At 40.7% G+C, this 144,179-nt stretch overlaps 7 protein-coding genes across 11 annotated transcripts in view; 5 read left to right on the top strand and 2 right to left on the bottom strand.

The window, feature by feature from the left end:
• The window catches only part of SPTBN5 (spectrin beta, non-erythrocytic 5), a 159,523-nt gene extending 154,341 nt beyond the window's left edge, over positions 1–5,182 (top strand). Inside the window, exons 71-72 of the mRNA XM_063439421.1 lie at positions 4,390–4,445; positions 4,527–5,182. Of these exons, the coding sequence (XP_063295491.1) occupies positions 4,390–4,445; positions 4,527–4,654 (184 nt within the window). The 3' untranslated portion in view covers positions 4,655–5,182. The remainder of the gene's footprint in view (positions 1–4,389; positions 4,446–4,526) is intronic.
• Positions 5,183–6,761: 1,579 nt separating this feature from the next.
• LOC134583344 (cytosolic phospholipase A2 delta-like) lies at positions 6,762–43,845 on the bottom strand. Its single transcript, XM_063440228.1, has 20 exons — positions 43,785–43,845; positions 41,166–41,235; positions 40,829–40,965; positions 40,081–40,212; positions 39,166–39,206; positions 38,617–38,659; positions 37,971–38,034; positions 36,930–37,075; positions 36,069–36,164; positions 27,478–27,515; positions 23,407–23,542; positions 22,020–22,156; positions 20,707–20,929; positions 20,204–20,321; positions 14,425–14,562; positions 13,044–13,151; positions 12,466–12,699; positions 11,061–11,227; positions 7,738–7,924; positions 6,762–7,063 (listed from the first exon to the last, which is right to left on the bottom strand). Exons 1-20 carry the CDS (start codon positions 43,806–43,808, stop codon positions 6,843–6,845), a joined length of 2,460 nt encoding a protein of 819 aa, XP_063296298.1. The 5' UTR covers positions 43,809–43,845; the 3' UTR covers positions 6,762–6,842.
• Positions 43,846–58,709: 14,864 nt separating this feature from the next.
• MIS18BP1 (MIS18 binding protein 1) lies at positions 58,710–63,449 on the top strand. The gene is made up of 5 exons (XM_063440013.1): positions 58,710–58,768; positions 59,792–59,934; positions 61,534–61,673; positions 62,467–62,551; positions 63,417–63,449. Exons 1-5 carry the CDS (start codon positions 58,750–58,752, stop codon positions 63,447–63,449), a joined length of 420 nt encoding a protein of 139 aa, XP_063296083.1. The 5' UTR covers positions 58,710–58,749.
• Positions 63,450–66,376: 2,927 nt separating this feature from the next.
• Positions 66,377–121,687, bottom strand: FANCM (FA complementation group M). Of its 3 annotated transcripts, none has more exons than XM_063440119.1 (23): positions 120,936–121,687; positions 120,073–120,245; positions 118,265–118,342; positions 117,399–117,557; positions 95,555–95,686; positions 95,196–95,328; positions 94,493–94,594; positions 92,345–92,443; positions 89,266–89,453; positions 88,765–88,971; positions 85,866–86,103; positions 85,563–85,708; positions 84,179–84,340; positions 81,191–82,673; positions 80,024–80,152; positions 78,673–78,758; positions 78,473–78,544; positions 74,947–75,088; positions 74,233–74,339; positions 72,436–72,969; positions 69,126–69,450; positions 68,309–68,600; positions 66,377–66,730 (listed from the first exon to the last, which is right to left on the bottom strand). In XM_063440119.1, exons 1-23 carry the CDS (start codon positions 121,645–121,647, stop codon positions 66,643–66,645), a joined length of 5,787 nt encoding a protein of 1,928 aa, XP_063296189.1. In that variant the 5' UTR covers positions 121,648–121,687; the 3' UTR covers positions 66,377–66,642. The 3 variants fall into 3 exon arrangements, with proteins under 3 accessions (XP_063296189.1, XP_063296190.1, XP_063296191.1); XM_063440120.1 differs by having other exon boundaries at positions 78,673–78,755; XM_063440121.1 differs by having other exon boundaries at positions 80,024–80,137.
• Positions 102,747–111,536, top strand: LOC134583392 (heme-binding protein 1-like). The gene is made up of 5 exons (XM_063440292.1): positions 102,747–103,754; positions 106,200–106,291; positions 107,816–107,957; positions 108,180–108,363; positions 109,874–111,536. The coding sequence occupies exons 1-5, from the start codon at positions 103,523–103,525 to the stop codon at positions 110,043–110,045; spliced, it is 822 nt and encodes a 273-aa protein (XP_063296362.1). The 5' UTR covers positions 102,747–103,522; the 3' UTR covers positions 110,046–111,536.
• A 174-nt stretch (positions 121,688–121,861) lies between the features above and the next one.
• FKBP3 (FKBP prolyl isomerase 3) lies at positions 121,862–127,555 on the top strand. The gene is made up of 7 exons (XM_063438917.1): positions 121,862–122,060; positions 123,494–123,595; positions 125,393–125,500; positions 126,099–126,234; positions 126,502–126,569; positions 126,735–126,832; positions 127,409–127,555. Exons 1-7 carry the CDS (start codon positions 121,950–121,952, stop codon positions 127,461–127,463), a joined length of 678 nt encoding a protein of 225 aa, XP_063294987.1. The 5' UTR covers positions 121,862–121,949; the 3' UTR covers positions 127,464–127,555.
• Positions 127,556–130,902: 3,347 nt separating this feature from the next.
• LOC134582758 (uncharacterized) lies at positions 130,903–141,216 on the top strand. 3 transcript variants are annotated; one of them, XM_063439405.1, is made up of 4 exons: positions 130,903–130,965; positions 136,294–136,496; positions 137,074–137,240; positions 138,190–141,216. In XM_063439405.1, the coding sequence occupies exons 2-4, from the start codon at positions 136,335–136,337 to the stop codon at positions 139,700–139,702; spliced, it is 1,842 nt and encodes a 613-aa protein (XP_063295475.1). In that variant the 5' UTR covers positions 130,903–130,965; positions 136,294–136,334; the 3' UTR covers positions 139,703–141,216. The 3 variants fall into 3 exon arrangements, with proteins under 3 accessions (XP_063295475.1, XP_063295474.1, XP_063295473.1); XM_063439404.1 differs by having other exon boundaries at positions 130,945–131,030; XM_063439403.1 differs by lacking the exon at positions 130,903–130,965 and adding an exon at positions 130,971–131,030 and having other exon boundaries at positions 136,281–136,496.
• Positions 141,217–144,179: the final 2,963 nt, after the last annotated feature.

The raw sequence follows: 144,179 nt of genomic DNA, 5'->3' as shown, positions 1-144,179 counted from the left end.
TATTCCCTATAAAAATCTATATTTTATCCTGTGTTAATATTCTCCAATTATTGTTCATGATTTTATATAAAGTATTTTTTTGAGTTAAAATGAAAAATTATTGTAATTTCCATATTTTGCTCTTGTTGATTAGTCTTTGTTTTATATTTTAATAGTTGTTATAGCGTAATCATCTGATTTAGTGCAATTTCGTCTGACTCTTAATTGTCCCTTAGGAATATAGTTGAGCCAAGGTTTAAAGTGACCGCTTTTCATTGGAATGTAGGTGGCACTGCTATAGTGACCGGGTTTGCACCTGGCTATCCTAATTTAGTTAGGTCAGAGTGGGACAACATTTTTTGTTTATTCCCAGCAAGACTCTGTGACAAACCTGGTCCTCTGTAGACACGTCAATGGTAATTTTTTGAGTGGTAATAACTGGAATATTAAATCAAGTTATGAAATAAATAACCATATTGTGCATTTTTTTAGATCGAGACATTTGTATTGATCAAAATAAAATTAAAAGCAGTTTTAAAAAAAAATGGTAGATGTCAATAGTTTTATTCTGATAGATAGTTGTCACTTTAAACTCTGGCTGAACAATATTCCTAAGGGATAGTTTTTAAGAGTTGGTTAAAATTGCATTGAACTGCTATAAGAATACTTTATATAAAATCATCAACACAAATTGGAGAATATTAAGACCGGATAAAAATATAATTTATTTTAGAGGGACAAGACATTTGTAACGTTTACAAACTAGTAGTTTTATAGAAAAAAATTAAATAAATATTCTACCTGTTTTCTTGCTAGGAAGGCTGGCTTCCACCATTGTGGAACCTATATGGGATGCCAATCTAGTAAAAAATGTTACAGTAACACAAACATGTATTCCTGACCCTATAATGTTAAATCCCCCCTTCCCTTCCTAAATATACAAAAATCTTACCTAAATTTCTAGATTTCTCACACTTTAGATTTTATTCATAGATAAATATTTTATATGAAATTAAGCCATGTTTCTCCTGAACAAAATGATATGTAATAGGTGTAGGTGCACTCAATATGAAAGAGGTAAATAATGGATGAACAAACACATAGTTCAAATTCCAGGTTTTGTTTTGGTCAGAACTTGGACAACTGCCTCCGTCCGAAATGGGTTAATATATGCGTGAACTACTTAATCCAAAAACAGATTAATAGGAATTAGTTTAGTTCATTGTAGGTAAAAAGGATTTGTGCACAAGTCTACTCTCTGACGGGTTTCTAACCTTGGTGCAACTTACTACTGGCTGTCCGCCAATAACATCTGCTCATAAAGATACCGACCAATCGCAGTGTAGGTTGTTTCCATAGCAACCACACCATGACCCTATAAGATACTGTGATTGGCCTCAGCAGGAAATCGCACCAGTCTATACAATGTATTCTCTGACCGATACATATCGAAGGAATACTTACTGTGGGAATTGTTCATTTAAATGAAACACTCATTTTACTTATAAAAATAATAATTTGACATGAATGCTAAGGCCACATACATTCCTTTATTGCTTTTGTAATATGGTTTAATCTACTATGAGCTTTAGGGTTTCCATAGGATAACCTGTAATTTTCCTATAGGACTAAGCTGTGGCCTTCTCTGCACAAGGCTAGAGGCTGGTGTTAAAGGGACACTCAAAACCCAGAAAGCCCTTTAGCAGCGAGAGGGGACTCCCCACTGAATGAACCTTGTTTTGTTTAATTGGGGAGTGTCTGGCATGTAATGAGTTAAAGGAACACTGACATTAAAACTGATATTTGGTTTTAAGTTTTGTTTTTAGCGTTGGCGGCACCTGTTACTATTTGGGAAATAGCTGCTCCTCACTACCATTAGTGGAAAGTAATAAAAAGTTATAAATCAGCCCTGACCTTGTGTCATGGGAGGTTTACAGCTTGTTACCAATCTTGTTCCTTTTATTTGGTCCTATATGGAAAATGCATGTTAAGTATATGACACAACATGGAAACTCTAAAGCACATAGCGGTGCCAATCAAAAAATACAGAATCTTGGTTTGTAATTTTTTTACACCAGAAGTAGAGGGCAATATATAATTTCATTAATTACAATATCCCTGTTTAATACATTGTATACACCGTCACTATTTCCTGCTGAGGCCAATAACAGTGTTAAGAACATATGTTTAGGGTGAGTCGTCTTTAACGGTGTTCCGTAAAATTTCCCTACAGTCATCACTTCCAGTGACGACGCACAGTGAGGCCAAATCAGCTGGAGACTTACCAGTATGGGTCGCATGCGCAGTTACACCATCAGAACATTACTGCACCCTGCCTGACTCTGTGCGTGCCACTCAGCGCCCTCTCTTAGCGGGGTGCAGGCGCCCCCCACAGGTAAGCCCATCTCCAGCTGATTTGGCCTCACGTCCGGTGTGGCAGCATCACCGGAATGACGAGGGTAGGACAATTTTACCGGCATGGTGTGGTTGCTATGGTGACAGCTTAGTGTGTCCTGTGCTTTACCAGTGAGTGGCTACTCTGTATCTCCGTGAGCAAAACAAAAAACAATTTAACGACAAGACTGGAAACCTCTAAGTAAGTGAAACTTCGTAAATACCAGCTGTTAATAACGATAAATATTTACAGATTAGTGTGCATCTGAGCTACCAGGAGCTTGTTTTCCTCGCTTGCCCCTAAGTTTTCTCTCAATAATACAGCTTAGTGCAGACTAGAAACAGCCACAAACCTGATCGTTTACATCAATAGAATTCTATGGATCACTAAAAGAAACTCAGTCAATGCCCGGGAGCAAAGTCCCCACACAATAAAAAGATACAAATGTAACACTATATTGCGGACCCCAACCCGGACTCCCCTGCTCTGTGTTAAAATCCAATAAAGTATTAAAGTATTAAAGCATCATTAAGTTTGGAAACTGCAGAGTACGGACTTAAACAACACCTAGAACCCTCGTCATTACTGTAAAGACATACAAATAAAATCTCATTATTTGGGATACACAAACCTGCAGAAAAACTCCACACACAAACATTAAAAGTGACCATTCATACGAAATCGTTAAATTCCACATACCATATATACTCTAGTATAAGCCGACCCGAATATAAGCTGAGGCCCCTAATTTTACCCCAAAAAACTTATTGACTTGAGTATAAGATGAGGGTGAGAAATGCAGCAGCTACTGGTAAATTTCTAAATAAAATTAGATCCTAAAAAAATTATATTAATTGAATATTTATTTACCGTGTGTGTATATAATGAATGCAGTGTGTATGAGTGCCGCATGTGTATGTAATGCAGAGCCGGGGGTGGGCATTTTTTTTATTCTTATTATTTTAATATTTTTTTTTTTATATTATTTAAATTTTTATGTTATTTTTTTTGTCCTCCCTCCCTGCTTGTTAGCTGGCCAGGGAGGGGGGCTCTCATTCCCTGGTGGTCCAGTGGCATTGGCTGTTCAGTGGAGGGGGCTGTCAGGAAGCATTTACTTACCTTTCCTGCAGCTCCTGTCAGCTCCCTTCTCTCTCCTCCGGTCCGGTCAGCTCCCTCTGCAAGTCTCGCGGTGTGAGTGCTGCGCGGAGCTCTGACCCCGCGGCTCTCACGAGACTTACAGTGGGGAGCTGACTGGACCGGAGGAGAGAGAAGGGAGCTGACAGAAGCTGCAGGAAAGGTAAGTAAATGCTTCTTGCCAGCCCCCAACAGGACCGCCGGGCTTGTAATGAGCCCAGCGGTCCTTGTCTGTATTATGGCAATGCAAGTTGCCATAATACAGACACTCACTCGAGTGTAAGACGAGTGGGGGTTTTTCAGCACAAAAAAATGTGCTAAAAAACTCGTCTTATACTCGAGTATATACGGTAAAAATAATCAAATTACCAGATAACTGCGAATACAACCCGTTAACGACAATTATAGTGGAATTGGCTCTATACCAAGTGAATACAAAATATCTAAACTTACCTGTTAAGGTGACAGTCCAAGAACTTCCAGCATATCTACTCACGTCTTAGTTGTAACTCCCTCCTCGAGAACGCAGAGCAGGATAGTCCGTCCACTGATGTTTGCACGCACAAAGGTAAAATAAATAGCGACCCTCAAATTATCCACCTCTGCTCGTTCAACGTCAAATAGATCCGTTAATAAAAATTCATAATAGACATACAGTGCTATGGCAATGTACACGTTTCATGACCCTCAAAGTATCCATATAATGAAACGGTTTACCTTCTATATGTTTAACTAGCATCTGTCTTTTTGTAAAGAGAGAAAAGGCAGTATTGCTTTAAATGTATTGATTTTATTATATATATATATATATATATATATATATATATATTTTTTTTTTTTTTTTTTTCTGTACAAACCAATGTGTTATTCTTTTTGTACAGGAGAACCATGTCTTTTGAACCAGATTTAAATGGGCAAACATTTTCTGCTACTAGAAGTAAGTATAAACTCACCGTTTACAAAGCACCCAATATTTATCGCAATAGATCTCATTCTTACAACACATTTTTATTCCTAGTTACACTGGACCCGGCGAAGGGAAGCACAGAAGATTTTTACAAAACAATGTTAGTGGAGACGGACGACACAAAAGAGAAGCCAAAGAAAGAGAAAAATGTTTTCAAAAAGTTTTTTCACAAAAAGTAAAAATAAACCATCCGCAAGGATGCATCACAAAATGATTTTAGGTAAAGCTAACGGCAATTTCTAATGGTTTCTGCGATTTATGAAAAGAAAGTGCTCGGTTTGTGTTCAGGACCATTTTAATACCAACTGGAGAACATTGAAATATAGATTATTTATAAGGGAAGACTTCATCCATGAATACATTTTTATTGTCTGTTCTTTGACAGATCTCTGTAGGCCTTTAAACGGGTCATACAATCTGCAGATTGGACCTGCGAGGGCCGGCAGGGGAATTAAGAGGGCACATTCCTAAATTCTGGAATTCACTATGAATTCTCACTGTTGTGAATAACCCAGTCTGTGTCTTGCACAGATCTCATTGAATTCTATGTCATGCTGTGCATATATGATGTCACACTTGGTGACATCAGCAGCCTCCATTTGTCAAACATCTCAAATCGCACGCACTGCGAGCGTAAAACCTTCTGCTCACAAAACAAACGTCACACTGAGAGGTGCCTTTATGTAAACATTACTGTAATTCGCATTGTTTGTATTGGTGATACACAGCTATATACAGATACGGTCTATTAGATGTTTTATATATTATTTTGTTCAGTACACAGGATCTCAGGAAGTATTTAAAACAAACAATTATGTAATGACTATAATTTATCAATTTACACAGTAAAAAAGGGACTTGGGGAGTAAAAAAACGCCCCTTGTCTCCCCTTTACATCAAGCACATGTATTGTGTGTCAAGATTTTTTTTTAAATTTAACACTAGATATGCTTACAACTGGCATTATTTGCAGGTAATTGGGAGAAAAGGATAAAATTAACATTTTTCAAAAGAGGTAAAAATGAGAGAATTAACACTTTCAAGCATTTCATTAACAAAAAGTAATTACAAGTCTGAATTTTAAGCACATTATCAAAAGTCTTTTTAGTTACCCAATCAGGTGCATTTTATGATTTGTGAAAGCTGGCTAACGAAATCTATAAGCATCCAAATCTATTCCAAACATGCTACCTCTCGTTTCCTTACATACTTCCTGGTAAAGTAATATATAAATAATAAAATAATTTTATGTATTGGTATTTTTATCGGGTAGATAACTTTAGCGTTGAATCCCGGGAGTATAAGATATAAAAGAGGTGTATATAGTTTATGTATTACAATAAAATGTTTATTTTGTTTATGCCAACACTAAAGATTACAACGCATATTCCTTAATCTGTATTGTGTATAAATTGTTGTCCCTACGGCACCACCACTGCCCTTTTTTCTAATAATAAAGATGATGGCCTTACCTTCGTTCTGAGTCACTGTATCTGTCATTTAACAATTTCTGTCCCAGAACACTTGGAAGAGAGTACAGAGACAGGATAACACTAGCCCTATACTGACTGCTGTCTCAAACTGGGAATTATATGCAATGTGAACAGCAGACTGATCCCAGATAACCGTTACATTATTACTATTATTGGCATTTACATAGCGCCAACATATTCCGCAGCGCTGTACAATCATAGAATGGGGATTCTAACAACAAGTAATTTACATATGCAATATAACAGAGAGAAGAGGTGAAGAAGGGCCCGCTCAATCCAGCTTACAGTCTGAGACAGAGAAATAACAGCATGTCAGATCGATGGAGGCCGTGACTGTGTTGAAATAAGCTGCTAATAGTCTGTAGGGGAGAGAGTGGAGCCGGGCTATGGAGCGGCAGTGAAATGGGAGAAACGTTACCCAGGAGAGTCTGATGGCACGGGGTAGGGAATTCGGAAGGAACGGGGCAGTCCTAGAAAAATCCTGCAGAGGAGAGTTGGCAGAATGGGAACAAGTAGATGTTAGCAGAAGGTAATTTACAAAGTGACGGGAACGAGAAGGAGTGTATTTGTTGGATAAAGAGAAGAGAGAAAAAAAAAAAAGTCAAAAATATCTAAATCCAACATTTTGCTGTGGAAGTAAAGTTAAAATAGTAACAGCGTGCTACCGGTTCAATTTACATAAAGAAAATGTTCTTTTTTTTTGTTTATCAAACGAGTGTGTATTTCCTTAATCAGATGGATGGAATGAAAGGGTGCCGATCACTACCATTATTGGCACCAAAAGAATTCTGGGAGTCATTCCTTGAAGAAAAAAAAAACACTCCAGATAAAAGTTCCCCACGTGATTAGTAATTCAGTGTACCTGGTTACAGTTCTAGATTGATCCGCTATCCCTGCTTTTTTGTTTATGTGCAATAGCGTCCCGCACAGCTTGTAGGATGAGCTTTTCGTTGTTTATGACATTGTATTCAGTCAGTTTTACCAGCTTGTCAAAGTCTTTATCACTGTAGGTTACATTGAGCAGGTGATATGGTGACCCAAAGCCAGACAGACTCAGTTGACCATCATCATGCTCCTCGGGGCTGCGTTTTACCCCTGGAAAAGCAAAACCGAGTATTACATTCACATTTATTGAGAATAATTCAGTAAGCAGGAGATATATATATATATATATATATATATATATATATATATATATATAGATAGATAGATATAGATATATTTCTAGAATTATTTGCCTTAAAATTAATGTGACAAATACAATTACCAAGAAAGTCAAGTCCCAACAGGGGAACTAGTTTGACGCACGTTTCGGAGCACGCCAGTGCCTTTGCCACGAACAAGATTTTTTTTAAATTTATTTGTTTCTCTTAGAAGCTCCTCGCACTGTTCCAGATTTTAAAGGGGTAAAAACACACACAGCATGGAAACTGCTTTCCTTTTTTGAGTGAGGAATACCTTTATCTTATGTAATTATTTATTTTTCATTTTCTATTTGTGTTACAATTTTGAAAAAATATTTCCATCAACTATAAGTAGGCCGCCACTGCCTGTGACCCTTTGTGCCCTTTCAAACAATAGCAGCATGGTTCATTCCTGCACCTTGCAGGGAGAGAGATCACAGATAAGGTTCTCTCTAAGGTACTTTAAAACATAACGATCCACATAAGCTTAAAGTACTGAACTCAAGTGACACGCTTTGTGCCAACGGTATGGAGACCCAACACATTTAAATTACATTTTTCATGCAAATAAGCTTAATAACTTACCTGGTTCTTTGAAGTCTTGAAATGTATCAGCTACGAGCGGGAAATGGAGAATGATTGGAGCTTTAGCATTGTCTGGCTCATAAAACATATAACATTCCTTGGGGTGCTCTTTTTCCTCTTCGCTTAACTGGATTTTGGGAAAGGGGATTTTCTGACGGGCACAGTAGGTTTGAGTCTGTTCCACTGACTGAAATCACAAGCAGTTTAATATGATTGTATACCATACAGATCTACTGACTCTTTGGAATGAGGCACATTCATATTTGTATCATGTATAAAAGGTATCTTCTTAAAATGGTACTATACATACTATTGTTATGGACAAAATACTTGAATGGATACAATGTCTATTTTTCTCTGTACATGTGTGCCCATTCAGTAAAATGTTTCTCTTCCCCCTCTGTGTACTTAGTAACAATTTCCTCTGTAAACCCCTCTCATCCTGCTTTCCCGCCCCCCTTCCTATTTAGCAAAGCCTTGTGTAACAAAATGGAGATTCGCTGTGTTAAAGGAGCTGCTTCCCTTTCTAACCCCTTCCCCGCTTCCTTTGTTAAAGTAACGGCTCTCTCTCAAGAACTTGCCATGGGAAATAAAATGGGGCTGGGATACAAAGGAATGTCATGTGACGATGCTGGACTCACGCCCAGTGGGGTGGTATCAGGAAAGACTCCTTAGACTGTTAACCAATTGTTGAAAGTATAGTTTGTGTTATCTGTGACTATGCATATGATGTATTTCTGCTTTATAAGGGAGTCCCACCCCTTGGAATAACATTTTTTCACCAACCAGAAACATGTCTCCGGTGTGAATTACTTTCTAGGAAAGCGTGCACGCAATTAATTAATCAATTTGGAAAGGAGTAGATATAGATTAAATCAAGTGTTTGATTATTTGTCTAACACTATAACCACCACAGCATGCCCCGGCACCAAACCTGGATTCATGGTTAAACCTTTACGGTGGTGTCACATAAAGTGATAGTTGGCAGCGAGACCCGGCATAGGCCAACTGAGACGCACTGCCAGTGAATATCATCCAAATGTGGACAAAATGTATATTGTTAAAGTACTGTGGGATGAGATCCGAACCATGCTGGTACCATACCCACTACAGTTTGCTTTAGTAGTTATGTAGCTCAAACTGTCCCTTTAAGGATATCTCCCAAACATGTAAATAAAATATTTAACCCCTTAAGGACACAGCTTCAAAAGATTGCCTTACCCTTAAGGACACAAGACATTTTTTTTAATTTTTGCTGTTTGACAGCGATGCAAATTGTGTTTGAACACATTTATTGCACCAACACATATTATATACCGTTTTTTTTAGACGGCAAAAAGGGCTTTAATTTGATGTCACATTTACATAGATAATGTCTCATTAATTATAAAAAAAAAAAAAAAATAGGGGGGAAAATGGGAGAAAAAAAAAAAACACTTTCACAGTTTTGGCAATAATAGTGTCTTTCGTAAAGCTGGTGTGTGCTATTCCTGCACAGAACCCCATATTGTGTTCAGCTACATCATATTCTATGCCTTTGGCACTATTCTGTGAAGCTACAATGCTATATAATAGACAAGGCTATTTCAGTTTCTATAGTTAGAATTTTCGTAGATGGATTTGATGGGCCTATGTCTCATTTTGGGGTATTATAGCAGTTTGACTGTTCAAATAACCCCACAAAGGGCTTCCATTTGATAAAGGGTATCTTATATGGCGTATATTGTGCCTTAACTTGTCACCATTTTTTCACCAATTTATGCCAATGTTTGTGTGAAGGGAAGAAATTGCATTTTTACATACATGTTGCATTTTTGATGAGTATTTCTTACACTTGATATGTGCCACTGTCATAAAATCCCCCAAATTATGCTCAGTTACATCTTCTGATTAAAACAATATGCCCAACGTATGACCTAGACACTATTTTGTGAAGTTACAGTGCTGTAAAAGAGACGTGACAAGTGAAGGTTTTTAAGTGGGGATTTTCATGGAGGGTTTTGAAGCGTCCGGGTCCCACTTTGGAACACTTTAGCAGGCTACATATTCCAGCTACACCATAAAGACGTCCCAGGGTATTTCAAAAGGCATATTTTGAACCTTATCGTGAAACAATCTTTCCACTAGCTTGTACCAAGTGTAGTGGTAATAAGCGTTTTTTCTGCCTTTTTGACACACAAAGTGAGCTTGCACAGTATATTTTGAAAACCTTATGTGTGCTATGGCTGACTAATACTTCATATGTTGCTCAGCTATGTCGTATGAGTACAGCAATACCCCCGTATGTACATGTACCTTTGCCAGGTATATGTGGACATGGAATGGCTGTGTCTCAAATGTGCCCTTACGCTGTGTCCATTTCCCATTTTTGGGTATTTTAGCAGGCCATATATTCCACCTACCCCATAAAGACATACCATTTCTTAAAGAAGACATCCCAGGGTACTTCAAAATGCATATTTTGAACCTTAGCATTGGATCATTTTTTCACTAGTTTGTTCCAGGTGTAGTGGTAATTAGCATTTTTTATGTATTTTCTTTACTCTTAAACTTTTTAAAACTTGTTTTCAAACTTTTTTTTACTCATTACTTTTTTTTACCGTTAACCCCTAACTAGCAGCACTAACAGTAAATTCCCCAATTTCCCATAACTCCCACCCACCCCAGCTATAAAATATTTTAAAATTATATATTTTTCTAAGATTTTTAAAAAATCATAATTGATCTGTATTTGGATCACTATAGGTAGTGATCAACTGGCAGAGAATGGGTTAATTTTTATTAGGGGTGGGATTCTTAAAAAATCCTTTTTTAAAACATTAATAAAACATTTAACTTTTTTTAACTTGAAGCTTTTTTTTTTTAACTTTTTTTTTTTTTTAACATTAACCCCTAGCTAACCTAAAACCAAATTCCCCAATTCCCCACTAACTTCCACCCACTCCAGCTAGCTAAATAGAACATTTTTAAATGAATAAAATAAATATCAGACCACAGTAAAATGGAGTCTCTGCAAATTGATCACTGCAGTCATTGATAGCCTGTCAGAGTGATCACAGCTGCAGGGACAGAGCGATCTGGGGTTAACTTTAGTTTAATCTGGGGTTAACTTTAGACATTTTCCGTTATGTGTCCTTAATGCAAGGACAAGCATGACGGAAAATGTCTGTCTAACGTCGCAAAGGGGTTAAACCTAACATGTAAATAATGTAAATGTAGTTAGACCCCCCTAAATAAAACAAGTATTTCCCAGAGAGAGAATCCTAATCAAATACAATTTTTTACTGTGTTAGAATTAGGTTGAATGGATTGCAGTGACTTACCAGAAACTTTCTGGACAAACAATAATCAAATGATAGGATTACATCCACCTTGCGTTCCTCCCGCAGCAAGGATGGGAAGCTGGCGTTAATATAATACGCACTGTCCACCAAGCACAGGCTGTCCATGAATGGGGTCAGCTCGTTTGGACATTGTCGGGTCTTTGTGTCTGAAAAAAATTGCAATTAAATAAGTATTTTACGATTTGCCCTTTCCACTCTCTGATATTCTGCCTTTTTATTTTTACATGTTTTGCAACAACCAGGCTGGTTCTGATATAATCCACCACATGGGACGAGATAAGGCAGTCAATGAATGGAGCTACCCGTCCGAGAGACCAATACCGACCACGAGGGTCAATCTAGGGGGTCAAGTACTGATGTAATGAAATGGTAGCAAACAGTATATACACTGGGGCATCTTGATTTGTCATTTTTTAAATATATATTTTATATATCAGTTTAGGTAATCTGTGAAGAGTACTCCTACATATAGCAGGTAGAGCATCATGGGTAATTTCTCTGTTCTTTAAAGGGAACATTCCATCTCTCATTGGACACAAAGTAACAGTAAACTAGACGCACTCACATTGCATACTGTGACCTTTTTGGAAGACGGTGTGACACTATCCATCACACGTGACTACCCAGCACTAACAGGGATATTTACTAACGTGAGAATTCAAACGAGAATATCAAATTTAAGGCATAAATAGTCGAACTGGAATAATTCTCCAAGTCAGAAATATCTTCAGCTCGGCTACTCCAGTCTTAAATGTTAACTTCACTTTGTCATTTACATGCAGTGCTTAGACACTAATAAAATAAAGTGAACAAACTTGACTAATCGAGAGAGACTATCAGGGTTACTTACTGAAGTGAGAATTCGAAGTAGGCGACTAGCCCAAATCCCCGCACGTCCAGCTATGTATTTTTCTAATATTCTATATCTGGGCTTAACATTACACGGTCTTTGCTACCAGTCAAGATTTTAACGTTAGTGGCCACTGCAATTTTGGAGATTCATTTGCACACTCACCAAGGTTTATTTTCTACTCACAGGACCTAAACTTTCTCTCAGTGGCTAGTGGACATTTTGAGCCCTATATTTTAAATAAATACAAATTCTTGCAACAATATAAGATTTAAAAACAAAACAAAAAAAAACAACAACTTCCAGTAGCCAATATCAGGACATTTGGCTGTTTTTGCCATTTGTATAAACTATATATAGCCAAGTGTTTAGGAACCTTTTGGCTGGACTTGCTCCTCATTCTCGGGGGCCAACGTGTACTAAAAGAGATTTTCTATAGCCACCATTCGAACACAAGTTCAACAGTACAGTTCTGTAAATGTAAGCAGAGCCGCGTAGTAGGAACAAACTTTCAATTCCCACTGGTTGGCTTACCTTCAAATGCCGTGAATCCGTTATGTTTGCAATAGTCCTTGTGAATTTGAAGTCCTTTCAGGAAATTGTGCTGATCCCCATCAATCGGTCGCTTAGTTAAAATGTCCCTCACGGTGCTGCTTAATTTCCCTGAAGGCTGGATGACACGGGTCTCCGCACCAGTGCTGTCCTCACTTCTTTTTGCCAGAGATAGATTAGGATCTTCCCTTCTTTTTGCTAGAGCTTCTTCTTCATCTGTTTAAAAATACACATCAATTGAAGCTACTTTGGCTTGCTAAAATGCTTTGTGTGAAAAGAGCGTCTTTTTTAAATTTTACAAACAGTGTAGATTTTAATATAAACCGCACTTTTCTGAATTAATCTTGTTGGGGGCAATTGCCCAGAGCACCTGACTTGCAAAGACTTCTCATTGAGCTGCATTGCGAAGTCTGTGATTGGACAGCCACAGAAAGTCTGGGCGGGGTTAGAAGGGGAGGGCTTGCAAAGGCTGCAGACGAGATCTACAGGTTTTGCAAGCTCTCATGGTTTTTATATACACATGTGCAGTTTTATTATAAAACAAAGACAAAATGTCCTACCAAGGTGCTGTACATTATCCTTTGTAAACCGATCCCAAAAATTTTCAGAAGTTGTAGCCGCAAACCAAGCATCCATTAAATTTATGGAGAAGATGTTGCTCCATAACCCTATGAAATAAGAGTAGAAGTTAAACAATATTGAGATAACCCAGCCTTTACTAATAAAGTCACGTGCCAACAGCTTGAGGCAGCCTATGGGTAATAATATATGTAACATGAGGTATAACTGATAAATAGCAAAGACCAGTTTTCATATTTATAAGTTGAAATGTATTGCATACAATTAATCAAACAAGACAACAATCCCATAAAACACACACAGTTATTTTAGTTTATTAGTAAATTGGACTTACACCCATACTGTGCTTTATTTGCCCTTCCAATAATTGGGGTCTACATGGACTTCTGAGAGATGACAGACACCATGATAATGGCCTATGGAGTGCTTTGGGGTCACCGTGTAGCTTAATGTGCTCGTGGTTGGAGAAGAGAGTAATCCTTGGGCTAATTAGTAAACTTGGAAATACATTTCGGTCTGAACTGCATTTCGGTACAAGTCCGTTGAATAACTGAACTCCGAGCTGAAGTGTAACCGGATCATGAAACAACTGAAATGCACATTGGCCAAGTCCATTTATTTGTTTGTTTTGATTTGTGCATTGGAATTCTGCCTGTTGCACCAAAATAAATAACTGATGGTAAAATAAAAAAGATTTTTTTTGTTGGTCTGATTCAGTACCGAAATCCTGACAAAATTCAGCTCAAATCTTTTTACTTTTGTGAAAAAATAAATATATATTCTTCATTTTCTGGCTGTGCACAAGTGTACTAGTAAATGTGAATCTACCAAGACACACAAAGTTAAAACTGTAATTTGTCAGGAATTTGGAAAAAAAAAAGTGAACTTAAATTTTAGGACAAAAAAAATCCCTTGAAGATACCCAATCTGTAGATTTCCACACACGATGAAAGGTTGTGAAACAGAATGGTGGCACTTTTTCTATGGGAAAATAGGCAAGTTTGGGGGAACAACATGGGTCTTGAAAAACTGTGTCTTAGCAATGGTTGTTAGACTATAAAAACTCACTGATTGTGTTTGTATGTTTTTTTGGGGGGTGAGTATTGTACAAACCTTTATCCTGTGTATAGTTCAATGTATTCAACAGTAAAGTTGAAATGTATTCCCCCAGACAGTACTCCAACTTTAGTTTGTTTGTTTGTGGAGACAAATTCTGGAAGGGACTGTAAATCACTGCTAAGTTTAGCACTCGCAGTATATTGATGAAAAACAGGATTCAAAGACCTGCATTGTTAACATTAATCTTTGCCTATCCACCCAGTCACCATCACCACTGCCAAATCAAACCGAAATGTGTCTCACCCTGTAAATAGCACAGCCTGGATTCGGGGAGCTTCTTTATCAACTGACCCATGAAAAACTCACTGCCAAAATCCTCTGAATGAATAAATGTACCATATTTAAAGAGGCCCACCTCGTACGGAGAAAATTCACACCACTCTGTGATTGGAAAAGAACAGAACAATGTATATATCAATGTAATCAAACTCACAGCAAATCCTTGTACCGGTGACGACATGTTACAAAAAACATTCTTGGCATAGATTTAGAGTACTAGACTTTCCCCAGTTTAACTGAATGTACCCATACAGTAGTGATGGTTTAGAGCCACAAAGACCATTAACGTAGTGACCTAGAAGCTCTGTAAACATACAAAGAGAATTATATACGCAAATTATATATACATGCAAATTATCTGTCCTCCCCTGATTTCTCACCACCCCTCTTGACTCGTGTCTCTGATTGCCTCTCAGTTATTTTCAACTTGATGGCTGCTCATTTCCTTAAACTGAACCATTCCAAAACAGAACTTCTGGTCTTCCCTCCCTCAAGTGTTGCTACTCCCACATCTGTGTCCCTCCAAGTCAACGGTGCCACCATCCACTCTCTCTCCAAGGCTTGCTGCATTGGTGTTCTCTTTGACTCAGACCTCTGCTTCACCCCTCATGTCCAATCAATCGACAAATCCTGCCGCTTCCATCTCAAAAACTTTGCGCGAATCCGACCCTATTTAACACCTGATACGGCAAAGGTGCTTGTCCATGCCACTGTCCTCTCTCGCCATGACTACTGCAATCCACTTCTCAGTGGTCTTACGTGTTCCCAACTTGCAACGTTACAGTCTATAATAAATGCGGCGGCAAGGGTCATCTTCCTGTCTGCCCGCACCTCCCATGCCTCCCCCCTTTGTTAGTCCCTTCATTGGCTTCCCGTGAGATATAGGGCTCAAATTAAGATCCTGACACTTGCTTACAAATCTCTACACAATGTTGCTCCCACCTACTTATCCTCACCAATACACAAATATGTCCTGTCTAGGCCGCTACACTCTGCCGGAGACATACGTCTAACCTCCCATCTCTGATGCTCACCTTAAAAACTTCGTAATCTCACAATGTGTGCACAGACAGCCCCACTGCCGTTTGCCAATCCCCACGTCCATCCTCCCATTAGTGCTGGAAACTAGCAATTCACTTTAATTTGGCGTTCAGCCCTGTCCACGCTGAGGGCCACGGGGGGGGGGGGGGGGGGTGGGAGGGGGCCTCTGGGGACCTAACAACATCAGGCAGAGTCTTCCCGAGTATAGCCTTAATACCCTGCTGCCGGAGATGGTACACAACATGAGAACCCTGGGGTTACCTTAACTACAGCCATAAGGGCAAGGAGGGCTCCTCCACTAGTAAGAGTAAAGCCTATGTACCAGTTGACATATCAACACTTCAGCCTGTAATGAAAATGATCGATTTAGCATGTTCCTAACCTATAACAGTCCTGTCTATCTCTCTTTTGTAACCGTATGTTAGGCTACTACTGTTCGCAATGTGTTATCTGCGGAATCACTCAGCATTATTATTAATATAAAAATTGTGCCTGTATTCCATTTGTCCCGCATGTTCAGCGAGGAAAATGCCTGAGGACTGCTCTCGGGGCACCTCAGCCAAGCTTGTAAACTTTATACGCACTACAAAAATAAAGAATTAAAAAAAAAAAAAAAAAAAGTCATATATCTATGCTGTATCCTTATCCCACTATGTCTTTGTTTTTGTCCTTGTGTGATGATTGTAGAGTATGTATAATAGGAATTTGTATGTTATGTAAGAAGAATTAGATCTCTATTTTTATATGAGATATTTGTATTTTATATGTTTAAAATCAAATAAAGATTTAATGGAAAAAAAAAAAAAGAAGATAATTCAGAAGCCCAGGAAAGGAAGAAGGGCTGGTGGATATTCTCTAAATAGGGCCTACAGTCAATCTCCTGAAGAGAGGGAATAACCCTCAAATATATGCAGGTATAAAGAATTAAAGGGACACTATAGTCACCTGAACAACTTTAGCTTAATGAAGCAGTTTTGGTGTATAGAATGTTGTAGAATTATTAGGCCCCTTATAAACTATATAACCCTTACTGGGCCCCATTAATACTATATTCTCATATTCAGTCCTCAGGCCTCATAGTTTAAGCTTTACAAGATTCCTTTGTTCATAGAAACAGCATGTCAGCAGAAAATGCTAGAATCTTCTGATTAAATGAAACACTGTAGAAGATAGTCTTGATAGAATGTATAATTGCTAAGAAGGCCTTGAGAACACTGAAGGATACTAACCTTGAAACAGCTAACATACCAGCTACTCATTATGGATAGCTGCCAAGCCCCCCTCCCATCGAGTAAGCTCCCTCATGCCTATCAAAATGGAGCCGAAACCTGTAGGAACCCGTCATGACGTCAGTTATGACATAAGACGTAACACCCAACAGGGAGGGCATTTAATTAACCACTTTACACCTTAGCCAATTGACAACGTTTTCTTGCTCATATCTTGATTTTTACAATGATGTAATTTTGCCTTTAAAAGGGCCTGCAAGCCCGCTTTTTAACAGATGCCAATAAATTTCCTGAAGTTCTTTCATCTAATCTGAACTCTGTGTCAGTGTGAATTTACTTCTGCGTATACGCAATTTAAACATCTCTAATTTGGACAGGAACAGATAGTCATTCAAACTTTCCATTATCAAGAACATGCCCCTGCAGCCTCACTGCTCAATCCTCTGCCATTTAGGAGTTAAATCCCTTTGTTTATGAACCCTAGTAACACCTCCCTGCATGTGACTTGCACAGCCTTCCATAAACACTTCCTGTAAAGAGAGCCCTATTTAGGCTCTCTTTATTGCAAGTTATGTTTAATTAAGATTTTCTTATCCCCTGCTATGTTAATAACTTGCTAGACCCTGCAAGAGCCACCTGTATGTGATTAAAGTTCAATTTAGAGGGGGGGCGGAGCTAGCAGCCATAACGTGAGGACGCACATGCACTGAGCTCCGTGCAAATAAGTCCCAAATACGGCGAAATACAGCGGAAAAAGTCAATCTGAGAGCACTCCTGGACACAGCAAAGCCTTCCGAGAGTATGGGGCGACGCAACAAAAAATCCAAGCCGGATAGACCCCCGGCTACCGCAGATATTGGTGATCTCCTGCGGAGGTCCCAGAACACGCAGAGGCCTACAATGGTGATGCAGATGGAGGACAGGTACAACTCGTTTAGCGAGGCATCCGGGTCTGAGGAGGAGGACTATGGCGCCCAGGCGCGGACCAAATTGACCAACTTACCTGCAAAGCCACCGGTTACAGAGGAGGCTCTGAGAAACATGCTTGGGGAGCTGCGCCGCAATATTGCAGCGGACATCGGCACGTTCCGCGAGGAAATAAGCGGAGTGTCGGCCCGACTACAAAATACGGAGCTAAACACGGCCGCACATGAGACCAGGCTAGCAACAGTAGAACAGCAACTGCTAACCCTGCAAAAGGCCCACCAGCAACAGCAAGATAAGCTAACAGCGCTAGAAGACAAACGGCGTTGGAAAAATGTCAAAGTCCGCGGCCTACCTGACGCGGTGGAAACCACAGAACTACCGCACCTATTCCAGTGGCAAATCTATGCCACTGGATAGCTGGCATCGGATCTCCAGACTAACGACAAGCACCCCAGAGGGTGGAAACGACGTGATCATCTGCTTCCAACAAGGCAGAGATCGCCTCGCCCTCATGGCAGCCACACGCAACAAATCCCCCCTCCACTTTGAGGGCTATTCCCTGACCTTCTACCCTGATCTCTCCAAAGCCACCATGGACTGGAGAAGGTCCCTGCGCCCCCTAACCAAAGAGCTCTTATCTCACAACATACCATACCGTTGGGGCATGCCCAAAAGCCTGATAATACCCAGGGACACTGGGGCCATCAAGGTACAAGAAGAAGCAGAGATTCCAGCCACGCTGCAGAAACTCAAATTGGATAAACGACTACCAGAGCAAGCTGAATCAATGACACCAACAACCTCTGTAGCCTGGAATCCAGCGACGGTGCGCCCATTCATACCGGCGGCACAACGGAAAGAAGCAACATCCACTTCGGTGCCCTGAACTGTGTGCGCATGATCCGGCTGTTGCCAAGTTGTCTCTCGTTTATTTACCTTAAAAGCTTACCGTTATAACTCTCTTTGTACTGCTCATCACATGTGATAATAGTATTGAACCTCTTATTATATCCCTCTATACACCACCCCAGTTGGCCCCTCCCCCCCCCTCTTTTTCCCCACTGTAGAACTACTAACACCATCACCCTTAGGGTAAAGTAAGGGGGATCCGGCCTCTCTAACATGTACCCAGTACACCAGTCTTGATATAGCTCTCTGGTATTTGAGGCATCTAAAGCACCCTGCCTTGCACACACATAGATATTTTACATACCCACGGCGGGAGTTGTATATTCATAAACTACCGGTTTCACTCGTTACCTATAACAGTCATGTACTATATTAAAAATGTGCCACACTACCAATGCCACTAATTGTTAAACTATGTTGATTGCCGACTTGCACATGCTGTTGTGGCAATGCAAGCTCTTCTGTATTGATCAAGCACTGCTAAAATAAAGATTAAAAAAAAAAAAAAAAAAAAGGTTAAATTTAGAGATTGAGATACAATTATTTAAGGTAAATTGAAAGTGAAACCAGTTTTTTTTTTTCATGCAGCCTCTGTCAATCATAGCCAGGGGAGGTGTGGCTAGGGCTGCATAAACAGAAACAAAGTGATTTAACTCCTAAATGACAGAGAATTAAGCAGTGAAATTGCAGGGGAATGATCTATACACTAAAACTGCTTTATTTAGCTAAAGTAATTTAGGTGACTATAGTGTTCCTTTAAGGACCCTCAATAGGAGGGGGTCCTAGACAAGAGGACGACTTGAGTAATGAAGAAGGGGGACCCTACCTTTATTGATTCTAGGGAAATTAAAAGACTAATATACTGATATAGCCATGAGGGGGAGAGACTAAGTCATGCCTAGGGGAATGGTGGCAACAGTGTCCCATAATAAAAGCCCATTTAGTGTCAAAAAGTGACCTCAATGTTGCACAACAATATAGAGTGAACCCTAGAGCAAAAAATGAAAAAAAGGTTGAGCAGGAGGTAAAAAGGTAAAGATGAGGGTTGGAGGGTCTAAAGCCCCACTAGTGTCAACCTGAATCTCAACACGTCTTTCCTTATAAATACCTCCGCACCTTGGGCAAGCCACTAGTGTTTACCGGAACCACTCTCCCTGACTTGGTCTTAGTCAACAACAAAAATCATTTATATATATTTATTTATTTGTATTTTTATTTTTATGCACCATGAATATTTATTTATGATTTTTGTTGTTGACTAAGACCGTGGCTTGCCCACGGTGCGGAGGTATTTATAGGGAAAGATTCAGTCTTTTGACACTGAATTGGCTTTTATTAGATCCAGTGCACTAGTCCATTCACTAAGCAGCAATTTAAGTCTGTAATATTTTTTTTTTTTTTTTTTTTAACACCTCACCTAGGCAAAAAGTAATGGGTGTTTAGTTACAGTATATGATCATGCATTGCTTAAGCCTGCCATAACGTCAATGTACCCTGTTCCTAGCAGGAATGGGGTACAGTGATATTGTTTTTAATGGAATTTATGTATTTAGTATTTACGGTTTGAGGGATTTGATGATCCTGCACAAACAGATATGAATCAGTAATAATATCTTCTGTAAAACACCATTACTTACCCTTAAAATCCAGAGTGGTTCTATCAGAATCCTTCACATTCATGGCTAGGTATAGAGGCAGCGGGTTCTGTCCTTGATTTAAAGCCTTTCTTTGATCAGAGAGTTTTGTTTCATTGACCTGTTATGAAAAAAGTAAAACATCCATGTAATTATATAGGAAGGAAAGTGAAGATACACAGGTACAATCTCCCCTATAATCCAACTCATTTGGCCCTGACTACCAAAACTAATCTAAACTCCGGTGAGGGGGGTTGTGATCGGATGACCCCACAATTTATTACAGCCACCCATGTTACTCATTATGTCCCAGGCTACCAATTTAGTAGACCACTGGTCCTTGTGTTGCCCTACATGGATTTTTCTTGAGTGGATATCAATAAATGTTAGAAACAGATGTGATTGGAACAAAATAAATCATCAGAGGAAAAAGAATATAAAAACGCCCTCTAACTGAATGAGCCATGGCCCAAAAACACACACAGCAAACTTTATGGTTAACGCACCCCACCATGCAACATGGACTCAATCACCAGACCCCAGAGATCTGTAACAGACGTCTTATAGCCCATCTCTGCCCTCTTCTTCATTTCATCTCGGTAGAAGGCCAAGCGGTCGAAGCTAAAAGCAGAGAGCTTACTGCTGGTCAATATCTTCTGGGCTTCTTGTATCGGCCGAGCCAAGTCATGATGCGACCAGTCAGGGTCCTCATACAGCTTACACATGCCCCTAGCAAATAAATACAAACACACAGGACTTAAACCGTGGACACAGTTTGGAGAAGTTATAAAGTGTATTTTACTGCATTTCAGAGCAGTTCATGGTTTGAGCAGCAGGTTTGAAAATGTACCACAATGTATCCGATAAGAAGTGGATCATTTTGGGATGCAGGATTTGATTCCGCGCTAATAAAGCAGAATATTTCAGTTGCAAACATTGATTCGGCTTGTAAACAATCTGAAATAAAATGGTGTCACAGCTGCTGCTCAGGAATATAACTACACGTATAGGAGGCACTTGGACATACGTATCCCAGTCTACCTGCGATTAATGGTAAAATGAGCCCATATTATAGATTTGTGGGAGTCACACTCTCAGGAGGCCACCGCAAACGTTATCTACCTGTTAATTAAAGGGGAGATTTAGATATATATTTTTAATAAATTATTAATTATATATGTGTTACTACCCTGGTTTAAATCAATAATTTTCATAAAAGAAAGAATCAAGGTTGGGGCGGAGGGGGTGGAGCGGTTATGTCCTGGTTAGCGTTGTCTACCTAGACATTAAACGTGAAGATTTAACCAACCTACCATTTTATTTCTAGCTATGACTGACTGTTTATAATATAGTCTTTTTCCAATTACATTTGTAATAAGTTGCAGTATTTTACAGTAAAGGTTATTGTATTATAAATACATAATTACTTAGTTCCTACATTTGGTTAATGTCACAACAGGCATCTTACGGCGTTATAGAGACGTTTTATTTCCATGTGGGGTGCAGGTCGTACATTTTGTAGGTGAATAATTCTGGTTTCTATAAACTTGTCCCGATTAAATTCTGGTAAAACACTGAAATGCTGATAGAATAAACCTTCAACTATTTGCTTTATCAAGTCCCAGAGCAATTATTCTCATTCTTGGATATAAAGGGATTGAGAAAGCTTGGACCGGTCACTGTTCTAATACAGTCCTAGAGGGGAGCACATTTATCGCTCTGTAATTTGAACATAAACCAACCCAGCATTCTTTACAATAACTTTGAAACCTAAATGGTTCCTAGCAGACAATACATTGACAGGAACGTTCCTTCTTACCAGGTGGAGCCAGATGCTCCAGTGATATAGGACACCGTGTCCAGAAGACTCATTTTCTTTAGCCCAGACAGGCTGCCATAGAGTGCGGTCATTGCTCTTGCGCCGCCACCAGTAGTTGTGACAGCAATCACAGGAACCTATTTCAGATCGAACATAGTCTGAGATAACATGAACCAATCCATGCATTTAAAGAGCAGTCCAATCATCAGAATGGGGGAGGGTGAGAGTCCTGGGGTGTATTGGAATGCAGTGTGTGAGTGCTGGGGTGTATTGGAATAGAGTGTGTGGGAATGCTGGGGTGTATTGGAATGCAGTGTGTGAGTGATGGGGTGTATTGGAATGCAGTGTGTGAGTGCTGGGGTGTATTGGAATAGAGTGTGGGGGAATGCTGGGGTGTATTGGAATGCAGTGTGTGAGTGCTGGGGTGTATTGGAATAGAGTGTGGGGGGATGCTGGGGTGTATTGGAATGCAGTGTGTGAGTGCTGGGGTGTATTGGAATAGAGTGTGTGGGAATGCTGGGGCTTACTGGAATGTAGTGTGTGAATGCTGAGGTGTATTGGAATGCAGTGTATGAATAATGGAGAATATTGGAATGCAGTGTGTGTGAATGCTGAGGTGTATTGGAATGCAGTGGGTGTGAATAATGGAGTATATTTGAATACAGTATGTGAGAATGATGGGTTGCACTGGAATGCAGTGGGTGTGAATGCTGGGGGTGTATTGGAATGCAGTGTGCGAATAATGGAGTATATTGGAATGCAGTGGGTGTGAATGCTGGGGTGTATTGGAATGCAGTGGGTGTGAATGCTTGGGTGTATTGGAATGCAGTATATTGGAATGCAGTGTGTGTGAATGCTGGGCGTGTATTGGAATGCAGTGTGTGAATAATGGAGTATATTCGAATGCAGTGGGTTTGAATGCTGGGGTGTATTTTTATGGAGTGCATTTGTAGCCCCATTCCTCTCCACATGACATAAGCCAACCAACTCCATGTCAGCAGCCCATTACACGTCATTCCTATTTTCAGGCCAATGCCATCGTTACCATCATGTGCAGTCAGACTGGGTTTTTCATATAAATTGTAGTTGTGAAACAGCTGGGGTGCCACAGTTAGTCATTTAGCTCAGTCCTACCAAACCCCTAATCCACTGATTCCGGTAGGGTTTGTGGTGGATCCAGTAAAGCGGAGATTATCTTATATGCACTCCACGTCACTCGTCATTCATGGAAGGTAAGGAGGGGAGGCCGCTGTGAACACTCACTCTGCTCACATCTCCGCCTTCACCCATCTCCTCCTTCGCCCCTCATTAAACAGCCCCAACAATTATTGACAAAAAACCTGTACAAAATTATCATTACATATCGTTGGTCGTTAGGATTCCTCACCTCGTCTGCTTGAAGATCTCGCTCTAGATTCAGAACCTTCTTTAACGCTGCAGCGGACACTTTACTTCTATTTTGGAGAAATATTTTCTCATCCTCACAGAGATCAAACTCCATGCGCATGTCCAGCTTCTCCGGGCTGAAATCAAGAAGCAGACTCAAATTAAAAGTAGTCACAATTAAAACAAAGAACTTCATTTCTTCAGAATTCTTTTCTTCTATAATTCACAATTCCATAATTTCTCAATTACACTCATCACTAACTCTCACTTAGAAGACATCTTCCTAGACATCCTAGATTGAAATTCACGAAGTGTGTGCATTGGTTCTATCATTTTATCCCTGCAATGTAAAACAGTTTTTAGAAACTGGAATGTTTACATTGCAGGACTAAGTCCACCTCAAATGGCTGACAGCATGACACTAAATGACCAAGTAAAACTGTCACGTGACGCAGAAGCCCCATTGTGTAGCATGCTTTCCGATTGGGACGTTTGGAAACACAGCGTTCGCTGAGCATGTGCATTAGGTCCCAATTGCTCCTATGTGGAGCACTGGATTGGACGGCGTTGTAGGAGGCCATATCTCCTCCGTGATGTCACAGGAAGTGGGGAGGGCAAGCAGCCTTTATGTAAAACTTACATTTTTTTTAAAAAAAATGTTAATGTACCTCGGGGGGAAGGGGTTTCCCAACGCTATAGTGTTTCGCGTTCGCCACGGATGTCGAACATATGCGATGTTCAGTCCGCACCCTATTCGTCATCATTGAGTAAACTTTGACCCTGTACCTCACAGTCAGCAGACACATTCCAGCCAATCAGCAGCAGACCCTCCCTCCCAGACCCTCCCACATCCTAGACAGCATCCATTTTAGATTAATTCTGAAGCTGCATTCTTTTTTTTTTTTTGTGTTTGTGTTTATTATACATTATCCTCCATAGCCAGTAACCTGTGTTTATTAAACTTTATCCTCCCATAGCCAGTAACCTATGTGTATTATACATTATCCCTCCATAGCCAGTAACCTGTGTTTATTATACATTATCCTCCCATAGCCAGTAACCTGTGTTTATTATACATTATCCCTCCATAGCCAGTAACCTGTGTTTATTATACATTATCCTCCCATAGCCAGTAACCTGTGTTTATTATACATTATCCTCCCATAGCCAGTAACCTGTGTTTATTATACATTATCTCCCCCATAGCCAGTAACCTGTGTTTATTATACATTATCCCCCATAGTCATTTATCGTTGGACCTAGGCAGCATGCTGTCTTAGGCCGGCCCAGAGAGTGAGTTAGTGAGTGAATAATATAATATATATGTTCAGAAACATATTAGTAATATATGTAAATCGGGTTCATGCAAAGAGGGTGAAAAGGTATTAACCCCTTAAGGACACATGACATGTGTGACATGTCATGATTCCCTTTTATTCCAGAAGATTGGTCCTTAAGGGGTTAAAGAAAAACACACTTATTGCATTAAATTTACAAAGCCAAACTTTTAAAAGCTTTCCTCATTTCTTTCTCGGGATGAGGAATATATCGGTTGTAGACTGAGGATTTCCATCTGCCCAATCTTTTAATAATATGCACTGGAGTGTCAGTGTTGAAGGAGACCGAAGCTGCCCCTATTCTAAATGAAAGACCCGAGACATGGATACAACCCAATCTTAGGAGTAGTGTTCTGATGTAGAAGATGAATTTAGCCATAGTCAGAGGGATTCAGTGAGAGTAGTGGTGAAATGTGTGTGGCATGACTGAGTGTGGGTAAGTAAGAGTCAAGTATTTTAACTGGGCACTAGTTCTAGGTGGGATAAAGTGGTATAGCGGATGGATGAGTAGTTTGTTTTGTTTTAGAGGTTTGTAGAGAAAGTATATAGTGATCATGATTTTTAGCGATATCCAATATTTTTTAAGGTGGTCCCAGTGCCACCACTCATATCTGGTGTCACAATAGCTTGCATTTAAAAAAAACAAAAAACTTTTTTGACTGTGAAATAATAGCAGTCAGTTTCCTTCACACGTGTGCGTTTCAGGGCCTCCCAGGGCACAGTGTCACACCAGTGCAACTCATATCTGGTGTAACAGTAGTGTACATTTAAAAAAAAAAATACAGGGGGCTTGTTGTCACCTTTCGGGGACCCTTGGTGTTGTACGTGGCTGGGTGGAGGAAGAGACCTTCAATGACATCAGTGAGCACAAGGAACGGGACATGGTTAGCTTGGTATTCAACCTTGTGCAAATGGGGAGTTTGCGGTTGTGCAAATGGACTGTTTGCGGTTGTTTGCAGTGCGTTAAACGGGGAGTTTGGTCTGTCACTGTGAAGCGGGCGTAACCCTTACACTACCTGATCGATACAACATCATAACTGATGTTTTAAAGCACGTTATTCCAAACAATTTAGGAATGTTAGGTGATTTCTGCCCTTTATGGATTAAAACCAGACTCTGCATCAACTATGTAATTTTCCATGGGAGTTTTGCCATGGACCCCCCTCCGGCATGCCACAGTCCAGGTGTTAGTCCCCTTGAAACAACTTTTCCATCACTATTGTGGCCAGAAAGAGTCCCTGTGGGTTTTACAATTCGCCTGCCTATTGAAGTCTATGGCGGTTCGCCGGGTTCGCCAACGGAAAATGTTATGTTCGCGACATCACTAATTGTAACGTGATCCTGAATAGGTTTGTTTTACATAAATAATAACATAATATGTATTAATCGATTTTACTCTCTTTATATAACAGTGATTTTTACTTTTCCTCCGTTTTATTTTTGTTGTAAAACTGAAATTGAAAAACATAAGAAACCTACAATAATGAAAAGATGAATTCAATGTAAAGGCTGCACAAACCTGGGAATATTCAGCAAGCCAGGAATTCTGATTAAACTGGTCTGTGAAGTTTATGCTGGCTCGAAATAGCCAATTTAATAAAAGACAAGCCTAAATTAGCTATTTTAGCATAAAAAAATCCTTGTCCATTATTCTCTAAAATGCTCCGTTTACAAATATATCCCAAAGATATTGGTAAAAGTGGAAATAAAATTATACATGTGCTCTTAAATGGGCGAGTTTCATGTTTTTGAAAGATAAATTAATCTTGCATAACATATTGCCCTAAATTTGTTTCCTTATTGTGAGCTGGATTTAATATGTTTGGATAAACTGTTTTCATTTGTGAATTTTTTTTATTTTATTTTTTTTAATATATTTTGACATATGTTTTTATATACAATATAATTTTGATTTCTTAAAGGAACACTATAGTCACCTAAATTACTTTAGCTAAATAAAGCAGTTTTAGTGTATAGATCATTCCCCTGCAATTTCACTGCTCAATTCACTGCCATTTAGGAGTTAAATCACTTTGTTTCTGTTTATGCAGCCCTAGCCACACCTCCCCTGGCTATGATTGACAGAGCCTGCATGGAAAAAAAAAACTGGTTTCACTTTCAAACAGATGTAATTTACCTTAAATAATTGTATCTCAATCTCTAAATTGAACTTTAATCACATACAGGAGGCTCTTGCAGGGTCTAGCAAGCTATTAACATAGCAGGGGATAAGAAAATCTTAATTAAACAGAACTTGCAATAAAGAAAGCCTAAATAGGGCTCTCTTTACAGGAAGTGTTTATGGAAGGCTGTGCAAGTCACATGCAGGGAGGTGTGACTAGGGTTCACAAACAAAGGGATTTAACTCCTAAATGGCAGAGGATTGAGCAGTGAGGCTGCAGGGGCATGTTCTATACACCAAAACTGCTTCATTAAGCTAAAGCTGTTCAGGTGACTATAGTGTCCCTTTAATATTTACAAGTACAAACATTTGAAAAGTGTATCCAACAATATTATAATTGAGGCCATGATGTCTTAAATGCCATAAGATAAATAAAGACTAAATTACCACCAAATTCAAAATGTTTGTTAAATCTTTGCTAAAAGAATCATCGGAGGGGAAAAAATTCAAACAAAGTAAAACAACTGACACACACACACACACACACACACACACACACACAATCTCTCTCTCTCTCTCTCTCTCTCTCTCATGATAATATGGATAACTTTACCAGTGAGATGCTTTTAGGTTCAGCTCCAGGGACTTGATCTGAGGGACACAAAAAATAATTAAAAAAATAAAATAGGAACAAGAGAGCTAATTTCAGACACTGTGTAGTATATGACAGATAAACTGAATGTGTTCCTGTAGCATACATAAGGTTCTGTGTGAATTGTAAGCTTTATTTTACTTAATGGCTGATTAACACATACATGATATATTGGTATGTGCTAAATTACATCAGAATCAAAGAACCCTCCATCTTACAGGTCTTTAAAAATGTCCTGTTTTGTACCCCGACTACAAGAAGAGCAGTGCGGGATATTGGGGAAAAAAGGAGCCATTCATTTTGTGGGAGGGGCAGAGACATATCTAGGTTACGTGGCACCCGTGGTGGAAATCTATGTTGGCACCAATAGAATTGTTATTATTTTGGGGGGGGGAGGGGGAGAGGAGAAGCAACGTTACCTGTGCACTATCCTGAACCCCTATATACATTTAAACAACAGAAGGAGGTTCTTAGAATCACTCCAAGGGCCATGACAGTGCAAGCTCACCTGCCCCATCATGGCGTTACTGTAAATGCTCATTCTAAAACAGCATAAAATAATATTTTGTATGAATTTTGTTTGATAATTTCTACTTTTTTTTTTTATAAAAACTTTTTTTTATTATTATTAATGTATTTTTTACAGTCCCTGTTGTGAGTTTTTCCTTTGTGGGAAACTGTACATTGTTATGGATTCAGGGTGCGTAAGAAGGTTGATAGATACTGTAGCCGATTTTTTTTCTAATGACTCCTGTCGAAAAGTACAAAACAAAAACCACATAATCGGATTCTTGGTTATTTGATTGTGTAGCGATAATTGTGGGACAAACATCTGACAATTTTCATTGTTTGCAAGACCAGATAAAGGAATATTGGTTCATTGTTCACACAGTCTAAATTACTTACAGAGGGATTTAGGCAAATGCAGTGTTTCCCAACCCAGTCCTCAAGGCACACCTACCAGTCCAGGATTTACGGATTACCCAGTTTTGTCTAAGGTGTTTTTAGAAAAAAAAAGAAAAAACACCTTAGACAAAACTGGGTAATCCTTAAATCCTGGACTGGTAGGTGTGCCTTGAGGACTGGGTTGGGAAACCCTGAATTAGGGGACTGAGCAGACACGAGGCAGAAGAGATTGCCTGGGGAGAATGCTGGTACGAGGAACATGTAAGTGTTAGTGTTAAATGAGAAAGACTTGGGAATTATTACAGACAATAGATTGGGAACCATTTCGCAATGTCGGTCAGTAAGGTGTTGTCGTATTAAATGTATTAACACGCATGATTAAAATAGCATTCTGCCAATCTCTAAAACAATGATTAGACTCCACCTTGAATATATGAAGCAACTTTGGGCACCTGTTTTAAAGAGGAAATTCTAAAAACTACAAAATTGCAAAAGGGACTTACAAAATTAAGAAAGAAATGTTACAACGAAAGACTAGGAAACCTGGATTTGTTTATTTTAGAAAACAAATGCTTCATAGGGAATAGGATTACTGTATACAAGTGTATACAGGGCCAGTGAGCGTAGCTCTTGCTCATTAAAAGGACTTTACAAAGGATAAAAAGGACATCTATTTAGACTTGAAGAAAAGAAATTTCTCTTACAGCAGCAGAAATTATTCTTTACAGTAAAAATACTATTTTTGTAAAAGGTCTAAACATATCTTTCAAAAATAAAAAAAAAAACATGAAGAATGTAAAGGATAGAATAGTTAATGTGCAAATTAACAGCTTGGCGATGCAAGGAGAAAGCTTTTAAACAGAACTAAAGAACAATTATTCCCATTTCCTCACCGGACATCAAATACAATAATGTGATAACCTCACATCACATGCAAAATCAGTCCAAAACAACATCTTAACCAACAAAATTGTAAAACACCTGCACGCACTGGCGGAACGTCCGCGGGCGCAGATACGACTGGGCCCGTCATTCCAAAAATAGTAAATATTTAAAAAATGCCAAAATGAGCAGACCATGCCAGATACAAAATGTGCAAGTTTACTTCATGCACAGATTTTCTATAAAGTCAAACCCTGAAGCCAATTGTACATTTTAACAGATCGGTTCCAGTTTATTTCAAGGCTTGTGGCTGAGTGACAGCATGAGACGTTACTGTAGAGAAGCTACAGAATCAATATCCTTCTGGAGATACGGCCTCCAGTACTGCGTACAATACTCCAAGTGAGGTCTCACCAGTGTTCTGTACAATGGCATGAGCACTTCCCTCTTTCTTTTTTTTTTTTAAATTCTTTATTTTTGTCGTGCATGTATCTCCATCATTTACTCAAAGCTACACCAGCTTCTGAGTGCAAATTACAATATTCAACAGAACAACAGGTGGACACAGCACATTTTTGGTTTATAACAAAGAAAGGAAGGAACAATAACACTGCCCTCTTTCTACTGCTAATACCTCCCTATAGTGTACAATGTATCATATTACAACCTCAATGTAATATGGTTGGATAAGCTTTTCAAATGATTTAATACATTTTAGATTACAAAAAAAAACTAAAATAAAAACATTCCCCCAGAATATTAAAATATACAAATAATATATATATAAAAATATTCAAAATATAAAAGTGTATCCAAAAATATTAAATGAAGGCCTATGTTTGAAAAGAATTATACCAATGTACATGTGCATGTTTTACAAATGTGTTTTATACCACCATCTAGTGGCTTTGTTGGAGAACTACAGAATTTTATTTTAAAGTGTTCACATTTATTTACATCCCACCATATGCATTTTAAAATCTTGAGGAGAGGATTCCTACGCTTGACTGACGCGTTTCACGTGGATTAAAACGAAATACGTGTGATAGTAAAATTCTTTATGTTATCGTTTCTATGAGTCCTTTTGCTGTCTTGGTAAGAACCCGATAAGAAGGGTGCCACAATTCGAGGGACATTTTAGCAAGAACTTGTATTATCTTTTTAGACTACACAAAAATAATCAATAATAAAATACACGCTATGTTTGATGTGTTCTTTGTTGCATATTGAGGAAATAAAAATATTTAAAAATAAACAGAATTACAGGTGTAAATTCTGTGGTTTAATTGTGAGCTAACCTCGTCTAGCGAAATAATGAGCAGATTGAATTAATTATTTTCCATAATATTTCTAGCTGCTCCAGCATATTAGCTTATTAGTGCTTCCAAAACGTGTATTATTGTATAGATTTTAAACTGCAGCCCTGCCCGTATATTTATGCTTTTACAATGTTTTGTAATTGCATTGCTAGAATGGCTATCCAACTCTGTCCAATCTAATTCTGGGATTTTTCATTATTTATTGCTGCGGAGTTTGCCCCTGCGATTCCAAAATTCTCTCGTCACTCTAGTTTAAATCATTTCTAGATCTTACATGATTCTTTGAAAGCAAAACAAAGTACACATTCCTCATTCTGTCCATCAATCTTTAGAAGTGCCATCAGACTCTCTGTGGGCACCATAACCATTTTATTGTCGTCCAATACCATAAACCCAGGCGAACATTAAAATACATATTGGTATAAAACCACATTGGTAACATCCGCAGGGGGTATACAAAGCATAGTGTTTCCGCCCCCTTTAATATAGAAACATAGGAGTGACCATCACTACTTTGATACATGGGGATTAAAATACAAACACACACAAGAACTGGAGAGGGGAAGACAATGTAAGAGAACTGTCAAAGATGGAGAGTAAGTGGATTTTTAATATGCATACATTGTCTCCAAATGGTCTTAATTTAGATTTTGAATTTGTACATTTTATATAATATTCATTTTTCTATATGGAATCTTTATTTTGAACCTTTTTTATGCATATCAATAATATCTATTCTTTGCCATACTCTTTTCACTGTAAAATATTTATTATTTTGTATTTTAATTATGTTCTTATTTTGTATTGCAGGAATTCATGTTTTTATTATGTATTTTATATTATTACATCTTGTGTTACAATTGGACTATAAGCACATTACACTGCGCCAATTTGCTCAATGACACCAAGAAGGAATGCGGACTGATTATCCTCATGAAGTTACCACCTCCTTAGTAATTGAAAAAGACTCTGCGTTCCAGCCGTCAACGCTGCGTCCCAACCATGCGTTGTTACGGTGACGTCAGAATATTGGACACAGATGCACAGCACATTGAGAGATATACAAGGAGACTTTTATAGCACTTGAAGAAGGCTTTTGGACCCGAAACACGTTAGCTATTTATACGTTGTTTGTACTAATCACTTGGTGGATTACCGATCTCGGTGGTAAGAGTGACTTTGCCAGTAGGTTTCACAACCACCTGAGTTTGAAGTATCCAATCTTTTCTTTCAAGTCTTTTAAAATGTATGTATCCTGGAATAAAAATGTTATTTTGCCGAGCATCTGATGTCCAGTCTCCTGCTGTGATAACGTGGACCCTGGAGCCAGTATTGGCACCCTTGAGCCTGGGACGGCTCTGGGCCATGTGTGAGCGGTAGTCCTATTTTTATATACCATGCTTTATATTTTTATAAACACAGTACACACCATGTTGTTTTAATTTTGTTTTAGGTATTCTGTGATATCCCAGTGGATTCTAGTGATATGCTTGTATTTTTATACCATGCACATACTGGTGACTCTATGTACACTGATATCTTGTTAGATTTAGATTTGTCACTTTGTGTTTGTTTGGGGAAGCATTTTGTATATCAGTTACATAATTAGGTTTTGGGGACCTCACTTCTATTATCAGAGTTTTATCTATAAGAAGCGCCTTTTATAACATTAAAATAGAATATCCAGGCAGGATAAAATGATTGCAGAGTAACACGGCACCGCCAATCATTCTATGAGATCTACGTTACACAATATTATAAAGCGACATTGTCTTATTATCACAGCCCATAGAACAATGACCTCCTCAGTTAATCTTTCAGGTTGATTTCTCCAAAGAAGCAAAAGTAGTCAGAATTATTATTTTTTGCGTGATTGTGCTTATAGCAAGAAGACAGGGCGATTATTTAATTCTTTACAAAATGTTGTTTTCATTTTCCAAAATTGGATTGCATTTATTTATTTATTTTAAATTTAATTTTCAGCCATCCGAATAACACAGGAATAAGATTTTCATGTGTGTATAAAAGAGAGAGTATATACACACACACACTATCTCTGTTAATAGTATTTACACAACATGTTGTAAAGTGATGTTTTTTACAGCAATCAAAGTGGATCAATTAAATCAATTTGGATTGCATCAATTGCAATGATTATTTTAGATGAATTATAAAATTGTACCTGATTCCAATGACATGGAAGGAAGAACCAGCAGCAATTTCTATGAACCTAGTTATTAGACGTTTCAAAATTAAAACCACTATTTACAGATATAAAGCAGGCATTAGCTCAGCACCTCCGGGAGTGACTGCGTGACGGACTGCAAAATCATTTCATTTTAATTCACATGGTTTGAATGGATCTTTGATTAGAGAATGATTTATAATAGATTTTATCAAACCACATTGATTGGAATTTCATTACTCAACGTAGGGCTTTTAATTGGCATCACAGCAAAGTTACACCAAAATTGATATTCACTAACTGGCGTAACTTTGGTGCAATGCCAATTAATAAAGGGTTTCGGCAGTAGAGCAAGCGCTACAAAGGAAAATATAGAAACTGGGGCTCCATTTAGTATTAACTAAACAGTGTCAGGGTTTCTCGATCTCAAAAAACAAACAGAATAAACAAAAATCCCACCACCGTTTTTCATAGTGAGAACAGGCATAGAGCGATCACAAGACTAGAGCGGTCAGTAAATTATCTTTTTCAGCACGAAAAGAGAGTGATATGCTGTGACAGTGAAAGCAAAATAAAGCTGTACATACTCCGCATATAATAAGAGAGACCGGGTCAGCACACATCCCACAAAACAAGAAAATAAAACTAGAAACCACCAAAAAGACATCTGGTGAGTGTACTCTGCTCTCTTTACACCCCATCTTCAGTGTGACGAAGAGGAACAATGAAACGGGGTTCGTGGTTCATGATACACCCAGGCTACTCAGCCCTGATTGGGTTAATCTCAGTAATACTGTAATATACATCGCCCAACGAGGACCTACTGAATGTCCAGTCTCTGAAGAAGCAAGATCTGACCATCAATGCACTGTGATTGGTTGGCTTCTAAGCCAACCAGCCAATCACAGAGCTCCGACTTGGCAGTAATTTCTGAAGACGGTAATAAAGACTCTTCCTTCCTTGAAGGCTCAGTCTGCGCAGAGCCCTCGACGGTACGAATACTTCCTGCAAACCGTAACAAAGTGTCCATGAATGTAGTAATAACGGATAGGCCTAGCTACCACCTGCTTCTTATTTAAACTCTATTGTCGTACTTTGACACCAACTGTGGTAGCAAATCAGACCCACTGACAGACCAGTTCTACTCAGAAGTCAGCTTACTACATGAGACAATTAAAATCAGATCTTTAAATTAATTTCTGATTTTAGCAGCCATTTACTCAGAGTGACGCGATAGTGTTTTCAACCTCTGAATAAGTGTACAAGTTTAAATAGAAGCCCCATGAGCTGCTCCAGTACGATAACTCGATTCCATTGATCTGATCCCAGATAGACAGAACCTTGCCCTGTCTGTATCAGTATCTCAGATCTCCCAGCTATTGCAACCATCGAGTTAGTGACACAAGGGAGTTTACATTCCACACCCATGGAGGTTACACGAAAACAGGGATACTGATGGGAAATGTTGTGCAAACCAACAATTACAAAATCAGTGTTACATAGCTGAGTGATTGCCAACTCCTTATTTATTAGGCTCTGTCTACAGCTGCTGTGATTCTCTTACAGTCGGGTTAATCGAGAATTGTCAGATATTGGTTTGGTTTCAGCTCTGCACCAGGTGTATGGTGTACCTACCCTTTACATTATATTTTAGGGGTGATACTGTAAATGCAGTAGTTCCAGGTATACAGGGGGTGTATATGGATATATAGGGGTTTCCTGCACTTTATAGTCATATAATTTGTACAAATTAAACTAGGGAGGAAGAAACCGACAAATTAACGTATTGGTCATTATCAGTAAGGCCTCATTATCAGCATTACGAGTGTAGCAAGGCTAGTATTATCCAGAGTCATTCTGGATCCGTGAATGTCAAAATGACAGAGGTGCCCCCAGTGCCACATTCATACCATCCCACATCCTGCTAGCACTACAGCCCGGCACCAACCTCAAACCCCCAAACCAAGCCCTATATTGTGATAATCCATAAAGCAAATGCAGGGCAACTACTGGTCCAAATGCGGTTGCCACAGGCTATATAGCGGCACTATCCATGCTTACACTAAAATACAGCATAGGGAGGCCTTTGTGTGAAAAGATAAGAAGTTCAATCTCCTTAAAGGGACACACCAATCACAAATATTAGTCGCTGAGTCTTATTGTAGTGGTTATAGTGCAAGGATTCGGTCAGTGCATTTACTGTCAAACTGTATCAATTTGGTTAACTAGCAGTTACAGGATACTAATCCGATTCAACCACATTGTCATGGTGACCCATTCACTCATTTAATGTCAGGGTTACGAGAATGAAAATAAAGAAGATAAATGCACTAACCAGAGAGTTACAAACCCCCTTAGTGTTTGAGTTAATGATGCAGATTCCAACTGCAACTCCTCTAAGGCAAGGTCACTTAGCCAATCATATCGGTATATCGTTATAGTATCAGGCCGATAGGATCATAGAATTATAATGACAGAAGTATCAAGGGACAGCCTGAACCATTGCAATGGTGGAAAGGGTGATACATTAGGCCGGTTAGCAAAGAACATATTGGTGTAACTTTGCCTAGATAACCCCCCTCCCCCAACATACAGTATTAGGTTTGAGCCAATTAGTGAATGGATCAGTAATTGGGTTAGTTGTGTGCACACCCACATGGTGAATATTATATTTTGCTTGTCCTTGCATTTGGTAATCATTTGATAACCCCCCAAAAATAAAGAATGAAAATATACTGGGATTGTTTGACCTGGGGATCTAAAATAACGTCAAAATAAACAGCATCCTTTAACTTAAAGGGACACTATAGTCACCAAAACAACGTAAAATTACACTATACAGTTTTCACTATGATTAGTATTTTTATGTTTTCTATTTAAACGGATATTGACAACTTTTAAACGAAAAAAAAAAAAAACTATCTTAAAGGTATACCCTGTTCATTTCTGGGAATTTTGCAATATCACCATTAACTGTTTTCTATCGAGTATCACTAATACAGTGCTTCACCGAGACACTCCTTTTCCTTTACAATAAAGTATCGGTTGTTGGACCATCGAACGTGCACTTAAAAAAACATTTACAGACACAACTTGTGAAGAATTAAAAATACTTTCAGTATACACCACATTTTTGGTAACCACACTATGTTTTATAGTCCACGAAGTATAGATATGAGTATTGTGGTTCTTTCACCTTTGTAGATCTACAAATTTCAATTAAAAAAATTGCAATTGAAAAAATAATTGTATCAACTCACAGTTTCCACAGGAAGAATGACTTTCTCTTCCACTCCGAATGAAAGAGATTTGAATGGCACCTTTGCCAAACTATCTGCGTCTTCTGGTTTTTGACCCTGGAATACATAAAACAAATAAAGAAAGATCTGGTTGGCTGGCGATGAGACTTTGCGCTGTATCCCAGGTGCTTGAATTCTAATATGTGTTAAATTATCTTCATTCTGAAAGCTAGGAAAATGGACATTACTGCCAACTCGAAAACACACCCACATGTACTGCTTACCTGAACCTATCCCTCGCGGGCGCCGCCATGCTTTTCCCGGTGGCTCTTTTCTGCTCCTGGTATTTCAGTTGCCAGGAGCCAATGTCGCTGCTGTAGTCTCGCGCATGCCACAGACTCCTCCATAGATCGAACCGATTTTCCTGCAGCCGGTGCTGGTAATTGACATTTCTTGATAGTGGTAGGTAAAATATTGAGACAAAGTAGTCCTTACTTCGTCTCAGTATATTTTCTGACTATCGTTGTGAGTATTTAATAAAGATTCTACCTCTATGAAGCAGTCATTTTGAAGGGTGGGGGGGCAGTGACAGTGTCACTTTATGTAGCTAGCCCCTCCTCCAATCTGTATTAAACGGAACATAGAAAATTATTTATATTCCAAAGTAAAAGTTATTTATAGTATCTATTAGAGTAATACAGCGGTAGGCAACCTTCTGCACTCCAGATGTTGTGGACTACATGTCCCATAATGCTCCACAAAGCATCAGGAGAGATGTGGTGAGCTGAAGGACGTCTATCCATGGTTTAGTAAATAGTAAACTTTGATTGGAAGAGGGCTACATGATAAACAGAATGATAGACAGAATTAAAGAAAGGATACCTCTAGGTGGGCTATGACTTCTGGATCCCATTTTCTTATGCAGTGGAAGCGACACGTGTCTGTGTTATTTGTGTTTCTGACTGAACTCAGCTTAATTTTATGAGCTCTCTCACAGGAGTCTTCCACCGCCAGGACTACACGTTTACCTAGAAAATCAAATAAAGTAATTAAAGAACTTAAGGAATCTCAAACTGAACAACCGCTTGACAGTAAATAAGACCACGGACAGCGTGGCCTGTCTCTCCAGAGCTGACCACGCACATTATCTAGATAGTTCTAATGGCAATTATTAAATAAACAAAAGCACCCAAGACTTGACTTATCTTCCCGGTTTGCAGCAACTCTCCGTCTTTGACCTGAACCCCTTTAACCCAAAAGAAGTGGATAATTCATTTCATTATACTTTGGGTTATTCAAATTCAAAATTGGACGAACTGGAGATAATCTATGAGCAAGCTCTGATTCTAGTTCAGCTCTTTGGGCCCATGGTCCACAGAGTAGCTATTCATTAATGAAGTCTACGAGAAAATAAGCGGTTAGTTCCAGTATTTTGTATATTAATGTAATAGAACTGGAGGTGTTCGTACCAGTGACAGCATCCGCATGTACAAAACACACGGTGTTATTTGGTTTTTGCCCCTCTACCCCTCAGTGGGTCTTCCTGTGCCATTTTAAAATATTCCTATAAGGAAGACGATCCAGTTTTCTTCTATTTTAGGAATACCGTGGAGCGGCATCGACCCTGATCTGAGGTTTGACCCTCGGTGCAGTTTGTATTTGAAAAGTATTGAAACAGGCTTTCGGTGACCCCGATTTTCAAGAAAAAACTGAAAGTAAAAATGGAAGCACAGCCTTGAGAGGCCGGGCATGGAGCTGGTGGGCTTATAAGCAAGTTTATGAATGAAGATCAAGCCAAGTGCCGCTATGTACCTCTAGAGGAATGTGGGGGAGGCAAAAAATATGTATATCCCTTATACGTTTATCACCACATCATAAAAAAGGGCAGATAAGGATTGGTCAATTATTAATAGGTTTAAATACCTTGTACATTTTCTGGGATATTTTTCATGTCAACGCAAACATCTAGACAGGACACAGCTCGCGACTACAGAGGAAAAAAAAAAACAATTTGTTAAAAATCTACATGATATGTCAGGACCAATAACAGAGTAATACAGGGAATTAGCGGTGTAGCCAGAAAAAGTAAGACAAGGAAGAGATAGGTTTTTAGAGATTGATAAAACAATTGGAAACTCAGGGAAAGCGTAACAGAACGCGGGAGGGGTGTTCGGACGGTAGCTGCTGTCCTGAAGAACCTACACGTTGGTTAGCGCACATACTGGATCTGTAAGGGTCATGGGCAGAACTGTGAGTGATCAAAAACGAATGGACTTCGAGAAGAAAAGTAAGTTGGTGTAGAGCTATTAATAGTTTTGCAGGTTAGGGTCACTGTTTTGTTTTTTTAATTCTTTAACTCAGGACTAGACCCATTTTTGGAAAGATTCAATGGAAATATAGATCTGGAGAAGGTGCAGCCATCCCTTTCTCCCAGATATTGCCCCAATTAACAACGATGGCAAGAATAAAAGGTGATACCTTAGCTGTGATGTTAGCATTGTGTGCACCAAATATTAACCTATTCCATCTTCTGTGTTAATTAAATCAAGAAAATAAACTGAATACTTACAACAAGGACACCATTAGTTAGAAGTTTTTCTGGCTGTGCTGATCTGAAAGGAACAAACAAAATACAGAACAATCTGTCCGTGAAGTAGTGATAACAGAATAGTTATTGCAGCAATGTTAGTTTATTTACTGAACTGCCAAATATGACACAACTGAGTGATTTTTAAAATGTTGCCATTTATCATTTTATTGTTTGCATTTAATTAAAAAACAAACTATGCATTGCGTGCTATCAGCTCGTTTTATTCATGGCTGGAAAAATGCAATGACGAGAAAGTTGTGAGGTCCTTAACCCCTGAAGGAGACAACTTCTGGAATAAAAGGGAATCATGACGGTATATTTCCGTCAAGTGTCCCCTTAAGGACACATGACATATGTGACAAGTCAGGATTCCCTTTTATTCCAGAAGTTTGGTCCTTAAGGGGTTTAATACGTTTACCAATCTACCTGTACTCATTGAATTTACTTGCTGAATTCTGTACTAACATGGCACTGCGGTAAACTCCGGGAAAAATAGAAATGGACAATATAAATCTAGATATTACTTACAGCTTTTGCACGGTGAATTCCACTTCAAGAGTCTCATTTCCCTTCTGAAACAAAATATCAAACAATCAAATCAATCTCCAATTTATTAAACTAGGCTTCCAGAAGTAATATGTGTGCTTCAAACCTGCAGTGTTATTCACTAAGCTATGAACATTCAGGAACTGCTCAGCAAATGTCAGAATTGTGGCCAAACAGCCGAACTGCAAACTCTTTCAAATTTATATACCCGTTTACAATTTTCCTTAAATTGTTAAAATTTCAGACAAGTGACAGTTTGGTCAATAACCCTGTAGGTATCGCTCTGATATAAACTGAAGAATACGTGGTTAAATGTCAACTATGCATTAATCTAGAACTGTAATTATTAGAGAATAAGTCAGATTAGCTAATTGTTAGCCAGATCCAGCCGTGTCCATATCCGTTTCCAGTACAGCTTAATTGTTATTCACAAAAGTGACAATTGACGGGAATATTAAATTTAAGGCCAAAATAGCAGAGCCAGAAAAATTCTCCAAGTCAGCTGGGCTTCCAATTCGTCTACTATGGTCTGAAATGTTAAATTCACTTTCCATTCCTGACCATTCTCACTTTAGTAAGTAATTACCTTGAAAGTCCCGTTGAGAAATGTATTTAATTATACCATAACAGGATAGAAATTAAAGAGGTGGATAACTTGGGAAGAAAGTGACATAACTTAGAAAGGGTTTTTAACTCATTTTATATTTATTTTAGGGTTTTTTGGGGAATTACATTTTTCTACAGGCATATTTGAATGTGTAAATACATTTGAAAGCATGGTTCTGATCTGGAAACGGGCTACATTTAATTGTACTATAAATTACATTAATGAAAAAAGTACCGTATTAGAAGAATAATTTTTCTCTAAAAATATAATGTTGAAATTTGCAATCTTACTTCGGGATTCAGAGGAAAGGTTTTCTTTATCGGTTTTCCAACATCCAGGTTTTCCACATCAACCGCAACAGTGTAAAGCAAATCATTTTTCGAAACCGTGTCTTCATCGTGAAGTGCCAGGTACAACATATTCTGAAATCACAAAATCATTATTCATCCCGTAACAAACCTGCGCATGCAGTAAAAACAAAGCTGTAGAAAGCGACTAAAATGGTCACAGTAGTATTTAAATGGACACACAACTGCCCAAACACAAAATACATATACCCCCAATAAAAAAAAACCTAAAAAAAAAACAAACAAACCATGCTTTAATTAGGCATTTTTCATTGGGGATATATCTAAAAACAGCTTGTAAAAGATACAGTTAACTTGTCTGCAGCCTTTACAAGCCCTCCCCTTCTAACCCCACCCAGACTTTCTGTGGCTGTCCAATCACAGACTCCCAATACAGCTCAATGAGAGGTCTTTTCAAGGCGGGTGTTCTTGGCAATTGCTGCCGCTTGAGTTTATCTCCACTGAGCTAACCAAACCAGGAAGTAACAGGACCGGGTGCCTGATTGACAGCTGGGGGTTTAACAAGGTTAATTTATAAAAGTGCCAATTTCTATTACTTTGTTTTTGTTGTTTTTTTACAAAATGTTAAAAAATACACACTCCTCACATAAAACAAATGAAAGTGCTGTTTCTGGAGTATCCCTTTAATTCTCACACGGAATGTTTAGATTGAGGTGGTACTACTGAATACCTTGACATTATCGGAGATCTTAAAGTGAAAGGTCTCATTCCACCGGGGTTCACTGCTGTTGGATATGGTTTTGGTTATCAAGATTTTATTTGTGGACGATGGGAGCCAGAGGGATACGTAACAGTCTGCATTAGTTGCTGTACAGGGAAAACAAGCATTAAAAACAATGGGATACAATTGTTTCATAAAATGTTATTATGTGCGTTAAGTAAATTTTTTTATGAGAGAGAGAGAGAGCGAGCGAGCGAGAGCAAGAGAGAGAGAGACACACACACACACACACACACAAAGAGGAAGTGGGTGACCGTTCTACATACTGTACAATGGGAGTACTTACTCCAGTCTGCCCAGGGGATATTTTTGGCCTGGATAACTGTGACTGATAGCCTGCTATGTGTGCTTTCCTCCTGTAATATAAACATATAATAGAATTCAAGGCTTTCTAAGCAGAGTTATTAAGTTAAAACACTGATTGTTCTCAATCCTTGCAGACCGTCACTGTTTATGTAATTGTAAGCCATATAAAATTAAATCAAATTACTTCAGTTATTTTTAACTTATACGAGGAAATGGCTTTGTACAAGACTTTCAAAACCGGTTTATTAGAAGTTAATGAGAGTTTTCCTTTAGGGCAACAGTGACTGTACCAAATGTATACCAAATGTGAAGTTGGTAAACAAGGGAGGATTAACACGTGATGTGACTTTTCTAATTACACACTTAGTTATCCTCACACGTGCCGGGTAAAGAATTCAGGAACATTGGCAAACGAATGGAAGTCTAGGACAACAATCCAACCTCCAATTAGGAGAGGTGCTCAGATTATACAAAATAAACTCAATACTTCGGCACGTTAATCCTAAAATAATGAGTGTTCCGGTTTCTCCAATAATTCTCAACTCGTAACAATAACACAAACATAGAACAGTCTGCGTCACAAACTAACGGTTAGAAATAATATGGCCAATTAACAAATGGATGGAATAAACTTTTACAACAAAGATTTCTCCTGGAACTAGCTGTAACTGAACAAGACAGACGAGTAACCAAATGTTGATTTACTATTAATATTACTATGCTTTTTATTCTACTGCAAAATCGCCGCTAAAGATATGAGGACTTAAAACTCATCTCAATAAATAAAACCGTAAAATGTTAACCCAACATATGAAATGGATTTTAAGCAAAGGTTTAATAACTTCCTTAAAAATGAAGCAGAATGGTAAATATGAGCATTATATAGATCCATGTAACAACTTAATCACTGAGCTATTTAATGGTCCAAGCGAGACTCCATGCTTCCCCTTCACACACTGGGATTGCAAGTGAGAGGGAGGCGTACAGGTGAATCTCATCTCAGTGGCCCAACCACTTAAGACAAGTAAAATGTTCCCTTTTCATCGTTGTATTGTATATCAGGGTGAAGTGGACACGTGGCCCCATCACTTACTTGTGAGTGATTGAAAGATGTAGGGTTCATTATAGTACAGTTAGAAACCAAGGGTCTTCCTTATATTGAGGGTCTGCACCCATCTCAGCAAAGATGCAGAATTACTTCTTTCACATGATCACGGTCAGTTTGGTTAAACCTGTCCAGCACTGATTGGCTAAGAATTTAGGGAGAACATGTCCGCAGCACTCTCAGCCAACCAATGCCCTCCAGGTTGGAAGAAATTGACAATGATTGGGTGGTTTGATATTAATCTTAGAGAGGATGCCTGAGGACCGTAGCCATTACATCCCAGACCAAGACCCGGACTAAATCTCTCTGTTTGTGTGACTATGTACCCTGCAATGTGCAGTGTGGTGGCAACGGTGATTCTGTAACCGAAAATACACACTGCTTTTTAATATGCTCAGTCAGTGCAGGTCTACGCACTGCCGCATATTCAGAAGAGCGACTAGCGACCATGTGATAATCACCTCCGTCGCTGTGCTGTATATTGCCAGGGAGCCAGATGTCAGACACACAGGTAATTAAGAGCGAGTAACGAGGTTAATCAATTGTCTGAGCTCAGGGCCCTGCATGAAGATGCCCCAATAATTTGAACTAGATGGTCTCAAAGAGACATTAGCTTCCCAATGCTTTCCTATGGGAGAACACTGATTGGATAAGATTATCAAGATAGATAATCTTAGCCAGGGAGGCGGGGCCAGCCTCTGTGAGCTGCGCGGCGCAGGCTTAATGGTAGTAAAAATGTGCATTCCTAACACTACAATGTTCCTTTAACCCCTTAAGGACACATGACATGTGTGACATGTCATGATTCCCTTTTATTCCAGAAGTTTGGTCCTTAAGGGGTTAAACAAAGTTTTTAAAAAAGCAAAACAAAAACACATTTAAGTCAGTGTACATAAAAAGCGATCACAGTTTACATTCTAAAAATAAAACATTCATATGGAAAACACACGGATATCCCTGACCGCCCCCCTGTAAGAGCTTCTCCCTATTGACTTCAGTGATACAATTATTTACATAGCGCCAACATATACCGCAGTGCTGTACAATAGGTAAAAGCAGACAAACTATTCTAACAAAACATGTTTGACTTACGGGAACATTAGATGAAAAGGTCTATGGCATAATGAGCTTACAACCTAAAAAAAAACCTTTCATATATCGAAATCAGGCATCAGGTTTTAAATGTGAAGCAACTCAGTTCTGGTTCCTATGTTTTATTTGCCTTTTGAAGAATGTTCTATATTATCTATAATTCTAACCATTAAATGCATGGTGGTGGCTTGTGTGATAATGTGAAGTCCAAATGCAGGATCTACTACACCGAAAATCAGCAAATTAGGGTTTATTAAGAAAGATAATCTATATTTGTTTATCATTAGGCTAAATCTATTTTAGATCAAATGGATACAGTATATCAGTGTCTAAATGTTCTATAGAAACTTATGTGCCTTTATATCAACGCGTGGATATATTAAACTGCCAGAGGGTCGTTACCTGGTGGGAGTGTTTGTCGGCCATTCTTGTGGTTAGAGAGATGTCAGTAAGCGATGACTGATTAGGTTGCCAAACATAAAATAGAACGAGCAGGTACATTTATAAACCCTTTACCCCTCCCATGCCAGCGTTACAGGTACCAATTAAATAACACCCCTCCTTTCTTCCTTCAAAGAACACAGAGAATTAATGGGAGGTAATATGCTTTGTATTTAATAATAGACTTGCAGATCTAAAAAATAGGATTTCATGTGAAATTAGAAATTAAAACTTTATTTGTAAGGCCAAAGCTAGATCTTCCAATAAAATCGAGAAGGAATTTGTTTCTTATTGTAAGGAAAAATTGGACATTTTAATTTCTTTATTGCTGTCTTTTGAAACAACTGTTGAAACAGATGTGAAAAGCTGAATTTGATGGACTGGAGTCTTTGTTTCAGCCTATGTTACCATGCAACCATGTAAAAAAACAAAACAAAACAAAAAAAAACAGTATTAGGTCAAATCGTTATAAAACGTGCAACGTGAGAAATATCAAACATGCTAACGTGACAAGGGCAGGCGCTGGCTCACAGAAAATTGGTTTCACTAACCAGATCAACTCTGCTTCACAAGTGCAAGGCGCCCCATCTGACACTTATAGGGGTATAATATTTAGCAGAATTTGTTTTGTTATTCATAACAGTTGAATAGGGTCACCAACATAATTTGAAAACTAAAGAAACTCACAAAACCAACACCATGATTATGATTGTGTATGCACTGTAGAAATTAAATGATTTTGCAGATTTTGATCAAACTTTTTTTATTGAAAAAGTTTTCTGGGGGGGCGGAGCCTAGCTATCAAGGAGAGTAGACGTGCATGCCATGAGCTCCTGCTGACAAGGCAAACAAATTTTAAACCAGGCAAAAACAGCTAATTACCCCACTGACGGGCCGCACGGAGCCCAGGAGGGACCCAGCGAGATACCCTGAGACCCTGCATAGCGGATCGGTCACGAGAGACCGAGAGAGCACCGCTGCAGCCTACTACACCGGAGCTGGGGAGGGACGGACGAACTCCCTGCCTCCAGGTAACCCAAGAGCCTGGACAATCTCCTACCCTTCCCCCCCACTTTGGACCGGTGGGGGTCATCCCGGTCCCCACTCGACAGCTTAAATCGAGCAACATGAAAACGGCAAATAGACCCAGAACGGAGTCCAGCCGCATGAAGAAGGCTGAAACAGCAATGGCGCCTGACACATGACATGATGAGGAGCCACACGAGCAATATGCACCAGCCCTTTGCTCCATGGACCGCATACTAAAGCGTCTGACTAAGCACATCTACCGGTTTTGGGTAAAACTGGAAACCCTCCTAATATCTAAATCGCACCAACCTCGAGACAAAATGCGGGGCGGCAAGAGCCGGAAGGAACAAGGGACCCCTTCGGGCCTACAGCACCTAGACAAGCCTGCACCTCTCACTGCTGGCCCACCTGGGCTGAGGGCCACCAAGGGCTTGACCCGAGGACATCACCCACAAGGATGGAGAGACGGCCGCCACAGACGGCGACAAACCATCACGTCCCCCCGTCACTCCCGCTATGGGAAGGACCCGGTCCTTGGAAGAGAACGGGCCCGTGGCACACAGATGTCGGCCTTCATACCGGCCTGGGGCTGGAGGGAGGACCCACCCCGCCCCTGGCGAACAGTCGCCTTTGCAACCTGTCCTGCAACGAATGTAGCTGGCAGACCACAGGGCCCAGACCGAGGACGCACCCTACAGGTGACAAGCTCCCGGCTCACCTTTGCTGGACTCTGGCACGAACGCCCATATGCAACCTCCCACCGCAAGGAATTGGTTAAGCAGCCTACAAAACCACTCGCAACCCGTAACTGATGTTAGCAGTAACCACACCAAATGTGACGTTAATGACTTTCAGGGGCATATTGAGGGAAAGTTGCTTTAAACTAAATATTACACTGGGAATGTATAATTTGATTGGTTATACCAATATTTCAGTGCCTCTAACATTGAGATTGATGACACAAATGCCTAGATGTCTAACGCATTTTCAATGCATATAATGCTCCACTCCTTCACTATGGAGGATCACACTATGTGGCATACGCTGCCTACTAGCCTACTGTTGCCCGATTCCACCGGGCCCTAAGTTAGTTATTTTATTATGTTATTTTATTGTATTATGTTCTGAGAACCACGCCTCCACATAGAGCACCATAAGCCTGACATCTAACCCAGCCCCCAATGTCTTAGTTATATACTTAAGATTGATACACTCATGGGGCAGCTATGTATGACAGACACCCTACTCTACATAAATCTAAACGTGTATAGCCTGTGTATAATGCCAACCAACTTGTATTTTAACTTGATTCATGCATCATTGTCTCCCAACGTATAACTACGTACACACTGAACTAGCCTTCATGTCATAATACATAGAAATGTGCAATGTGTTCTCAAAGATGTATAGGCTCCATGTCATACATATGTTATAAATACAAACTACAGAAAAGTATATATACGTTGAAATATCACCACAATAAATAATGTGTATAAGCAGGGCCGCCACCAGAAATTTTGGGGCCCCTGACAAAGCACAAGGTCTGGGCCCCCCGCCCCATCCCCCCGGCCCGCCCCACCCCCCCCGGCCCACCCACGAGTCCGCCCACAGGACTCTTACCTAGTCCGCAGACAATGATGCAGGACTGAATGTGGTGTGTATAGTGGAATTAGAATGTGTGTAATGGATGTAGTGTTTGTGTGTATTAGATACTGTTTGTGCAGTGAATGCAGAGTGTGTGTTTGTGTAGCGGATGCAGTGTGTGTAGTGGATGTAGTGTGTTTGTCTAGTGGATGTAGTTTTTGTGTGTACTAGATGCAATGTGTTTAGTGGATGTAGTGTGTGTTTTAGACGCAGTGTCTCTGAATAGTGAATGCAGAATGTTTAAATGTGTGGTGGATGTAGTGTGTGTACTCTGAATACAGGATGTTTGTGTAGTGGATGCTGTGTGTATAGTTAATGCAGAGTGTGTGTCAGTGTAGTGAATGCAGAGTGTGTTTCAGTGTAGTGAATGCAGAGTGTGTGTTAGTGTAATAAATGCAGAGTGTGTGTGTCAGTGTAGTGAATGCAGAGTGTGTGTGTTAGTGTAGTGAATGCAGAGTGTGTGTGTTAGTGTAGTGGATGCAGAGTGTGTGTGTAAGTGTAGTGGATGCAGTGTGTGTGTGTTAGTGTAGTGGATGCAGTGTGTGTGTTAGTGTAATTAATGCAGTGGGTGTGTCGGTGTAGTGAATGCAGAGTGTGTGTCGGTGTAGTGAATGCAGAGTGTGTGTCGGTGTAGTGAATGCAGAGTGTGTCAGTGTAGTGAATGCAGTGTGTCAGTGTAGTGAATACAGTGTGTGTGTGTTAGTGTAGTGGATGCAGAGTGTGTGTTAGTGAAGTGAATGCAGTGTGTGTGTTAGTGTAGTGGATGCAGTGTGTGTAAGTGTAGTGAATACAGTGTGTTAGTGTAGTGGATGCCGTGTGTGTTAGTGAAGTGAATGGAATGTGTGTGTTAATGTAGTGGATGCAGTGTGTGTGTTAGTGTAGTGAATACAGTGTGTGTGTTAGTGTAGTGGATGCATAGTGTGTGTCAGTGTAGTGGATGCAGAGTGTGTGTCAGTGTAGTGGATGCAGAGTGTGTGTCAGTGTAGTGGATGCAGAGTGTGTGTTTGTGTAATGAATGCAGTGTGTGTGTTAGTGTAATGAATGCAGTGTGTGTGTTAGTGTAGTGAATGCAGTGTGTGTGTTAGTGTAGTGAATGCAGTGTGTGTGTTAGTGTAGTGAATGCAGTGTGTGTTAGTGTAGTGAATGCAGTGTGTGTTAGTGTAGTGAATGCAGTGTGTGTTAGTGTAGTGAATGCAGTGTGTGTGTGTGTCAGTGCAATGAATGCAGAGTGTGTGTTAGTGTTGTGAATACAGTGTGTGTTAGTGTAATGAATGCAGTGTGTGTGTTAGTGTAATAAATGCAGTGTGTGTGTTAGTGTAATAAATGCAGTGTGTGTGTGTTAGTGTAATAAATGCAGTGTGTGTGTTAGTGTAATGAATGCAGTGTGTGTGTTAGTGTAATGAATGCAGTGTGTGTGTTAGTGTTGTGGATGCAGTGTGTGTGTGTTAGTGTTGTGGATGCAGTGTGTGTGTGTTAGTGTAATTAATGCAGTGGGTGTGTTAGTGTAATGAATGCAGTGTGTGTGTTAGTGTAATGAATGCAGTGTGTGTGTTGTGTAGTGAATGCAGTGTGTGTGTTAGTGTAGTGGATGCAGAGTGTGTGTGTTAGTGTTGTGGATGCAGTGTGTGTGTTAGTGTAATTAATGCAGTGTGTGTGTTAGTGTAATGAATGCAGTGTGTGTGTTAGTGTAATGAATGCAGTGTGTGTGTTAGTGTAGTGAATGCAGTGTGTGTTAGTGTAGTGGATGCATAGTGTGTGTCAGTGTAGTGGATGCAGAGTGTGTGTTAGTGTAATGGATGCAGTGTGTGTGTTAGTGTAGTGAATGCAGTGTGTGTGTTAGTGTAGTGAATGCAGTGTGTTAGTGTAGTGAATGCAGTGTGTGTTAGTGTAGTGAATGCAGTGTGTGTTAGTGTAGTGAATGCAGTGTGTGTGTGTCAGTGCAATGAATGCAGAGTGTGTGTTAGTGTTGTGAATACAGTGTGTGTTAGTGTAATTAATGCAGTGTGTGTGTTAGTGTAATTAATGCAGTGTGTGTTAGTGTAATAAATGCAGTGTGTGTTAGTGTAATAAATGCAGTGTGTGTTAGTGTAATAAATGCAGTGTGTGTGTTAGTGTAATAAATGCAGTGTGTGTGTTAGTGTAATAAATGCAGTGTGTGTTAGTGTAATTAATGCAGTGTGTGTGTTAGTGTAATGAATACAGTGTGTGTGTTAGTGTAATGAATACAGTGTGTGTGTTAGTGTAGTGAATACAGTGTGTGTGTTAGTGTAATGAATGCAGTGTGTGTTAGTGTAATGAATGCAGTGTGTGTGTTAGTGTAATGAATGCAGTGTGTGTGTTAGTGTAATTAATGCAGTGTGTGTGTTAGTGTAATTAATGCAGTGTGTGTGTGTTATTGTAATTAATGCAGTGTGTGTTAGTGTAATGAATACAGTGTGTGTGTTAGTGTAATTAATGCAGTGTGTGTGTTTGTGTAATAAATGCAGTGTGTGTGTTAGTGTAATAAATGCAGTGTGTGTTAGTGTAATGAATACAGTGTGTGTGTTAGTGTAATGAATACAGTGTGTGTGTTAGTGTAATGAATACAGTGTGTGTGTGTGTTAGTGTGTTTATTAGTGTATGTATGTAATGTAATGAAAGGTATTCCCTCCTCCCTGTTTCTTACCTTGTTCAGGGAGGGGGGAAGATCCTTTGATCCCTGGTGGTCCGGTCCGGTGGCATTCTGGGCCCCCCGGCTCCCTGTATTTGCAGAGGGGGCCCAGCGGACTGCAGGAGCACTTTCCAGGATTTCCCTGCGTCTAACTCCCGCGAGATGTGGTTTGCGCGTCGCGCGGAGCGTTGCCATGGTAACCCATGGCAACGCTCTACCGACAGCACATCTCGCGGGAGTTAGACGCAGGGAAATGCTGGAAAGTGCTCCTGCAGTCCGCTGGGCCCCCTCTGCAAATACAGGGAGCCGGGGGGGGCCCGCGGCTGCACATATATATAGCGATGATCGCTATATATATGTGCAGAGTGTAATTGTGGGGCCCTGGACTGCCAAAGCAGTCCGGGCCCCCCAGGACCGCCGGGCCCGTGACAACCGTCACGGTTGTCACCCCCTGATGGCGGCCCTGTGTATAAGTGACAAAATATATACTTATCTTAGCATTCAAGTAAGACAGCCTCCCAGGTCATCACCCAGATTGGATGACCTTTACACAGCAAAATACAAGACAACAGGAATATTTGGGATACGGCTGAGAAGTCTAAAATTAAAAGACAAAAGTGTACATAGTGTAAATCTGCATTTGATATTTAGTAAGTGATCATGAAATGCACTCACGAGATATAGATGAAAGATAGCGTTCTAGGGTGCCTCCCCCGATAATAATGGGGGGCTGATGCCTTTCTCCACTTGCTCCAAAACGATAAGTGAAAAAACAGGACTTCCAGGGTGGTGGAAAAAATAAAACAATTTATTAAGGATGAAACATCACCCAGTAATGAAAGTTGAAATACAGGCTTAAAATGAGGTCCCTCATTGGTCCCTCATTGGACCTCATTTTAAGCCTGTATTTCAACTTTCATTACTGGGTGATGTTTCATCCTTAATAAACTGTTTTATTTTTTCCACCACCCTGGAAGTCCTGTTTTTTCACTTATCGTTTTGGAGCAAGTGGAGAAAGGCATCAGCCCCCCATTATTATCGGGGAAGGCACCCTAGAACACCATCTTTCATCTATATCTCGTGAGTGCATTTCATGATCACTTACTAAATATCAAATGCAGATTTACACTATGTACACTTTTGTCTTTTAATTTTAGACTTCTCAGCCGTATCCCAAATATTCCTGTTGTCTTGTATCATACCTATGTTATAGCAACCGAGTTACTTACTTACGCTAGCCTATTATACTTAAGGTCAATAGAATCTCAATCGATAAACTGCCTAAATAGCAGGACTTAAGCTTGTTCCTAAATATAAAATTTGTGCATTGTACTACCATACCCCAATGCTCTCCATGTTATGTACTCTTTGTTTTGAAATATGCATGTGGATTGCCTTTGGGGTACCACGTGCCTGTATGTTACCCTCATATGCACTGCAAAAATAAAGAATTAAAAAAAAATAAAAAATGGTGGATGTCAAAACAGAACATCCATCTAGTTACACAGAATAAAATAATACCATTCTTGTACGCAATAACAATCTTACATACAGGATAAGAATATTGGTGATTTAAAGACAAATCCTAACGTAATACGTAACAAATCCGTGTGGTTAGGAATAGCAGAGTTTTCATCTGAACCTTGGACCCAGTCCTGAGTCACACAGACAGAAAGATTATGAAGATTGGGTGATGGGTCCAGGTCTCTCTCTGGGCTGTAGTGACTACGCTGCCTGGAGTCCCGAGGCTCCATCTTTCAGTTTAATATTACACCGATTAAGGACCATGAGACCACCGGATCATTGCCAATTTCATCCATCCTGGAGGGCGTTGGCTGGCTGTGAGTGCTGTGAACATGTTACCCCTGGATTCTGAGCCAATCAGTGCTGGACAAGTTAAACAACACTGACATTGATCATGTGGAAGAATTAATTCTGCCTTTAATATATATTTCCTGTGTTTTTCATACACAAAATACACAATGGCCTTAAATAACAAACAGTCTGTTTCTTCTGCCATTTTATTTGTGCCTGGTAATACCTCCCAGGTACACCTTTCTCAAGTATGTGTAAAATTATAGGTTAAATTAGGCATGTCCATTTTAAACATCAGTCTTGGCGTTGGCAGATATCCCAGGACCCATGTTGACCCAATGCTACAAAATTACAAAAATCATGGCATACCATTGGCAAGAGAACCTGGTATATTTCACTAGAATTACTGTGTTTGACAGCCACGGCTATCACACAACCTGTGAGCCAAATTAACATTATTGCTGTATTCTCTCACAAGTGAGACAGGCAGCAATAAATAACCTTATAAACACACACACACACACCGATCTCAACATTTACAGGAATAAAGGCTTCCTCCAGCCCCGCGCCATGGGCCAATAGAGGCTTCCTCCAGCCCCGCGCCATGGGCCAATAGAGGCTTCCTCCAGCCCCGCGCCATGGGCCAATAGAGGCTTCCTCCAGCCCCGCGCCAATAGAGGCTTCCTCCAGCCCCGCACCAATAGAGGCTTCCTCCAGTCCCGCGCCATGGGCCAATAGAGGCTTCCTCCAGCCCCGCGCCATGGGCCAATAGAGGCTTCCTCCAGCCCCGCGCCATGGGCCAATAGAGGCTTCCTCCAGCCCCGCGCCATGGGCCAATAGAGGCTTCCTCCAGCCCCGCGCCATGGGCCAATAGAGGCTTCCTCCAGCCCCGCGCCATGGGCCAATAGAGGCTTCCTCCAGCCCCGCGCCATGGGCCAATAAAGGCTTCCTCCAGCCCCGCGCCATGGGCCAATAAAGGCTTCCTCCAGCCCCGCGCCATGGGCCAATAAAGGCTTCCTCCAGCCCCGCGCCATGGGCCAATAAAGGCTTCCTCCAGCCCCGCGCCATGGGCCAATAAAGGCTTCCTCCAGCCCCGCGCCATGGGCCAATAAAGGCTTCCTCCAGCCCCGCGCCATGGGCCAATAAAGGCTTCCTCCAGCCCCGCGCCATGGGCCAATAAAGGCTTCCTCCAGCCCCGCGCCATGGGCCAATAAAGGCTTCCTCCAGCCCCGCGCCATGGGCCAATAAAGGCTTCCTCCAGCCCCGCGCCATGGCCAGCTAATTAACATAGCGTAAGGCAGGTATCACTTATTCCTAACCTGTGCTAATTCCTTCATTATGCAGATATGTCGTGGAGTGTATATTAATACAGTAATTAGACATGACACCTCTAATAATAATAATATTTATTCTTATTAGTTTCTATGATCCACAAAAATACCTTTTCATACTTTGCTATTGTGGTGATTAAATGGACGCAGGTACAGAACTCCTGTACTCTAAAATCGATTTGTGTTTCTAAGATTCTCCAAACAATAGCAGAACTTTCTATTCTCAGGCTGTGCTGAAAGGCAACAGAACTATACAGACTTTCACAATTAGAACCAGATTAGCCAAACTGAAAAAGAAAAAAAAAATGCTGATTTACAGAATTTTTACAGTTTGGTTAACTTTTGGGGAGATTGGGAATGAATATATCGTATTAATATTTGGGAATTAATATGTCGGTACTAATATTTGGAATTCCTATTTTTTAGTAATGAGCATAAGTAAAATGTAGGTTTGTTCTGTAAATGCGGTTTTAACGGATTTTGTGCTATATAGCTTTTTATATTCTGAGGTTATTTTTATAGAGACTGAGTGCAGTCCTATTTAATACGATATAATTTATTAAAGTAGTTTTAGTCTGATATCTACAAAGAATCACAGGATTTCGCAAAGCAAAATGCATTACGCGGTTAAATCTTCACCTATTTATATATCATCAAGCTTCTTAATAAAAAATATTGGTTTTAGGCCCATTATTATACTGCAGTGGTAAATATTCATTGTTTTTAGGACCGAGATATTTTTTTTTTTTCAAGTCTTCATATTTCTGGTAGAGAAGTAACTACATTGTTGTAACTGGTATTTAATTTTATTAACTAGAGATATATCATTTTCTGCTATTGAGAAATGTTAGATGTTATGAGAAGACTCATGTCATACACTGCTCAGTAGGAGTTTATTGCATTCATATGAAGAAGTAATGCGTTGTCTACCTAATTAATAAAACGATGACCCAGTAATAATGAGTAATATAGATCTGTATAAATTGTGAGGATGTGAATGAGTTCGTTATGTCAGAGAAAGCTTGTGGCTTTGGCCAGAGTGAACCATTGCTGCCTTTTCCAATATGTGCTGTGCATTGTTACAGGAAAACCAGAGAAACTGGGCCAAACCAGTGATCTGCCAATTTTTAAATACTGACTCGCAGTTTTGACAAGTTGACTAACTGGAAGCGTAGCCACCTCCCAAACTCAGAGGCAAGCTAAGTCAGGTGTACTGGGTGCTGTGCACGAGTGTATTATTTCTCAAGACAGACATTATGAAACGGTGACACCTCTACAGAAACAAAATACTTCCTCCTGGTTCCCACACAGTTACTGCCCTGGTTAGCAGGCCTACAGGCCAAGTTGCTGCTATGAACAGGCTGAAGATCGGGGCAGCTGCAGTGGAAGCAGTTTTATCAAGTTCCCCCACCCTGGCTTTTGCCCCCCCTATGTGCTCCTTTAGATTGCTCACCAGGAGCACAAATTGCTACTTTGATCACTGGTTTACTAATATAGTCACGCTCGGGATTAATATGCTGGAAGTTTAACTCTACAATCAACAGATGGGCCCATTCACTAAAGTTCTGGCGGTGGTCCTAACAGCGGCTTGCGGTGAGGCTTCTATGGGACCACCATGGAAGGTTGGGGGTGGTCCTAACAGCGGCTTGCGGTGAGGCTTCTATGAGACCACCATGGAAGGTTGGGGGTGGTCCTAACAGCGGCTTGCGGTGAGGCTTCTATGGGACCATGGAAGGTCGGGGATGCAATAAGAATGGTCAGTTTTCCCATGTAGAATCTGATGAGTGTCCCAACACACAAAGCTAGCTAAACACAGGTAAATAGCAAAGTGTTACAAGTCCTTAGAGTTGCCCTGGCAGAGACACAAAAGGTCAGAATGGTCAAAGACAGGCCGAGGTCAACAGCTAACAGAATGACAAGAATAACAAGTCACGGTCAGGAATGGGAAAGTCAGAATAATCAAGGGACAAGCTGAAATAAAAAGACAACACAAATAGCATGTTCTTGTACGAGAGATCACTACAGGGCACAGGGCTCATGGTGACTTGGTTCTAGCGTGAGAACGTTAGTGGGAGCAGTCTTTGAAGTGATGCCATGCCTGCGTAATTTGGGGTATAAAGAGAGGCTAGATGTGGAGCAGTCCACATAAACCTTATCCAGACACTGGGATGAGCAAAGCACCACATATCCCTATATGAGCCATTTCTGACCTGATTCCAATCCTGTGTTAGCACTAGTATAAAGATTTATTCTTGGTTTATTCTTGACACATTATTTAAAGCACGATTTCACATGTAAGAGTCACTATTCCAGCTAGATTTTTGTCACCTTCTGGATCACCCCATCTGGTTTAATACCACATTAACTCTCAGACCTCCAAAAACAATAACCGGTGCAACATTCTGTCCTGTTTATTTGGGCAAGCACTGAACTGACGCACAATCTGTGGCATAACGTCTACTCCGTGACGCTCATATTTTGGAATCCCAGCAGTGACAATATCAAGTGACCAAACAAAAAAATGACAGACAGACATCCTGATTCTTGCACTTGTGAACAAACAAAATAACAGTTTTGGACGGTGCTCAGATCCATCAGCTGTGAACAAATATTGCACTCTATGGTTTTTGTTATAAGTTTTATTTTTCTAACCAAGTCCTAGAGCATATATATATATATAACAAATAGGGTCAGTAGTGAACAAAACAACTTTTACCTCTATTCATCACTCGATTTGTATCTCCCGCTCTTACTGTTTCAGCTGAGTAATAATACTTTCACTATGATTTATTAAAGTGAATGTCAAATTTAGGGCCAAAATAAATGAATCTGAAGAATAACTGAGTCTTTGTCCATAAATATAACAGTTTACACGCGAACACAACTGTTTACAAAACTACAGAAAAAACAACAACAAAAGAACACACACACAACATTAATACTTCGCTTATTTTAGGACAGGGGTCATTAACAACTATTAATGATTAAAAACCTAATTTCACTAAGACTGGGAATTCAGAAAAGGTGTTAAATATACAAAGGTTACAAATCCAGAACACACAAACCTCTTGTGACTCAGGTCCTTAAAACTTAAATTCTATCTAATTAGTCATTCAAATTAAGATTTAATGATAATGGCTCACACAGCACGTGGTGATAATAGACAGAATTCCCCAACATAATTAAAGAGACACCATAGTCACCAAAACAACTGTAGTTTAACCCCTTAAGGACCAAACTTCTGGAATAAAAGGGAATCATGACATGTCACACATGTCATGTGTCCTTAAGGGGTTAAAGGGAAAACTATAATGCCAGGAAAACAAAGTTATTTTCTTGGCACTAGAGCTCCCTATAGAGCCCCCCTGTGTGAATCCTCCCTCTCCCCCCTTGTGGTGCAAAGGGGTTAAAAGTTGAAAAACCCCTTCTGTCACTTACCCCAGTCCAGCGTCAATGACCCGCAGCACTGGCTCAGGCTCCGTTCCTCCACCGCTGACATCTGCCCATAGGGAAGACTTAATGCGCATTCGCGGTAGACAGGCACTAGAGGTGGAGTTAACCCACAAAAGGTAATTATTGCAGTTTAAGAAAAAAATTAAATTTCTCACTTTTTTATTTTATTCATATTAAATTATGTTTCATAGCTAAATATTTGATGTTAAATGAAAGCCCTGTTTCCATTTAATAAAATGATATATAATAAGTGTGGACAGACACATAGCGCAAATGCCAGGTTTTGTTTACGTTTTATTTTGATCACAACGTGTACAACTGGCTTAGTCCTTAAGGGGTTAAACAGCCCTAGTCACACCTGCATGTGGCTTACACAGCCTTCCCCTGATTGAAAAGGAAATCATGCTGGCTGTGTCAGTCACAAGGGGGATTATTTGGGGGTTAGTCCCTTTCCCACTTTAGCAACACCTATGCCTCCACTTATTTCATTTCTACAAGGTCAGAATACTGGTTTAAAAACAAAACAAACACATATTTTCTATTCCCAGTATATTGTATGTAGTCATTCTCATCACACACTACAGTTTTTTTTTATTTATTTTTTTAAAGTTGTTTTTTTAGAAGTATATATATAATATTTACATACTAACAACATAATATATATATATATGGGGGCATTATAGAGGAATTTATTCAATTTTCTTAAAGGGACACTCCAGGCACCCAGACCACTTCTGCCCATTGGAGTGGTCTGGGTTCCAACTCCCACTACTCCAAACCCTGCAACTGTAATTATTGCAGTTTTTTATAAACTGCAATAATTACATTGCAGGTTTAACTCCACCTCTAGTGGCTGTCTACTAGACAGCCACTAGAGGGAACTTCCTGATTTCTAGCAAAGATTTTCTTTGCTAGAGCGTCGCTGGACGTCCTCACGCTGTGTGAGGACCTCCAACGTCGCTCATTTCCCCATAGGAAAGCATTGGGTCTCCTCGGCTGGCGGGCAGGATCAGTCTCGCCCACCGGCATCAGAAGGAGGAGCGGCGCGGAGGAGGAGACAGCGACGAGGGACATCGCCGCTGCCTCAGGTAAGTGACTGAAGGGTTTTTCACCCCTTCAGCAACTGGGGATTGGGGGGTGGGAGGGAGAGGGATTGTTTTCCTGGGACTGGAGTTTCCCTTTAAGCAAAGTAAAGTAATGCAACAAAGCATCCATCCATTGTGTGACAAGGCAAGACAGATAATTGTAAAACCAAACCTCCCAATGTTTCAAATGTACAAAGAGGGTCACATAAGGTAACTTAATATTAATTTATGCAACTAAAATGTAATTAAAAAAAAAAGTTATTTAAACAGACTGATTTCTAAACACATTTATTGTAATTTAAAGACATTACTGGGAGTATTATTGCTGGGAAGCTCTGTTACACACTCAGACACATTACTGGGAGTATTATTGCTGTGGAGCTCTGTTATACACTCAGACACATTACTGGGAGTATTATTGCTGTGGAGCTCTGTTATACACTCAGACACATTACTGGGAGTATTGTTGCTGTGGAGCTCTGTTATACACAGACACATTACTGGGAGTATTATTGCTGTGGAGCTCTGTTATACACAGACACATTACTGGGAGTATTATTGCTGTGGAGCTCTGTTATACACAGACACATTACTGGGAGTATTATTGCTGTGGAGCTCTGTTATACACAGACACATTACTGGGAGTATTATTGCTGTGGAGCTCTGTTATACACAGACACATTACTGGGAGTATTATTGCTGTGGAGCTCTGTTATACACAGACACATTACTGGGAGTATTATTGCTGTGGAGCTCTGTTATACACAGACACATTACTGGGAGTATTATTGCTGTGGAGCTCTGTTATACACTCAGACACATTACTGGGAGTATTGTGGCTGTGGGGCTCTGTTATACACTCAGACACATTACTGGGAGTATTATTACTGTGGCATTCTGTTAAACACTCAGACACATTACTGGGAGTATTATTACTGTGGAGCTCTGTTATACATTCAGACACATTACTGGGAGTATTATTGCAGTGGGGTTCTGTTACACACTCAGGCACATTACTGGGAGTATTATTGCTGTGGAGCTCTGTTATACATTCAGACACATTACTGGGAGTATTATTACTGTGGAGCTCTGTTATACATTCAGACACTTACTGGGAGTATTATTACTGTGGAGCTCTGTTATACACTCAGACACATTACTGGGAGTATTATTACTGTGGAGCGCTGTTATACATTCAGACACATTACTGGGAGTATTATTGCTGTGGAGCTCTGTTATACACTCAGACACATTACTGGGAGTATTATTACTGTGGAGCTCTGTTATACACTAAGACACATTACTGGGAGTATTATTGCTGTGGAGCTCTGTTATACACTCAGACAAATTACTGGGAGTATTATTACTGTGGAGCTCTGTTATACACTCAGACAAACCGACAATATGGAGCTCCTAGTAAAGAGGGATTTGGGTCCAAAACAGGGACAGCTGACAAGTATGAAACCACCCTGCTTATATTTTACCATGTTGTATGTAATATATTGACTAGGCTTGCCACATAGTATTTACACAAACTGATGAGCAATGCATGAAAAGTACTGACCTTTAGTATGGAGGTCGATGATCCAGGTGATAAAACAGTCAGAAATCTTAAAGCCCCTCACATCCATTCTGATGCCAGATTTTAATATCTGGATATACATGAGAGATATTGAGCACATTGCCCAGATGTTTGCTTTGAATTCAGGATATTAGTTTTGCAAAGAGCACTCTAAGTACATGGAGTGTGTGAAGCTGTTTGGTCACACAGAATATTGGGAGCTGTGTATAGTCCCAGCTGCAGGGGTCCTAATGAAATCAGTACATGGAGCCACCAATTAAGGTGCAGCTAACTGTCAGTTAAACTAAGACTGGCTTTAAAGCTGTTAGAAGGAAGGGCAGTATCAAGGCTAGGTAACATGGAGCCTGTTACTAAAGGTAAGGGTGCATTAAATATTAATTGCAGGATTTAATCCAATATTCACACACTCACAGCAGGAAAATAAAATTAACTAGAAAGAATTCAAAACCAATATTGGCTCAACATGTAGATAACATTTAATTGGTTTTACTTAAACTGATTACTTTAATTCTCACCTTCTATTTGTTTTATATAAATTATATCAAATGAAACAGTAACTGCTAATGGTAACATTAGAGTGCGTTCAATATGTAACAGCGACATCTAGTGGATTTAAACTATAACGTCTTCAATTTCCTCTCCAATTGATTGCTTGTCTGAATGGAGCCCTCTAGCGGATTACAGGAGGAAAGCATGGCTTAAGTGATGCAATCATTGCCTAATGTTCTAATATGTAGATACCAAAACCAGCTTTTAAAACGATTAATCTGATCTAATCATCAAGCTAGAGACGAAGAGAGGTGAATAACTGCTGCAAATCTAACTTTTAATAGGAAGCAGCTGGTCCCCAAACTCATTGAGCTGTCCCACCATGAGATATCCCTGTGGCAGTACCAATTCAGTATTAGAAGTTGTCTCCTGATCTTTACTGTGGTTTGGGAGGAAGGAGTTTCGCCTGATCCAGCACTTAACTCTCACAGTTGTATTTGACTTTCTATCTTAGCTGTGTCTCTGTCACAAGGGTATCGTGGGGGGTTGGGAACTGACCCATGCTAGAGCCCACTCCGTGTGGAACAGCAGGGGTCGCTGAGATTATGGGTGCAACCTGGCCCTCTGTGTTCTGCCTGTCACAGGGGACCCATGGACTGGCTGCCTTAGGGCCCCCATGAAGTGGGCGGCAATGTGTTAAGAGAGTAGACACCTGCTTATCCGTAGTGTCTGTCAGTGATAATGTGTTTGTTTAAAATGATGCAAATTAAAAAACAAAAAGCTTCACTCAATGTGATTGGTAGTAATATGCATGCACACATTGTGTATATTACACGTGCATGTGTTATGAAAGACCACAAATCATTTATACATCCCCCCCCCCCCCGTAGATGACAAGGCTATACATAAAACACTTGCAAAAGTGGGAACTTTGAAGAGAAAAAGACAGATGAAGAAATTTCTTGAGCAGATGCCAAGAGACAATTGTGATGACATCTTTACCTCCAGTCCATACCAGAACATCCGAGTAAAGGTAAATATTGGCACTGTCTTCATTTGCTTTAGAGAAAGACTTGGTATATACAAACTCTTTTGATTAACTGGGCTCCAATCATTGACTTTTGCGTATAAATTAAAACTTTTTTTTTTTTTTATTCTTTATTTTGGTGGTGCAATTGTTTAACACATACTCTTGCAATGCCCCAACAGCAGTGACCAGGATTGTACTGTACATACATCAACAAATAGAATGATATTACTGCACACATTTTTAAAATAAGTAGTAAGATTACAGGCTAGTCCAACACGTTCGAGGTATATATTGAATCATATGGTGTGGTCAATGTGGACTACCTAGACATGTGAGTGGTCATATGAAAAGCTTGTTAAATAACAGGCTTAACAGACAGGAGCACATAGAAGTGAAGGATGAGCAAGTAGGTTGCCAGACTGGCCCAGTTGTCTACATTAGGTAACAGGCTATCTGCACATACACCTAGTGTGCCAATTGTCAGCCTATATTGAGCTGCCAGGAAGTGTAAATCAGCGAGCAATACAGAAAGCAAGCTAGTGTGGGCATATTCTGGGTGACTGGTACCCCTGAGATATTGCAATTCTGGTGTAAATTATGTGAGAAGTAAACCCACTACAACCTGAACCTCAGTCACATGGCTTCACTGCGCTGTTGATAAATTTAAACTTTTATATACTTTGCATCATTTCTCAGTTTGTGTGTGTATTAAATAATGCTCTTGTATTTCACATCTAGTCATCTACTAACTTATACAATCTTGCTAAAGTGACTAGATGATACAAAATACAGATAAAAAAAAACGCATGTGTCCAAAAAGAAAGTTTAAATATTTTTTTTTTTTTTTTTTTACAAGGCTACTTAAAATCTCCTATCTTGGCAAACAAATATAAGGATTCAATTCCACCATATTGTGTTAAGCCCATCACTATGTCACAGTACCCCAATATCGGTGGGTCCTACACTAATTCCAAACAAGGCAGATTTACATGCAACACTTACAGCTTAAACTGCTCCCAGAGACTCAATTCATGCTTTCCTGGTGTGCCCTCCAAAGGGGCACCTATAGTAGATGGGTGGGGTGCTCAGCCCAATAGGAATCTGGTCTGGATTCCAAATTTGCTAAGGAATATATACATTATACAGGTAAAAAAAACAGCAGACACACGGTTTTACTTTTTGTGTGTAACTAAATCCTCACTTGTTTGCCAACAGGTTCTAAGTAGCCTTGTAACTTGTATTTTATTTATACATTTTGGTCGTTATGGCTGCACCACTATGGGGAAATGCTTGTTTCTGGTGTGCCCCCATTTCCAATTCCTCCCCCCCCCCCCCCGTGAATAGATTATGATACATAATTAAAAATAAACTTGCCACCATCTTTCTTTTTAGATGACTGGCTCCCTTCAATTATTTCACAAAACAAGAAGGTATCTATCAATTGTAAGCTTGCTTGAGCATGGTGATCAACACATTAGTAACATCTTCTGCTGCTTGTAACACACTGTAAAAGGCACAGTTATGCAGAGTATGTTGGCACTATATGAATGGTAGTGTTTTTTGCATTCTTTAAAAAGCCAGACTTCTTCCTTATGTTCACAGCTGCCACCTCTGGATATTTCCAGTGACTTTTCCTTCGAGCTGCAGGATGCCAGTCGAAGTTCTCAAGATACAGGACTCTTCTTGGATGCTACCCCTGATCTGTCCTATCTCAATCCTGAAATGTTAAAACCTGGAGAATTGTAAGAGTAGGACTGTGCCCACAAATTCACTGCTGCAAATATGTCCATCACCTGCTGAGACACATTGCCCAGAGCACCTGCCTTACAGAGACTTCTCATTGAGTTGCATTGAGAGTCTGTGATTGGACAGCTACAGAAAGTCTGGGCGGGGTTAGAAGGGGAGGGGCTTGCAAAGGCAGTAAACAAGAGAACTGCAAGTTTTGCAAGCTGTTTTTAGATATATCTTCGATGGGGAAAAAAAAAAGCATAATTAAATGTATGCAAGTTTTAGTTTGGGGCTACTAAATAGTGATTTGTTTTAAAAAAGTATTTGTGCAGTGGAGTGTCCCTTTAACCCCTTAAGGACCAAACTTCTGGAATAAAAAGGAATCATGACATGTCACACATGTCATGTGTCCTTAAGGGGTTAAGGCAAGTGCCTTCCGTAGTTCCATTTCCACTGTTGCTGGAAACATTGATCAGTACAGTTTCCCACTAACTGAAATTTCACTGTGGCTCATTTTTTTTTTTTGGAGGGAGGGGGGAATATTGGCAATATGCAGTATTTACCTAGAGCCAATTCGACAATCTTCCTGTTGCCACTCTGCCACAATTTGTGATCTGGTATTTGCCATTATATTTATTTCATCTGTAATACACTCCATCTCAACATAAAGCAAACGTGACCTAGATGTACATAAAATAACCCAGGCTAGTAAACCGTCTCTTATTAAATGTCAGTGATTTTTATCTAGCAAAGGATAACAAATAATTAACACTAACAGGTTTTTACTTTTATTTTTTTTTCTCTCAGAGAGGCTGCTGACCAGTATGCGTATAGACTACAAAAATCAACAAAAAGAACAAAGTTTAAAGTTTGTTGCGTTAAAGAAAAAAAGGTAACGTATTACATTCTCTGGGACATTAAGCATGGGACGCAAAACTGATTAGTGTAGTGGTGATGGTGCCATCAGCCCAGTTCTTCTAAATCAGTTTAACAATTTGATTGGATATTGGCCTCTCTGTAGTTTAAGCCCAGACCCTATGCTGCTGAATAAGATTGGGCACCTCCATGTTATCAGCCTAGGCGTGCTCAATCACTCTCAGATGACCACTGTTGTTCCAGTCGGGACAGATAATTTGCAAGTTAGAAATGCAGCAGAGGGGACAGAAATTGTGTGCTTGGAAAGTCCTCTCTTTTCTATACAATGTACCATTAAAAAAAAAATATATATATATATATATATATATATATATATATAAATATATTTTAAATGTAATAAAGAAAACTTCACTTAAATTTTTACTTGGCTGAGCAGCCATGTCCATTTAATCTGACCAGCTGCTGCTCAATCCATGCTTTCCCATAGAGCAATCCTCGCAGGAGGCCTGCGTGGCTGCTCAGCTAAATAAAAAATATAAAATATTTAGAGAACATCTGCTACTGTGCTAACGTTTTTAAAATAAATACAAACCGTAGAAGTGAATTTGACAGCTGTCATTTAAACGACAGGAGTCTCAAACATGTAAAAAAATAAAAATCTGTCTACTTGGGACTCTGTGCCAAATAAAAAGTCCAGGCAGGAAAGCCTCTCCCACGCTGTCAATATTAGAGCCTCGTCTAGTCGTGTAGGGAGACAGGAGATTTCTAAAAACTGAATAACAAAACTTATTTTAACATAGAGGTATTTGAAAACCTATAATTCCTATTCTGTAATACCAGCTTTGCCAACTTAATTATGAAATTCTTTAATTTTTTTTCAGTTCAACACAGGACCGTGTCCAGTAGATAAGTGAAATACAAGGGCATTCCTCCTGGCACTCACTGGTTTAAACACCACTTTATAGAAAATCATCTGATCCGATGGTTTAAAATAAAAATAAATGGTAGTTGGTGGGGCAATCCCCATAGAAACCTATGAAACCAGCAGATAGACCTGTGCAGAAATGTTTCTGCCTGTTGATCCAAAACAAGTTCCTTTTTAATCCGACCTGAACAAATGGATTAGTTTTGGGTTTGGAATAAAAGGAATTTGATTTCTATGAACCAGCTGGTACATTTTATTGGTGACTCCTCTCGTTTTACAATGTAACATTTTTATACGTCGTAACGTTGGTAAATATCTCCCATAGTCTCTGTAAATCCAATAGGGAGGATGCTGGACCAAACACACCTAGCCCAAACATATGCCACGAATCTTACATGGTGTAATGAAGTCTGTTTATTGACAGATTTATTTTTATTTAAGGCAGGACCCTCACAAGCTCCTGTTTGTCAAAGATCATTTCCTGGTAAGTTCGAAGTAATGCTGTCCTGAGTAATTGCCATGGAAACTTATGTCAACGTTTTAGCCCCTTTCCCCTACTAGCTTGACAAATCCCCCCCCCCCCTTAATTTTTATCCTATATTGACAAACAAATCAGAATTTAACTTTTCTGCCAGCTTCGAAGGTGTCTCGCTGTGCTGATGCTCCTCTGGTTGCAAAACTACATCTTCCTGGTGATGCACCCCATAATTTGATCAAGTCAGAATAACGGTTCATGTGAATTGTGGCATGTATTTGTATTACAGTGTTAAAAGGGACACTCCAGACACCTAAAGCACCGTAGCTTTATGTGTGAAGAGCGTGTCCACTTTCCATTTTACAAAGTGCTGAATTTCAAGAGGCAGCAATTGCCCAGAGCACCTGCCTTGCAAAGAATTCTCATTGAGCTGCATTGGGAAGTCTGTGATTGGACAGACACAGAAAGTCTGGGCGGAGTTATAAGGGGAGGGCTTGCAAAGGCTGCAGACAAGAGAGTTGCAGTTTTTTGCAATAATTTTTTTTTTTTCTCATAAAATGGTATCTAACAATTTTTTTTTTTTTCAGACTGCTTAATTATAGAAAAACGAATGGAAGATGAGCCCACAGACCTTTCTGAAGAGGAAGATTACTATTTTACCATGTCTCCCTGAGGCCATTAATCTTCTGCAGTTATATGCTCCAAAGTGAGAATTGTCCCAAATTTCCAAGTCTATGGCCAAAGTAAACAAATTGGAAGCTTTCTAAGTCGGGTATGCTTCTCGTTTGGCCATTATATCCTTGCTTTTCTAATTTCACTTTGAATTCCAATAATTCTCACTTTAGTGAACAACCCTGTAAGCTCTGTGGTGTAGGATGAAATGTAGATATAACCTATTTGGTTTTAACGCAAGATATTTATAAGTGCTCAGTATTTTGGTAATATTGTATTTAAAACAGAATTAAACTTAATTTAAATTAATGGTGTGTGTGTGTGTGTGTATATAAGGGTCATCAATCTGTATTTGAATGAAGAGGAAGGGAGTGATTTGAAGGATAACTGGTGTGGGTGTAATATAAGGTAATAATGTGGTATGGAGGGGTGTAACAGAAAGTTATGGTAGGGGAGATTGTCTTTACACTACATACTTGTACAAAGTACTAGTTTATAATGTGTGGTGGTTTAAACCCGTTGTAAACAGGTTCTGATGAACTGAAACTTTAAATACAGTAGAAGTTGGTTAATTTGGGACATGTGAAGGAGTAACAATAACATGTTTGGCAGGAAGACCGAGAAAGGGGCTTAGTGTTAGTGTATTAGCAGGGGCCCTAATTATAGTTGAACAAGTGAAAGCCTCAATGAGAGTAGTGGAAAGGGTGCAAAGGCTAACATCTTGCAGAAAATCGTGACTGGACATAAAGACGATTTGTGTGAAGGCAGAGTGGGCTTCATTCCAGATTGAATTAGGGCACATACATCATCTATAAAACAGTGGCCTATTCAACTGCCCAAAAATGAGACCTAGGCCAAGTACCAAAACGGATACTGCGGGATCCCAAATTAACAAAAAAAAGATGGACATATGTTTGATCTAGGGATCAAGAAAGGGTGCAACAGGATAAATCAGGTAGGCAACCTTCGGCACCACAAATGTTGTGGACTGCATCTGATGCTTTGCCAACATTATTGTTGTAAGAGCATTATGGTAAATGTAGTGTGGAACGCTCCCTACCCCTGATCTAGATGTTAATCCCTTCAGCCAATCCGACATACCATTATGATGATCAGTGATTCACAAGGACCCATGTCACATAATGGGATGTCCTGCTATTATAACAGGCCGAGTGCACCCCCACTCCTTGCCCAATGTCGGAGGTCCTGAATCGCAATGTTGGCGATGATTGGATTGGTATGGCAGGCAGCGTAACAATATCAGCGTACCATTAGCTCTGCGGCTCGAGCGGTCAGTGTTCCAGAGAAAGTGCTGCTGTTACAATGCTCTGTTACATCCTAACTGCAACGTGACAAGTTTAGCAAACCTTGTGCAGGTGGAGAACAGAGTGGTCCAGGAGCTGTAGCTGATCCTCTAAATAAAAAAACAATATTTTGGGCTTTTAAAGAGGCAGTCTAAACACCATAACCCTATCAGCACGCTGTACACATTACGGTGCCATAAAGGTTTTAAATCAAGGTGTCACATGCTCCAGCCCTTGTTCAGATATTGCTGAACGGGAGTTTCTATTTGATGATTGGAGAGATCGGTCTTTGGGGGGGAGATCACATAGCCAGAACACAGCCATATTACAGTGACTGCAGATAACACAATAAGGAGAACTACCGGGATTGTATCTAAACACCACACAAACGATTTATGACACAAAGTGAAATTCCTGAGAACGAACGTACATACACATCACTCTGGAAGAGGCCAACCACAAAAATAATTTTAGAAAATTGCAAATGTATTTATTTGACATAATAATTATTTACATTTAAAAAGAAAAGAAATGCCACATTTGCAGTGATCTTTGGCACACCCCATCTATACTGCTTAATGGAGGTGTAAACCTATATTCTGCCGATGGAGCTAAATATAGAAATATCTACACAGAAATATACAAATCTATTAACAGGCTTTAAATAAATAAAATAAATCCACTTAACATCCGGTTCTTTTTATAATTTCCTGATTGGTTGCCACCATTTCTCAGTCAGATGGGTTACGGAGGTATCGGTAAATTTCTTCTGCTTTTTTATCACTTATTTCACCACACTTCGCAATCTCAGCCAATGAGCTACGAAAAAAAAAAAAAAAAATACACATTAAGTAACAGAGGTGGGTGGGGGGTGGGGGGAGAGGTAACTTAAGAGAGCGCATGTAGGTAATAGGATAAAAGATGACCAAGGATGGACAAAGACACAACACCTATTGTTCTTCAGGGTGCCCAATTATCTTTAATATTTAATTAAGTTAACCATCTGAAGCCTTTTTTATGGCCAGCAGATTTTGGAGTACGTCAATGAACCTACATTGTAAAACCAGATATGGGTTATAGGTGTATATTAAAAAGTATTACTGTATTCTACTACCATATCATAACCATATTTATAGAAAATCATGCATCTCGCTCAAATACAGTTTTTAGAAATTGCATATAACAATTACAGCACTGTCCTCTGGTTCTCGGTCAAACAATTTGAGTGGTGTTGGCATGCAGTGGTTTTAGTTCTTACAATGCCCCTTTAAGGATCTTATTCAAATTAGGCACGAGCGATTTATTACCAACAAATTAGACACTGCATTTTAAAAGGTGTTGGAGGACTTCCTGCAGCTGGTAACATTGAATTGTCTGACCTCTATAAACTATATGGTGCTAGAGGAAGTACAAACTGGTCTTGCCTCACTTCTCCTCTCTTGCTATACAGTCATTTTGCCTTTGAGATGTAACGGCTTTGTTTCTTGTTTTATTAAGTCGGTCTGTTCAGGTTTAATCAAACCACTGACTGAGTATTCTTTCTTACTTCGTTTCATATGTGCGACCTGCTCTGAGGTCTACATTCAAATGTAAGCACTCCTAAATGAAGGCCTGCCCGTGGCTGCTTACAATTTAATGTATTAGATGATGATGGCAAAGTGTAACAGTGATGTTTTCCAACCTCTTAACGGGACACTAGTTACCAGAACTGGTGTGTATAGTCAGTCCCTGCAGGCTTTTTAATGTAAAAACTGCCTTTTTCGGAGAAAAGGCAGTGTTTACATTGCTGGCTAGTAACACGTCTAGTGGCAGTCACTCAGACGGCCACTAGAGGTTCCTCAATGTATCTCTATGAGGAGATGCAGATTGGCACAGCGTGGCATTTTGCTGAAAATGTTCAATAGCCTCCCAATGCTTTCCTACAGGAAAGAATTTGATTGGCTGAGATCATCAAGACTGATTATCTCAGCCATGGAGGCGAGGCTAGACGAGGCGAGATTGATTGGACGTAAGAGCAAAGGGTAAGTTCAATACCTTTTCAGAGATATCTAAGTGGGGATGGGGAACTAAACAGTTAGTTTAACACTTAGTGGTTTTAGACAAAGCATAGAAAGCAATCAGCCACTGAAAGTTTTATAATCTGATTACTACAGTTATAGCTAATAGAAGAGAGTCTGCGCTAAGCCCATGCCTCATTATCTCCTGAGCAAAACCAGCAATATAATGTTATTTCATATGTGAAGCATGGTTACATGCTGGATTCAAATATACTTAAATGGGACTAATTCACCGTAACTATTTAATTGACACTGAACACACCCTTGTTTTAATCAGAATGGATGATCAGAGAATGGAGCCATGAGTAGCTAAAGCGATACATTAATACATTAATTCTACCTGTTCAAGATCTGTTTCACGGAAGCACAGTGATGGCACATATTTAGGGCCGTGACATAGCTCACGTTGGGGATGGACAGATAGAAACGGAGCTCATCCTGCTTGTGTCCGGTCACTTGTGTTGGCACGGTTATAGCTGCGTGCTTCCTCTGCTCCAGCAATACCAGTTCCTTTAGCAGACCAGCGGTTTCTTCCTGGCTCGAACTGAAGAGGATTTGCACCCCGACATCGATGAGTGCCGACAATGTACTGTCGTAATACTTTGTTCTTTGAAATGGCCGCGTTGTTTCTCCTGGAAGGAGAAAGAAAAGACAGATTAAAATCATTTTCTTAATATGATGAAAGCCATGATTACATGGACTAAAAACCTATAGGTACACAGACCAATCTATACCACGTCTGTCCCTCTGCCCGTTCATTATTTTAACTAGTAGATTCTGCTTTCACACCGTACAGTGATGACAATATCCGATCCGTCTCCATCTCAATGGCTTAACCGGAGAACTCCGTGTGGGAGGCAGTGAAAATTCCTATAGGTGTACATCAGAGGCACTCAGTCTATTACTGCCTGACATGACTTGGCGTAGGGCACACAGTCATTTTGGGATAGACTGCAGACACTGCATCCCTAACATAGGGTAAGAAGTTAGGATAATGTTCTGACAAGGATAGTGGAGTTGGTGGCTGTGGACTCCAGGCACCAAAATCACTTCAATAAGTTTAAATGGTTATGATGTTGTATTGTGCCTTTAACTCAAACCTAACCCACAGCGTTGATCTATTGAGGTTTTGGATTTCTTCAACACTAAGAACCCACCTGGTTTGACTCGATCCTTTTCCAAAATCAGACAAACTCTCTCAAACAGATTCTGCAAGTGCTTCACGCGCTCCACCAGCTTGCTCCTATTAGCACTGTTTGAGAACTCGGACTGGAACTTCCTCTCCACCGCTAAGCGGTTGCTCACAATGTAGTCACAGCCCCTAAGTGAGCAAACCTCCACGTTCACTCCATGTGCGGTTTTCAGGCAGGAGATGACCTCTGATCCAGAAGAGATTTCCCGGCTGTCTGCAAGGATGACTGGGACTTGAGAACTTGTGGTGGATCCATGGCAGAGATTCATCCTGGCTGAGGAACTGGAAGGCTGAAGCCAAGAAAATACCTTTAAATTTGTCATAACCAGTTACAATAGTTTTGCAAAGTTATATATAACATGGAGATCTTTTTTCTACTATGCAGGGGAGTTTGATTAAAACAGCTAGCATGGGGGGCGGAGCCAGCAACCAACCGAAGCAGACGCACATCTACTGAGCTCCGTCAACATAGCCTGGAAAACGCGATTTCGGGCCCCAAAACCCACCAACTTTGACCCATACCGTGATACCACGAGATGGGGAAGAAATCTAAGCACCAAGGAGCCGCGAAAACGGCGGGTGCCCGCGACATAGGAGACCTTCTCCTCCGCCCCGTGAAGGCCGCAGTGCAACCCGCGCCAAACTATAATGGCGACACGACCTCGGCCTCATCGGGAGAACAGGCGCTGGATGAGTTCCCCAGCACAGGGGGCTTGCACAATGCCTCCTTGGACGAAGACAATGACCTACCCTCTACAAAGGGAGACATAAAAGCACTCCTCTGTAATATCCGCACACTATTTGCAGCAGATGTGGCGGTACTGAGGGAAGAAATACAAACCGTGGAAGGCCGGGTCAAGAAAACGGAGGAAGCATCACAAGACCTCACCGCTAGATGCAAGCAATTAGAGGCCCAAAACGCAGAACTACAACGCAGCCAAGTCCTACTTGCCACCCGCGTGGACGAGATGGAGGACCGATATAGAAGCAGGAATATAAAGATCCGAGGGATCCCTGAGTCCGTGGCCCAAGACAACCTGCCACATTTTATCGGGAGACTCCTCACCTCCCTACTCTCGCCACAACAGGCGAAAACAATCGGGATTGACGGCATATACCGCATCCCATGAATGACCAGTACCCTAACGGACACCCCAAGGGATGTTATCCTGCAACTGCAGACGAGAGCGGCCCAACTAACCCTCATGGCAGCGGTGAGAGAGAAAGACACTTACCCCTTTGAAACGACCAATCTGTCCTTCTTCCGAGACCTGTCCAGACCCACTCTAATATGGAGAGGCCTCCTTAAACCCCTGACTGCCGCACTCCGCCGGAAAGCAATACCATACCTGCTGGGCATCACCCAGGAGCCTAATAATTACGCACGAAGGCGCAACGACCCGGGTGACCGACCCCTCTGAAATGGAATTTGTACTGACTGCAATGGGCCTGTCACCGCAACGAGAACCCGCCGCCCCAGCCCGAAGACAGCAAACCCCACACACATGGGACATAGCGAACATTAGACCATTTCAGCCGGCAGGCCCCACCACCTCATCCTCACCGGCCTTCAAGGCACAACAGGCAAACCGGCACCCAACAGGCACTTGAGATCCTGAGAAGGCAATGGGGTCCCAGACTGAAAGGACTGCCAACAAGAACTTAACATTAAACTAACATGTACATTGCCAGTTCATGGACTTGTGTGCCCCAGCCTTAACAACCTACCATTAATGGACATAGGATGTGCAACCCCGCACGAGAGCCACAAATCCCTTACTATAAGGCTTGTATTCGCTGCTGCAAGAGATGAGGTTAGGACCCTGTGACAAGCAACATCTCCCTTGGAACATTCTCAATATCCCTCTGTGTGCTCTCATGTAGAGGCACGACCCAGAGAACATTTCAACTCGGACCTAGTTCTTCTGTTTGCATGCCAGTTACGTTATTACAAAATGCTAGATATTTAATGCACATGATCATATAATGGCAAATATAATACATTACCAATGTGAGACTGACCAGACAACATGACATGATAGGATGCTTAGCTGCCCTACACGCGTTTACTGCACTGTATTCCAAAGCAAGGCTGAAATGCAATGCTAGTATAGTCGCATCACAACACGGTCCTAACTTATACACGTTGTAATAGAATAGCCAGGTCGACCACAACGGAATACCTCCCTAGGAGGCATACATTCCAGACTACACGACCTAAACATACTCCCTAAAACAAGCCCGTCCATGGGACTAGTATCCAGCGGACACTAAAACATAGAATTAACCTAAGTTTAACGAAGTACTATTTAATCTTACTTTCATGTGTAACGTTAATGTCTGTCTACCAAGTATGCTTGGATGTCACTTGTTACCTTCTCACTGTCAGATATAACTTGTCACAATCTGTTTTAGTTCTGTTTGTGGAACACTGCTTCGAGCGACATAAAAGTTAGTTGAATCACGACACAATAGAGCATGCTATGGCCTGAGTGACTAGAAATATGTCTACACAACATAGGCAGGCTTCAGCAATGTTAAATGTTATACGATGTCCCCCAGCTTGAATACACATAATTCATCTTTGAGGTACCCCCTCTCAAACAGCGACTGCTACTATGCTATCTGTGCCTCTATATTTTGTTGTATTAATTTGCCTCTATAACAAATTTGTGCTACGTTCTTTTATACTTTGATTTCCATCTCTGCTGTCTCCCCTTATGTTGTCTAATAACTCTACAGTGCGAATTGCTACTAATACTGCGCCCAGAGGTCTACCACCCCGATAACAGCTGTACATGTAAATATTAACTGGTGAGCTGCTGAGAGTATCCATATGTTCCTAATCATAGGCAGGTGACAGGCTTACTGTATGTTCATTGAAATAGGTATCGATAGTATTCTTTATAACATAACTTCACAGGCTCACACTCATAAGTGGTTGCTTCTCTTACACGCTTGCAAAATACTGGCAGCAAAACCAGAGCGGTATGACCTCCTATTTAGTCTAGCCTCTGCAGGACTGGAAATTGTGTTTTTCTTAATTTCACCTAAAATATATGTTTGTTTATTGAATAGACACCTCAATCTAGCTTGAGTTCTAATATTAAACCATAATGAAAAATGTGCAGCAGCTGTTGATATGTGTATGCATGCTGTCTTGGCATTCTATACGTGTCTGTCAATCCTTTGCACAACAAAAATAAAGAATAAAAAAAAAAAAAAAAACAGCTAGCATAAAAACAAAACAAAATATAATGTAAATTATAACATACTTTACACGCAGAGTCTGTTTTATCATTGGATGTCCCAACTTTCATGCAGCTGAGTGAAGTTGTAGAAAAGTCCAATTCTTCTGACGTTGCAGCTTTGAGATTAATCCGCACTTGGCATCTGTCCCTCAGAGGCACTTTGATTGCATCCTTCAATGGAGTATTAAAACTGTTTTCAGAGAAGGAACAGCCTAATGGGAGCTTGGTAGGAACTAAAAAGTTCCCTGCTCCTAGAGGGGTGGAGGTGGCTAGCTTTCTGGGGGTTTGTCCAGTTTCTTCCTCGCTAGAATCATGAAGAATGATTCTAGTTCTCTTTTTTACAGGCGGTTTCTCGATATTTTGTCTTGACTGGCCGCTCTTGAGGTTTACTCTGCGCCTGGTGCGGTATTGTTTTCTCCCATCAACAAAGCTATCCTGCTGGAGAAGATCCAAATCAGCCTCCACTTCTTCCTCACTCAAGCTCTCCTCTTCTTTTTGCTCCTGGTCATCCGCAACGAAGAAACTGTCTTCCATGTAGCTCTCATCCTGCTCTGGGACCTGATGGAACATAACAGAATGTGATGAGTATTCACTGTTCATTTGATGTCTATTAGTCACAGAAGACAATGTCGGCAGCAGTAATGAAAATTTTCTTTGAGTTCTCTTATATATCCACTGGTAACTCCAGTTAGTTGGCCACTTGGAGTATCCCTTTAAATAACAGTAATTTGACAAACCACAACAATTGTAGCTCAATTAAGCAGTTTTGGAGTATAGATCATGCCCCTGCAGTCTCACTGCTCAATTTTCTAGCCAATTGCTCCTAGCCAAACCTCCCGTGACTGTGACTCACACAGCCTACATGGGGAGGGTTTCATTGTCAATAAAATCTTATAGCACAGTGTGTTTACTTTAGAAGTTTTTATCTCCTGCTCTGTTAATTGAACCTTAATCACAAACAGGAAGCTCCTGCAGTCTCTAACAGAGCAGGATCCATGAAATGCTAAATTAAACAGACTGTAAAATAAGATGTTTAAATTTTAGGAGTGAGTCACAGCCAGGACAGGTATGACTAGGGCGGTATAATCAAAGTGATTTAACTCCTAAATGGCAGAGAATGGAGCCGCAAGACTGCCGGGGCATGATCTATACACCAAAACTGCTTCATTAAAGGGACTCTCCAGGCAGAGTCTTTTACTCACCTGGTTCCAGTGCCGGGAGCCTTGTGAAGCCGCGCCCCCTATTTCGTCAAAATGACGAAATAGGCGGGCGCGAGCAGGGAGCAATCAAACGCTTCCATTTGGAAGCGTCATTGCTCCCTTGTGCGCATGCGCGGCTTCAGACGTATTTTAATACGTCTGACGTGTACAGGGCCTTTTTAGGGCCCTGCATGATAGGAAGTCCCTCTGGTGGCCGTCTGGAGGTATTCCTATCAATCAATGTAAACACTGTATTTTCTCTGAAAATACAGTGTTTACATCAGATTGCCTGCAGGGAGCTATAGATCATACCTGAACAACTACATTAAGCTGTAGTTGTTCAGGTGACTATAGTGTCCCTTTAAGCAAAGTTGCTTTGGTGCTTAGAATGTCTATTTAAAATTCATGGCAAGCTTTTAAGGGATTTTTGGCAACATGGAGGGCTATGGTGGAAACAGATTGTATATGCATTTTAACTCATTAAGGCCCCACAATCATCCAAAATTAGAGAAGTGTAAATCTAAGACCAAATTTTAAAATAACTCTAAAAAGGAAAGTTAAATTATACGGCAATAAGAGCAACTAGCATACTGTAAAGCCCCTTAAACCCCTTACTACGTACCTGGGAGAAAATAGCCATATTCGTTTTCTTTCTGCCCACCATTTTAAACCGGTTTCCCAGAGCTGGGCTACGTAAAGACTTTAGATATATTGCATGCATCTCAGGATCTAAGAAAAAAGGTCAGACCAGAAAAAAATAAAAAAGTGATATTAAAACCCACATCATGGCCATGATCACAATAACATTCGATAACAAGATGCTCATGGCGGCCAAGAAGTCAATAACTGTGTCTTCATGAGAATAATAACATTGTTAACTTCTCGGCAACATTTTCATTCTTTGTTTGGTTAAAAATATTCCCAGGCTTTACGCTGACCGCTCAAGAAGACAAATCATCCCATTAACAGAACCATTGAAAGTCTTACTGAACTGAAACTAAAATAAAATCAAATCATTGCGAAGAAGACAAATTACAGTTTTCTAATTCCAATGCTTTAGTCTTCCGTTAATATATTTATTTCCTTTTCACGCATTATGGTTCACTTTTTTGGTAAAGTTATGAAAAACAAAAACCTATCACCTACCCGACATGTTAACAAACAGAAAGTCAGGATAAAATGAAGGCCAAAATCCACATAACTAGGAGCAACTGGCCACAGTAAGCTGCCTTCAGCAGCAGAGAATGAGTTAGTGGGTCTATACGGCCTTTCTGTGCTGCTATTGGTTTGTTAGTCTAACTTTAACTATTTCTTTGGTTCTGGGTGGTTTTCAAACCTTGTGTCAGAGTGTTGTCATTCAGAAAGTCTACAATGGATGTATCTTGTTCGTTTTCAGATGCGTCATTTTCATCAGAGGAAACAGATTCTCCTCCGGAGGACAGCTCTGCCTGGTCATCAAAAAATTCTCTTGCACAGCCCTACGGAAAAAGAGGATTGTGAGCTTCACACAGACACCAGCACTTATAAATAGCAAGACCCATTGTAATTGTGGCATTTCACCATACAGGATGTGGGCTAACTGAGGGAACTGCCAGCTTATTACCCAGAAAGACAATCTTACTACAAGAAACTCCTCTTACGTTAATTAAGAGAAGGTACCGGTAATTAATTGAACAAGAATGTAATGTAATTTAATGAGACTTATCAAGAGTCATCTTAAAAAGCCCCAGATGGGGCCAAAACATTGATGGTGATATTTGTTGTGAAACAGGATAAAACCAACCACCATTTCAAGAATATACAATAAAATGCTGTTGCGCATAAAAAAAAAAAAAAAAAAAAAAACTTAAATAAAGCAAAATCAGCATATAGCAGCTGTGGTGCCTTTACGTTTCTGATGTGAAGAGAATTGCTCTTCAGTGCATTCTATTTAATAGCCTTTCTTTTTTGTGAAGCCATCAATTAGCCAAATTGTTAACTGAGCAACACACCAGCAATTTGCAGATGAGATCTATGATTATCATGAATATGAGGTGGAAGGATAGAGGGGAGTTAAAAAAAAGAAAAAAAAGTTGCTTGGATATGGTTTCAAACACAATTTATTGAGAAGTAGACCCTCAAAAATACGTTTTTGTTGCTAAAAATGTGTTTAAAATGAAAAAACAAACAAACCACACACATACACACCATGAATGTATCTTCAGTGCAAGGCTAAGTTCTGCCTGTAGCCGGGAGGAGGGGGGGGGAGCCTGACCAGCTCATTCAGCAGATGCGTGTTCACCGGGCTCCCACTGCATATACAACTACCGACAACAAGCTCAGGCTACCCGTACTCAGGGGGCCATGGGGAGTCTGCTGCCAGCATACCAAGACGTTAACATTAGCCACCCTGGAACCCTTGTTCACATGCCTGGCTTATGATGTCGGATGTAAAGTTACACCTCTGGCATCAAAGGCCATTAGCCTTTGAAATACTGCACATACAGGGTTAAAGACAGACTTCAAGTACCATGCCCACTTCAAGTCACTGAAGTTGTCCTGGTGTTTGGAGTAACCATTAGTTTTAAAATATATATATTTTTGAGGTGCTATTCCTTAAAGGGACACTATAGGAACCCAGAACCCTTTATTTACAATGAAGTGGTTTGGGTGCCATGAACCCCCAAATGTAACCCTGTAGCGTAAAACATTTTGCAGGAACAGCAATGTTTTCATAGTAGGGTTTAAAGTCTCTAGTTACCATCACTCAGAAGGCCACGAGAGGTGCTTTTTCTGTAATTGCCGAGTAAAACTCTGCTGTTTCTATCAGATGGGCTCGTAGAGCGGCATTTTGCTGTGCATGCGCACTAGCCATCAATGCTTTCCCTATGACCTTGCTGATCACAGACAAGGAGGTGGGATGTCCGTGTGTGTGTGGGGGGGGGGGGGGGGGCGGGACCTAAACTGCTACCAGGGCAATATGGCATTATGAATACAAATGTGTATTATTAATATTCCTTTACTTTTGCATTGCTCGTATAGCTCAGGCTTTATTTATTATTGAAAGTTCACTTCCATTCTGTCAGTATAATGTATTTCCATGAAATCACGCCACATTTATACACTCAGGGAGTTTAGCTTTGCCATTAACCTTCTCGTAATTGTAACATTAAGTACATGCTATTACAATTACAAAATAAAGACAATTTGTTAATTTTGGGTATAATAAATAAATATATATATACACACACACATTTCTGAGTCCTGTGAGTGCTCTCCATCAAGACAGCGTTTATACTAAGGTCGGAGATTGCACCTAGGCAATAACAAGACCGGGAGCAGTGAGTGCGGGACCCGTGGAATTTTATATATATATATACACACACACACCTTATAAATCTGTAAAAATGGTGAAAGAATACACAAAAGCACTTTTACATAACTTTTATATCCATAATCTGTTTTTAAACCATTAGGTTGTAATTTTTGATTCATAGTGTTTTAGAAAATTGTTTTTCTTCTTTCCCTCAGTCAAAGGATAATCTGTTTTTTGCTGTTTGAATGAAAAGCTATTTTTCGCAGAGCTGGGGGTTGTCTTTTCACACATGACATTGGCAAGAACAATAAGCCCTAACCGGCTTTTTGTTTGGAGGGGCTGCAAGGACACATTCTCCCCCACCATTCAACGCTCTTCAAATCTCAAGCTTTGCAAAGCACAGAAGAGAACATATGTGCGTTATCTGAAGAAAGCAATGCTGTTGCTAAGAGACAGTCTGCCTTTGATTACATTTTATCTTTATAAATGGTTTATACTTTGTATGTGATAAACTTCACTTAAAGCTACACAATGTCAAAAATAACAGCCGTTACAGTATAAAACTAACAAACACAAAACAAACAGAAAGGTACAAATTGCACTTTGTGTTCCAGTTTTGAGCCTCCAATATTTTCCAATTCCTCACATTAATGAAAGCCGTATGCTTACAGGATTCCTGGGGGATAATGAAATGACAGCTCGGCAATGCAAAGCAGCACTATTTATGCCTCGTAACATGACAAAGCAGATCTGACAATCTAGACTGCTGCTGCACCCTTCATAGACATCAGCCCAAGTTTGTTGTAGCCCAGACAGAAGTTTAATGGTAAGTCTACTATAAACAGAGCAGCCCAACCTCTAAAGCAATCCTCAGCTGGTCTGGCGTCACAAGTGACACCACGCACAGGCAGCCTGCATGCTGACTCTGTGCAAACACTTCAAGGGTTATTCACCAACGTAAAAATTCAAAGTGAACTTCAAATTTAAGGTCAACATTTTCTTCACCAAGATAAATGACCTCTAGGGACTTGAGATATAGAAAAAATGGCTAAATCAGCCATGCTTTCACTTCATCCACTCTGACCTTCAATTTAAATTCTTACATTAGTAAATAGCTGTGCTTGGCTTACTGGGGACAACACCTATAGCCCCCAACCACCATAACCATTACAATACAGCACACAATAGGCTGCAGGGGTTGAGACAGCTGCGAAGTCCCTTTAATAAATGGGTCTCATTTTTCTGTGTCAGATTTCTGTATGGACTAGAAGTTTAGCAAGTGTGTAAGAATTAGACACACAGAGTGAGACTCCTCTAAGAGGCTTGCTTTGGAGTTGACAAGAGAGCTTACACTCTATATGCACTTAATGTTTTGCTTTGGCTTGTTTGTACATTGTTTCTTAATAACGTAGACCCTGCAACCGAGCAATAGTGATGGGAATGTGAACGTAGGGCTAAAGGGATTTAGCTACTATAGGCCTGAATGACCCCTTGAAAGATCAGACCTTTTCCCGACATCACATACACAGGTTTAGCAGGGCACTTTTAAACACAAACCCAGACTTACAGTTCTAAAGACGCGTTTTCGTTTCTTCACCACGGGAATTGGTGAATCAAAATCACAGTCACTGCTGCCAATCTTGGGAAAATAAATTAGGAACAAATACTTAAAGATAAAACAATAAAAACAAAAGACACAACAAAAACAGAGTTTAGGACATACTTATAGTGTAATATGTATTCCCCCCCCCCACCCAAACAAATTACCTCTGGGGACTTGAGCACATTGATTTTGGTTAATTTTCTTTTTCTTCTGAAAACCACGGAGTCTTCGCTTTCGGAACCGCTTCCTACTGAGACGTGGCAAACATTACAGTGAGCAGTGCGACGCACAAAATAAAGTAAAACAGACCTCGATTACAATTACAATGGAAAACAAATTTCCATCTAATTCAGTTTTACAACAAGGCTTTATTTGTCTATAATTTTGTTTTCCTTAAAAGCTGAATTCTTCATTTAAAAAATAAATAAATAAATAAATACTAATAATAATTTACAGTTCGTGCAGTTTTATCCAACACGTATCCTAGGCAACCTGATTTCTTCCCCCTTTACAGTCCGTAATATTTCACATACAGAGAGATCAACATGCTGGATTCCAGACAATCCGTAACAGTCACATCTTTCCGTAGAGCAATCCAATGACTCAAAGTATCAAATTCACTTAAATGGTAACCTAAAGCACCATTAAGGAGCATAGAGTACCCTGCATCTACTCTTATCACTGCAACAATATAAACTAAAATAATCACACCCAGATTCTACAAGAGTCTCCCCGGTCTGGCCGTCAGACAGCTGGTATGCTCAGTCACGGCAACTCGTGTCAGTTTTGTCCAACTTGCGTGTGCAAGTAGATAGGACCTTTCTCCTTGCTAGAAAAGCTAGCAATGAGCGTGCACATACGTGAGCAGAAATGTTGGTTGAGATTTTTGTTCCCCACACTCAGTTAAGGTCCAGGTAAAGCATTAAAAGATTCATGGTCTCTGCCTGGTACAGATTCCAATTTAGCGCTATATCACTGCTGGCTAGTGGACCCTTTTTCCTGGTTAGAGAAGCTGCAGTCTACCTCTAAGCTGTGCAGCTTAAGGAACTTGGTAAATGTTTTTTTAATCCCAGACTGCCAAACTGTTCCTTTAATTCCTCCCTCTGACAAGGCTTCTAGGTACAGCTACAAACTATTCTGTTCTCGTGTTGTCCTAATTAAACACTGACTTGTAAACAAACAGTGGCAGTGTTATAGAACCAAAACCACTTGAATAAGCTGAACTGGTTATGGTTCTTCAAAATGTTGCAAACAGTCTTAACATCAAAGTGGTCTCCCCTACACTGGGATACACTGTCTCCATAGTGAACGATTCATTGTAAGCAGTTACTTTGGGTCTACTTGTTCTTACCTCTAACGACCCACTAAAATGACATGGGGGCCCATTGAGCCTTTTCCATTGGCATTTCCACTGTTCTATATAAACTACAATTAAAACGGATGGTAGCAGTGGTGAACATAGGGAAGTGTGTTTTACAGATACATATTATATAGTTAGATGGGTTAGTATGTTACCTTCTACAACATCCGTCCTGCTCTCCTTGGGGGGAGTGTGAGACATGTTGTTCTTGCAATCAGCATCTGATCCACGTTTTGGAGACGCTTCACATTCTGAAAGGCTATAGTCAACTGAGAATCCAAGATCTAAATTAATAGAAAACATATCTTCAGAACAGTCATATGCCGAAAACGAGAATTCATCGGTGGAAAGCTCCCAGAGGCTGTGTCGTATAGCCACTAATAGTCACTATTCTCAAAAACACTGTTTCTGTTTGCAAAGCTGCCCAGGCAGTGTCTATGCCTTGAAATGTCTTCATTAAGATGGTGTGCTTTTAATGCATAGACTGTCCTTTTAACTAAATGAAAATGAAGGTATGGAGCTAGGAGGTCCCTGGCGCTGGCTTACCTTTAGGGGTTAAACAGTTCACGAGTGGTTTAACCACAAAGTCTGTACATCAGTGCCAGTCCGTCAGCTTTCTGAAATTCTTTATAAATGAAGGCTCGGGCAACATCGAGCAGTGACATCGCTGACTGACTTGGAGAGGCTAGCAGACACTCTAAACCAGTGAGAAGCTCGCCATTAATTTTAAATAAAATCCTTCTGTTCTTAAGATTTTTAGAAAGTGTAATAGCAGGGGGGCAGAGCAGAACAGCACAGACTTGGTAGTTAAATTGTTTGTGAACTGTTTACCCCTAGAGATAAGCCAGTGCCAGTGGCCTCCTGGCACCATAACAACTTAATTTCTATGAATTTGTTATGGTGCCCAAACAGTTCCTCTAATTCCTCCCACTAACAAGGGTTCTAGCTACAGCTACAAATTATTCTGATTCTTGTTGTCACAATGAAACACTGACTTGTAAATAAACAGGGGCACAGTGCTCTAGAACAGAAACCACTTCAAGAAGCTGAAGTCGTAATGATCACATTATCAAAGTAGTCTCCACTACACTGGGAAACAATATGCCTCCATAGTAAACAATTCATTGTAGGCAGTTACCTTGGGCCCGCTTGTCCTTACCTCTGACAACCCACTAAAAATGTTATGGGGGCCCACTAAGTCTTATCCCAAAGGCCAAGAATCACTGTTCTATATGAACTCAAATTAAAATGGATGGTAGTGGTTAACACAGGGAAGTGTTCAAGATATATATCCTAAAGTCAAAGTAAAGTAAACTTGTTACCTTCTATAACATTCGTTGTGCTCTCCTGGAGTGGAGTGTGAGGCAAGTCATTCTTGCAATCCGCATCTGATCCATGTTTCGAAGACGCTTCACTTTCTAAACTGCTATCGTCAACGGAGAATCCAAGATCAAAATTAACAGAAAACATCTCTTCAGAACAGTCATATGCTGAGGACGAGATCTCATTGGTATCACTATCTTGTTCAGACCCATCCTCAAAAATTGATGGATCAAACAGGTTAAAAGTCACACTCGTAGTTTCTATGGTTTTCCCCTGTCCACTGTTTGAATTCTCTTGGACAATGTCACAAAAAGGATCATCTTCAAACAGCTCAGAGCTGATGTCTTGGTGGTCAGGCAAAGTGACGCCGGTTGGAGAAGCTGCATCATCTTCCAGCAGATGATCCACAGACAGAGATGGAGAAAGTGTAGATTTAGGGGAGAAATCCAACTGCTCATTGTCACATTCAAAGAGGTTATCCCATTCTGGGTCATTTTCATCATCTTCAGGTTCTTTCGAGATAATAGGTTTAAAACAAGTCTCTTGATTGGGCATGTCTTCACAGTAAGCTGAAACTATTTTACTTTCACACAAAGGCTTTTCAAACTCTGGTGTTAACACAACCAGATTTCTATGAATTTCCTCTGCAATATCAGAAGATATTACATCACTTAAATAATCCTGCATGGATTGGTCAGGGTTATTCTTTAATTTTGGAAGATCAGTGGTGACCTTTATAGGTGTAAGTGATTCAAGATGCTCTCTTTTCAAATCAGGAAAAGTACTTTGTGCAGCACTAGTAAATTCTGCTACATCAAAGTCATCAAGACTACTTAAAGGCGGGGGAGAACAGGATAAAAAATGTTTTGTTCGTGTTAAAATATCCTGGCACTCATGTTGCCGATCAGCAAGAAATTCTGTAAACACAAAATCATTAGAAGGTGTCGGAGGACCATAGGACATACTTGAAAATGCAGATGAATGGTCATTAAAACACTGAGAGCCAGAGTCAAACGTATGTGATTTGGACTGCACATCTTCTGTGCAAGTTGACAATTTGCTGTTTATATCAGATACAGAACTGGTCTTAGGTCTGGAGAGCGGTGCGTCAATGCCTTCTCCATTAAAAGGGTCTAATGCTGGAAATTCAGATGGCATGAGTGGTCCTTCCAAAATACAAGGTGGAGACTCTGAGTCGGCAGGATCTGGACTTAAAGCAACAGCACATTCCAAATCCTCAGACAAATGGGATCTTGAGATGGGCTTCAGACTAGTAGATGTTGACTTTACGCTGCATTTAAAATCTGACTCTGTCTCAACTGATGAATGTGGGGCGTCCCTCAAAGTTGTTGTAGAAGGTACTAGATGTTTTGGTCTATTCGTGGAGGAGTGGGTGAGGTGGGTCTTGGCTGGCACTTTCTTCATCCCAACATCTTCCTTGTGCAAGTAAGACTTCATTTCCAAATCATAACTGCACACACCCTGAAATGATTTCAAGCAAAATAGAAATGGTTCCCAGTATGAACAATGAGTATCAAAACAATAAAAAAAAGCAAATAACCCAAACAAAACTACCGATATTAAAATGACTATTGTTGATGCCATGCAATTTAAAATGATGATCTTGTGAACAGCATCATTTCACTTTAAATACCAGAACGCAAAAAGAACACAAAGATTTATCAAATTCGTCTACTTTTTAAGGGAAGAAACAATTTTTGCTAAATATTCTTATCCACCTTACATCAATTAAAATAAAGTTCTCGTAAGGAGTCAAATATGTGTCTATATCTAGTCAACGCATTTCCCTCTTAATCTCAAATAATCTTGTATTTATTTTTTTCCTGCAGACAAAAGGCCTGCTTTTTAGGGATTTTGCACACAAAGCTTCAGCAGAACTCCAAAAACGAAAGAACAAGACAACACATGTGTGGTTAACCCTCTTAATCCACTGCACATTTCTATCTGCTAGTTAGTTGTCAGGTCTTTAAATCAATTTGTGATTTTTGATTACACCCCTCCACCGCTCCCTTTGTGGTTATAGGAAACATTTATGCACTATTCACCAGTGTCAACCATGGAAACATTGGTTTAATGACTATTAGAATTTCTAAAAGATGCAGCAACATTATAACCGTACATAATATGGTAAATATAGATGCTGCTTCGGGCTGCTTTACAATCCATCTGTTCAAAACATTCTGTAAATTACCAGCTATCATGAAAAGAGACAGGTTGTACATTAGTCAATCATACGAATAAAAGAGAGAAAATGTTTGCAACCATTATAAAAATCGGTCCTCTGCCTCATTAGTGAAACGTGTTAATGGAAATAAGAGGTCATGATCAATTTTCTTTCAAAATTAGGTCATGATGAGAGAATATAAAAGTGTTTTGGTGGGAATGTGGTTTTGTATGTTACCTACAATAGCGCTTTTGTCTGTGAGGCGACTTTTGTGTACAGTGAGAATGGGCAGAATGGAGCTTTTTTGGCAGTATATGGAAAGGAAGCAGAAAAGGCTCCCAACACAATTACAGAGCAATCTCAAGAGTTTTAAAGCTCTTCAATCCTATTTATGAAAGGTGCATGTAATGGACTTGGCAAATAAACAAAGCCTCCGAACTAAAGAAAATAGACAAAAAAAACAAACGACAATGTCAACGTATATGATGGAGTTTCCAGCAAATGTAACAGCTGAATAATAGAAGATGCTTCCTAGCTACCAAACAGAGAATTAACCACATATTTATATACTGCATGAACAACATCAAACCTGTCCCTATTAAAACGGATTCCTGGTTTAGTTTTTGCAGACAGCCACAAACCTTATATCAGGGTTGGGGAATGTCACACAAATCCATTCATTTTGAGATTCCCCTCCCTCCAGCTTTTTGTAACTGGGTACTTTAGTAAAAAAAAAAACACGTAATGTTTGCTGCCATTAAAAATGCTTAGCCGGTATTTATTATCATCAGTGAATGGTTACCTCTTCAAGTCTCATCAACTCAATCATTTCCATGGTTGCAGTGAAATGTTTGCATCTGTCTGAGTGATCTACGAACTCTGTGGGAAGGGACTGGTTCTGCCATAACCGCCATTCGGTAAGGGAGAGCTTGCGGACATTTCCACGTGGGGGATCAGGCTCCTCCTGAATCACAGTAGTACAGATTGACAAAGTTAACATTAGAATGAGAAGAAGAAAAAAGTAGTTATTAAATACATATTTTGAATTTAAAGGAACACTCAAAACACCTATTCCCCTTTTATAAAATCAACCTTGTTACATTCCCCTGGCTGTCAATCAGACAACCAGTCCTGTTACTTCCTGGTTTGTTTAGTAGCTCAGTCAGGACGCCATCAGGGGGTGACAACCAAGACGGTTGTCACGGGCCCGGCGGTCCTGGGGGCCCAGGCTGCACAGGTAATCCTCTGCATGCCCGGGCCCCCAGCCCTTCAATCGGCATATATATATAGCGAGTACCGCTATGTATATATGCCTCTGCGGGCCCTGCTGGCTTCCAAGCAGGGCCCAGGATATACTTACCTTCCTCTCCAGCACTCTCTCAAGCCACGGCTGTAAAGCGTTGTCGCTGGTTGTCATGACAACGCGTCGCGGCATGCAATGCATGCTGGGCTCGTGTCAGAAATAGAGCACTGGCTGGCAGGAGGGATATTATGGAGGGAGTCTTGCTGGCTCAACAAGTGGAGCCACCGGACCACCAGGGAATCCAGTGTCCCCCCCCTCCCTGGCTACAGGTAAGAGGCAGGGAGGGGGGAATACAGCAAACGCTTCAGAAATGAGATCTGGCACGCACCCCAGTGCACCAATTCAGAAGCTTCTTCATTAAAAATTCTCTGCTGGGGAAAAGGCTACGGTTCATAAGAATGAATACATGTATAAAAAAAAAATGCATGCATGTATTCATTGGGAGTAGATCTTCTAAACAGTGATTTAGAGTGTCCCTTTAACATTTATACTAGAGCTGAGTAGATGAATGGTGTGGGCCCAAGGAATTTATAGTCCTGGTTCTATCATGCTCAATAAGGCATATATGCATAAAGTGTTCTTTATTTATTACTGGCATTTATAAAGCGCCAACGCATTCCGCAGTGCTGCACAATTAGGAATTATCCACAGGAAGAGCAAGCTTTTACATTTTCTCCCGGAAGAGCAATATTCTTATCTCACTAAGCAATTAGATTTTTACTGGATCGCAATTCTTTAAAAGCTGAAAGGCTAATTGTAATGATACAACGGTATAATGAATTTATTTCACAGAATAATAAAAAAAGCTCCATAAGAGATGGGCATAGAGTAGAGAGAAGAATGTGAATGACGAGCTTGTTACGCCAAGCGTGAATGGACTTACTGGCGTCTCTTCAGCTGCTTTGAAGGATTCAAATCTAGATCTTGGTAGCAAAACATCCGTAATTCCGTCAGATTCATTTAATCGGTATAAACTGTTCCAGGTCTCATATTCTCTGTGTGTCAAAGGCCAGCCTTCTTTTAGGGAATCTGATAAAATGGTATAAACAAGAGATCTACTTAAATAGCATACACAACTTATTACAAGTTTGTTTTTAAAAAGTTTCATTAAATTAAATGTTTCTAAAATGCCCACTTATATACCCCCACAGTGCAGACACACGGCAACAGTGGATATGGTAAATACCGTTCTGATCGAACAGAGATAATCTGTGGTGTCCGAGGCTTGAAAGTTTGGCTTTGGAGAGAGGTGGGGCGCTGTCTTTGTTTTCATATGTTCCCTGTGTGATGAACATCTTGTGCACCTTGGGGTTTAAACCTTCAGGAACCATGCGAGGGCTCTGAGAACAGAGCTGAAACACTTTGTTATTCCCCAATACTGCTTTGTCGATGCTCTTCTTGTTGCTCTGACTTTGGTTATACGTCTGCCATGAGAAACGAAATGCAAATAAGATACCAGGAAATGGAATTCTCTCCCGAGATGTTGTTTTATCACATTCAGCCAAGATCTTTAAAATGGTTCTAGATGCTTTTTGGGGAAAAAGCAGAGCATTTATTGCTATAATACTAGTTATTAAATAAAAATCCATAAACAGGCACATATGAACCCTTACTCTGGGCTTTGTGAGCAAATATTCACACGTATCGCTAGCTGCACCGAGGGAACTGGACTCTCAGTTACAGGGGATTCCATCAACAATCAAAATAAAGGGCCGTCCATCTTTTAATTCATGGTTAAAACAAATACACACAAGTAATTTTTCTATTTTGGTGGATCCCTATTTAACTGAAAGCTCTTTGTAGCAGTTGTAGCACACTTGTTGAAGCAGTTTATATTACTTAATATTCCGGATATTATTTGCTTTTTCATTTCTCATAAAGAGTGCGTTTGGAAGCAGAATTATACATTTTTCCACCAAGCTGGATTTTTGCAGTGTTTTGGGACTTGATTTTAAAATTAAAATATCTATAATTATATCACAGTGAGCTCTACGTATTTGCAGGATCTATGTAGCTGCAATAATTGCCATCACAGTGGCACCTCTACCACCAGAAATGATGGAATCTGGTTCATTTACAGCCCTTTATAAGCCATAGTTTAAATAAAGGGATACCGTATGCACCATAACTGCTTCATCTTATTCAAGGGATTATAGTGTCGGGAGCCCACAGGCACAGTCCCTCCATTTACTGTTAAACAGTTTTTAAGGTTTCAATGTTAAAGAGAGTTCCTATCAGTGCATCCCCCACTGTGAGGAAGCATTAGCATGAACAACAAAGGGCAGCTGTGATTTCAGTCTTTCACAGAGCCCATTGCTGGTAAGAATTGGTATGGCTTGAAGGAAGCGTGTTCCAGTGGGGGTTGGGCTTTGGGTGGCCAGGAACACTTATTTACTGTTAAATTGCTTGAAAATGTTTAAACACTCAATTGTGGGACGGTGCCAGGGGACCCCAGGCACTATAACCACTTCAATGAGGCGAAATGGTGATCGTGTCTACGGTCCCTTTAAAGGAATGCTCACAGGTTGTACCATAATGGCATTAGTGTCATCATATCGATACTGAAATGAAAGAAAAGTGTTGTCTTAAGATAAAAGGTTGCACAACCACTAAAAAATGACATGGAGGAGGTGAGATGAGCAGAACGGCTCTCTTTTTACTTTTTGATCTGCGACTTGGTTTACTCACTAAAAAGGGACCAAGTTGCAACATTTAGACCAATTACTTGGGTTGGAACAGAAGTCCTGTTGGTGGTGGCTTTATCCTCTCTAAGTTAGCTTGGCAGATTAGGAGGAAAGGTGACAGGTATGGAAAGGTTCTAATTTTTACTCCTCTACCCTTTTAAGTAAGAACCAGCAGGTGTTCTCCCTGTCCTCTGAGTTTGTCCTACAACCGTCATTACAACTGTTGCTCCCCTTTGTATCCAGGGCTGTCTTAACACATGGGCACGCTGGGATGTTGCCCAGGGGCCCAAGAGGCTTGCCTACTTTTCAGTAGATTATTCCGAGAGTTTTTTTTTTTTTTTTCCAGAACCTTCATTCCCCCCTTATTAAAACATTTAGGTGGACAAATCCCCTCAGTATCTGAACATGTGATCGTGCTGTTGCGAATACATAAACGGACCTGATTGAAAACAACGTACCCATACTAATTGTACATAAGCCAAAATCCACACGCACAATTAGTTGAAGCAATAAAGCCATAATGAAATTCTTCTAATATTTTTACCAGTCCATGTCAGTTGCCTCCCTCTGCTACCTACTAAACATTTGTGTGGATTAATCTCTGCAGTACGGCATGTTTTTTTATTATTTAAAGACGGATTACATAAATATACTATATATAAGCTTCATTTTATCGATAATTTAAGTTTTCTTTTCTGAGTGGTTGTGTAGGGAGGGCCCCAGTGCACTGTTTTGCCCGGGGGCCTGTAATGCTGTTAAGATTACACTGTTTGTATCAGATCAATTTGTTCCTACAATTTTCCCCAGTATTTAATACGGTTTATTTCTAATATGATGTTTATACCAGTAGCTGCCATGAGATACTGTATAACTACACATCAACCGAGTCTTTAACCTGCTGGATGTGACATGACGAAACAGGATGTTCAGCCTTGCAGATCCATATCCCCTGAGATTTGTAACCTACTTTATCAGAAATAATTGCTCGTAATTAGCGCCTCTACTCTATATTTCTCTCCAAAAAAGGTCACTTATTGATGACAGCATGAAAGTACCCTTTTTTGGCACCATGGGGTATCTAATTGCTGAATAACACAAAGGTGAAGACTTGTCAATGGGGAGATATTGACCAATATCGTAGCGACTGCAAGTAACATATGTCTGTATCAATAAATTTAAGACAGGACAAACTTGCCGCAATGGTCTATAGCACATATATGCTTCATGCAACCAGTCTTGTATCTTTAATGGAACTAGAAAAATGTGGAATGGAGACTTTAAAATTGAAATACACTCGGCATCAATTGGAACAAGTACCAATGACCCATGCAAAAAAACCCAAAAATCTGTCTACAAATACCCCTTTACGTAGGGGTATATTACTTCCAAATACTGGCTTACCCTCTCCTCCCGTCCTTGACTCAGAATGACAACAATTCGGCCTTGGCGTTTTCTCCCTGTTCGGCCCATTCTCTGAACAAGACGTATTGGACTCTTTTGGGCATCAAAACAAATGATCAAATCCACTTCACCAATGTCAAGTCCTTCTTCTCCTACACATGTAGAGACTAGAGTATTATATCCTCCTTCACGAAACCGCTTTACAACCTGGTTTACCAGAAGATAACAAGAGTATGGTCAACTGGAAAAATCTAGCAACGAGATAAGGCTCCAACACAATATACTAATTCTAGATCAACAACCATTGAAATGCCTATCTGGCATAGGTGTGAAATGGGATTGGCCAGAAATTATATAATATCTTATAATATGTATGCATAACCCATTGCTATTCATGTGGAGATATCAATTATAGCCTCAATGGATAGTCAGATGACCCTTGAAAGCTGGTTTGAGAAGCCCCACTTTGAATAGTTAATAGTGAACGTTTTGTTCATGTACCTCAAGCTGTTCTTTCTGTGTGAAGCCCTTAATGTTTTTTCCACTGCTTGAGTGTCCAACAAAAGTCATAACACGAACCGTTGGGTGATGTTGGTCTAACATTTTGGCAATCTCCTGGACACTATCACGGAATGAGGAGAAAATCATAATGCGAGTATCTTCGTGTGTTTGCTTGGAAGTGTTCGGAGCTGGAGAAATCATATGGGTGAGGATGTTAACATATAAGGAGATACATACATGCGCACAAAGGATTGATGGGGAAAAACACGGCACGTGAGTTCCTTTTCAACTCTTTCAGTTTGTAGTTCATTCACTACATTTAATTGGGGAGAATGGACAATGGAATAGCAGACTTTAGGCTACATCGGTTAAGCTGAAGAAATGTTTTCCCTTGTCTTGAAATAAAAGGGTTACTCCAAAAACCATGACCACTTCATATGTTCTCAGCAAATAAATGAGCGGCAGTTCAGCAAAAAAGATGTTGTGAGCCTGAAGCAGTAGACCTGAGGGTGACCCAGATAAGGAGACAACCCGTAGTAAAACTACTCACCCCCTTTACCGTGCCAGGGTACGCCTCACATCATAACCACTAAAGTGCCATCATGCTTGAAAACTCTTTAACTTCAATAAACTCTCAGGCACAAAATGTGTACACTGCACTAAAATGACTTTTACAGTGTTCATTATTGAACTTCAAAGGAAAAAACCCAGGATCAATTAATACCATTCTAATTAGACTCTCTGAACTCCCATAGATAAATGATCGATGAGAACCAGTAATGGGGGTACTTTATGCACAATTCCAGCCCTACATGACAAAATGGACAAATCATAGCAATTGATTTCCGTGCAATTTTAGCTGCATGAAATTAGCTTTGTTATCTAGGCCAACGCACAGCAGCTCTCGATCAATACCTGCCAGGGATTAATCAAGTAGGAAAATGTCCTTCTGACAAATGCGGCGTACAATACAAGCGATGAAAAAGAAGCAGCCACTTCACTAAATGGGCTGAAAGGAAGGCCACTTCGATATTGATACGAAGAGTGCAAGGAGTTGCCTTTTTAACAACACAGAAAAAAAAAAAAAAAAAAAAAAAAAAAGACTAGACTTTGCACTTGCTACATATTTAACTCCTAGGCATTTTTGCGACCACCACAATCTAAAATTAAAATGAACACAAGTTCATTATCTGTCGTCATTAATGAACAATATAAATAGAAATGGGTGAGACAAAAAAAATTAAATGTATGCATGTGCAAAGAAAAAAATGATCAAAAATTTTAATTGAACACATTTTTGAAAGCTTCATGACATGCGGAGCCCGATGTACACATGTAACCTTGACCTGTGACGTTGTTAAAAGCTGCTCAGACAATGTAGGTGTTTTACATACAGAGGAAGGGGTTACACCTGGAGAATTTAGATAAAATATAAAGATTTCAAACTCAACTACACGGAAGAGTCAGAGGAGGGCGTATGTTATACAATGGTACAAGTACACGGCGTGCTTGTGAGATTTCCAATTTTAGATATCCTCCCTCACCCACCGAGCATCACTCCCATCTAAATGGATTTCAATGTTCTTTCCAAACAATGCAGAAATGACATTGACAAATACCTGCAAAAAGCTGTTTACGCAGATTAGAGGATTTCAGATATAAGCTATTGAAAAGGTCCATTTCCATCTTTTTATATAACTCTGTATGCAAACACAGAGGGCTTACGCAGACAGAAAGGGGATGTATTTTTATGGATTTGCATGGAGCGCACACAATACATAAAGATAATAGAAGTGAGGCCAGTTCTGGTGCTTATAACCTCTACAGGAGTGAGTGGGGGCGAGACATTTGACTCCATATTTTAAAAAAATAAAATAAAAAATAAAAAGGATTGATGCTTCTCTATGAGTGTTTTTATAAATGGAACATGCACTGAACATGTATGAGAAGTGCATGAATCAATGATAACATACAACATATGAAACCAAAGCAGGGCTGGGTGGTTAACGTGCAAGTACTTCGACGTTATCTGAAGGCAGGAAAAGGCTGAGCTGTAGGTGCTGGGAGAGTCTTGCTTTTGTCAAACCATTTAAAGGAAACAATGGGAGAAACTTCACAAAACCCATTTGCATCATAACCGCTACAGTTATCTATAGAACAAGCTTTTAGACACAAGTTTCCATTTAATAATGGTAAACCTGGATGATCCAACCAGTTCTCCTCTGGTTTAAAAATCTAAAAGCTGAATAAGTATTGACAAAAGAATCAGCATTACTCTGCATTTGTACAATTAAAGTAACCCTTTAACCACTGGTACGACCATTATGATGAGATTGGTCTTGTTTGAGATTTTTCACAAAGCCTATGATTTTTAAGGGAACATTTACTTACGTTTCCTTCCTGGTAAAAGATTTCGTAAATACCTAATTAAAGGAAACTGTTGGTAGATCTATAAATATAATACCCGGCATTTCTATTACTAGACATCGGCCATTCACTTGGCATAATGACACATTATCATTCTGTTTGAATGCATGAAAACTACCAAGATTGTATTGCAGGGAAATGGGCCAAAGGCAACCAAGGTTCCAGCCCACCCATCTTTACATGACTAGATGTGAACTGTAGAAACCAAACTGCAACAAGTGGTTGATGTGGAATTCATTCACTAAACTGGACGGCGGTAAAACCAAAGTTGCAAAATAAAAAAATAAAAAAAACACACTACACTAGCCACAGCATGGCTACTTTATTAATGGATTTGCAATTCAGTTTATAGGACAGACAGCAATGATTTGCTTGCACCTGGTGGAGTTAATTGTAATTTAATGCAGACAGCAAATGTGGCATTTATTTGACTAAACCAGGATCCTGGGAGAACCGACAAGTGGCTGCCATGTTTTGGCCAGTTGGAGAGTTATTCAAATTCAACCATTCTGGACTAAAACACCGAGCTTGTCAATTCTCCAGAATCCATGTTTAGTGAAAATAAAAAGGAAATAAAAAAAACAAAAAAAAAAACAACCACACACATTCTATTCACAATCGTTGTGTTAAAAACAATGCATCAAAAACCTACCATGACGATCGCCCCAAGATTTAAAATGCTGAACAACAACTTCCTCTAACTTTTTTAACTTCGGGTGGCTGTAAATAAATGGCTTTTTTACATCTGACCCTGCAAGAGGCAAAAATAAATAAATAAACAATTACATTCCTCACAATTACAATGTACAGACTTCATTAGGGAGAGGTAATATTTACATGAAGAAGAAGAAACATTTATACTGGGAGCACAAGATTTGCATGCACTTAGCAATATAGGTCAACAGTGAAAAATATATTTTGTGTTTTCTATAGATAATGTGATCGAACATCAAAGGGTACACACTATAGCTTTTCGGTAGCCAGGTACTTTGTTCTGTCTATTTTGTAGCTTGATTTACAGGAACCTCTACTGAAATACTTTAGGAATTAGCCACATGTCCTGCAGGTTTATTTTTTGAATGGCAGATTTCAAGAGATTGCCAGAGGGTTCCCCCGTCTCTGTAGTTCTGCTTCTCGCAGAACGAATGCTGGTTTTCAATGCTTCTCTGAAAAGCATGTGGTTGGACACAAGGCATTAGTATTGATGACATCACAGGAGGAGGATCGAAACTTCAGTGAGAAGATTCTCTTAGGGCTGGAATTTAGAAACATGAAAATGCATTGAAAAGTTACTTGGAGAGCTCCAACATTTTCGACTGCAGTCTGAACTGAACTGAAACCAGTTTCTTGTGTAGGAACAAGAATTGACGAGCCCTTGTTCAAACAAGCTTAGAAGGTAAAATCAATTATCTGCCACAGCTTGATCAGTCTAGTGAGGGACAGGGAATAATCAGAACATTTGAGAATTTTCAGACATTTGAGTTTAGTTTGCCAGTGGCTCTACCAAAAAGTAATATATGAAGCAATAACAAAGATGATATAAAATAATAAATCCAAAACGAGCTAGCTTCAAAAAACAACCTTTTAATTAACATGAAATTGCTGTATAAAAGGACACGCTAAGCAACCAAGCCGCTATATCTTAATACACAACCAATGGTGCATTTTCTCTTACAATGTAAAACAGGTTCTGGAATACAGCCACAAAAGGGCTTTTTCCCCTTAAATCCTTTCATTTAGGAAGGTCATCAAATGTGGGGATGTGTCTCTGTGCTAGACTACAGGTAAGGTTAGAGGCTTTTTAAAAGGAAAAGAAAAATCCTACAGAAACAGGGAGTCCAGTTATCTACATTAAAACAAAACACACGGACATTAAAAGAAAATATTTGTAATGTGAAAGATAAGAGGAGGGGGGAACAAACAACCTCCCCTTTCCCTTTGTGAGTTAATCCTAGACCACCCTTTGCGTTAGGCTGCATTAAATAAAAACTCCTGTAATATAAATAGAACCATTTTGATAAAAAAAAAAGCATTATGACTGAATTCAAGGTTACTCTCCATAATGAATCCAAAACATTGAAGGTTTTCAGAGAAACGAGATATAAACCCTTTAATGAAATCTAAAATCTCAGCCTTGGGAGCGTAAACTCAGATAGATTAGTCTTCGATATCCCATGAGCAGACGCAAAGAACAACGGCTGATTATATTGCGGAGATTAGCACTGAATTACAGTAATAAAAATCTTTAAGAAGTATTACACAAAGGACTGAAAACATTGTTGTTGTTTTTTGGACATTTTACTTGGAGTAGGTAACGAAGCAGAGTTGCTCAATTTGCTCTCTCCAGTTAAACAATAGTCGGTTAACCTTTGCATTGTGGAAGAGGTCACCTTAGTATCAGTTTTTTTTCTGCTAGTCATAAGAAGAGTTTTGCAGTTTTATTTAGTAGTTTTAGTTTAGCTATAGATTTACTAATGGCAGAGTTACTGTAAGCTACCATACCGGCATAGGACCGGACAGCCAGATCACATATGGTCCCCTAGTTCCCCAAAACATAGAATTTAAAGTGTAAATGGTCACAGGATATGCTGATGTGCGGCTTGAATTGCAGAATTTTATAGAACAATGTGAATGCAGCTATAATGTACAATCAATATGACGCTGCTCAACATTTTAACATTGAAATTAAGAGCAAAGATATTTATGTAATAAAAGCACCACACAACTAATTGGAAAGCCACTTGAGACATAGAAAGTGACAGAAGACACTGCGTGATTGATAAACAAAGTGTTTGTTAACCTGGAGCTGAGGCGCTGGAATCAGAATATAGGTTCTCCAGCTGCTCGTACAGCCCCATGAAGTCGCAATTCCGGGTGAGCTCATTGCGTGTGCGCATCATTCCTGAAAAACAAAAGGGTATGAGCTTTGGCAGTAACAACGGACAACTGTTTAATCAGAGTTCCCGAGTGTGTCATTGAGAAATCTAATGGAAAAATGTACTGTCTGTATTAAGATGACTGTACATACAAATTATTTTTTTCATTTAATGTACATTTGCCAACAAGACATTTATCAAGTATGAATATGAATAGGTAGCTGTAGACGAGTTTTTTTCAATAAACACATAACATAAGCAATAAATGTCTACAGCAAATTTTATTTTAGGAATAAGCAATTTGTTTATTCTTATCTAGGCCTTTATTAGTCAAAGTGGATGTTGTTAAAAATTCCAGCAAAACCTTTGGCCCAGATGCCCCTCCTTTTTGTTCCCAAGAAGCCAGGAAGGGATGGGCCACATAGATAAATGGGTTAAGACTTCCTATAAAAATAGGAAGAATAATCCTAAATAGGCAGATTCCGTGCAAACTAAGGGCAGAATGTCTGGGGGTGAAGCTGGGTGACAGGGAGTAGATATAGCCTCCAGTTGTAAAACCCCATCTAGGTTGAACAGAGACCAATTTCATATGACTGTACAAATATATATAAAACAAAAGAAAGATACCTTTTGAGCCATCCATAATGGAATTAAGATAGTGGTATAAGGATCGTGCTCCCATCTGCAGGAGAAGCTCGTAGCCATGATATAAACTTATACAGAGAGCAAAGTCTCCTTCAATCACTCCCAGCTGGGCTCCCTGAACAAACAAAAACAAAAAGGTAGAATGGCAAATCACAAATAAAACACGTTTCCATTTTAAACAAAAATCTGTTACCCACAATGAGTCTGTTGGGAAATACATCCCAGATTTCTCTGGCCCATATCATCAAATCAGCGGATCCAACATTGAGATTTAGTGGCTAAAAATTCAGACTTCCCAAAATATCAGTGACGCATCACGACAGACAAAACTGGTGGCATACCATGATGTTAGGTGGCGGGTTCTTTCTGAACTGTTCTCGAGAAAGAATAACCTGGTATTTTGTTAAATTAGGAATCTCCCTCCTGGACAATACGCCATTTTGAATCAGTCGCCTGGCAAACACCTCTAGAACCTGTAGGGGGAGAGAAACACAAATTGATAATACTGTGAATCAGAGCTCATAGGAAACCAATTATGGTTTTTGACAACACTAACCGGTGGTTGACAAGCTTATGTTTTGTTAGCTAAATGTTTAATAACGCTCCATCATATCCAAAGACACAGTTGTGGTTTTAGACTAATAAACCTACAATATATTTTCCAACATTCAGGAACACTCCGCTAGACGGATAGTGTTATTCTTTATATATTTTTTTAGTCATACATTTGTGCTTTCAATGACTCATGTCTTTATGATATAATGTCTTAGCACACAGCAGCTGACCCTTTCCCCCCAAAAAATATGCTTATATTTAACATAAAGTTTACTTACTTTAACTTTTAGATTAGAAATGGTAATTTTTTTCAATAAAACCCTTTGTCAACTAAGTTTTTGTATGCAAAAAAGAAACATTAAACAATTTTTAAAAGTAATTTGTCTGGTAGACAGCCACTGCGGGCAGACTTGGAATTACAATGTTTTACATTGCAGCACTAGGTGCAAAAGGGACACAGCACCCAGACCACTTCAATGAGCAGAAGTGGTCTGGGCGCCTACAGTGTCCCTTTAAAGAACATTTGAATTACTTATCTTAGTTTTAATACATTTTTGTATTTCCTGAAGCGCACTATTGATATTTAAGTTTTAACTTGATATTTAAGGTTGCACTCCATTTATACAGTCAAACAGACAGAGAGCCCCTGGGTGAAATTAAAAAAAAACAAAAAAAAAAACATAAAATAGACTACTCCTTATTTATAGACACAGAGAACAATGGCGAATAACATCGTCTAACCCTTGGCAAGAGACTGGTAATTAATAGCTTGGAATCCAGTTTTCAAGAAGGACTTATCTTGTACAAGAACAAACCGGCATGGTAGGTTTAAACAAGGTCATACTGGGTGGCGCAATATCGGGAAATTTGAAAATACATGCAAAAAAACAAACAAACAAAAAAATAAAAAAAACACTACAGGGTAAGGAATACACATTTATATATCTGACCTTATAGTGATACTTTAAAATAGAGATAAGAAAACAATATTAAAAAAAAAAAGCAAAAAAAAGCATGTGAAGTTGCTATTTTTTATTTATAAAATATTTTACCAGGAAAGATACATTGAGATTTCTCTCCTGGGTCCACAAAACATGGCATATTTAACTGCTAGTTTGAGGACAACACAAACACATGTAAATATACATTAACACACACAAAGTTACAAGTTACAAGGAATATTATATACATAGAAAAAAATATTGTTGGGGAAAAAAAAATGAAATCTAAGTTCAGGAAATGATAATAAATAAAAATAAAAAAACTCCCCACAATACATTGCACTACTGAAGGAAAAAACTTTAAGGTTACACAAGTGTTTTTGTAAATGTAAAAAAATAAATTCTTCGTATTATGTTACATGCACGGGGATTTATGTCCTAAGTGCACAAACTACATTTTTACAATAAACCTAATTCTGCAAATGGGGCTTTTTAAGAACTGAATCTCTAGGGATAAAGTGTGGCATGAAATTTAAAATCTTATCAGTGACATCTGCCGGAGTGCAGAAACTAAACAGGCAGCATGCGAAGCCTAGCGCGGCGTGATACTATCTCCCCGAGCGGCAGCAGCAGAATTATGAGATCAAGCAGGGCGCACACACCTGTGGCAAGGTAACACTATCTATTGGGTCCAGGAAATGAGACCTACTTAGACGGATTGTTAACCTCCAATTAGAAGCAGTAAGAAAGGCGCAAGCAGAACTGTTACACAATGTGCAATCTTTATTTGGACTTGCAGTATTAACAGAGTATAAACATCCATTACGGTCTCTTTGGACATTGCTGTCAAGTTAAAAAAAAAAAAGCAAAAAAAAAAAAAAAGCACGTCCAATAGTCTCTATTAAATCCAGTAAAGCACAAAAAGGATGTAGGAGCTCTATCAGATTTATATGATAGGCTGTATCCTCTTGTATAAATCCACAGAAGAACAAACCGTTTAAAAGGCTGCTTGGTGGTGAATCCACTTAACTAGGAATAGTTAAAGGGACACGCTCAGCAGGAATCGATGCCCACTGTATGGTTAGGGTGTAAGGCCAGTCTCCTTTGCTTTATAAGGATCTAGCTGCAGCTAACTGTACAAACTGTAAGCCTGCTCTTGATATCTATTAAGGAATCTAGGTTGTTCTCTGAATTATTATCGCGTGTTATCACTGCATGGGTACATGCCGTGCCCACCCATGGCACCTCTCACTGAGATGCCTTGACACAGCTGCATGCTGATGGCTTCAGTGGATGGATACAGCTCCACTGACAACGTGCATGATTACAGCTATAGTAAGCTGTAAGTGGCTAGAGTGTGTCTTTAAATGGCCATTCTGCGCACCATAACCACTACAACTCATTGTAGTTTTAAATCACTTGACCGTTGTTTGCTGTGGACAGGCTAATGTGGAAATTTGCGTCTCTATTATTAATCAGAGACGTTTACTTTATCTACCAGGAGAGCCAGAGTTTGCCGAAGACCTACATCTATCCTCTGATGCTCGCTTTCAAGACTTCTCCAGGGCTGCACCTTTTGTGTGGAACTCCCTTCTCCATTAGACTTTCACCCAGTCTCCACTCCTTCAAAAAAAAATAAAAAATCTTTAAATGATATGCATCCCTAAAGTGTGTTTTCAAACTGTTAGTGGGTTTTCATCCCCCCCCTCCATGACTCCTCTCCTGCAACTGTCAAAAATAACCTACCAAGTTCTCAGTGAATAATGTTCTAGGAACCCATCTCATTACCCCATCTTATACCCTTTGTGTCAATATACCCCCTACCTCTAGCATGTAAGCTCATTGACCCTCTGTTCCTGTGCTTCCATTTGTCTGGTTACAATTACGTGTCTGTTAGTCCACCCATTGTACAGCGCTATGGAATTTGCTGGCGCTATATAAGAAATAAAATAATAATAGTGCCAACTGGGGAGACTGAAGACTCTTTGCATCATAAACAATACAATAAAATGCTGTAACTGTGCTCCGAGTGCCCCTTTAAGGCAGGCAAAAAGCACTGGGAATTTCAATGCTGCATTCTAACCGGTCCAGACCCACGAGAAAGACTCGTCATTTTACTCCCAACATTCTACCTGTCTCCCTGTACATAATGCTCACTACCCCACATCTCCTCTAAATAGGAAAACGCCAAGTGATCAAACAGCCTCGCTAAACTCCCAACATTCTACCTGTCTCACTGCACCTACCTCACATCTCCTCTAAATAGGAAAACGCCAAGTGATCAAACAGCCTCGCTAAACTCAACATTCTACCTGTCTCACTGCACCTACCCCACATCTCCTCTAAATAGGAATACGCCAAGTGATCAAACAGCCTCGCTAAACTCCCAACATTCTACCTGTCTCACTGCACCTACCCCACATCTCCTCTAAATAGGGATACGCCAAGTAATCAAACAGCCTCGCTAAACTCCCAACATTCTACCTGTCTCACTGCACCTACCCCACATCTCCTCTAAATAGGAATACGCCAAGCGATCAAACAGCCTCGCTAAACTCCCAACATTCTACCTGTCTCACTGCACCTACCCCACATCTCCTCTAAATAGGGATACGCCAAGTAATCAAAACAGCCTCGCTAAACTCCCAACATTCTACCTGTCTCACTGCACCTACCCCACATCTCCTCTAAATAGGGATACGCCAAGTGATCAAACAGCCTCGCTAAACTCCCAACATTCTACTTGTCTCACTGCACCTACCTCACATCTCCTCTAAATAGGAATACGCCAAGTGATCAAACAGCCTCGCTAAACTCCCAACATTCTACCTGTCTCACTGCACCTACCCCACATCTCCTCTAAATAGGAATACGCCAAGTGATCAAACAGCCTCGCTAAACTCCCAACATTCTACCTGTCTCACTGCACCTACCCCCACATCTCCTCTAAATAGGAATACGCCAAGCGATCAAACAGCCTCGCTAAACTCCCAACATTCTACCTGTCTCACTGCACCTACCCCACATCTCCTCTAAATAGGAATACGCCAAGCGATCAAACAGCCTCGCTAAACTCCCACCATTCTACCTGTCTCACTGCACCTACCCCACATCTCCTCTAAATAGGAATACGCCAAGTGATCAAACAGCCTCGCTAAACTCCCAACATTCTACCTGTCTCACTGCACCTACCCCACATCTCCTCTAAATAGGAATACGCCAAGTAATCAAAACAGCCTCGCTAAACTCCCAACATTCTACCTGTCTCACTGCACCTACCCCACATCTCCTCTAAATAGGAATACGCCAAGTGATCAAACAGCCTCGCTAAACTCCCAACATTCTACCTGTCTCACTGCAACTACCCCCACATCTCCTCTAAATAGGAATACGCCAAGCGATCAAACAGCCTCGCTAAACTCCCAACATTCTACCTGTCTCACTGCACCTACCCCACATCTCCTCTAAATAGGAATATGCCAAGTGATCAAACAGCCTCGCTAAACTCCCAACATTCTACCTGTCTCACTGCAACTACCCCCACATCTCCTCTAAATAGGAATACGCCAAGCGATCAAACAACCTCGCTAAACTCCCAACATTCTACCTGTCTCACTGCACCTACCCCACATCTCCTCTAAATAGGAATACGCCAAGTGATCAAACAGCCTCGCTAAACTCCCAACATTCTACCTGTCTCACTGCACCTACCTCACATCTCCTCTAAATAGGAATATGCCAAGTGATCAAACAGCCTCGCTAAACTCCCAACATTCTACCTGTCTCACTGCACCTATCCCACATCTCCTCTAAATAGGGATATGGCAAGTGATCAAAAAGCCTCGCTAAACTCCCAACATTCTACCTGTCTCACTGCACCTACCCCACATCTCCTCTAAATAGGAAAACGCCAAGTGATCAAACAGCCTCGCTAAACTCCCAACATTCTACCTGTCTCACTGCACCTATCCCACATCTCCTCTAAATAGGGATATGCCAAGCTATCAAACAGCCTCGCTAAACTCCCAACATTCTACCTGTCTCACTACACCTATCCCACATCTCCTCTAAATAGGAATACGCCAAGCGATCAAACAGCCTCGCTAAACTCCCAACATTCTACCTGTCTCACTGCACCTACCCCACATCTCCTCTAAATAGGAATAAGCCAAGCGATCAAACAGCCTCGCTAAACTCCCAACATTCTACCTGTCTCACTGCACCTACCTCACACCTCCTCTAAATAGGAATACGCCAAGTGATCAAACAGCCTCGCTAAACTCTCAACATTCTACCTGTCTCACTGCACCTACCTCACATCTCCTCTAAATAGGAATACGCCAAGTAATCAAAACAGCCTCGCTAAACTCCCAACATTCTACCTGTCTCACTGCACCTACCCCACATCTCCTCTAAATAGGAATACGTCAAGTAATCAAACAGCCTCGCTAAACTCCCAACATTCTACCTGTCTCACTGCACCTACCCCACATCTCCTCTAAAAAAGAATACGCCAAGCTATCAAACAGCCTCGCTAAACTCCCAACATTCTACCTGTCTCACTGCACCTACCCCACATCTCCTCTAAATAGGAATACGCCAAGCGATCAAACAACCTCGCTAAACTCCCAACATTCTACCTGTCTCACTGCACCTACCCCACATCTCCTCTAAATAGGAATATGGCAAGTGATCAAACAGCCTCGCTAAACTCCCAACATTCTACCTGTCTCACTGCCCCTACCCCACATCTCCTCTAAATAGGAATACGCCAAGCGATCAAACAACCTCGCTAAACTCCCAACATTCTACCTGTCTCACTGCACCTACCCCACATCTCCTCTAAATAGGAATATGGCAAGTGATCAAACAGCCTCGCTAAACTCCCAACATTCTACCTGTCTCACTGCACCTACCCCACATCTCCTCTAAATAGGAATATGGCAAGTGATCAAACAGCCTCGCTAAACTCCCAACATTCTACCTGTCTCACTGCACCTACCTCACATCTCCTCTAAATAGGAATACGCCAAGCGATCAAACAACCTCGCTAAACTCCCAACATTCTACCTGTCTCACTGCACCTACCCCACATCTCCTCTAAATAGGAATACGCCAAGTGATCAAACAGCCTCGCTAAACTCCCAACCTCAAAGAACTAAAACCCAAATCACAAAATAACCTGAAAAATACCGCTAGCCCAGCCAGTGATGGCTTTTAGCCTGTATTTTGCAATCTGGATGTAAAATTTGCTGTACGTCTCGGTTTAGCAACCAGCCTTGTGAAACGAACAGTCAGGAGTTCAAAATGAATTGCAATTTTTAGGCCAAATTGGAAAACGTAACGAGAGAGGAGATTGCTTTCCGAATTCCTTTTATCCTAAAATTAGAATTCAAAATAATTAAGTTTGTTTGTTTATTCGCCAATTCAGATTAATTGCCTTGTCACCTCTATATCCAATGTGTCATAATTACAGTGTGCGATAAATTGATATAAACCCATTATAAAGCAAAATATGTTGGTGATACATCATTGGAACAAATAGTAAGGCCAAGTCGTCGTCCCCCCCTCTCCGCACTCCACGGCACTTTATTCTTAAACAGAAGAAAAAAATGTAGACCTCAATTTGTTAATTTTAACAAGTGTCCTAAAACCATAATATTATGAAATATAACAAAGACAATACAAGACTGACAGCAAAAACAATTATGACAAATAATTTCAAAAACCTCTGGAGATTTATTTATTTTCTAAACAATTGTAGCTAACTAAAAATACGAAAAACTATTTCCCACTTCTGCTGTCTTTTTCCCGTTTCAAACCGGATATTTCTGCCTAAATATTGTACAATTGAAATCAGCACAACTCCCTGTTAAGTGAATAAACTGGTGCCTGGCATTGAGCTGGGCTGCGGTGGTGCAGGGGTTAAGCATAGCACTACTTTATGGACGCCTCCCATTCACCCTCTCCCCTCCCCATACAGATTAAGTGAGCATGTGCTAGTTCTGCCTCCATCCATCCCCTCCCTCAGTGAGTCTCCTGCACGCCTCCTCCACTCAGCTTTTAAAAGCAGCAGCTGCCAAACCCTTTAAACGCTGCTAAAGTCTGATTTCCTCTTAGCAAGAGGCGCAGGACTGAGGCCAAGAGGAACCCTGAGCAGGAACCTTCCAGCGAATGCATTAATGGTTTCTTACTGAGGTCTCTTTGCTTTGGTGCTCTGCAAAAAAAAAAAAAAGTTCTGCTTAGCCAGAGTCAGGTCTAAAGGTGTGTGCCATCTGCATGCGATCTAGACAACATTTATAGCTGTAAAACAGGATTGGATGGTCTATATGCTCACTGACAGGTAAACTTAGCTACCCGTGCTTCTTACTTCTGGATTTGTGGTTTGGAATCGGAGCATAGGATGTGTAAATTCTGTCAAAAAGTCCAAATCCTATCAGGCTAAGCTAAAGTCCTAGCTGAGATCCAGATGCCGTAGAATACCCTGCTATACCACCCCTGAACTGCTAGATACATAAACTGTGGGTTTATCAATATTGACATACATGTTGTAACTCTGGAATTTAGGCAGTGTTCTGGAACTAGGTCTCCGAGTCTAGCAAAACTAGATACTGGTTACAGTTTTAGATTGAAGGTAAGGTTCTGGAGCTAGATGTTGGTTGGAGTTTTAGGCAAGGTTCTAAAAAAGTTACCATTCTCAGCTCTGAACTGGAGTTAAGGTTCTAGGTCTAGATATCAGTTGTAGTTTTGGATTGCTGGTACGGTTCTAGAGTCAGATATTTTCAGCTCTGAATTGCAGTCAAGGTGATCACTATGCAGAGTGAGGGGTGTAGGATGAGCGGTGGGGTGCAGGAGCCGGCAGGAGCTGGGATGATCACTTTGGATGATTTGGACAACATGACGGACGAACCAGGCTCTGACTCGGCATACAACAGCAATGGGAGCGTGGAGGAAGAAGTGGAGCCAATGGAAGATGCTGAACAAGACAGGCTGCTTAATTACTGGCAAACTGTGGCCAGGGGCCACCAGGTCGAGGTCCCAAATGGTAAGATCTTCCCATTGCATGGCTGTTTATGGGTCTAGGCTAAAAATCATCAAAACCCAAGATGTAGAAATGTCAAAGAGTGAACAAGTTACTTGTTATATTATGGACTATGTTTTACTATTGTTACATTTGTTTTGTCTACCCATTGTACAACGCTGCGGAATGTGTTGGCACTATATACATATTCTGCAGAGTAAGGGGGGCCCATTGTGCCTGGCAGGTTATATTCTATATGGGTTTCAGGATAGCAATGTACAAATCTACACGTATTTGTGCATAGTATAGTTTGTATAAATGTCGGTAGTCCGTACACAATGCTACATCATTATTCTGTGTACTCAATGCCGGGATCTAAGGGTCCATTGAAATTATCTGAAGAATATGGACTTAGAATTCCAAACAGTAGAGACAGAAATCTAGTTCCGTAGTTTACAAAGGTTGCTGCGACTCAGAACACGATGATTAAACCTATTCATTAATGCAAGAGCAGCAGGGATGGGAAAAGCACGCCAGTTAAAATAAAACGATATAAGCAAGCATTGATGGACCATAGTAAGTCTATCACGCAGGACACTGATAGAACGGCTCTAGAGAAAAAAAAAAAACAATTCAGGGGAAAAATTGTATTTTAGGAATTCTCTATATTACAGCCAACAGATGCAATCTGTCAGTGAGGCTGGGCTTCCTCTCCCATGGTTAGGCATAATATCACAGGTTGCCCAATGTTTTAAAGCAGTGACGGAGAGAGGAAACAGCTGTAGAATCAAATCTATAGAAAGTGGGAATAGGAGGGCTTCTCAACACAATCCATAATAAATTCCATCAGCAATGCCCAATGCTTTCTCCAGACTTGAGTTTAGCCACAGGGGGGCTGTTGGATAAGAAAATGAACCCTGTAGGATCTGGCGGCCTAAATGTTAGTTATTGATACACAAGGTTTAGCCTAAAGAAGAAGGGCACTGCAGACATTGAAGGACTATAGTTCCTATGATCCTGAACGTAAGCATTAATCTCTCAATGTTTGGCGCTGTGCTGCACTCTCTCAGTCAACCTCTTCATAACAAGGGGTCAGGTAAAACCTTTTATATCACGATAATCGTAATATCAGCTAAATAAACAGCTGCTGACGGATATTAAGAGAAATAAAACACCCTGGTATGTGGCCTTTGGGGGTCCTATATGCTATAAAGGAAGGAGGGGTACTAGCGGTCTGTTATTAGGCAGTGTTTAATACTGCCATGACCTGAATATCTCAATGAGATTAGCCATTTGGAGACTTAATCCTTGGCAGCGGATTGGAACCAAAATGTTATGGGTGAAAATACAAGTGGTTGCATGACATACGCAAATATAAACAAATACGTAGCAACTAGTTAATTTTTGCCCATTGCTGTTACTACCAAGAAAATTAGCTTTTGCAGTTTGTTAAAATTCTAATAATTTGTGAAGTGCCAAAATACTCTGCGGCACTGTACGTATCTTAGGACATGTACTGTCATTATGGTTTAAGTGTACACGTTACGTGCAGCTACAAATCTTAATGCTCAGCCAACCAGAGGGCGTTTCACTTCTCTGGCAAGCGATAAAAGAGAGAGAATGATATGGAAGCGTTAACTTGGTTTGCCATGCTTTGCTGCATGCTAGGCACGCTGGGTTAAGATGGGTGACTGCTCAGGGCACTGCAGCTGCTGCAGACTGACTCCTGACACGCTAAGCCAGTCGCTCAGTGTTCCCAATACCAGTCTCAGGCTCTCTGAGTGACTGTATGGGAGAAGTGCATATAAAGCACAGTTAATCCCTAGCAGGATGTCTAAATCTTAGATTAGTGCACGTGATCAATACATGCACTTGGCAAAATATTGCAATGTATGTGGGTCTAGAGCCAAGTACTAGGAGAACAGACCTCAGAAGGCCCATCACACAGAGACTCAATTAAACTACAGATACCAAACTACAGTAACCAAGCATGCAGCTGGAAGGGGGCGATTCTTGGAAAGAACCCAGTGACTCTGTAAAACAAGCAATTCTAGAACATTCGATTCCACGGAGACTGCCCCACTTTTAAAACTTTCCACTTAGATTTGCACCTTATACAAAACCTTGTACATGCTCATAGAAAATCCCCAGTCATACACAAGCCAGTACCCCGATATAAAAGCCCATAACCCCTCATAGAAAACCTCGTAAACCCTCATACAAAACTTCGTACACGCTCATAGAAAATCCTGTATCCCCTCATACAAACCCCTGTACCACTCATACAAAACTCCATATCTATAGGTCGACCGCACCACATCAAGGTATAGAATACATAAAATAAAATGTTTATAGACATAAATATATTCAAATATACAATAGTTTAACAATAATTAAAATAGTTTAATCTAATGTGCCATATTAACCAGCCTTAGATTCTTTGTATAAATTGTTTCTTGTTTTTCCCAGACATGGCAGAACCTATCCAACAGATGACCAGAAATAACCGTACTGAGGAACGCCAAAGCGTGCCCTTTCTGTTACTGAGTCGCAAGGAGAAGGTGAGGTTGTAGTCCAACTGCATAGTGTGAGGTGTAATGGCAGCCATATAGCGCAAGCTCAATGCGCCCATGTCCCAGGGTCACTTTACATGGATAATAGCGTTCTCTTAAAATATTAGTTTTACATTAAATTACAGTGTTCATGAACACCTACACTCAATGACTGTTCCCCTCACAGAATGCACTGCATGTGGCAATGTTCCCCAATATCCATGGTTTATTCACAGAATTCAAAGCACACGGAACATAGACTAAGCGACATGTATTGTGCAAAATGATGGGCACACTTCATTATATAAATGATCATATCCACATTTGTTTGCATTTTGGCATATACACCAAGTTTTAATGTAAGTAAAGGGAATATTTGCTCAGCCATTAGTGTAATGAGGGGTGACAGTAACTGTTGTGCCCTCAAAGTATGTCCCAAGACTTAGGCACTTTTTGAAGGACCACTATAGTGCCAGGAAAACAAACTCGTTTTCCTGGCACTATAGTGTTAATAGGTCCACCCCACCCTCAGGGTCCCCCTCCCGCCAGGCTTAAGGGGGAGGAAGGGGTTAAAATCTTACCTTTCTCCAGCGCCGGGCTCCCTCTGTGCTGGGGACTCTCCTTCGGACGTCATCGGCTGAATGCGCATGCACGGCAAGAGCAGAGCGCATTCAGCCAGTCTCATAGGAAAGCATTCTCAATGCTTTCCTATGGACGCTGGTGGAAGCGCCTCTAGCGGCTGTCAATGATACAGCCACTAGAGGCTGGATTAACCCTATTGTAAACATAGCAGTTTCTCTTAAAATGCTATGTTTACAGCAGGCAGGGTTAACCCTAGATGGACCTGGTACCCAGACCACTTCATTAAGCTGAAGTGGTCTGGGTGCCTATAGTAACCCTTTAAGTAGCAGGAAAAGCAATAATCAAGGAAGGGCCCTTTGTCCAAGGCTGCAGATGCTCAGGGGTACCCATTGCCCATTATCAATTAACTAACCCCCTCCACATGTACAGTTCCATTCAGCTAGTACCCCTAAATTACTATTGTCTAGGGGGACCCACCAAGCTGCTAGCCCGGCAGGCATACTATATAATGTCCACTTTCACATATTGTGGCAAATCAAAGATGAGGATGGAGGTAGGGGAAGTGAGAGTCACATGTTCTATTCTAGATTTATTCCCGACAAGCAGCTTCTAAGCAGAAAATCAGATTATCACAATCTATAATCCAAGACTGAGTACAAGCCTTGTTCTTCAAGCATAAACAGATCTCAGGTCAAAGTATGGCATTAATCTGCTGCAGTAAACCAACTCCCTCTGTATCAGTCCCTAAAACACAGGATTTAAAGGGGAACCGAACAGAGAAATTGCTCAGGCAGACTCTGCAGGATAAACAAATACACTGCAAGTGGTAGCCATGTGGCAACCTCGAGAAGTGTCCTCAATTGGCACTCTAAGCCCGCGATATCCAGCTTGATCAAACGGCAAAGGCAGAGAATCAAAACTCAATTCTGTTTTGTTGCAATGTCTTTGTAGTGTGGAGAGATTCTGTATGAGAAAAGACAATATGGAAGAGCCAAGTGGGCATGTGTTAAAATGCAGGAAGAACAATATGAACAGAGCATATGCCTGGGATTTATGAAGCTGATGAGATACATCTGTGAACAAAACTCTTCAGGTAACACGTCAAAACCACAAGCTGTAGGTCACGTTAAAAAGCTACACCAAGATTACAGGTAGAGCTCACTTTAAAGAACATCCAAGAATAGAATGTTTTGGGTCCTTAATTTACAAGAAACCATATTAAAAAAAAAAAATTCTAGCACTATATTCAGCCTAGTCTATATTTTTTTTTATCGGTTGGTCGGCATGGAAGAATCACCCATGGTTCATTTTACAGGTCTATATCTTGGGATGACCATTCCAATTCTGACCATCGTGCACACAGACGAAGCTCAAGCAGAACTCACACGATCGGTCACTGTGGCGTACTACATTCCATCTCCTCTCCAGGAACAGCCACCTCAGCCTACAGACCAGGACATTGTCATTGAAGAATGGCCTCCCACAATAGTGTTTACTCGGTAAGACCTGGGTTAACAAATACAAGGAGTTTGGATTCCTAAAAAAAGACGCACAAACACACAGCAAAATGTCTAGTAGTAAAGAACTTTAACGTAACACTTTCGTAGGCTGTTACTTTACCAACAACTGAAAACCTGGATGGACTTGGAAACACCCTGGCCAACTGTACAGCATTTGTCTAGTTAACAGATTTAAGAGCTAGGTTATACCACGTGGCCAAAGCCTGGCCCTGTAGCACAAAGTGTTTATTGCAAACAGCAGTGACCTGGAAGTGTCCGTGGCCTTTTCAGAAATAATCAGGGATAAAGAATTAAAAATAAAAATGAATGTACCGTGAAGAGAAACATTAAACACTTTAAGATTCACGGCTTATAGATTAGAGAACAGCACAGATCGAGACGTTTTGTCCTTAATGGTTGGCTTCACCCCCGGATAACATACTCGCACTGATTATCACATTTTTATCACATGATTATTTCCCCACCACTTCGAGTGGTTCTTTTTCATTAGGTAATCCATTATTCTGCTTCAACAAGACGAGGGCCTGAATGACACAGAGGGATCCCCCCCCACCCCTTTCAATCCCTTATAAGGATAAATAGAAGAGCTCTTAGCACAATAAGGATGAAAAGCTGTAAGAACAGAGTATTTCTTGGTGTTAACTGCTCCCCTGCTGCAGCAAGTAATACGCGTCAAGCTGTGACAAAATACTTTAATAAATGGAACATCCAGGGGACACAACGGTTTAAAAAAATTACATTTATTTGTAAAAAAAAAAAAAAAAAAAAAAATATTCTTCATAAAAATCAAAAAACAATAGATTTAATCATATTTTGAAAGAACAAGGTTTAATCAAAGTTAAGAAAAAAAAAGTCTAATCTGTTTGGAAGTTGAACAAATGTAATTTGTATTAAGCAGGAAAACTACAGATAGTTATGACCACAAGCCATCAGCTGACTGCCACATGTTAACACTGGAATCTCTATAGCCAAGTGCCGGTCCCTTGCTTGGTAGACCAGCACGTACTCACTTTACCCTTTAAGCACCCAAAGCAGGGATGTACAGTCTTGGTCCCACGGCTAGCAGACTGCATTTCCTGCCAGCCAATTCTGCAAGGTGTTCATTGGGAATTAAAGCCTAGAAGAAAGTGAAGGCCAGGGTTAAGCAGGCTTAGATTAAAACAAATGTGTTTTCAGCTGAGGACCACTGGTTGTTGTGATCGAGTAAAGCTACCATAGTTCTTTGGGGATTTCATAGAAACAACAACAATCGGCCAAAAAAGTCAAAATATTAGAAAACCAGTTAGAAGGGAGTCTTAAATGCCCCCTGCTAAATGAGGGCAGGAGAGGGAAGAGTATTGAGATTTCAAAGACATTTGCACATTTTACAAACTCACTGAGACATCATGAAAATGTATAGTTTGTTGGGATGACTTGTATTTTAGAGTTTTCTCTTTTACGAAATACATCTGTTTCATACCAAATTGCTTATTTCCTGCACTTTCTTCAGGCCCTTCAGTGGAGTGACCAACGAAGAGTCCATTATACATGAGATCCAACTGCTGGCTGAGCTCTTGGACAATCCGGAGGAGTGTTTGCAGGACATGTTTACCGTAGCTGGATACACTAACCCAGCGGCTGCCAACAGACAGAATGAGATCTGGTTCCTACAAAGGCCGTGATGGACGGAAAGAGGTTTGGAGAAGAGTCTGAAATGGATGCCCACCACTGAACAGTGAAAAACAAAAGAAAAATTCCACATTGCAGGTCAATAAGTTGGTCACTTCCAACCTTATGGATTAGCGATAACCGTCTGTCCTGCTTCATGGGTCCTCTTAGACTTAAGGTTGACTTTACCCCGAAGGACATTTTTAAATGTTTCAGAGCCAGGTTCGTTAGCGGCTTTTACAGGAAAGGGAGGAATAAGATCTGTATTATGAAAACCCAGTAACTTATGTTCCTGTGTATGAGTAGGACAGAAAATGTCAAATGTCAGCATTTTCAGATTGCCCTACGGGACACTGAAAGTAGACATGACAATGCCAAAATTGGTCCAAGACAGCAGATATAACACATTTCTATCTACACTATATTGGTTCAATATTAGCAATTTCCTTGTTCTAAACTCCCCGTTTAGAGAATAACTCCATAACTGAAGCATGGAGAGTAAATGTCTTGGGCTCTGGGACACATAGGGTTAAGACAGATTTGTTCCTTCTTCGTGTCCATTAGAAGTAAAAAGGATTTAGCCAAGATATGAACTGCTAAGCTTCAAATCCAATACGAACATCTTGGGAAAAGCAGCTTCCCCCATGGGGCCCATATGGCAATCCAAGCATTAACCATCTATGTGCCAAAGGCTCAGACATAATGCCATTTCTGTGCGTCTTGTATTCTGCGAGGTTCATTTAAAGGATAGGAGTGTGTTAATCATGTCCTCCTTGCTGTCCAGTATGAAGATTTACTAAAATAGATCGTAGCTACCATTGCGGATTAACCCTTTCATTTCAATAGAGGGGAGAAAAACAAAAACAAAAAACCTTGAAAGAACAATCACTTACATAAGGCTTTAAAACCAACTTTTCACCCCTATTAGTATACAATATGTAAAGAAACGACCCAAAAAGGTTTTTCATTAGATACATGAACTCTGCCTAATGCTGGGTAGAATTTTTCATGTACTGCTCAACATTTCAAAGTCATGTTCTCTAGGAAACCACTAGAACTGGCAAGCCTAGTTTTAAAGCGCTATTCGTATTTGTGATAAGAGGGCTGTTTAAAAAAAAAACATATCAATTCTACATACGGACAGACAAAAAAAGGCAGTGTTCTACCACGTGGAATGTTGAATATACTGCAGGGAGAAAATCAAGCTTAATGAGGCGTCCTGCGGCACAATGTATAGCTACTTGTAATGGGCTGCCACGCAGTAAGTCGTTTTCATGAAAACATTGAAGATCTGGTAACATTGGTGGGTAATTAACCACCCTAGGTGTAATCAGGAAATGCAGCCTGCTAAAAGGCACGTGACAGATAGCAGCAGAAAGAAAGCACTCCTGTTAATTAACTCCATTCAGACACTAGGTTAATCCTCTTACACAGACAGCTTTCTCCCACGTTACCTTGTTAGGATAATTAGACATTTATCATACAGGCCATGTATCAGATGTGACTGCAAACCTGGGAACATACTGAAATAGTCTGAGGGCAGGAAAATTGAGCATACAATGGGGTTTTATTCTTCGATGCGCTAAATTGTAGGAAACACTCTCCAACTACAATTTTCACGTTTGATATTTTACACTAAAATACCCTGGTTTGCTGAATGACCACAAATGTGTTTTTTGACCCTATAAAACAAACAAAAAAAAGCTATGAAAGGATTGTAACAGCTAAGGCAGGCATGCTTCAGTAGAGTTAGAAAGATGTGTACAAGATTAGACTTTAAATGCATCCAGTAACCCAGGGTAGGCAACCTCCAGCACTCCAGCTACAGTGAACTACATCTCTCCTATTGCCAACATTATGGCTACGAGAGCATTATGAAGATGTAGTCTGCAACATCTGGTGGGCTGAAAGTTGTCTAGCCCTCCTTTAACCAGTGATTAAGTGCTCCCTTTTGTTGGACTATCAGCTAGAGAGTCTCGGGTGCAGTGAGGACATGAATCACGGAAACACTAGTTTAGGGTTTGGTGTTTCCACGTATCGGGACAAGTCATTTCTTTACTTTCTAAACAGGGATTTGCAATCATTTTACAAAGGTGCAAAAGCGCAATAATACATTCTATACAATGCGATCGCCAATCAGCTACAAGTACAGCAATCATTTCTGATTTCATACATCAAGACTTGTAAACACTAAAAACACTAAACTGGGAAGGTTTGTCAGTTATAGATTGCAATGACCTCAAATTTGTACGAAACTAACCAACAGATCAGATATTTATTGGATCTGGATGATCTATGGTCTCTAAAATATGAAAACCCAGAAAACAGGAAAAAAAAAAAAAACACACAGAAATAAAACCTGGGCAAAAATCTTAGGGTTCTCTCAAGCTTATTCTAGAATAGAAGCAGGGGGCAGGCAAACTTTGCAACGCGCACACAATGTGGCCGACATGTTGCTCTAATCAAGCGAAAACCGAACGTTGAAGGAAAAATCTGTTCTTTTCTTATTTTTGTGATTTGGTTTGTCTTCACAAAGTATTGTAGGAGGGAGAATGGCTACGGTTAGCCCAATATATAAATACAATGCTCCCAGATATGTAAGACTGTATTTGTATCTGCCGGTCAGTGGGAAACGCAGGCGAAGAGCAGTTACCGGTAAATGTCTGAACAGCCACAGGTGCATTAGGACTACTGTAAATATATATATATATAGAAGCAAATCAGAATTTAATTATTGTATGTGTATGATTACTATGTTGATGCTTTTATTATAAAAAAGTTATAATTGCAATCACTGCATACAAATATATTGTAACAAGAACTTTATTTTTTTGATCTAGCAGTTGTCTAGCTTTCAGTCATACGTGAATAATGATTATTATGGACCTTTGTGACACTATATAAGTTTGTATCACAGTTTGCACTTAAACGCTGCAAGTCATGCTTTGAATAAAGGTGATTGACAGTACTGATGGTCTGTTTTCCACTGTGCAAATTAGTGTGTGGGTGGAACCAAGTCAAAACCAAAACACAATTATGACTTAACATTTCCAACATACACAAGAAGTGTAAATGAATAAATATAGCCAGAGTAACCATGTGTATTGTTGGAAAATGCAGCATTTATAAATAACGCAAACATTTAATAAATACATTAAAAAAAAAAAGACTCCCCCCCCCCCCCCCCCCCCCCCTCCAGCTTCCAAAACAAAATAGCTATATCATGGAGGGGGACCATAGGGCAGTGTAATAATACCCCAGGCTGCAGAACTAGAATGGCTATCCTTATAGCTGACATAGATGGAGTGCAGTTTCTGGAAGGGAGAGACCAGCCCATCTAGTGACAGTTTAATAAGGACCTGCTAAGGACACACTATGCAGAAATGCAATCAGCACTGACACATCACGCCCCACTGTGTCATGTTTGGGCCCCAAGGCATTAGTTTACAGTTTTTCAGATTAATCCTCCGAGTGCCAAAGAGGAGCAGAAACGTTTATGTTTTTGACCTGATTCATATTCCCCATTAAAGCCACTCGAACACAGGTGGATTTCCCCCATTGTACAGCGCTACGGAATTTGCTGGCACTATATAAATAAAATCATAATAAAAAAAAAAAACATCCACAATACTACAAACATGGCTGCCGTGTATCCAATAAAAGATCCATCCCGGAGGCGTCTAAAAACAGCTTCATGTTTAATCAATACATTTGATAGAGATTTTATTACAGCAACAACTGGATCTAAACATTAAACTGAAGCTTGGACGCCGCTCACGTATTTTGAGGGCAGCAGGATCACAGAAATATAGCACAGGGAGATATATTGCGATTTAATAGACAGTTCCTTGTTCCCTCAGTAAATGCCATTGAAATACTTGAAGGTGCGGCCTACCTGCACATCATTGTTCTATAATGCTCCAGGCACAATTATACCTGCTCGGGCACCTGCTGGGAAAATACTGCTTGAACTATTTAAGCCAGATTGCAATTCTCAGTTAATGTGTGCCGTATACTCTGACTTCTGGATTCCCCCAAGCTTGGCCTGTCCCTGATTACGTTACACCCAGCCATTATAGAGTGGCTACACCAAACAACTGAAAATACTACATTAGCAATACTTGGGCATACTCTCACAGGGGCAATTTTCTATCTTAGGGTGCTACGCTCCCTCAAAGATGACACAGGCCCCGAAAATCACTTGGTTAATTGTATAGATTGAAAAGGAGCAGTTAATAGATTTGGCTCGTTGACTTACCAAAAACAAAACAAACAACAACAAAAAACGGTACGTGGAGGTACTTTTATATTCGTGAGACAAAGTGTAATAAAAATATTGAGGATTATGAAACTTCCCCTGAAAAAAAAAAACAAACAAAAAAAAAACATAAAAGAAAATATGACCACTAAATGTAGCAGTTATGATAAAGTGGCTAGGCCAAACAACCCAAATGATGTCATTTGGAATGCCCTGGGGTTGCCTAGCCTGAAGAGTGACATGCAATCACGGGGAGGAAGTTTCTTTCCTGGGCTGCCATACTGTCTCTGTGACATACCAAAAAAAACTAAAACGAAACCACAGACTTTGGACATACCCCATTTTAAAGACCTTGGGTTGTCTACTTTTGCGCATGGTATGCCAAGACAGGGGACATTTTTTATTCTTGGGCTGTCATACGGTCGCAAAGGCCCAGCAAACCAATCTGGCGAATTTCAATGTGTAAAAACTGAAATGGGCAAACTCTTTATTTGACCCTGACACTTTCCAAAACACCATGAAACCTGTACATGGTGTATTTCAGAGCAGTAAAAACTAACAGTAATATGATATTTACAGCTAAATAGTAGTGATGGTCATCAATACTAAGGATTTCAGCCAATCCAAGGCAATTGCGCCTGCGTGGAAAGACATCAAACCAATCCGCAGCTAAAATGCCATGCAGAACTTGGAATATAACATTTCTCACACTTTTTACATTGTATTCATATTAAAGGATCACTATAGGGTCAGGAACACAAACATGTATTCCTGACCCTATAGTGTTAAAACCACAATCTAGCCCCCCTGGGCCCCTCATGCCTCCATAAATATAGCAAAATCTTACTGTATACAAGCCAGAAGCTGTAACTCTGCATGCTGTTACACTGAAAAACAAACAGTCTGCTGACATCATCAGAAGTGGTAGCCTGATCCAATCACAGTGCTTCCCCATAGGATTGGCTGAGACTGACAAGGAGGCAGATCAGGGGCAGAGCCAGCATGATTCAAACACAGCCCTGGCCAATCAGCATCTCCTCATAGAGATGAATTTAATCACTGAATCTCTATGAGGAAAGTTCAGTGTCTGCATGCAGAGGGAGGAGACACTGAATGTTTGGATGCATTTTAGGCAGCCACGACCCAGGAAGGATCTCTAACAGCCATCTGAGGAGTGGCCAGAGAAGTTATCACTAGGCTGTAATGTAAACACTGCATTTTCTCTGAAACAACAGTGTTTACAGCAAAAAGTCTGAAGGTAATGATTCTACTCACCAGAACAAATTCAATAAGCTGTAGTTATTCTGGTGACTATAGTGTCCCTTTAAATCAGGTTTCTTATGGAAATATTTGATGCGAAATGATAGCCTGGTTTCTGCTGAACAAAATGATATAGAACAAGTGTGGGTGTACCTAAGATGAAAGTAGTAAATTATGGTTGAACAGACATATAGCTCAAATTCTTGGTTTTGTTTTGGTCAGAACTTGGAAAACTGCCTCCATCATAAATGGGTTAACAGTGTCATGGCTCTGGTCAAGACATAGACCACAACTGTTGAGGGACTACATAATTCATAGCTGTTTGCAAAATTGACAGTCTACAAATATCAGGAGTGGAGACATTAACGGACCCCTGTAACAAGCTGCAATACCTCTAGCACAGATCAATGCCTTCTTGGAGTTGCCTCTGGTCTATTTGCTAACCCGTTGAGTGTTTCCAGACTTCATGGATATACATCCGCCTCTGGTTGGTGAAGAGACTCAAGGTGTCCAAAATAAACATTGGTTTACACTTTCTCTTGTGATTGGCATTTTAGTTGTGGATGCTGCTGTGGCTGGGAGCAGTCTGACATACAATCCGTATAGGGTTTAGGATTTCTCTGTTTTGTTTGAGATTCGAGCAAGGACTAACTTTAGGGTACGCTAATAAAATATGTCCACTACCAGATCACTGAACTAAAATAATAGCAAAGTTGGGTGGGGGAACTTTTGTTTTTGGAATAAAAATATAAATATCTTGGTTGATTCACTATTTTTTTTTTACTGAATTGGTTTCTTGTATTTTACCCAGTTTCCACTGCTTTCTACTTCCGAGACGCTAAATCTGGGTCAGTTTCATACATTACATTCCTTCCATCTCACAAAACGCTGGCTTGAGCACAACTTTAGAGAATTTCCAAACTAGCTGCTGTGGCGAAGGTAACCTCGCCACTGGTTTTTGGAGGGGCCTGTTTGCCAGCCTCCTGCCCTGCGACTATGGCCCTGGGATGTATTGCCCTTTATGAACTACATTTGAGCATAATGGATTTTTGTATGCTGTTCCTGGCCCTAAAAATACTTGGGAGCAGTGTTACAACTTTTAAACTGGCACTTCGAATGCAGTCGAAGTGCCAAAGTCGTCGAAGTGGCCGCCATTCGACAAACGAACACGTGGCGGTGGAGCCCTCTGTAAGCGCTAGGAGCATGCTTCAACTGAGGTACCCAGTCGGGGTGCCAGGTGATCCGTTACAGCTGCATTCCCCGATAGCTCTATGTTGTATTGTGTTTTTAGCCTTGATCCATGTGAGTGACAGGCACATCATCAGGATCATATTAACCATTAACTTTAAGATACAAAGACAGAGAACCTAGTAAAAAAAGTTCTGCAACAATGCACCAGAAAAGTCACACTGTGCAGCACTGCCCCAGGAAGCATCTCTAGTAGCCATCTGAGGAGTGGAGGTATCCCTAGGCTGTAATGTAAAACTGAATTATCTCTGAAAAAAAAAAAACAATGTTCACAGCAAAAAGCCTGACGGGAATGATTCTACTAACCAGAACAAATACGTAAGGCTGTATCCTATACATTAAGCTGTAGTGGTTCTGGTGACAATAGTGTGCATTTAAACAAAGTCTTTATTTAGAGCCAAATCATTGTCACTACTCACCTACTTGTAGCATGTGTGGCCCTTTGCATGGGATAACTACCCGGATGATGTGACCCCCAAATTGTCTTAATGCTAATATTAAGAAGTAACATTCGTCCCAGTTAACCATTTCAGAAGATTTCCAGGCACCCATGAAGTCAAACGGTGAATACACATTATGAAAGAAAACAAGAGGGACTCACCTTTAAGTAGCATGTTTGCAAGACTTTCAGCTCCTCTCCTAGTGGCACCACAAACTTCTCCAGCTGCCTATTGTGAGAATACGCCTGAATGTCAGGAGAATCCTCAGACCGCAGCTCTATCTGCGCAATCAGCAGGTTAGACACCACTTGCTGCACTGACTGAAATGCAAACAAGGGTCTGATTAACAGTACGAAGGCTAAAGGTAGGTACGCAACAGCCAGAGATGGAACCTTATAAACCTGAATTCAAACAGGTCCCAATTCTGGAGAACATCAGATGTTAAGTTTTTTTTAGTTCTAAGAGCAGATGGACTGACATGTAGGTATTTATTCACTAAACAGTAAACTGAAACCAAATAGTAACATGCAGATTAAAATAGGCAGGATGTCACTATAACAGATACATTTTTTAATGAGCTATTTTAGTCTGAATTTTGCAATTCAACTTTCAAGACAATACAGTTCAATAATTTATGATTAAAGTAGAAAACAAGTTTTCCTAACTGATACACTTTCTGAGTTACATGATCAACACGGTTATATAAAAGTACCAGGACTTTATCTTGCAACATTGGATAAAATCCATCAAGAATTACAAATAAAAATAGTGGGGAAAAAAACATAAAAAAAAAAACAGAATGATTACATTTTGTATATGTTCCTAGAACTATTCATTTCCATTTCAGAAAGTCTAATAATACCACCATGTACAATCACATGTTTAAAGTCATTTTTATCCAACTACAAGCTTCTCGTTTGCACCATCACAGAGCTTCGATAAAAGGCTCACTGTTTAATATTATGTGTTTCCATTGCAGTAAGGGTTTAATAACACACCATATATTTCCACGTGTATATCTTCTTACCTTAGTGTCACTTCCTGGTGTGGCGGTAAGAGCCAAGATCCGGAATTGCTGTGTGTAACCAAGTAATGCTCTGACAACCTAAAAAAACAAAACTTCTTAAATAAGTGTAGAAATTAGAAGTGCTAATACTATGGAATGAACATGAACCTCAAATTTGCAAACATCAATAAAAAGATGGTTCTCAAAAATAATTTGAGGGTCTATTCAACAAACCGGCTTATCTAAACTGTGTCCTAGTCATGTACAGGCCCACAATGCCTGGTGTGCAGCTGCTAAGCATCATGGCTACACTATACCCATAGCAGTATGAAGTCATTTAAACCACATCCCCAGTAAAGACATATAAAGTGTTTGAAATGTTTCCTAGAAATTAAGTAGAAAAAAATAGAATAAAATGTATAGATCAAGGGGGCGCGACCATCTGATAGGGTTCTGGTTATTTTTGAGTGTGCACACAGCATCAGAGTATAAAAGAACCCTATAGTGCTAGTTTGACTGTTGAAGTCCCTGACTCCTCTGTCCATGCAATGAAAAGGTGCGCTTTCTCAACCTTTCTCCCATGCTACGCTGGTCTTGTCACGCTTGGCCCCACCTGGTCGTGTCTCTGTAGTGGAGATCATCAATATTAAGGATTTCAGCCAATCCAATGCATCCCCACAGGAAAGCATTGGGAGGCAATTGCACCTGCGCTGAAAGACGCCAAATCCGCATCTCCTCATAGAGATGCACTGAATCAATGCATCTCTATGAAGAAATTTCAGCACCTCCATACTGTGGAGCTCTGGACTAGGAAGCACCTCTAATGGCATCTAAGTGACTGCCACTAGAGGTTTAAAGGGACACTACAGTCACCAGAACAACTACAGCTTAATGTATTTGTTCTGGCAAGTAGAATATTTCCTTTCAGACTTTCATGGAAACGCTGCCTTTTCATAGAAAAGGCAGTGTTTACATTGTCCCGTAGGCAACTGGAGGTGCTTCCTGGGGCAGTGCTGCACAGTGTGACTGCCATTCGGTGTCCCCACCCTATGCATGGAGACACTGACTTTTCCTTATAGAGATGCATTGATTCAGGTTCTGATTGGCCCAGCCCATGTCCTGCATTCTTGTCGATTTCAGCAAATAGAATGGGAAAGCATTAAATTGTGTAAAAATCTGATGTCAGCAAGGAGGAGGATCGGGGGCTGGGGGGGGAGAAGGTCACTTAAATGGTGGGTTTAATACTAAAGGGTCAGGAATACATATTTGTGTTCCTGACCCTATAGTGTTCTTTTAACTAGCCAGCAATGTAAACACAGCTTTTTCTCTGGGGGTGGGGGCAGAAAGGCAGTGTATACATTAAATTGCCTGCAGGGACAGGATATGGACACCAGAACCACTACATTAAGCTGTAGTGGTTCTGATAACTATAGTGTTCGTTTAGAGGGATAGGGAGCAAAGGGAGGAAGTGGGTGGCTGAAAATGTCAGCTGACTGTTCTCAGACTATCGTACCTCCAATGGATGCTGGGCTGTGGGTAACCATGGACCCTCATTCAGTGGTAAAATACTCAAAATAGTTTACTGTTAAATGAAAGGGATGTTGTCTGGTGACTCAAGTCACTAGAACCAATTCAAGTGAGAATAATATGCACAACATAAGACAGACAAATCTATGTACTTAAATTCCACGTGCTAATTATTGTACATAGCATCTACCACAGTGTAATTATTCCACAAACGTTACACTTAAAGTTGAGGTCTGCTCATGAAACACCACGTCTTTAAAAACATATTGTGTACATTATGCGGTGCACAGACTGGAACATACTTGACAATATGCATGATTTCCAAGTGCCTTATGAGCCTCATCAATAACGAGACACTTTATTTCAGTAGCAGGACAGGTTCCACGCATGAGATCGTTCACCATGATTTGTGGCGTAAGGAAAAAAGCTCTACACTTCTGCCAGATTTCTTTACGTTTCTGAGCTTGAATGTTTCCTGTTAAGAGAAATCAATTTAGATTAAATTTACACTACAAAGCTGAATCAATTTTGCTTAAATATAATAATTCAGCGATGCGGAATCTGTTGGTGCTTTAAAAAAACCAGTAATAAATAAATAAAATAATAAAAATATAATTAAATATTGCAATAATAAAAAAAATAAAAAACTTCAATAGCATTTACTGAAATGAGGAAAGAGTTAGTAGAAAAATTATTTTACTTTAAGGGCAGTAATACTTATATGGCATCATTCTGAACACACTTACTCAACAAGAAATGTTAAAAATGAATATCCAATCCAATATCATAAACACTACAGCGCATGGCAGTGGCTATGGTTGCAGAAGCCTTGTGGCTCCATTTCCGGGCAAGCTTCCAAACTGTTTATAAATGGTTTGACAATGAGCTAGCCCTGTCAGGTGCCCCCCGGTTCCTTCCTGTCTGCACTGATATATACTAAAGCAAAGCTTTGCACCAACTTTGGAGATTATTTGTTGACAGAGTATACAGTCAAAATCCCTGTGTGAATGGAATTGGACACATGCCCAGTGGTGTAAGTCATAACTGCAGTTTATACTTCTTAGCCAACGATTAGTAGGAGGATAAAATCACAAATGCTAAACATGGAATCATTATTACTCGAAGTAGAAATGTTCAACAATTTCGCATAATGCCCATTCCATACCGGTCATCTCAGCCATGTGCTCTTGTGGTATTCCCATAATCTTGAAACAGGCTTCAATCTGCTGGGCCACCAAGGGTTTCGTAGGAGCCATGAAGACAATCTTCCCTGAAGGATACCAGCGATAGAAGTTATACATAACCACAGCAGCAATGAAGGTTTTGCCCAGACCGGTGGGTAGGCAGACCAAGGTGTTGTGCAGTAAGGACACCTGTGAGATATTGAACTGATAGTCTCGCACTGGATAATTGGTTGGATAAATCCATAGAGCGCCTGCTGACAAGTCAAATCCTGGCAAGTTTTGGATTTGAGATGTGGAAAGTTCCTGCCCATTACCCTCAGGCAGCCTTATTTCAGTGGTATTATGTAGCTGTCCTTTCAAACCATGGTGGGTATTCTCACCTGGGGCCTGGGCTGGGCTGCTCTGCTGTTGGTCCTGGTGGTCTGGACACCCAGTTTCTTTAATAGCAGTTTTATTAAAGCTCTCCTCAACCTCACAGGCCTCCACCAGCAGCACATCATCGTCCTCTTCATCCTCTAGCTGGCCTGGAGGAGGGGGTCTGAACAGGCTGGGGATCTGTCTCTGTGGCCTGTGACGCCCCCTGTTAGAGCTGGTCCCCCTGCCCCTCTTGGGGTCCCTGGGAGCTCTGGCTGTGGCTGGGGGGGGCAGGCTGGCCCCCCAGGACTGGAAGAGGGTTTTCTGTCTGGAAGTCATGGCCCGGGTACAGAGGTCTCAGAGACCGGCAGACACCCCTGAGCAGGACCCACCTGCAGCCCATGGTACACTCACTGAGCCAGCCATGAAACTGCGCGCTCAATGCGCGTCACTTCCGGGAAGGACAGTGTGCGTGTCAGCGTGACACGCACGGCATTCTCCCCCCACCGGAAGTTCACGTTGTGAAAGTGTCAGTTCTGGCTGCCCGGTTCCAAGATGGCGGCCTGCGCGCAGTCACGTGGTGTGTGCGCGGGGAGGTTCTGATCTGATAAAGTGTGAGCCGTGAGGGTTAATAAAGTGTCATGGCGGCCCCCGGGGAGCCCGCTCGGCCCTGGACTGAGGAGCAGCTGCACAGCGATGACCTGCCCAAGAAAGACATCATTACCTTCCTGCAAGACAGCGCCTCCGACTCGGTACTCAGCCTCTGGGGAGACACGGGGGGGGTGAGGGGCCCCTGACAGCTACTGGGGGGGGGAAGACACTGGGGGTGAGGGGCCCCTGACAGCTACTGGGGGGGGGAGACACGGGGGGTGAGGGGCCCCTGACAGCTACTGGGGGGGGGGGGAAGACACTGGGGGTGAGGGGCCCCTGACAGCTACTGGGGGGGGGAGACACGGGGGGTGAGGGGCCCCTGACAGCTACTGGGGGGGGGGGAGACACTGGGGGTGAGGGGCCCCTGACAGCTACTGGGGGGGGGGAAGACACTGGGGGTGAGGGGCCCCTGACAGCTACTGGGGGGGGGGGGAAGACACTGGGGGTGAGGGGCCCCTGACAGCTACTGGGGGGGGGGGAGACACTGGGGGTGAGGGGCCCCTGACAGCTACTTGGGGGGGGGAGACACGGGGGGTGAGGGGCCCCTGACAGCTACTGGGGGGGGACACACGTGGCGTGAGGGGCCCCTGACAGCTACGGGGGGGGGGGGTGAGGGGCCCCTGGCAGCCACTGGGGGGGAGACACGGTCTATTAAACCCCTTCACTGCATTCCATCCTGTCCTGAAAACAGTATCTAAGATGGTCTGTTTTAAAGAATGGAACACCAGGGGCTGGGAGGTAATGGGCGACCACCTATCTAATCTAATACATTTTGCCTTAACCCTACCTTGATATGAGTGCTAGACCCCACAAGGAGCACTTTTCATTCCTAGTGCTAGGTATCCAATGGACATGGTGAATCTTGCAGCCAAAGGCCTGTGTATATATAAAATGTAATTGCGCTTGTGTGGCCTACGTTCTTATTAAAGGATTCATGCTATAAGGGCCCAGAACTGTACTGATCACATTTATTTCTGATATCTGGCAAAAATTGTATTTTGATCGTTTGGTCAGCAGCCAATTTGGGCCATCATTAGCAGGGCAAGGGGTAAATTCTCGGCACAGTGCAAGAAATGACACAATTTTCTGAGGGGCAATAAAGGCACAGTTTAGAGACCATTATCTTTAGGCACCCTGTCTGGCTTATGTGAATGTTCCACCACGAACTCGCTTGATGCCAGCGTTCTAACCGCACGAGAGGACCACAAATAGTGACATACACACTCAACACAAGTCAAGCACACATGTAAAAAGTGTTGCTTAGACCAGTTTTTTTCACACTTCTGAAATTTCAGTTCACTACGCACAATACATTTATATTGCTCCGGTGAATTTGTACATTGCAGTCACTACGCACAATACATTATTATAAACTGCTTCGGTGAATTTGTACATTGCAGTCACTACGCACAATACATTATTATAAACTGCTCCGGTGAATTTGTACGTTGCAGTCACTACGCACAATACATTATTTTAAACTGCTCCGGTGAATTTGTACATTGCAGTAGGCTAACCTTTTATTAATATTCAGTTTCTTTCAGAATATAAACTACATGGGAACATAAAGAATGTAGCCAAAACTGCAAAGAAAGATCACCTGGTTGCTGCTTTTAATAAACTTTTTGAGACTAAGGTATGTACGGTGTGTTTAATTCTGCTAGATGTCTTTTCACTATCATTTTTATTTAATTTTTTTTGTAAAATATAAATGTTTAACATTAGCTGATACCTTCATTAGGATTTTATTTATTTGGTAATCTTTTAAAATATATATTTTAGAAATAATATGTAAACACTCAAGAAATGTTCAATTTTTTTTCAAAATCTTTGTTGAAGTTGATCTAATACTATTACATCGTTTGTATTTAAACATATCCAAAAATATTACCTCAAGGCCTTAATGTGGCCAAACCCAACTCTTATGACTTGTTCATGCAGATAAAATGATAGATCTGGTCATGTGAGTGGTATATGACCCTCTCGGCTTATATGGAATAAAAGTATTTGGTTTTCTTTGCTATAACTTGTGAGTACAATGCATATTTCATTACTGTAGCGGAGAGCTGATTTCTCACAGCTTAACTCCACCAATATATCCAGAGGATGCAGGAACAAGTAATAAATCCAAGAGAATATCCAGCACAATCCGCAATAAAGTCCCATAGTATCCCATCACCTTTCCCAATCACTGGACGACACACAGTATCAGGAGTAGAACTGAAGTTTAATGGCAACATTCCTGCTTTTATGAGATTCTCCCATGCAAGGGAGGGATTCACCACAATTAGTACAGTAACCAATCCCATAGGCGTTGCCTCCCACACATCTCCTCCCCTTAGATTAACAACTAACACAATTATACAATGCATACTTTTCCCCACTTTTCAGATGTACCCCAAATCGGTGGAATATGCCCTTAAATATGGTACCCCCTGGTAGGCCTGATCTGGGTCAGAAACATATCCAAAAATCACCCAGATCAGACCAGGGATTCGGGAGTTATGGGCAGTTAAAGTTTTGACCGACCGCATGGGCAAAGTAGCCGAAAATAGTTCCATGAAATCTGGCCCTGCGGTCGGTCTCCGTTCGTGTTTAGAACCGGAAGAAAATACCGAATAAAATAGCTGATTGCCTTCATTTGGATCCCCTTGTTCGTATGAATATTTCTACCGAACGGCGGCCCGTTCGGTAGTTTCGGCACAAATCCATGGAAGTCTGGAGGTCTCAGCGGTGTTTGCCTAGTCGAGTGTCCAATTTTATTTCCGGACACTCGACGGCAAAACACCGCTGTTTGGGAGTTTAAGATGGCCGCAGCCACCCAGAGGACAAAGAATACACTACACGAAAGGCCAATTACCTGTTCGCAACATTGTTGCAAACGGTAATTGGAGGCACACTTACTACTGGGGTGGTCTGACTGTTGGGTAGTTTCACTCTTACAATAACTGGAGTGATTCTACTGAACAATCTGACGAATGCTGCATACAAGGTGAATACACAATACATGAAAATATATTAAAATACACAAATCTTGGTACATAGCTTAATGTCCTTTGCTGCATAAGGTATATGGTCCGAAGTCTCTGTAATAGTACACTATGTCCTTGGCTGGGTCTTAAAGGGCCAGTAGTGCCATTCAGAATCCCATTAACCCCAGCCATTGTACTTAAAGGGCCCCATCTTTCTGGGACCATAATCACTGGGCAGGAGGTGAGCCATCAGCCCCCTCCAGGAAACTGAGGCGTACTCTGGTATAGGACCCAGTCCGCTACAATTACTTTGCAGATATAGCTCCCAAATACTCTGGAGCCTGTCCCTATGATTCGTGATGTCTATGCTGATTAGATTGTGTGTGTGTGTATTCTGTACTGTAAGGGGGTTGACAATGATGCTATTTAGGTTAAAGTTTGTTTATTTTATTTTCTCCTAGCGTTTCAAAGGCATTGATGCGCAGGACAACTTGGCAAAAGACGTGAAAGCTCTTAAAGTAGACGATGAAAAGGTCAAAGAAACAAAACCAGAAGAGATAGTAGACGAGGTATGAAGCGCAGAGGATCCGTTGAACTGTAGAGAATTAGATTCTGATTGGCTAAATTAGTTAACCTGGAAAACCTCTCCACCGCCGCTATAGTCACAGCTGGGCTATTTTGTATAATTGGATTTTATTTTGGTACAAATTCCAGTTTGGTGAATAAATCTGTATGAATTTAATCCTAAAACACATGGATTGACCACCTGCTCATTTCAATTAGTAACTTCTAGATTGAAGCAGTTGTATAAAAAGGATTACTCCAAGCACCATCATCACTTCATTGATTTGAAGTGGCCATGGTGTCAGGAGTGTGTACAGATGGTGTTTAACCCTTTTGCTTCCAGAAGTATGTGGGCCATTAGAAAGCTTGGAACGAGAGTTCTGTCAGTCTGGTTAATGTCAATTCTGTGCAAATTCCCATGTACAGTGTGCCATTCATTAGCTGAGAATGGTCTGCTGATTCTTTCGCTCTCTCTTTCGCTCGCATGCAATTAGGAAGATTTGCTTTGTAATAATGTTGGAAAAAGTGTATGCAACCTTATATTCTCTCAATTGTTTTGTGAACATGGAAAGCTAGATGTGTACTAATGATTATATTTCTTAGGGTCCTCCCAAATATACCAAATCTATCCTCAAAAAGGGAGATAAAGTTAATGTCCCTAAGAAAGGAGACACCGTACACTGTTGGTACACTGGGACCTTGGAGGATGGCACTGTGTTTGACTCAAATATCCAGACAAGTAAGAAATCTAACTCACTTTGTAAAATTAAATGGGTGCAGTGATTGGAGGAGGGTGCAGAGACTTTTGGGGCAGTGTGAGCATCTGAGCCTGTCATATAAAAGTTCTTGATTCACTCAGATGGGAATGGTTGGCGCTGTATTTTTAATCTGTAGGCATAGTTTAAATTGATGAATTAAAAATACAGTATTTAAAGGGACACAATCATACACAGTATAGTTGCAGGATTAGCTGTTGGTTTAAATGTTCTTTTTATATTTTTGACAGGCGCTAAGAAGAAGAAAGCTGCTAAACCTCTGAGTTTTAAAGTTGGAATTGGCAAAGTCATTCGAGGAGTAAGTTTAACTAAACCGTGTTTTTCAGATGGGACACCCACAAAATATAGTTAAAGCTCTGTTTGTTCTATTGGAAGAATATTGAGGATACTATGCCCTGATAATGGAGTTTGCAAAGGTTAGAGACATTGTCTGCTGATGATAAATGTGTTTCCTTCCATACAGTGGGATGAAGCTCTCCTTACAATGACCAAGGGCGAGAAAGCCAAACTCGAAATCCAGCCAGAATGGGCCTACGGCAAAAAAGGAATGCCTGATGCAAAGTATCCTTTTTAGCACTAGTTTCTATGGTAACCCCAAACGTGATGAGAATGTATTTATTACGCCATCTGATCTGCCCACGCTGAATGGAATATGTTAATTTAGTTCTACAATGCAGCATATTGCTGATTCCAAGCATGTTGTAAATATTTAATTTCCCTCATTGGAAGCATACTCCATGTATTGTCTTCCCGATCTGTAAAAAAGTATTTCCTAAAATTAACTCACCCCCCCCCCCCCCTTCTTGCCTCCCTTTTTATTTGTTTATTTATCTCTTGTCCCTATATATGCATTCATCTAAGAAATAAATGAGGGGACAGAGTAGACTAGCACCCCTGTCTCATGTTAAAACTAGGCAAGTATCCACCAATATTGGGATACCTTGACATGATGTGACCAAATCCATACTTTTTAACACTTGAGACGTGTTTTGGGAATTAACGGATTTCTGTTTGTATTCAGTTCATAGTATTCCATTTACATGGGACGTTCACCTATGTGTGCTGTTACTTGACGCAATAAGTACACTTTTTTTTTTTTTTTTAATTATTGTTACATTTCCCTTAACTTTAATTCAGAATCCCACCTAATGCGACGCTATTCTTTGAAGTGGAGCTGGTGGATATAGAATGAGCATTTCTGTGAGAAATACATGACTAAGTTTGATTTCCTCATGTTCCTTATTCTGGCCAAAAACTGTAAATAAAACTACACGTGACCTGTGATTTGGCTTTATCTTAATGTTTTACAAACTTTCAGGATGGTTTTCATTCAATGTATATTTCTGTGTACCGTTTCGTGCGGTTCCTAATGGGGGATACGGCAGGTGTCCGGCAGCAGAGATGTTCACGCATTGCCATCAGTGGTTACGTTGCTAAAACAATGGGGATTGTGGCGTCTTTATACTCGCAAGTGGATGTTTAGAGAGAATCCACAAAGGGCTAATGAGATTATTAATTAAACCGAGAGACAAGAAGTGTCAAGGAAATGTAAATTTTTTTTCCAACGCGCCTGCTGTTGATTAAAACTTACAATTCTCTTGTTCAGCATTCACATTTCACTTTCTTCCTATTGAGCTGGGTTGGTGAATCCATCCCATTGCGCTGCTTGACCTAATTTTACAATTTCTGTGTACGATCTCCACAATGCTCAGAGAAGGATCAGTCTGTTTCTCCTGAAGAAAGCTTCACCAGCAGAGACCACTAGCATAATGCTATACACCTACACCTACAGTGTGTGAGCAATGCTGCTTGCATGAAATGTTACTTTTATCATAATAGAATAAGCTTTCTTGCTGCCACAGGTAGAAAAGTAAAAACTACAGGTATGTTACCAGCCGGGGCTCTGAACGCATCGGTGTAGTCATGGATGGCCTGTCGGACACAGTACTTGGCGTTGTCTGTAAACAATAATGTACCCAGACGGGCAGCACCGACTTGGACAGAAACTGCAAGATAGTATAATCTGTAATCTGGATGTTTTGGTAGCAGAACATATAGGTTTTTATAGTGTACCTGGTTTTACTAGATAACATTTTTTTTTATTTTTACTGTGCTATTGATTCTGTTGGTCAGGGTGAAATAGTGCTGCCTGACTGTAGGTGGAATTCATGTGCTAAACAGTGAAGGGTGAGGTACGTGTTTATTCTAAATATACTTTGAGTGGTCTGGTATTGGGCTAGGGAGATGTAATCATGTTGAGCATATATGCCAGTTTGGCAGTGTGACACAATCACTGCTGCCCACGTGCCAATAGCTGCTGAAGCAGTAAAGTATGGAATTACATGCTCTGAATTAAATCAAAAGTCACTGAGTGTGGGTAAACCTTAATACTATCACACTCTTCATCAGTTCTGACACCAGGTGAGCTGCTTTGATGCAAACCTTCCAATGTGACAAAGGGGGACACTTTTTCATTTTCGGATTGTGGTCAGGGGTGGGGCTGTGCTGAGAAGTTTTAGGTGACTTGCTAATAATTTATGAAACTGAAATGTAATTTAGAACAAGCTATGTTATTTACACAGACTGATTATCGAACATATTTATTGGCGTTAAAGACACATTACTGGGAGTATTATTACTGTGGAGCTCTGTTATACACAGACACATTACTGGGAGTATTATTGCTGTGGAGCTCTGTTATACACAGTCACATTACTAGGAGTATTATTGCTGTGGAGCTCTGCTATACACTCAGACACATTACTGGGAGTATTATTACTGTGGAGCTCTGTTATACACTCAGGCACATTACTTGGAGTATTATTGCTGTGGAGCTCTGTTATACACAGTCACATTACTAGGAGTATTATTGCTGTGGAGCTCTGTTATACACAGACACATTACTGGGAGTATTATTGCTGTGGAGCTCTGTTATACACTCAGACACAATACTGAGAGTATTATTGCTGTGGAGCTCTGTTATACACAGACACATTACTGGGAGTATTATTACTGGGGAGCTCTGTTATACACTCAGACACATTACTGGGAGTATTATTGCTGTGGAGCTCTGTTATACACAGTCACATTACTAGGAGTATTATTGCTGTGGAGCTCTGCTATACACTCAGACACATTACTGGGAGTATTATTACTGTGGAGCTCTGTTATACACTCAGGCACATTACTTGGAGTATTATTGCTGTGGAGCTCTGTTATACACAGTCACATTACTAGGAGTATTATTGCTGTGGAGCTCTGTTATACACAGACACATTACTGGGAGTATTATTGCTGTGGAGCTCTGTTATACACTCAGACACAATACTGAGAGTATTATTGCTGTGGAGCTCTGTTATACACAGACACATTACTGGGAGTATTATTACTGGGGAGCTCTGTTATACACTCAGACACATTACTGGGAGTATTATTGCTGTGGAGCTCTGTTATACAGAGACACATTACTAGGAGTATTATTGCTGTGGAGCTCTGTTATACACAGTCACATTACTGGGAGTATTATTACTGGGGAGCTCTGTTATACACAGTCACATTACTGGGAGTATTATTGCTGTGGAGCTCTGTTATACACAGACACAATACTGGGAGTATTATTACTGGGGAGCTCTGTTATACACTCAGACACATTACTGGGAGTATTATTGTTGTGGAGCTCTGTTATACACTAAGACACATTACTGGGATTATTATTGCTGTGGAGCTCTGTTATATACTCAGACACATTACTGGGAGTATTGCTGTGGAGCTCTGTAATACACTCAGACACATTACTGGGAGTATTATTACTGTGGAGCTCTGTTATACACGCAGACACATTACTGGGAGTATTATTACTGTGGAGCTCTATAACACACTCAGACACATTACTGGGAGTATTATTACTGTGGAGCTCTGTTATACACGCAGACACATTACTGGGAGTATTATGACTGTGGAGCTCTGTTATACACGCAGACACATTACTGGGAGTATTATTACTGTGGAGCTCTATAACACACTCAGACACATTACTGGGAGTATTATTACTGTGGAGCTCTATAACACACTCAGACACATTACTGGGAGTATTATTACTGTGGAGCTCTGTTTTACAGACACACCAACAATATGGAGCTTATAGAGAAGAGGCGTTTGGCCCCATAATAGGGACTGTCCGCATAACTCGGAACACTTGGTAGATATAAATTTGAGTGTTTGGGAGGACTGAGGTAACAATGTCATATTATTATGATTTATAAAGCGCCAACAGATTCTGCAGCGCTGTACAATGTGTGTGACTTGGCATGGGCACTGGGTGAGTTAGCAAGTCAATCTGGGGGGTCTCACACTTGCATCCTCCCTCTGTCTGCTCTCACTGTAAGACAGATCATGGGTTAATGGCAGACAGTTATTCCCACACTTAATTCCCACAATCCTCCAATCTATTGTGTCCTGAACCATAGACATAGAACTACATGGATTGGCGACACAAACAACTGTGCTCTAGTGCTTAGAACGTTCCTGTACACCTGAATGGAGGGGAGGCTCTATGCTGTGGAACTCGGAACTCTCGCGGCCCCATACGTTGGCAGACGTCACTTCCCTTCCAGACTTGTGAACGCATTTACCGGAAGTTGGTAGGTTGTGGGCATGCGCAGTGCGGAGCTGAGCAAGTTTTGCAGCTGTGAGAGGTGAGCGTGCGTTCCAGCCTGGCTCTGACACCAGGATATGGGCCCCTCACTGCCAGGGGCCACAGGTCAGCAACTCAGCTATAGTCCACAGCAGCCTGGGGGGGTCAGAATCATCCACTGTGCGTATAGAGCTCAGTGTGTGTCAGTGGGACTGTGTGTTTATAGCTCAGTGTGTGTCAGTGGGACTGTGTGTATAGAGCACAGTGTGTGTCAGTGGGACTGTGTGTGTATAGAGCTAATATAGCTCAGTGTGTGTCAGTGGGACTGTGTGTATAGAGCTAATATAGCTCAGTGTGTGTCAGTGGGACTGTGTGTGTATAGGGCTAATATAGCTCAGTGTGTGTCAGTGGGACTGTGTGTATAGAGCTAATATAGCTCAGTGTGTGTCAGTGGGACTGTGTGTATAGAGCTAATAGAGCTCAGTGTGTGTCAGTGGGACTGTGTGTGTATAGAGCTAATATAGCTCAGTGTGTGTCAGTGGGACTGTGTGTATAGAGCTATTAGAGCTCAGTGTGTGTCAGTGGGACTGTGTGTGTATAGAGCTAATAGAGCTCAGTGTGTGTCAGTGGGACTGTGTGTATAGAGCTCTGTGTGTGTCAGTGGGACTGTGTGTATAGAGCTAATAGAGCTCAGTGTGTGTCAGTGGGACTGTGTGTGTATAGAGCTAATATAGCTCAGTGTGTGTCAGTGGGACTGTGTGTATAGAGCTAATATAGCTCAGTGTGTGTCAGTGGGACTGTGTGTATAGAGCTAATATAGCTCAGTGTGTGTCAGTGGGACTGTGTGTGTATAGAGCTAATATAGCTCAGTGTGTGTCAGTGGGGCTGTGTGTATAGAGCTAATATAGCTCAGTGTGTGTCAGTGGGACTGTGTGTGTATAGAGCTAATATAGCTCAGTGTGTGTCAGTGGGACTGTGTGTATAGAGCTAATAGAGCTCAGTGTGTGTCAGTGGGACTGTGTGTATAGAGCTCTGTGTGTGTCAGTGGGACTGTGTGTATAGAGCTAATAGAGCTCAGTGTGTGTCAGTGGGACTGTGTGTGTATAGAGCTAATATAGCTCAGTGTGTGTCAGTGGGACTGTGTGTGTATAGAGCTAATATAGCTCAGTGTGTGTCAGTGGGACTGTGTGTATAGAGCTAATATAGCTCAGTGTGTGTCAGTGGGACTGTGTGTATAGAGCTAATATAGCTCAGTGTGTGTCAGTGGGACTGTGTGTGTATAGAGCTAATATAGCTCAGTGTGTGTCAGTGGGACTGTGTGTATAGAGCTAATATAGCTCAGTGTGTGTCAGTGGGACTGTGTGTATAGAGCTCAGTGTGTGTCAGTGGGACTGTGTGTGTATAGAGCTAATAGAGCTCAGTGTGTGTCAGTGGGACTGTGTGTGTATAGAGCTAATATAGCTCAGTGTGTGTCAGTGGGACTGTGTGTGTATAGAGCTAATATAGCTCAGTGTGTGTCAGTGGGACTGTGTGTATAGAGCTAATATAGCTCAGTGTGTGTCAGTGGGACTGTGTGTGTATAGAGCTAATATAGCTCAGTGTGTGTCAGTGGGACTGTGTGTGTATAGAGCTAATATAGCTCAGTGTGTGTCAGTGGGACTGTGTGTGTATAGAGCTAATAGAGCTCAGTGTGTGTCAGTGGGACTGTGTGTATAGAGCTCAGTGTGTGTCAGTGGGACTGTGTGTAGAGCTAATAGAGCTCAGTGTGTGTCAGTGGGACTGTGTGTATAGAGCTAATAGAGCTCAGTGTGTGTCAGTGGGACTGTGTGTGTATAGAGCTAATATAGCTCAGTGTGTGTCAGTGGGACTGTGTGTATAGAGCTAATATAGCTCAGTGTGTGTCAGTGGGACTGTGTGTATAGAGCTCAGTGTGTGTCAGTGGGACTGTGTGTATAGAGCTAATATAGCTCAGTGTGTGTCAGTGGGACTGTGTGTATAGAGCTAATATAGCTCAGTGTGTGTCAGTAGGACTGTGTGTATAGAGCTAATATAGCTCAGTGTGTGTCAGTGGGACTGTGTGTATAGAGCTCAGTGTGTGTCAGTGGGACTGTGTGTATAGAGCTCAGTGTGTGTCAGTGGGACTGTGTGTATAGAGCTAATATAGCTCTGTGTGTGTCAGTGGGACTGTGTGTATAGAGCTCAGTCTGTGTCAGTGGGACTGTGTGTATAGAGCTCAGTGTGTGTCAGTGGGTCTGTGTGTATAGAGTTCAGTGTGTGTCAGTGGGACTGTGTGTATAGAGCTAATAGAGCTCAGTGTGTGTCAGTGGGACTGTGTGTGTATAGAGCTAATATAGCTCAGTGTGTGTCAGTGGGACTGTGTGTATAGAGCTCAGTGTGTGTCAGTGGGACTGTGTGTGTGTGTGTATAGAGCTAATAGAGCTCAGTGTGTTTCAGTGGGACTGTGTGTGTATAGAGCTAATATAGCTCAGTGTGTGTCAGTGGGACTGTGTGTATAGAGCTATTAGAGTTCAGTGTGTGTCAGTGGGACTGTGTGTATAGAGCTAATAGAGCTCAGTGTGTGTCAGTGGGACTGTGTGTGTATAGAGCTAATAGAGCTCAGTGTGTGTCAGTGGGTCTGTGTGTATAGAGTTCAGTGTGTCAGTGGGACTGTGTGTATAGAGCTAATAGAGCTCAGTGTGTGTCAGTGGGACTGTGTGTATAGAGCTAATATAGCTCAGTGTGTGTCAGTGGGACTGTGTGTATAGAGCTCAGTGTGTGTCAGTGGGACTGTGTGTGTGTATAGAGCTAATAGAGCTCAGTGTGTGTCAGTGGGACTGTGTGTGTATAGAGCTAATAGAGCTCAGTGTGTGTCAGTGGGACTGTGTGTGTATAGAGCTAATATAGCTCAGTGTGTGTCAGTGGGACTGTGTGTATAGAGCTATTAGAGCTCAGTGTGTGTCAGTGGGACTGTGTGTGTATAGAGCTAATATAGCTCAGTGTGTGTCAGTGGGACTGTGTGTATAGAGCTAATATAGCTCAGTGTGTGTCAGTGGGACTGTGTGTATAGAGCTAATATAGCTCAGTGCGTCAGTGGGACTGTGTGTATAGAGCTCAGTGTGTCAGTGGGACTGTGTGTGTATAGAGCTAATATAGCTCAGTGTGTGTCAGTGGGACTGTGTGTGTATAGAGCTAATAGAGCTCAGTGTGTGTCAGTGGGACTGTGTGTATAGAGCTAATAGAGCTCAGTGTGCGTCAGTGGGACTGTGTGTGTATAGAGCTAATATAGCTCAGTGTGTGTCAGTGGGACTGTGTGTATAGAGCTCAGTGTGTGTCAGTGGGACTGTGTGTGTATAGAGCTAATATAGCTCAGTGTGTGTCAGTGGGACTGTGTGTATAGAGCTAATATAGCTCAGTGTGTGTCAGTGGGACTGTGTGTGTATAGAGCTAATATAGCTCAGTGTGTGTCAGTGGGACTGTGTGTATAGAGCTAATATAGCTCAGTGTGTGTCAGTGGGACTGTGTGTGTATAGAGCTAATATAGCTCAGTGTGTGTCAGTGGGACTGTGTGTGTATAGAGCTAATAGAGCTCAGTGTGTGTCAGTGGGACTGTGTGTATAGAGCTAATATAGCTCAGTGTGTGTCAGTGGGACTGTGTGTGTATAGAGCTAATAGAGCTCAGTGTGTGTCAGTGGGACTGTGTGTATAGAGCTAATATAGCTCAGTGTGTGTCAGTGGGACTGTGTGTGTATAGAGCTAATAGAGCTCAGTGTGTGTCAGTGGGACTGTGTGTATAGAGCTAATAGAGCTCAGTGTGTGTCAGTGGGACTGTGTGTATAGAGCTAATAGAGCTCAGTGTGTGTCAGTGGGACTGTGTGTATAGAGCTAATAGAGCTCAGTGTGTGTCAGTGGGACTGTGTGTATAGAGCTAATAGAGCTCAGTGTGTGTCAGTGGGACTGTTTGTATAGAGCTAATAGAGCTCAGTGTGTGTCAGTGGGACTGTGTGTATAGAGCTAATAGAGCTCAGTGTGTGTCAGTGGGACTGTGTGTATAGAGCTAATAGAGCTCAGTGTGTGTCAGTGGGACTGTGTGTGTATAGAGCTAATAGAGCTCAGTCTGTGTCAGTGGGACTGTGTGTGTAAAGAGCTAATATAGCTCAGTGTGTGTCAGTGGGACTGTGTGTATAGAGCTCAGTGTGTGTCAGTGGGACTGTGTGTGTATAGAGCTAATAGAGCTCAGTGTGTGTCAGTGGGACTGTGTATAGAGCTAATATAGCTCAGTGTGTGTCAGTGGGACTGTGTGTATAGAGCTCAGTGTGTGTCAGTGGGACTGTGTATAGAGCTAATATAGCTCAGTGTGTGTCAGTGGGACTGTGTGTATAGAGCTCAGTGTGTGTCAGTGGGACTGTGTGTGTATAGAGCTAATATAGCTCAGTGTGTGTCAGTGGGACTGTGTGTATAGAGCTAATATAGCTCAGTGTGTGTCAGTGGGACTGTGTGTATAGAGCTCAGTGTGTGTCAGTGGGACTGTGTGTGTATAGAGCTAATATAGCTCAGTGTGTGTCAGTGGGACTGTGTGTGTATAGAGCTAATATAGCTCAGTGTGTGTCAGTGGGACTGTGTGTGTATAGAGCTAATATAGCTCAGTGTGTGTCAGTGGGACTGTGTGTGTATAGGGCTAATAGAGCTCAGTGTGTGTCAGTGGGACTGTGTGTATAGAGCTAATATAGCTCAGTGTGTGTCAGTGGGACTGTGTGTATAGAGCTAATATAACTCAGTGTGTGTCAGTGGGACTGTGTGTATAGAGCTAATATAGCTCAGTGTGTGTCAGTGGGACTGTGTGTATAGAGCTAATATAGCTCAGTGTGTGTCCATGAGACTGTGTGTGTATAGAGCTAATATAGCTGCAATATCAGCATATGAGACCTGTGTTTCTATGTAACCTGTACAGGAGACTGTGTATAGGGGAATGGCCAACATATAGCCTTCATAGGGGGATATATATATATATATATCTGTGAAGACATGGAGAGAAATTGGGTGGGACCTGATTTTAGGGATGTTGACAGCAAGCTGTGTGAATAAACAGTGTTATAATGGGGATTTGGGAGTTCTGGGCTCATGGCTAAATTGTATGGATTGTGGTAATAGGTGTGTCTTTACAGAGCCCTCGAGAGATCTTGGTGTGATCTTCTTTCTGGATCAGCAGTGGGGTTTAGTCACTAAAAGTGTGAATTGAAAACAATTCACAATAGCAACAATGTTGCTATTATACTGTAGTAAGTAATAACAGTAGATTAGTTGATTAGATTTTTCAAACATTTAAAATTATTAGCGAAATATTGCCATTTTCAATCTTGACTGCATTTTATCAATTAGTTCTCTTCCTCAGGCATGTTCTAGGACTTTTGAAGACCCCATTTTCCACCCTCCATGGCTGCATACCATTGCTGCGTCCCATTTTGTAACAGTGATTCTCGCTATAATGTGGATAAGAAGATTTCTTTTCATAGAATACCTGCTATCCACGTGGAGCCCCGGAGACACCGGGACTGGTTGAACAGGATCCGTAGAGAGCCAGGACCAAGTTTTAAGGTGAATTCAATGTGGCACTGCATTTATCAAAGTAATGGAAAATATACACTAGAATGCACAGCTTTGCATGTATTTTTCCTTAGAGATCAACTGATCTCATTTGTTTTTAGAGCCAATGCTGACTATCCGTTGCCTTTCAGGCCAATTGCCGAAAACTGGTTCCGATATTCTTTACATTTTAAAGTTTTGAAAAAGCAACACAATTTATACACAAATCTGGCATTAACTTAAAATGCTAAGAGCAATCACACTCCTATCACTCTCAGCCTGCCCAGTATATTACAGTAGTTTATCGGTAAAGTGTTGAACATTGGCAAAACTGATAATCTGTGTATCCCTGGTTTATTTGTCTATTGAGCAAAGGGACCAGTTCTGCGAATTTAACAGAATTCTTTCTTTTTTTTTTTTTTTAAGCGATACTCAGGGCTATTCAGTAAAGTGAAAATTGTTGTAAGTTTTTTTTTTTTTTTTTTTTTTAAGGCCAAAGTAGTTTGTGACATTAATCTGCAGTGGTTCTGTTTGATCTCCATTGGACTCCAATGTTTTACATTTCCTGTTTTTTCTTTTTGTGCTTTAGGTGTCTAGCTGCACTCGTGTCTGCTCCAAACACTTTCTGCCATCGGATTTTGTGAGAACATTAACCGGAAAGAGGAATCTAAAACCAACCAGCGTCCCGTGTATATTTCAATGGACGACGGATGAACTGATGGAGCAGCAAACACCATCCCCAAAGAAAAACTTAGGGTAATGGTGGATCCATTTCATTCCGGCTGAAATAATTATTGTTGTTTTTCTCGGTGTAAATTGCAACAGGGAGAAGGACACACTAGAGTAGAGTATCCCAGTCGGGACAACACATAGCACCTGCAGTAAACTCCATTCGTGATTTATTTAAAAAAAACAACAACAACAAAAACCACTGATAATTGGTGGAACGTGCAATAAAACACTTTACTTGTTACTTCATTCCAAAAGCCCTTTATTACAGGCACATTATCCTGATCCCAGACATCCATTATATACGTTTGTAGCTGCTGTTTATTCTCCTGGCTGAAAGATACAGTATCAGAATAAATCATTCCCTGTGCTGCTTGTTCTCATTCCTGCTGAGACGTTGAGGAATAGACGGGTTCAGATATTAGTTTGTTGATCATTGCCATATAGTTTAGCTTTCTATAATTGGACAATATTTGCCATATGTATTCATTAGAGATAAACTCACTGTGAAAAATGATGTTTCTGTGTAGTTCGTACATGGTGCTGTATCCGTGATGGAGACAGCAGCCTTTGCATGGATAATAAAGTTTAATATATGTATTATTTAGCTAAGCTTATCATATTCCCAACCTGGGAAGTAAAAGCATTATCTATACATCATTGTTTGTGGTTAGTTATTCTTTTTTCTATACATTCTGTTCATCACAAGAACTCAGGACCGAGGTTTATACAACCAATACAATAGTTGGGTTTTCATGTCTCTTGCATTCTTGTTGGCTAAATAAAATGCTAACATTCAGCCCTCTGCCAATGATGACTCATATATGGTGATTTGCATTTAGTCTTTCTATGAATCTAAAAAAAAACTTGAGACTTTGTACTTGAGGTTCTGTAGAGTTGTACTGCCCTGTAATTGCTATTGTAGTGTCATACAGTACATTCATGAAATAAAACGTATCTTGCTTGTCTTCCACAGCAATAATGTCAGTAAGAACACACTCCAGCCAATTTTGCCTTCTCAAACTCCAGCACAGAAAACAAAGCAGTCTGTCCCAATAGTATGGACGACATCAGTCCTTGACCACTGTTACGACCTCCCTCCCATGACAGACACCGAGATGCTACATGCAGCTCGGGAGGAAATTGGGAGGTTACAGCAACGCAATGCTGCCATGGAAAAAAATATATTCTCCCTGGAACGGTTTTCCACTGACTCAAGCCTTATACATTTTTACACCGGGTTCAAAGATTACGCCACCTTAAAAGATGTTTTTTCAACTCTGACTCCGGCAGATGATAACATGGTGAAATGGAAACACTGTCAACAGGAGGGAGATTTGAGTGTTAATAAAGGTTCCAATTTAGAGGAAGAATCCTTGGCAATGATTGACCAGTTCTTCATGTTTTTATGCAAAGTTCGCCAGGGCTTCTTTGACCAGGATTTGGCTGTGAGGTTTAACATTTCCGAATCCAGGGTTACCAGGATTATCATCACGTGGGCTAATTATTTGTACCTTGTACTTGGTGAAGTACCTCTATGGCGGAGCCGAGAAAATGGAAGTCAAGATGTTCCAGATTGCTTTAAGGCTTGGTATCCGCGTGCCAGGGTCATTTTGCATTGTGCCGAAGTTAAAGTACAGACAAGCAACACAGAGAACACAACCTCTCCTTTATACACGTATTACAACAGCCAAACTACATGCAAGGGCTTGCTGGGGATAGCTCCTCATGGAGCAGTTATTTTTATAAGCCCTTTGTATTCTGGGAGTGCATCAATAAGAGACATTACTAAATCTTCAGGCATTCTAGATCTGCTGGAACCAGATGACTTAGTCATTACAGATAAAGATTTCCTTATTCAGGACCTAGTGGAATCAGCCGGTGCAAACCTAGTAATCCTTCCAATCATTGCAACCACGACATCGGTGGAAGATGAGGCGAGGGTTTTGATAAACCAGGCTGCGGAAAAGCACAGTGGGATGATTATTTTGGCACCTACTACAGTAGAGGAGCACGAGACCTTGGTCATGGCATCATCGGGTCTGGAGGATGCAGTTGTAGAATTAGAACAGTCAGCAGGAGAGGAAGAAGATGGAGAGGAAAATATGATTCAGGAGCGGGAAGTGGAAGTTGTGACGCAGTCTACAAACGTGCAAGAGGTCTTGGAGGAACATGGAGCTCATGTCATGGAAACAGCTGATCTTCAAAGTAGCCCCAAAAATGATGGCACTGTAAAAGTAGCATCATACACCAGAGAGGAGGTAGTGATGTCCACACAAGATCCTGAAAAGTATGTAGAGGACTGCAGAGGAATGGACAGTGCGATAAATGCACTCGCTCGTTTAAGAATTTGTGTTGATCAGGATATTGAGCGGGTTAAGCAGTACCATCTTTTTGATAAGATTTTGCCCTTGACCTTAGCAGCTGTAACTAATCAAATCTGGGCCGTTTGTGCTATGCTTTCAAACATCAACGGCTCTCTAAGTTAGAGGCATTTATAGGTCTTATTAATATGGCAGCCTTTCCTTGGAAGCCTTCCAACAATAACTTTGACATACAATTTGTATACTCTGATATTTATTGTGCTTGAGGGTAATGGCATATTTAATTGGACAACCCTCTTGGCACTTACACAGCAAATAGGCACGCTCACACCTGCTTGCCATGTGTGGTTTCAATCACTGACCTGGTAGAATTAATAGTAATTAAAATCTCAAGTCCTTATTAAATGCCACCAATTTCCAGTTTATGGGGACTACACATAAAGCCAGTTCTGTAGCAGTCGGTAAAGGTCTGTACGTCTCACCGCTATTGAAGTGGAATGGTAACAGAAATATTGTATAGAGGAAATAATATAGTGTTAAAAATATAATTAAAAGCTGAGGTTTAATATTGAATAAAAGGAGAAGAAAGAAATGGTGTATGAATTTTGAAATTAGTAGGAAGTAACAGATGGGTAACCGGAAAACCAGACATCTTGAGGGTAGAAGTGAAAGAAAGTATTTATTGAACAGTGCCCCCTCGCCCCCTTCCCCTTTTATTAATCCATATATCAAATAGCCTTACGGCATGGAATCTGTCTGTGGACCTGCATCTTGATATTACAGCCCGTTTCCTATTTGGGATTCTGATGGCATTGGTGCCAATGGCATGACATTTACCACATCTGTACATCTGGGAGCAGTTTGCCTTGTAAACATTTTATTGCCCACAAAGTACACATATCTGAGCCTACTCCCCAATGTGGAGAATAACAGGGGTATGTCCCGGTTATTGCATTTCCCTTTCTATGTTTCTGTGTACAGATAAACATGGCAATAGATCCTTCGTTCAGTGCTAGATCTGAGACACAAGGTAAAGAGAAACCACGCAGATACAAATTGAAAGCAGCAGAGTAACAGGTGAATGTTGTGAGCTGCTTCATGTGTAAAACATTTTTATTTCTCTTGGAAAATGGATGTCACCCACAACCTATGCATAATGCTGATTGTGTAGATTCCGATATTTACTAACCCGATATTATAATCTTCCCCCTTCCAGTGTAGAAGTGGTAGTTGGCTTCCCATAATCCCTAGTGTGCAGCCACTCGTTGACATTTATGGGATACCTCCATGAATGGAGGCGTTGTGTCTGCCTGTTTGTGGACTCCATCTTATATTACATATTAACTGACTATAAATTGCCACCAAGAGGAGTTTTATTTTTTACTCAGGCCTGCTTTAAATGTTTAATGTCCATGGTTCATTGTGCTTCTGTCTGTAATAGGCAAACCGGATTTCACTTGTGCATTAAATGACCGGTTTAATGTTTTGTCTAAGTGTAAATTACTTAATAATTTGGAAGAAATGTAGAATGCAGTCAGTTTTCTTTTTCTTTTACAACCCTACATTTTTATACTTTCTGAAAACTGAATTGGTTGGGCCTCCCTTTTTTTTGATGTCTGCTCCAATATCATTTTTAAAGCAGCCTTGTGAGTTTGCATTTGTGCTGATATTAAATAAGTTCTTTTATGGTTATATTGTATCAATATTTAATAAAAGAATTTAGTGAAACTACTGTTCTTAAGAAATATTGTTTTCCGTAATCTGTTTTTAATAAAGGTGAGGCTTTATTTCAATGTATTAGGGATGGGGGGGAGCTCCTGCCCTGACATCAGATACTGAAGAGGCGAGTGTAAAAGCTGTGTGATTTCTGCAAATTGCTACACTATGAGGGTTATTTACTAAAGAAAGAATTGGGACAAGTAGCCAAACTGGAAACATCAAGGCATCTCTGAGGAAAAACCAAAGAAAAGAAAGCCTGCTCTCTCTCCTTAATCCCTATGTATATTTAGACAAATGGAGATCATTTAGTTGCTCCAATGGCCATTGGAGGGAATGCCCGCCTGCCAACGTCAAAGCAGACCCCCCTAAGCTTTTCTTTGGTTTTTACTACATATTGGGGCTGATGTGTACTGGAGTCATTGCTGCCGACCCAGGAGTGATGGGAGTGAGCGCAGGACTTCTCTTTTTGTATTTGTATTTACTTTTGTATCACACAGCCTTGTTACAATGCTGCCGCCCATCCCACGTGTTCCCTACTAAGGGTTAATAAGTATATATGGGTATATATAAAAAATACCCCTCTCTGTCTCAGTTATCTTTGCCAGAAGCTCAAGGAAGCAGGCTGAAGGGTCAGTGTAGGGCCCGCTTAGGGGGTGGTCTGCCTTGACGTTGGCAGGCGGGCATTCCCTCCAGTGGCCATTGGAGCAACTAAATGACCTCCATTTGTCTAAATATACATGGGGATTAAGGAGAGAGCACAAGTAACTTTTTTTTTCTTTTCTTTGGTTTTTACTATATGTTGGGACTGATGTGTACTGTACTGATTGCTGCCGGCCCAGTAGTGATGGGAGTGAGCGCAGGACTTCTCTTTTGTATCTCTGAGGAAAGTTCAGTGTCTCCATGCAGAGGGTGGAGACACTGAATGTCAGTCACAATGTGCAGCACTGCCCCAGGAAGCACCTCTAGCAGCCATCTGAGGAGTGGCCAGTGGAGGTATCCCTAGGCTGTAATGTAAACACTGCATTTTCTCTGAAAGGACAGTGTTTACTGCAAAAAACCTGAAGGAAATTATTATACTCATCACAACAAATACGTTGAGCTGTAGTTGTTCTGGTGACTATAGTGTCCCTTTAAATTCCTGATAACGTTATAGTTGCTGTTATAATACAGTGGGTGCATAAAGATAAGACCTGAATAAAGCTTCCATCTCAGCTCCCTGTCAGTCCTTGGAGAGCTACCGCCATCTTAGCTCCCTGTCAATCATTGTTATAAGCTCAGCCCTTTACACCTGGCAGTCAGTATAGAGAGAGCCACCTCCATCTTGGCTCCCTGTCAATCATTGTTATAAGCTCTGCCCTTTACACCTGGCAGTCAGTATAGAGAGAGCCACCTCCATCTTGGCTCCATGTCAATCATTGTTATAAGCTCTGCCCTTTACACCTGGCAGTCAGTATACAGAGAGCCGCCTCCATCTTAGCTCCCTGTCAATCATTGTTATAAGCTCCGCCCTACACCTGGCAGTCAGTATAGAGAGAGCCGCCTCCATCTTAGCTCCCTGTCAGTCATTGTTATAAGCTCCGCCCTTTACACCTGGCAGTCAGTATAGAGAGAGCCGCCTCCATCTTAGCTCCGTGTCAATCATTGTTATAAGCTCCGCCCTTTACACCTGGCAGTCAGTATAGAGAGAGCCACCTCCATCTTAGCTCCCTGTCAATCATTGTTATAAGCTCCGTCCATTACACCTGGCAGTCAGTATAGAGAGAGCCGCCTCCATCTTAGCTCCCTGTCAGTCATTGTTATAAGCTCCACCCTTTACACCTGGCAGTCAATATAGAGAGAGCCGCCTCCATCTTAGCTCCCTGTCAATCATTGCTATAAGCTCCGCCCATTACACCTGGCAGTCAGTATAGAGAGAGCCACCTCCATCTTGGCTCCATGTCAATCATTGTTATAAGCTCTGCCCTTTACACCTGGCAGTCAGTATACAGAGAGCCACCTCCATCTTAGCTCCCTGTCAATCATTGTTATAAGCTCCGTCCATTACACCTGGCAGTCAGTATAGAGAGAACCACCTCCATCTTAGCTCCCTGTCAATCATTGTTATAAGCTCCGCCCTACACCTGGCAGTCAATATAGAGAGAGCCGCCTCCATCTTAGCTCCCTGTCAATCATTGTTATAAGCTCCGCCCTACACCTGGCAGTCAGTAGAGAGCCGCCTCCATCTTAGCTCCCTGTCAATCATTGTTATAAGCTCCGCCCTACACCTGGCAGTCAGTATAGAGAGAGCCGCCTCCATCTTAGCTCCCTGTCAGTCATTGTTATAAGCTCCGCCCTTTACACCTGGCAGTCAGTATAGAGAGAGCCGCCTCCATCTTAGCTCCGTGTCAATCATTGTTATAAGCTCCGCCCTTTACACCTGGCAGTCAGTATAGAGAGAGCCACCTCCATCTTAGCTCCCTGTCAATCATTGTTATAAGCTCCGTCCATTACACCTGGCAGTCAGTATAGAGAGAGCCGCCTCCATCTTAGCTCCCTGTCAGTCATTGTTATAAGCTCCACCCTTTACACCTGGCAGTCAATATAGAGAGAGCCGCCTCCATCTTAGCTCCCTGTCAATCATTGCTATAAGCTCCGCCCATTACACCTGGCAGTCAGTATAGAGAGAGCCGCCTCCATCTTAGCTCCCTGTCAATCATTGCTATAAGCTCCGCCCATTACACCTGGCAGTCAGTATAGAGAGCCGCCTCCATCTTAGCTCCCTGTCAATCATTGCTATAAGCTCCGCCCTTTACACCTGGCAGTCAGTATTGAGGAGGAGAAATTAACATTTGTTTTTCCTCTTTATTTCCAGTGTTTGCATCTAAACCCGATTTGTATCATTGACTAAATCTTTTAATCTAAATTTAAAAGAAAACAGCATTCC

This window comes from Pelobates fuscus, chromosome 13 (genome assembly GCF_036172605.1).
Source record: "Pelobates fuscus isolate aPelFus1 chromosome 13, aPelFus1.pri, whole genome shotgun sequence".
In the NCBI taxonomy this organism is placed as follows: Eukaryota; Metazoa; Chordata; class Amphibia; order Anura; family Pelobatidae; genus Pelobates; species Pelobates fuscus.
Note: the sequence above shows the minus strand (reverse complement) of the source record. Positions and strands in the feature narration are given on the sequence as shown.

Excerpts from the sequence above, each read along its gene's own strand:
- LOC134583344 (XM_063440228.1), bottom strand. The coding sequence starts at position 43,808 with ATGGCCGACAAACACTCCCACCAG. Across the intron at positions 20,930-22,019 it reads GGAGCATCTGGCTCCACCTG|GGGCATGTGTAAGCTGTATG; the intron begins GTAAGAAGGAAC and ends TTTATTTGCTAG. Across the intron at positions 7,925-11,060 it reads GTTTGTCCAGAAAGTTTCTG|TCAGTGGAACAGACTCAAAC; the intron begins GTAAGTCACTGC and ends TTGTGATTTCAG.
- MIS18BP1 (XM_063440013.1), top strand. Across the intron at positions 59,935-61,533 it reads ACCAGAACATCCGAGTAAAG|CTGCCACCTCTGGATATTTC; the intron begins GTAAATATTGGC and ends TTATGTTCACAG. Across the intron at positions 62,552-63,416 it reads GTTGCGTTAAAGAAAAAAAG|TTCAACACAGGACCGTGTCC; the intron begins GTAACGTATTAC and ends ATTTTTTTTCAG.
- LOC134583392 (XM_063440292.1), top strand. The coding sequence starts at position 103,523 with ATGCAGAGTGAGGGGTGTAGGATGAGCGGTGGGGTGCAGGAGCCGGCA. Across the intron at positions 103,755-106,199 it reads CCAGGTCGAGGTCCCAAATG|ACATGGCAGAACCTATCCAA; the intron begins GTAAGATCTTCC and ends TGTTTTTCCCAG. Across the intron at positions 108,364-109,873 it reads CCCACAATAGTGTTTACTCG|GCCCTTCAGTGGAGTGACCA; the intron begins GTAAGACCTGGG and ends CACTTTCTTCAG.
- FANCM (XM_063440119.1), bottom strand. The coding sequence starts at position 121,647 with ATGACTTCCAGACAGAAAACCCTCTTCCAGTCCTGGGGGGCCAGCCTG. Across the intron at positions 85,709-85,865 it reads ATCTCTGTTCGATCAGAACG|ATTCCCTAAAAGAAGGCTGG; the intron begins GTATTTACCATA and ends CCATTTTATCAG. Across the intron at positions 78,545-78,672 it reads ATGTGCTCAAGTCCCCAGAG|ATTGGCAGCAGTGACTGTGA; the intron begins GTAATTTGTTTG and ends TATTTTCCCAAG.
- FKBP3 (XM_063438917.1), top strand. The coding sequence starts at position 121,950 with ATGGCGGCCCCCGGGGAGCCCGCTCGGCCCTGGACTGAGGAGCAGCTG. Across the intron at positions 122,061-123,493 it reads AAGACAGCGCCTCCGACTCG|TTTCTTTCAGAATATAAACT; the intron begins GTACTCAGCCTC and ends ATTAATATTCAG. Across the intron at positions 123,596-125,392 it reads ATAAACTTTTTGAGACTAAG|CGTTTCAAAGGCATTGATGC; the intron begins GTATGTACGGTG and ends ATTTTCTCCTAG.
- LOC134582758 (XM_063439405.1), top strand. The coding sequence starts at position 136,335 with ATGGCTGCATACCATTGCTGCGTCCCATTTTGTAACAGTGATTCTCGC. Across the intron at positions 136,497-137,073 it reads AGCCAGGACCAAGTTTTAAG|GTGTCTAGCTGCACTCGTGT; the intron begins GTGAATTCAATG and ends TTTGTGCTTTAG. Across the intron at positions 137,241-138,189 it reads TCCCCAAAGAAAAACTTAGG|CAATAATGTCAGTAAGAACA; the intron begins GTAATGGTGGAT and ends TGTCTTCCACAG.